At 43.4% G+C, this 123,845-nt stretch overlaps 1 protein-coding gene across 2 annotated transcripts; it reads left to right on the top strand.

Annotated features, from left to right (window-relative positions):
* The first annotated feature begins 5,664 nt into the window (after positions 1–5,664).
* On the top strand, positions 5,665–118,869 carry LRP3 (LDL receptor related protein 3). Of its 2 annotated transcripts, none has more exons than XM_085639511.1 (7): positions 5,665–6,425; positions 37,530–37,577; positions 50,185–50,323; positions 63,226–63,434; positions 89,876–90,962; positions 114,622–114,754; positions 116,758–118,869. In XM_085639511.1, the coding sequence occupies exons 1-7, from the start codon at positions 6,374–6,376 to the stop codon at positions 117,574–117,576; spliced, it is 2,487 nt and encodes an 828-aa protein (XP_085495637.1). In that variant the 5' UTR covers positions 5,665–6,373; the 3' UTR covers positions 117,577–118,869. The 2 variants fall into 2 exon arrangements, with proteins under 2 accessions (XP_085495637.1, XP_085495638.1); XM_085639512.1 differs by having other exon boundaries at positions 116,773–118,869.
* Positions 118,870–123,845: the final 4,976 nt, after the last annotated feature.

Raw genomic sequence — 123,845 nt, forward strand, 5'->3', positions numbered from 1 at the left:
ATGAATCCTCCAGCCGGGAATCCGTGCTGCAACATTTAAGGAAATCAAACAAAGTACTACGGCCAGGCATCGTGCACACTAACCGAGTTTACAAACTTCGAGGGCTATCGAATTATGATGTCCTCGCACAAAAAATGCAAGACCCTCGGTTTTTGGCAATTGCAATCGTCAAATAAAACCCAACAACTAAGAACCAACGACTAAGAACCACAAATGCAATGGAACCATGCAAACAACAAGGTAACTCTGGGAGCGACCCACAAATACTTAACTGAAAGAGCAATGGCGTCACCAGGAAGGCCCGTCTATCGTCTCGCCGTACAAAGGACTACGCCAGGCGCCAAAACAGGTCGACAGTCAGGGCATCAGTCCGTCGCAGCCGTCTGGAAGCGGGAATCTTCGCGGGAAAAGACTTCGGGCCACTTATTTCGACAACTGGATCGATGAAGCGGGGTGCACCTTCCCTCGGAGATTTCACACGAAGTTCCTCACGATCGTCGGGCTTTGGACCGGTACCGCTGATGTCGCCCTACGTTGGGCGCCAACTGAAGGACTGGGTTATTCTAAGACCCAGCGGTGCCAGGGGACAACACCTGAAACCTTTGTGGGTTACCTGTTCTGGCGTACAAAACACAGAGACACGGGACACTTCCAGCGACGTCAAAGATCAGCGTTTATTTACTGCAGGGATACAGAAATCGCAAGAAGTACACAACGTGTAGGTTCTCGGAGACTGCTTCGAATTGCAAAAGTGGATCGCTCCTTTAATACACGTTTTTGCCATTGCACAACATGGCAAACAAAGGTTACAACTCAGTTCCCACAATAAACTTCAAAAGAGTCGCGTTCATGTTTCAGGAGGCCGGAACATAATTACAGCAGCATTGCCGGTTCCCAACTGTAAAAACATATCATCCCCACAGTTAAACACATTCCATTCTGACTGTAAATACATTAAGAGAAGGGACAGAAACAGATGCAAAGAAAGAACAAGGATGCACGACAGATTGGAAAAGAGTGTTGGGAGTAATAACGGGAACTTGATTACGGGATCAAAGACCTCGTGCTCAATGCATGCACGACTGAAACAATAGACCAGCACGGTAAGATGAGCCTCGAGCGGGGCCATCTGCCTTTGCCGTGTCATTTCCCCTATCATAAAAGTCACCCTCAAGGAAACTCGTGTCCTTCGTGTAAGCTTGGGAGTCCCAGGGTCACAGAGCGGACAAAGTCCGTTCGCTGGCTACTTGAGGGCAAGAGACAAGATGGATGCCGCATCTAAAATGGAACCCGAGGGTTCGGACGGACAAACCCAAAAATGAGACGAACCATACATGGTTGCGTAGCGAAACTGCGTACACCCACTAAACTCGTCATTTGCGGTTCGTAGACACCAAACTCATCCATATTCGACAACACCCAAAAAGTGTCGTTCCGTCTCGCACGGAACCTCAGAAGCAACACGTATTCCAGGTTTTGTAGGGTATCACATCCCAGCGATAAAGAACTTGAAATTCGGACACCCCAAAGGGGGACTTGCCATGTTCTGTTCCACCAAATCCAACTGGGTTACAGAACAACTAGACATCAGGGTAAACTGGATTCAAGCAATCAAGCTGGATTTCAAGAAGGCAAGCCCGACTCCCACGGCAGTGCTACTTACAAATGTATATATATATATATATACACACCCCAATAAAGCAAAGAAAGGGGCTTACATGGAAACGTTACTTAAAATAACAAAACCCATACAGAAGCAAATTAAGCACTCAATTTTAATTATTTCCAGTGGCTTCAACAATGATCTATGCAAAGTCAACACCAAAAGGGGCATCTATCACAGTGGAATCAGTTTCAGAAAGTGACTGGATAAAGTTGGGTTTAGGATCCTGAACTGTAACACAAAGGAGGGCTCTCCCGCATTGATTACCTTTTTAAGCGGTAGGAAAAGTTCAACAATTGACTATACGTTAATCAGTGAAGCAGCTCTGCCTCAGGTATGTCACTTGCAAATTCTCCATCGTCCAGAGAGTGATCACTTCCCCCAATCCATCCTGATTTTGTGCAAGACCACGCAGCTGTGTCCGACAAAAAATTTCATCTCCACTCCAGTAACTTATAATTTAAAAAGCTTAAAATGATATGGCCCATGTATAGAGATGATGATGGCAGAAGTCTACCATTGTGCCGGAACAATCAAGGTTATAAAAAGTTATTCGGAAAGGCAGGAAATCGTAGGTACAGAAACAAGTGAGCGTGTAGTGGCATGGGTACTTTTAAGTGACTCACTACTAACAAAATTTCCAACTAAAATACAACCGCATAAGTGCATAAATGGAGCCAATAAAGGCAGGGGCTGTGGAAGGAGAGTATGGAGCAATAAAGAGCTACAAATTCAAAAGTCTCAAATAATACAAGAAAGAAGATACGTGGCAAAGGAGCAAAGGCAGGGCAAGAGGCCGGATAAAACCTTGCTTTAAAATCTGAAAAAGCAATATAAGAAAAACTGCAGGAGAGAAAAAAGAAGATATCAAGAAGATCTGTAGGCAAAGCACCTCAACTCCAGTACACATCAGAATAGTAAAAAATTCTGGTAGCTCGTAAATGGGTTGACATCTGGACAAGAACGACAGTATAGCGCAGGGATTGAAGCACCTACATGGGAAGCTCAGGTTCTTGCTATGTATTCAGCGTCAGAGCCAGTGGGTGTTGGGGAAATCCAGCAGGGCAAAGCCAAATGTAAGACAAGCCCATACTCCGCAACTCCTTGCAAAAATTTTAACCCTGATATGCACAAGGTTTCTATAAATTATGACCAGACGACTTTGGAGGTGGACGTAGAACAACTGATGGGAATTTTAAAGAAATTAAAAACTGAGGGCGCAGCAGGACCAAATGGAATCCCGAACGCGCTATTCAAAGGAGATGTATCTTACTTGGCCTTTTATTTTGCCCCACTGTTCAATGATCTACACCATTCTAATCGTATACTAGACCGATGGAAAGGCAACATCTTTCATCCAATTTTCATGAATGGAAATCCTCCATCACCACTCAACTATAGGCTGATAGCATTAATCGATGTTGAAGCAAAGGTCTATGCATCTTGTCTACTACAACTTTAAAAGCTTGGGCAGATGGAAAACAACTAATATCACAAATTCAGACATGATTCAGAGCAGGCATGGGGACATTAATGAATTGAAAAGCACTAACCCTCCTAGTAGAGAAGGCCAAACACACAGAAAATCACAGCTATTTGCATGTTTTTTAGACCTCAAGTCTGCTTTTGTGTGCCCCAAGGCCGACTATAGATAATACCGGAAGAATGGGGTCTAACAAGAGATCTTTTAAAAGCAATCATTGAACTACACACACAGAAACCTGGGCGCAAGTTAAGATCGGCGATGGCGGTCAAGTCACGTGCAAAATCACCACTATGAACAGACTCAAACAGGGATGCATTCTGGAGCCAAGTCTGTTTACTTTATAACTTGCAGACTTACTTGACGCTCTCCCACTGGATAATAGCCATTCGCCAACCCTTGACTCAGAAAAACTAAGCTGCCTTCAATATGGTGACAATATTGCTCTAGTGAGTTAAACACCAAAAGGGTTTGCAATGCAGCATGAAAGCTCTAAATAACTATATGGATGAGCAAAGGTTAGAGTTAAACCTGAATAAAACTAAGGTGGCTCAGCTATTTGACTCCAAATTGAAGACACACTTTTTTTAAGGGGGAAAATAGGTGGAGGTAGTCTCCTCATATAAATATTTGGGATTTACCATGGTTCATCAAATGACCTGCAAACACCCTCTAGTTGCTATCCAGGCAAAAACACAGTTGCTAATCTATGGGTTCAAAATAGTAAAGCAGAAACTGAGCTGTCCATCATTTAGCCATCTGATTAGGGCAATGTCTGCTTGGCTACTGCTAACAGTGTTCTACGGTACGGAAATTATGCAAGAACGGGAAATAGTCACTCTTAACAAGATCCAAACAATAAAACTGTGTTTAATATCCCAAAGTCAGCTTCACCAGCTCAAGTATGCCTAGAGTTTGGCTTGAAAAGTCCAGCATGTCCGTGCAAGAGTATCAATTCTTGCTGGAGATTGCATGCTTCTGAAAGGGGATCTATCAACAACTTAGGCTGGCTGGAAATTGAAGAACAACAACAACTGAAAAGGCTCTTGGGGAATCACCTAAACCAGGCCATTAAGGATCTAGGTTTGCAAGAAGCCCGGGCAGCAAGCAGGGTAAAATCTGCATTTAATCGAGCACTAAATACCTCAACCCGGATCTCATCTAGCAGAAAAAGAATGTATTTGGGTGAAGTTGACATGCCTGGATGGTGATAAACTCATATAACAACTGGCACCCCCAGGAGTATCTGTCAGCGCATTTTCACATTTTTCGCAGATATTAAAGCACCAGTTGGTATTATTTTGTCTTGGTAACATGGAGACAAAAGATCTTACCAGTCACAAAATCCGACTTGTCGACTTTGTGGAGGTAAACAAGAGTCACTAGTACACATCTTCTGCGTTTGTCCAGTACCATTGTCAGGAAGGAAAATACTCCTGAAATCAATTGTCAGAAACCTGACAATACGCTCTTGCAGGCAAGCGGTAATTTTTTTTTTTGCAGAGTTTTATATAGCGCAAACTTGACCCGAATCCAATCAGGTATCAGAGTGCTTTACATAGCACCAGTTACGTTACATTAGGACACACATTCATTCTTTGGTAGGCACTATATGGTAACCATTACTTGGTTAAGTGGCACGTCTGTACCCCTAGCTTGCGGGGGGAGAGGGGGTAAAGTATTTAATGCTGCTATTCAAAGATTTGTCTAAAAAGAAGTAAAACAGAAATAATTCCACAGTGCAAAGCTTATGGCTATGTATCTTCAGTCTCCTCGATTCACGCCTTTATGCTGCATAACGCACCAGCACTTTAAACTGCGAATTGACTATGGACCATGAGTACTACGTCCCCACCGTCAGGTGAAAATAAATTGCTGGGCCTAATGTGGGCCAGTACCTAAATTAGTTTAGGTATTTGTATCTTCCCTGACTTGAGCAAGCATAGGCGCTACCCTGGCTGAACAAACGATCTTCACTCCTCTAAATTTTGTAATGACTTTTTATGCATAATAGTAATTTAACTGCAGGATATTTTGCATAAACTTAGAATGCACTGCTTGATCTTAAAAATGTTAATCGTTTTTTGAGCTGTTTTGAGACGTTTTTAAATTTTTACATTTTGAAGTACTTGATTTGGTTTTATCGGTATGCAATGGTTTTAATTAACTATGCAAATAAACTTGATTTGATTGGAATGGTCCACAAATCTATAATATTCTGGTTAGACAACTAAAAATAAGGAAAAAACAAATACATGAAATCGTCATCTCCGCCTAATGTTCTTCACCTAAGACACTAAAGCATGTTATCTAGGTTAGGTTTGTTTTGGATTCTTTTTTCTGAATCTGGGTTCTCTCGGGTTTGTTTGGACGACCCTTTGTGCTTGTTTTGATTAACATTGACAATGTTCCTGCACAGCACCGAGGTGGCCACATGACTTAATCCAGCAGTAGCATTGCTGCTCCAACCTGTGCAGGAGTGGAGGGAACCTCTGGGAGAAGGAGGCGGGGACACCTCGCCGCTCAGGAGGTGGAGAGCAGGAAGGAACGCACTGGGAGAGGGCGCGCTGGGGGAGCCGTGATAAACAAAAGGAAAATACAGGGGCTCTGGAGAGACGGTTTTGTGGAGGAGGACCGTGGAGACAGAAAAGGGAAACCAGCAGCAGAAACAGCTGCATCGTAGAAAACAAGACGAGCCAGATAGAAAAGGGGGCAGCATGAGAGAGGGGTGAAAGAAAAAGCACCGCCCAGGGGCCGATATGATCAATTGGAGGCAGGTAACGAGGAGACTGTAACACACGGAAGAGGCGCGGCAAGGAGACGCACATCCGAGGAAGCCGCTGGCAGGTCTGCGGGAGCCGAGCACGGAGCTCCTTCGATGCTGACCCCTCCAGCAGCCGGCTTTGCCCCTCCGTCGGGCCCTGGGATGTGTGGGGGTGTCGAGCAAACCTGCCGAGCCGGCTCCATCCTTCTGCGGGCAGCTGCCGGGACCGAGGCCGCGCGGCGGTGGCGTAACCGGGCCAGGCACAGCTGCAGCCAATGATCCGGGGTGCCCGGCGCTGCTCACCTCATGAGCCCGGGGTCGGAGCCGTGCGCTGCCGGGTGCAGCGTCCGCCTCGTTCTTCGTGCGCTCCCCGACGCTGTGCACAGCCGCCGCCGGACAATAGAGCTGTTCATGTCCCGCCGCCCCTCCCCGGCGCTTCCCGGCAGACTGGCGACCCCCCAGCATGGAGAGCCTCCCCCTGTGCAGAGTCCTGCGGCTCACCCTTCTCTGCTGTGGTGAGTACCTACCTACCTGTGTGCACTGGCCTGGGTCACCTTCCAGCGGTGCACCTATATTTCTGTGTGTTTGCACTGGGTCGCTCTCAGCAAGTCTGCTTCCTTTTGGTTTGGCGAGTTCTTGGTGTGTGTTTGTAGTTTTCCCGATCCTATTTTCCGTGCTGCTGTGCCCACCTTTGTGTTTACAGTGGGCTGTTTACTGCTGCTTCCTCCCTCTGCCTCGATGAGACGTCAGGGGCATAATAACATGACTTACCCACCTGCCTCTGTTGAGGTGACTACCTACATGTGTGTAGAGCGGGTTTTAAGCAGCATCCCACTCTCGTCTGCTGCTTTGAGCAGCCATATGTGTGTTTACATAACTTGTGTGTGTACGTATATGTGTACATTACGTCATTTGTGCACCTCATCGTCCTCTGCAGTGGTGAGAACCAACTGGTGTATTATATGAGCGCTTCACAACTCCCTGCAGCTAACCCTCGGCTGCTGCGGGCCTGGTTCATCCTCCTATGCGCAGACTTACAATAGATTGCAGTTATGTGTAGTACTTAACTACTCTGACGCAGTACTGAAGTGCATTAGGTGCAGGCAGGTAGCGCTCCACTGCGTGGGGAAGGGCTTTGTTGGAAGTGTTTTGAGGTGCAGTGTGGCCAGTTGGGGAGGGTTTTGGTGCTGTGCTTGAGTAGCCAAAGTGTTGCTCTTATCCTGTCTTAGGCCATTGCACCAAGACCAATAATAGTGGGCAGAAGAGCTAGAGATGGAACCCATGTACTTTACAGTAATTTATCATACTACATGACTGTGCAGGTCTGACAGGTACCAACTCAGGAGCGACAGAGAAGCAGCACACTTCATGTGCTGGATACAAGCAGTCGTGCCAGATGCTCTTATGAAGTCCCAGGGTGACCCTCAGACATGGTCTGTATGCAGCCAGCCGTAGCAATGAGCCGAGTCCATCCAAGAATGTCAGAGTGCAACCCCCAGGAGAAACACTGCCCTGGTAATTGCTTTTTAGGACTTATTGAAGAGTGATCGGACCAAATAGAACTCTCAGGAGAGCACCAGCTCACGCAGCTAGAGTAGAAACTCTGCGGGGCTCACCCATCCGCTCAAGTGTTTAAGATGAGCAAGCCCTGGGCCATCACAGCTTTCAATCCCTGGGCCATCACAGCTTTCAAGCCCTCCCCTGGGCCATCACAGCTTTCAATCCCTGGGCCATCACAGCTTTCAAGCCCTCCCCTGGGCCATCACAGCTTTCAAGCCCTGGGCCATCACAGCTTTCAAGCCTTGGGCCATCACAGCTTTCAAGCCCCAGTTGTTAATGATGCTCTAGGAGCCCACAAGAAAAAACAGTCTGAATGAATAGTCTTTCGAGTACACCCATGAGTGACAGAGGGATAAACCTCATGCATTTGCTGGTTAAAAGCAGCCTAGGTCACAAAGGGGTGTTCAAGCCCACAAATAATCTACACAAACAAAGCAAATCGTTTGGAAAGTCACAAATCAAGGAGGCTGTGGCTTAATGCTCGGCTTGTATTGATAACATTCACCGATTTCTCATTGAGAATTAACAGAGCAAGACCAGCTTCAGAATTCGTTTGTTAGGGTCTACCTCAGGATTGAAAGAGAATCGGCACGTCCTGCTCTGTTAATAAACAGCTAAGATAAATGCCCCTTTGGGTTCTCCGAGGAGCAACTGGTGGTCATGCACCAGTTATTGGCAGCCCCATTAAATGCCCAGGAGTGACAGAAAGACAAACCGTAGTCCTCCAATGGTGTGAGGCAGCCCGGGGAAATTGCCAATTGGGCCCACCCAAGAGTGGTGACGAGATGCTCATGTTCATTCACTGGCTACAAGCAGCCATAATTGCCTACGTTGGAGGCGGATCTTGATGCTTCCAATTGAGTGAATAAACCGGATTCTGCTCTACGATGACCAAAGTGTCGGTAGGGTGAATCTGTTGCTATCCTCGTCTATGTTGCCCCATTTAACATAGATTAGGGCTTTGATCCAGATTGATAACACTACATCTGGATTTTTAAAATGTATAAAATATTGATTGCACTTAATGCACCCTACAGAGACCACGCTGCATGTGACACCTACACGGGTAGGTTGATAGTGGGTACCGTAGATGGGAATTTGGTCCTGCAGAAATTCTGAGACTGCTTGGAGTTTACTAAGTGGCTGAAAAGTTTTGACCTACATGAGAGATTGTTGCCTTCATCTATTTCCCACATTGTGTTAACTTTACCACAGGGAAACCGAAATAAAACATCAGATTCTGCCTCTATGTAGTTTAATTCACATATGGGCCACCCTACTCCCATAAACCATCCTGTATGTTACGGATAGCACTGTATTATTAGTATCACCATCTGTCTAAAGCACTTCACTTCTAGTTAGAATCCCATCCTGGCGTGAAGAAAGACCAGAGTGAGAACAAAACCCAAATGAAGAAGCATGCCACCTCTGTGGGTGAGGGTTTTGTGTCCTTAAATGAGAATTGTAGTGGCGAATTTGAATTGCTAAGCAGTAAAATAACAACCAAAATCCCTAAACGTGTGTGTCATAGCTTTATTTGTGTTAGCCTCTGTAAATATCTAAGGGATTCACTCAGGAAAAACAAAGGAACATCTCCACAGTCCTGCATTGACAACAGACATCCAAGACAAGTGCTCTATGAAGTCAATCTGAGCAGCCAGTGGCAGTGACATTAAGGGTATCGGATGCTCCCTGGACTAGTAGTGCTGATATTGTGTTAGTGCTGTGGAAGTAAATAGTAGTGTAAGTAATAGAATAGAAAGATGCATTTAGAAGAGGATAGCAGTGAGAGGAAAGTGAAGATGCAGAGATTCTGGCCCATGGCCCTTCCTAGTCGTAAAGGGCCCACACAGGAAAGGCGCCACTGGAAGACTAGGAAGGCGTCCAAACTGGATGCCCAGGAAAGAAGAAATGTCAAGTGTTGGGTGTAGTATGCATGTGTCTGTACTCTACTCTGTATCTTATAGATAATTTTGTTTCCCTCTCTTTCATTCATGTGAAGTGTATCAGTGTGAGTGTAGTGTTATGGATTGTTTGAGTACTTGTGTGTTTATAGTAGACCAATTCCAGCTCACACTCATCAGCTGTGCTCATGTGCCATGGGTACAAAAAGCAATGCACACATTTATTTGATGAGGGAACACTTGTTAGTGTTGTGGATTGTTTTTGAGCTGGAACATTTAGAACAGACACACTACATAGAACTGAATTGCTGTACATTAGTAAGTAGGCAACACAACTAATGTAGGTTATTCATGAGGAATGGGAAGAGAACATTTAGTATTTTTGAGGCTTCACTTGTAAGTGGTGACACTTAGTACCCTAAGTGGGATCTTCCCATTATTCATACCTACCCATCTATATAAATATTGTTTTACGCTGCCTCCAAACTACAATTTGTAAACTGATCCCTTGAAGTGGGACTCATGGGGGAGCTGTACACATTATGGTTCTCCCACCTCCATCAGACTTCTTCCTGTGACCCTTCGCTCCGCAACACTCGCTCTCAGACCTCTCTCAGGTGCTCCTTTTCCATAAAAGCTGTTGGGTTGAGCTTGATGGGAGCCAGGGTGTTGGCGTATGTAGTGATCGAGCTGTTGAGGTTCTTGATGACTTTCGGTAAGTTGCTGGTGTGCTCCGGCCAGTGTGCAGAGAGGGCAGAAGCTCAGTCCTCTTCTTTGATGCTTTTACAGCTACGGTGGGGGTGGGCTGGTACAGTGGTGGTAGGTCTGTGTTGGCGTAGGCTCGATGTGCTGGTACTGATGAGGGCGTGGTCAAGGTGATGTTTGCTAGCTTGTTGATTGTGATGTTTCTTATAAGGTCCAATAAGTGTCGGATGGTGTGGGCCGGTTTGGTAGCGTACTGGTGAGGCTGAGAATTTCGAGGTTTTCTCGAAGGTCCATAGAGCTTGGGTCAGTGCATTCTTCTAGGTGAAAGTTAAGATCTCAGAACAGGGTAAAAGCACTGGCATAGATGATGAGGAGTGAAATTAAGTCTGTGATGTTGCTGGAGAAATGGGTGCAGGATCCTGGTGGTCCCTTCCGTCCAGGGAGTGGTTGGCTGTGATTTGTATCTTGAACGTACGGTGTTCCATGTAGCTGCTGGGTATGTCTGTGTAGGTGTTGCAGCTGATGGTGTCTTTGAATATGATGGTGACTCTGGGCTTGTGCTGACGGTCTTGCCTTGCGAACCTGTAGCTGGCAGGAATGACTGTATCGATGTCCGGTGCAGAGGCTGGTTTTAGCTGCAGTGTCCCAGGTTGAAACTCTGAAGATCACTGGTAGTGCAATTTAAATGTAATAATGTCCTGACTGGTAATTTTGAGAAAACAAAAGCATTTAACAGAAGATGAAAAGTAGAGGATTATTTTGACTGGAGTTGTAAGAACCACAATTTTTTTCTGGCATGAATACCCCCCTGCCACACGCACACATCCTGCCCCCTTCCCCAATCAAAGTAAAAGAGAATAAAGTATCTGTAAAAGAAATTTAGAAGAATGTTGACTTCCTATCGAGAGTTTGTATCATATTCGCTTCTCGTTCTGATCTTGCACGATGAAAACCTACAAAAACAGGGCACTCACTTCTACAGTGCCTATAAATGAGCTGGCATGATGGTAGATTTCAAGTGGAGTTAGATTTGTGCCTTGTTGTATTTCTACTGCTGCAGCTGCCTATTGATAATTTCAGCCCGTCCCCGGACTGTTGACTTCTACATGCGGGTTGCTCAGAAGCCCCTCAGTTGGCCACACCTTTGCTTGCAAAGGCCAGTCTCGGTGTAGCAAATTGATGGCTAGAAAAGCCTGCAAACCTGTGGCTTGGTTCTTTGGTAGCTCTTGGGGCTTGAGGGTTGCGCTTCCAGCTGCAGAGTACAGCAGCTACGGAAACCTGTTGAGTGTGAAGCTGTATTAACCAACGTACGTTATTTAAAAAAAAAAATTTTGATGAATTCAGTGGCGGCTCCTCCGCTAAGATGGAGGACTGTCACCCCACTGTGTGGCAGCAGTGCAGGAAAGGGAAAAATAAAATGATAATAACTTGATGTTATTATCATTTTATTTGTTCCTGCTGCGGCAGCACGGGGGTGGGGCTGCTCTGCTCGCAGGGCAAGGAAGGAGTGGTTGGCACACTGAAGCATGTATGATGCTTTAGCCGGCCTTCTCGGGCCGGCCAAACTGTCATGCGCACTTAGCATGTTCCCCACCCAGGCTGCATTACAGCTGGAGAACATGCCCAGGGCCTTAGTCCTTGCCTGAGCGCTGAACTACAGCTCTTAGACTAATCACAACGCCGCATTGCAGCATTGTGATTGGTGTAGGGGAGCCTGACTGCTTCCTGTTGAGCTGACGAAGGGGAGACGACGTGGGAGAGAGCTGCGAGGAGGTAAGTGTCTTTTTCTTTTTTTTTACACCCTCTTATCCCCCCGCCACCTCAGATTCGTGCTGGCTGCCACTGGATGAATTAAATTGAGGGCAAGGTGGTATTGAGTATTTTTAAAGAAAATTATTTGTTGAAAGACAAAATTTTTTTTTTTTGCTGAATGCTTATTTCTTTTTTTTGCAAACCCTCTTTACTTTTACAACAACAACAGAACATACACAATATTAATACCCAGAAGTTGTGTGTTTTCTAAACTTTATGGTTTGCTGATGACCATTGTGCTGAAGATCTAGGACAAGCATCTTTCCCCAAATATTCTAGGAATAGAGTGATCGTATTAATTTACATGATCTCAAAATATAATTTAGGAAAGAATAGCTTAATTTCAAATTAAATGTTTTCAAACCAAATGTAAGTCAAAGTACCTAGTCATAAAGAGGATCCGTATTCAGTAAACAAAGTTTTAATCAAGACATTTCTTCCACCTCTTTACGTAAAACATTGAGTGTCAAAGGTAGCTGGTCCTTCAACCTCAGAAATAGTTAGTAGACTGTCCTTATCCCGTAAAAGGTGGTCGAGGTGGAGCTGTAACCTTCACTGCGGATATCTCAGTGGTAAAGACCTCATTGTTTTCTTTGCAAATTGAAGTGGCTCCAGGTACTTCATAAGACAAAAGCAGTTCTTGCTATGTTCATGCATACCCAGAATGTGCATGTGCTTGGTTTGGCCTGCAAAGTCTTTTCCTCTGCAAGCCAGGAGGCAGGGCTTGGCATAAGTTTGAGCGATATGAAAGATTTTGGAGGTGCCCTTGGAGACATTTCAAAGTACCATGGCTCCTTTGGTGTCAAGCATGCCTACAAGCTAAGGTGTAGTTGATTCTGTTGTATCAAGAAGTATTGTTTAGCACAAAAATGCACCTCATTAGAGCCCCGTTCGCACTATAAAGTCATTCGCAGATACTAGAGCAAAGGAGACATTGCAAATACACTTATTTAAAAAAAACAAAAAAAAACACGTTTTTAATTAATTTATTTAAGAGTTTTATATAGTGCTGGCCAGACCTGAAGGTATCAGAGCGCTTTGCAACATTTATCGAGATGCAGTTGAACACAAAGTATTTCAATAGACAACATTTACTCATGGCGAATCTTGTTTGGGGTGGGGGGTCACTGGAGCGAGTCAAATGGGAGGTGATGTAAAAGCCTTCTTATCAAAGTGATGATTTACAGTGCTGGGTAAGGTTCCTCCTTGGGCGGCAGCTATTTATTCGGATGAGTTTAGTTGAGGAAGAGGTCTTGGAGCTAGTTTTTGAAGGAGGGCTTAGTCCTGATATGGACTGGGATGGCGTTCCAGTTTTTAAGCTCATTTCCAGAGAAATAGCGTGATAGGGTTTTTTGTTTGCGAATTTTCGGAGGAATGAGAAGTAGAGTGTTAGTGCTCCTGAGGTTTCTTGTCTAGCCGGCCTTCTTGAGTTTGGAAGCCAGGTAGGCAGGTTTGCCAATTTGCAGAGCTTTGTGTGTGAGACAAGCAGTTATGAATTTGGAACGCATTTCGATTGGGAGCCATTTTAGCACTCTTAGAAAGGGAGAGATGTGGTTGTATTTCTTTACTCCAGTGACCATCCTGGCAGCTGCATTTAGAGTTGATCTGAGGGGAGCTAAGTGAGATTTTGCCGTACCTGTGAGGGTTGCATTCCCGTAGTCCAATCTGGAAAGAACCAGGGATTGTGTAGCCTGTTTAAGGTCATTGGGAGGGATGAAGGGTAGGACTTTGTTGAGTAATTTTTAGATTGAAGAATGCGCTCTCTGCGGTGTTCTTGATATGCTTGTCCATGTTTAAGTTTGGATCCAGGGATTTTACGGAGTCGGCCAAGGTGACATTGCAGTTAAGAGCATCAATGGTTTTTAGCCATTCAGTGACTTAGGGGGACTGCTCTTTGTTGGATAAGAGAAGGATTTCCGGCTTATCCTGGTTGAGTTTCAGGTGGTTGAGGGATAGCCAGTGTTGGACTTCTCTTAGAGTGACGTTTAGTCTCTGTATGTCTAGGTAGATCTACGTGTCGTCTGCATTGAGGTGGAAGGGGATGTTGGGCTTTTTTGAGTATGTCGTTGAGAGGCTCCATGTAGACGACCCTGGTTATTGGGAGTAGGTCAGACGTGAAGGTTTTAATTTTTAATAGTTGGGAACGGTTCAGAAGGAAGAGGTAAACCGTTGTAGGACCACCTTGTCTACTCCAATCCTTTCACGGAGTACATTAATGAGCAATTAGTGGTCGACTGTGTCAAACGCTTCTGAAAGGTCAAGGAGTACGAGTAGACAGCAACGGTCTGAATCGAGTGATTTGTAGACCTAATCTATGACATTCACGATTGCTGTCTCTGTGCTGCATCCTTTTCTGAAGCCGGAGTGGTTAGAGTCTAGAAGGTTGTTGTTGTCAATGTGTTGGTTAAGTTGGAGAAGAACACATTTTTCCAGGATTTTGGCTAAGAATAGGAGATTGGAGACGGGCCTGAAGTTATTGGGGTTGTTTGGGTCAGAGCCTGTTTTTTTTAGTAATGTCATAACTTGGCCGATTTTAAGACAATCTGGCATGACTCTGGTTCTCAGGGAGCTATTTATGATCTTGGTCCAGAGAGGGGCTAGGGTGAGGTTGAGATTTGTTGCCAGTTGGGCAGGAATAGGGTCTGCTATGTGTGAGGAGGGTTTGGACCTGCTGATCAATGCAATGATTTCTGCTTCGGAGATGGGGTTGAAAGACTTCCAGTTGTTGCAGGGGTGCAGAGGTGGGTTGTTTCCTTCTTTGCATGAGGGTGGGCTTTCGTTGGATGCCTGGAGGTGTACATCTAGGGAGAGCTCAATCTTAGTGATTATCTCGTTAAAGAAAATAGCAAAGTTGTCACACGGGTCTTTGGAGGCCTGTACTGAAGTAGAGGGAGGCTTGGATGTTTGCTGTCTAATGAGATTGAAGAGTTCTTTGGGACGATTTTTGGCATTGTCTAACTCACCACAGAAGAAGGTAGATTTTTCATTCTTGATGTGTTTTTTGTATTTCCTGCATTCTGTTTTGAGTTGGTTATGGTGGATTGGGGACAGGTTTTTCCGCCAAAGCCTTTCTGCAGCTCAGAGTTGTCTTCCTTCAGAGTTTAGTTCTGTGTTGAACCAAGATCTCGATGGAATGTTCCTGACTCTTTTTTTGTTTCAAGAGAGCTACTTGGTCCAGTATGGATGTCATTTTCGCATTGTAGTGTGAGGTAAGTTCAGTTGTAGAGAGGTCGCTTGAGGTGTGGGGAAGGAGTGATCGTACCCTTTCTTCCAGTTCGGCAAGGGGAATCTGTCTTAGATTTCTCGCCCAACGCAGGGTTTTCTGTGTATTAGGTGGGCAGTGGGTTGTTTTGTTGATGTGAAAGAGAATGATGTGGTGGTCTGACCAGTCAGCAGGAAGGATGTGATCGATAGTAACTGTATCTTAGTGTGCTATATTGGCGTCTAGGATTGAACCTCTGTTATGGGTTTGCTCTATGCAATGTTGGACAAGATTTTTATTGAGTAGAAGTTCATTTGTGGATTGGATTAGAGCATTATTTTCATCATTCCAATGGAGGTTGAGGTCTCCTAGTATTATGTTGTTGGAGTCCAAGAGTTAGCAGTGTGTTATCAAGTCGGAGAGGTGTTCTCCGAATGTGGGAGTGTTACCTGGCCGATGGTAGAGGAGGTGGCAGTATAGGGTTTTGTCAATGATTGGGGAGGAGGAGTCATTCAACCAGGTTTCTGTGATAAACGTGATGTCACTGTCATAGGTGAGGATGGTTTCTGCCAGTTCTGTTGCGTGTTTAGTTGCAGATCTGCAGTTAATAAGCATGCTGTTGGTCGTCCGCTTGTTTTTAAGTTTCTTCGTGGGAGGAGCCATGGGTATATTGATGTGGAAGACTGGTGGTCTCAATGTTCTAGGTGTGATGCTGTCTCTCCCAAATCCAGTGATAACCTGGATCTTGGAGGCTGGTGTTGACAGTTGTAGAAGAGTCATAGGAGTTGGCAAAATCAGTCGCCTCTCTCATGGACATTGCGGAGCTTGTTCTTTTGGGTCTCTGAGGCTGGTTTAAAAATGGGGTTGTGTTCCAACTGTGACCCTGTGCCTTGGAATGATTGAGTGCTGAATGTTGGTGTCTGAGGGTCTAGGGTGTGAGCGTTGGGTAGGCTCCAGATGTGTGGTGACGTTCAATAAGATTTTGTTTATGCCCTGAATTGCAATCTCTAGTTGACTTTCCATCAGAGCAAGTCTTTGAGTCAAATTCAGAGTGGGAGGGGTAGGGGAGTTTAGGTTCCGGATGTCCTGGGACGGACAGTCTGGGGAAGGAGAGAGCCTGTCAGTGAGCGTGTGGCTTGCAGTGTCCAAGGTCCCTATGTTGCCCCTGTGGTAAGCTGTAGACATGTGTTATGAGAACTCTAGTCGTAGTTCAGACAGCAGCTTCTTGGGTGATGATGGAATGTGAGAGTTATGAGGCATAGACTGAGGGTCGGTTTTGCTGGTTAGTTGTGGGGAATGGTTTCGTGGTGAGGGGAGGGAGAGGTGGGGGTCGGCAGGGGGTTGGGGAGTCTTAGCAGAGACGTTCCTCAGAGTTGTTCTGGATGAGAAGTGTTTATTGTGCAGTTCAGGGGGTAGTGACAATTCATTAACCTTACTTAAGCAGGCTGGGTTCATTTTTCATACTTCGGGGGAGATTTTTCCATTTTCTCGACCTATGAACTTATCCCCCTAAAACCGGGGAACTAAAAACCATTTTGGAGAGGCAGAGCAAAGTTTGGGGAAGGTTTATCCTGTGAAAATCTTTGTGCCAAACAAAGTGGCTGAGATAGATATAAGATCCTATGATTGATAATACATTATTGGATGCAATACTTGAGTTACCTGAAAGAAGTTCGAACTTATGATGACTAAAGACAAGTCCTGCAGAAATTGTTTTGTATATGTTGTAGCCTTTACAGGATTTTGGATGTATGACTAAGAAGAATGGTAATATTGGAAGAACATTTGGAGCCATCGTGACCCATGTTGAGTTCATGTCCGTGCCCGAATTCTCAGGCAAGGCTGGTCCAGGCCCTAGACTTCAGAAGGAGCTTGACTGTAGAGCAGATTCTGTAAGTATAGCACCAACATTTAGAGCATCCATTTCCACTTACGATTCTGACCCCGTCCTCTGGAAATAAGAAATCATATCTATGGAAGCATGAAGATTATCTTGACTGCCCCACAACCCATTCCTCACGGGTGTCCCATATATAACTTGCTGCACATCCCCAGATTGTTTGTTTCTGCGATCTTCTCCTCATGGCTCTTCTGTCTACGTGGTGGGGGAGATGGGGGGTATGTGGAAGGGAAAGTAGGGCATTGCATAGGGATAGTGCCTGTGGAGGACATGGGTATTCCCCCACCCTCAAAGCAGTCACACAGAAGCAACACAATCTGTTCCTCACACAGTTCGGGTTCCTTTATGCTCATGTAAAGCAACCTCAAATTCAGCCAAATATGTGGACGCAAAAAATACAGGGGTGTAATACTTTTAAGATGCAGAGCTATTTATAACCTTTCCCTTTTAAATAAACCCATAAATACTATTAATCTAGGCACCTGATTGGTCAACAAAACCCTATAAACTTGCAATCACCTCGCCCAAGACTCCCAGTAACTTTTTTCTCATGTCTTCGATTGCGGTTTCTGTGCTGCGATGGGGTCTAAAACGTAATCGCAGATCACCCAAAAGACTATTTTCCTTCAAATGGCGAGGCAGATATTTTGTGATCACCTTTTCCAAAAGAGATCCCAGCTGTAGGTCAGCACTGCAGAGCTCAAAGATGTATTTCTCAATAAAGGGGTGAGCTAAGAATGCTTGTGACAAGTAAGACTTCCTTCAAAAAAGGAGATACTAGAAATCACTGGAGTAAGAGTTGAACATAGGCTCGATTCAGACTGGAGACATGATTTTTGAAGCCAAAAATGGCTGAAATTCCATCTACTTCAAAAGAAGTCAATAAGGAAAAATCCCTGCCCCCGATTTAGTTTAAACCTTTTAAAGCAATTGTCAGCGGTAGTAAGTGCTATATAAATACAACTCAACTTTGTATTGCACTTACCACCCAAGAGGGTACCCAGGCGCTTGGGATGGTGAGTAGGTTTGTGGACCCAAGGTGCTTATACAAAGAGCCAGGTCTTCAGCTTCTTGTTGAACTCAATAAGTGAGGAGGTGGCTCTGATGTGCTGAAGGAGGTCATTCCATGTCTTGTGTGCGATATAAGAGAATGAGCGACCTTGCTCGACAACAGCAGTGAAGAAGCTCACAGCTGTTTGAAAGGAACCTGGGCGGCTTTACTTCTCCTCCACCACCCCCCCAACCTGGATGACTTCCAACACAAAATCACTTTGATTCTCTACCCAAACTGACCTCTCCTGCAAAGAACACATCACTAAGAAAACTCTGACCTCATGGTACCAATTATCTTTTCTGAAGAAAGTGAAACCATTTCTCCCTAAATCAGACTTTAGAACATCAGTCAAAGACTTAGTCCTCATGATCCTGAACCAAGATAATGCCCTCCTCTGTGGCTTCCCTGACTCCATAGTGGTCCCCTGAAAGGCTTCCTACATGCTGCAGCACATCTCATCAAAGGCCTAAGTTCAATAACATCACCTCATTCCAGAACTAAATATACCTCCTCCTCGCACCTGCATCCGTTGCAAGAGAAGCTTTATCGCTTACAAGACCGTCAGAAGTGGCACCCCTACATATATGGCTTAGTAATTAAAAACATCAGTAATCAGCAACACACTCAAACCAGGACTTTGTTAGGCTGCAAATAAGAGGGCAGACCCTCTCCATATGTGTTCATAGGATTAGGAACTACTCCAACCCCACTGCAATTTAGAATAGAGTTGACAACTTGCCTCTTCATTGAACTCTACATCTGTACAATAGGAATCACCACCCACACGTTCCTCCTAATTGTGAATGATCCTGACTTGTTTGTCAGGGTCCCCCCCCCCCCCCCCCCCCCTCCATCTGCAGAGCTCGGTTTCCTTATGGCTATATTTGCCTCAACCAATACTCATACACACTGCTATTATGCATGCTTACATGTTTATATAGCACCACATCTGACCTTCCTCTGCTCTCGTAAGTGTGTATAGGTATACAATAGTTTATGGTACCCAAGCTGACTTGTCTCATTGCCAGGGGTACCACCACCTCCTGTGTTTTAGCCTTCTGAACTTCTGTTATTGTTTACATATGTGCAGTAGACTGTACCTGGTGCATCCTCTTCTCCTTGGATTCCTTGTTTAAGAACCAACTGCCCCTGATAGCCTACCTTGCTCATCTACTTATCCATCTATTGCTATTCAATAGGCAACCCTACTCAGGTGTGCCTTCGTTCAGGGCCGGCTCTAGGGTGGTGCGATCGGTGCCACCGCACCGGGCGTTGACTTGGGGTGGGGGCGTCATTTCTTTCGAAAATGTATATTATTTTTTTTAAAGCAAATGCTGCCGCGTTCATGGCCTACAGAAATTTTCAGACATCAATTAAAATGTCAAGATAACTCTGGTGATTAATCGCCTTTCTAGAAAGAGACCGGAGGTTTGTCTTGTGGAAGTTTTGAGTCATTCTAAGGTAGCGCAAAGGGTTAAAATACCTGCTGCTAAGAACGTGTACCATGCAGATAACAAAGCGCATATAATGTAAATAGGTCAGTGGGTTACTGCTTCTGTAAGAGAGCTCCTTTTGTAACTTGTCCTTTATAAGTCAAAATCCTAACGTAGAATATTGAGCTATTAACTGGCATCAAAAAGCTGCATGCACACTGCAAGGTATATATTGGAGCTATATATTTTTTTGCCCAGTCTTTCATCATCCTAATCCTGTGAAAAGCGTTCATTTGGGTAGAAAACAATTATTGTTATTAAAGAGAACCCCTAAAAATGATGTTACGTTTTAAATTCTGAATTTGTGCTTTTCCAGAATTCTTACTCAAACTATATTGCCTACCAGTATCGATGACATGTCACTCCTACACTACACCTTGTAGTCCTGTCTGTTGTAACATTACCTATACACTGATTTACACACATATGATTGTCTCTGTGCAATGTGTGGTGTAAAGTGCCCTGACACCTTACACTGATATGAGTGGTGCTAGAAAATTAAATGAATCTGAGACTGTGTTTATGGAGACTTGAGAGGCACTGTTAAAGGGTGTTAGTGAGGAAATCCGTGGCAGAGGCGGTCATGGGTGGGGGGGGGGGGGGTACCAACAGACATTGCTGCACAGGGCACCACCAGTGTTAAAGCCAGCCCTGCATTCATTGAGTAGCTGTCATTCACGAATACTAGAGTTTTTTTTACTGCAATTCACTCTTCACTTAAGGAGTGAATTCCTGGTGTGTGTACATCAAACTAACCTACTACTGTTCAGCATATACATCTTCAGTGAATATATGCGTGTGCTTCAAACTGTAATTCTAATGCATGGCACTCTTTTTGGGGTGAGTGCTTGTATACACGGAAAGCTATCATAGTGAAATAGAACCTACACATCTGATGAAGGTTTGCACAAGCGAAAAACTTTGGGACTGCAGTCCCTCATGGTCAGTAGAGTGAATACCTCAGCAGTTGTGTGGTGTTTTATAGCCTAATGCACTTCAGTTCATCTTAAAATATGCGGACATGTGTATACTTTCTTATGTATGCTATAGTAATATATTTCCGCTAAGCTTAGGCTCATAGGGCGAATACATGTATAAGGCTAAGCAAGAAGGCATTCTCCTACAGGTAACCGTGTCCAGTCCTCCTGAGCGATCCTGTGCATGTTTGTGCAAAGGGCCTAATTGCATGGGTGAGTGCTTGCGCCATTTTTAAAAACGGGCTGCCTCCTGCGCCCTTGGATGGTTTTGTCTGCACAATGGGCCATTCTATTGAAGTTTGCTTCCTGGGAAGAGGTCGAGCACCTCTGCGTGTACAAGAGCTCTCCATCCGTTGCTACAGGGGTATCTTTGTGCATGCAGTAGGCGATTTTCTCTCAGATGTGTTTTATCAGAGTTTCTCACAATAGGCCATTTTACCTCAGATGCCCCGGCCGCGCATCTGTATGTGGGTACAGCATGCCTCCTCGCTACAGTTCGCCTCATGTGCTGTGAGTGTATACATCAGTTTTTCTACTTAAGCTCATCTTTCATGCTTTTATGGCTGGCTTGACAGAATATATATCTGCACAAAAATTGTTACCAGTTTTCTTCACATATATATGGAGTGGACTTTGGGCGTGCCCAGGGTAATAGCACTCATCTCATGCTGTTGGATATCTAGTGTATCATTCCACCTTCCAGACAGGGCTTCCTTTGGAATGTATAAGGGACTATTTTATATCTGAAAAGTGTTCTTAATGATCACGCTGATATTCACCTCAATTTGTTTAGCTCCTACGTACATTATATAGAGAAAGCTATCCCTTTTGTTGCTTTTCCTCCGCATTTGCAAAGTCAGCATGCCAGGCTGTGATGTGATAAAGAGCATATGTGCATGTATGCCTCTGTCTTCACATGGGGTTACGCATGAAAGCCAGACCTATTGGCTTTGCCAGGTGCATTTGCAGAGGAAAGCTGCCCCTGCCCTCCCCCTCTGCTTCTGCACTTGACTCCATGACATGTGGCTTGGCGCACTGTGTATCCTTTTCGAGGGGTACTTGGACTGTTTGTTCCCTGTGTGGAAATATTTACCATTTGGAGGAGAAAGGCAGACTTGGGGGTGCCTGCTCTGGAGCCGAAGCAGTTGTGGTTATTTTAGCTGGGTCATTGTTTAGATTGATGCACACCTTCCGAGTTTCCTTTATTCGCTGCTGTGTGCGCCTTTTTAGGCTTTAGGGAAAGCCGCGCTCATTAGCCAACTATTTTGTCATTCGAGCTAATTTTTCAGCGCGAGGGATTTCCTGCAGGCCTTGTTTTCTGAACTCCACAAATAGCCTGAAGTTCGTTTGAAGGTATGCTGCAGAATACATGATTAGTGCTCGTGTTTGCAACCAGGTGATGTATTGGCTAAGACTTCACACGCAAGCCATTACAGCCAGAAAATGCCAGCCACGTTCAGCGCGAGCCCGCCACCCCCCCCCCCCCCCCTTCATTTCCGACTGATGTCTCCTGTGCTCGAGCTGCTGCAAGGCTTTGACTCGATGACATCATCCCAAAGTCTAGCGAGAAATCCACTCCGTCGAGAGCCGGAGCCGTGGCAACCGCACAGGGAGCTTTGTAAACAAAGATTGCAAAATCAATACATTTTAATGATAATTTTAAAAGAGATGCGTCATCTGTACGATACCAGTCGGCCCAAAAATGCTTCCCAGAAGCGTATTCAGTTGATGTTCGTTCTTACGGTTTTTGGCAAAGCAAAATAAAACGCATTTCAGAACGTTTTAACAATGTTTTTTTCAGTATCTGAATTATTATTTTTTTTTCATTTCAAAAGTGTTTTATTTGTTTTTATGCAAAAACATTAGCATTTCTGTTACAAGGTTAGCCAATCGCAGTTCGTACAACAGTGCCCTGAGGCACTATGACACATTTACTTAGCTAAGGGCACATGACGTTATTTACTGAAAACAAGAGAAAGGGTGACAGAAAAAGACAGGAAAGAAAGGAGTGAAAGAAGAACAAGGAGACAGGCTCTGATAGTTATAAATCCTTTGATCGCTTGTCAAACTGACATACGACTAGCTTACTTGTGAAGAAATTGTGAAACATGTTGGCTCGCATACAGACCGGTGGGGCCATAATAGTTGCGCTCAGTTACATTCACTTGTCCGTACATAAGGGGGACCAGGGTATGTTTCGCCGGCATGTCTTTTTTTCATGGGGGTTCGTAAAAGTCTAGGTACGTGTTGAGTGATTTCCACATCCCTCTGGAGGCTGGTCTCCAGGGTGAGTTCTGTAGTGCAATGTTGTCCGCACCTCTGAGATGCGTAATCCAGTTGAACCAGCCTTTGTATGAGATCTTACTTGTGTCCTTCCAATTGGCTAGGACCATTTTCACTGCTGCGGTCAGCAGCAGATCTAGTAGGTCCTTATCATGATCTGATCTTAGTTCTACGGACATAAATGCGGTGGCGAGGGAGGAAAATTCATTTGTTAGCATACAACCCAGCAACTTATTTATAAAACCAAAGATTTTCTCCCAGAATGTTTTAAGTGTTGGGCATTGGTAGATGGGATGTGCTAGGTCCCCCTTTTCCTTGTTACAGTTCCAGCATAATGCATCCTCCCTGAGACCTAGTGAAAATAAGCGTGCAGGGGTCCAAAAAGCCTTATTTAGTAGCTAAAATTTTGTTTGTGAGAGCACTGGGGAGATTTTATTGCGTGAGGAAGAGGCCCATAGTGTGACCTGTTCTTGTTCGTTAAGTGTGGTTTTAGTTTGTTTTTCCCAATAGTTAATTGTCCTGTCATTAAGTTTAGAGGATTTTGGGCATAGGAGTTTGTAGAGGTGTGAGACCTGGTGTCCTAATTTATTAATCTTTGCCACATAAGGGGAGATTGACGGTTAAGCGGTGGATAGTTTGGTTTTGGTCAAGGCCGTTCTGATTTTCAAAAAGTTATAGAATTCAATGTCGGTTAGGTTGTGCCTAGACTTGAGGTCTGCGAAAGTAACGGGGTATGCACCGTTTTCTAATTGGTAAGGGTGGTAGATAACTTTCTCATTCCATGTGTCGAAGGCTAGGCATTTCCCCTTATACAGAATCTTACTATTGGCCCAGAGTGACTCCATCTTAGAACCCTTGATGCTATTCTCCAGTTTCTTGTCTATTTTTGGTAGTGCAATTTTTGTGTTTTTAAAAATGGACTTGGAGGCGTGGTTGTGCCTATTTGCTGTTAGTAGAGCCAGGGGGCTTAGGTTGTTCAGGATGACCCTCTCTACCTGTAACCAAGCCAGTGTGTAGCCGGTAGGGGGTGATATCCAGTAAGACCCTTGTTTTGCCAGAAAAGCTAGTTGGAATATTCTGAAGTCTGCTAGGTTTACTCCTCCTTGGTTTTTCCCTAGTCTTAGTTTGTTGAGGCTTATCCGTGCTTTCTTCCCTCGCCATTGGAATTTAGAGATTATTCAGTATCTGAATTTTAATAGTTCATTCCAATACATTATTCAAACAAAAATATTTGTTTGCCATTTTTTGAGATCGTTTTGCCTGAATGGAGTATCATGTTTGCTGGTTACATGACTGAGTATTCAATATGAAGTAAACAAAAAAGTGTTAGATGGAATGCTTGAATTTAATCTCAGCCACTGATAATTATGTAGGGTTGCATCCAGGGCCATTGTCTTTTTGCCAACCATGCCACTTAATGTTAGATCCAGCCATATGCAAATCAGACTTAAACCTGCTCCTATAGGAACAGCTCAGCCCGAATTGCCAATCCAGGTCCTCTTGGAACCGAAATGCAAGCAACCCAAGAGCGGTTTAGCCCTAGTTCGTGGCTCTTCAGTCCGGTGCAGCTTGGTTCCAGTGACTAAGTGAGCACAGGAGTTAGACCGCAGACAGGCTTGTGAGAGTAGGCACAATTTCCACCTACAATCGAGGACAGAATACCATGGCATGAAAATATCGAGAAGATAATATAGAAACTGAAATATCAAAGTAAGTATAGATTTTCTATACCTAACTCCACATACATGTACTTTGTGGACATGTATAATATACATGTCTGTGCATATATATATGTGTGTGTGATCAAAACACAAGGTTGTCCCCAACTGGCAAAGCCACAACTCGGCGTAAATAAATTACATGTTCTTGAATTCCGTTTCCTGTCTCCTTGCCGCCAGTGAACAAGAGCTGATACAAGCTCAAAACGCGTATGGCAACAAGTGTGCACATCGCTGGGCTGCTACTTACCTGGGTATATGGATTACCATGCCGAGTTGTGGCTTTGCCAGTTGGGGACAACCTTGTGTTGTATATATAAAATGTGTGTGGGTGTGTTACGTGGATATGGAGTTAGGAATAGTATCCCCCCACCCCCAAAAATGTGGCTTCTATTAAAATATGATCAGGAAGGTGTATATTTTGACTGTTATTTAGAAATAGGGTTGGCCATGAAATTAATTTGCCATCTGTAGTTTGGAATGAGTCACCTGTCCTGTAATTTGTGCTGGAGAAGGCATTCATGCATCAAGGTGCTTCGTAAAGCGAATCCACAAAACATTGAGCGGTTTGTCGTGTGTGATGCGTAGGTCAGTCACAGGGCTGATGCTAGTTTGATGGAACTTGCTAACCTGCTAGTGGCCAGAGTCTGCCATTGTTGGCTCAAACTAGAGGGGTTCGATCGTGGCCCTCATGTATACTTGGCTTTGTCAAAATATCATGGAGTGCTATCTTGGTTTGCTCAGGACAGTGTAACAATCTGGCAAGAGCAGGGCAGTGCAATGGTTTTTACGTTCTCCTTAAAAAAGGCTCTAGCATTAATATTAACTGACGGACCAGCATCATGCCCACAGTTTGGCTTGCCAAAATATTGTGCAGGACTTTGTCCGTGCAGCCCTCTGGACTTGAAGTGGTCCTAGGAGTGATAATTGATCAGTACAGCTTTACAGTCAGCATGACATGAAAGGGCCCATATGAACTTAGATGGTGTGGTACATGTTGAACAGGTGTGCAATTGAGTATTTAATGAGTTGTGCAAGGGCTGGACTATTCGTTGTACAAGCATTTAGTAGTTCCACATTTAGGGGCTAGATAATTACATAAGTTCCTATTGTGCAACGTGTTGGTGGGGAGAACGTTTTGCCAAGTAGTTTATTATGGTGATGAACGCCACTGAAGAGCATGTAGACTGTCGAGGATGCATTATGCTTCATCAGGGACTAAATAGAGCATACCAAGATTGGCTTGATGTTTGATTTCAGGTGGGCTTCCATCACTACACTGGGTTTAGAGATTCAGTTACAGCTTTCAGGAGAGTCCCAGCCGTTTGACCTATTGTGGGCCTGATGTTGGTAGCATACATTCCTGCAGCAGTGTAGCAAATGTTGCTTCTTGTGTAGATTTTGCTTTTGCCCTAGGGGCAGATCAGGAATTGTAGTGCTTTCTTTGTTGGAGTCTAGGTAGTAAGCAAGAAATGGGAATTTTGCATTGGTGACTCGATTGTGGGAGATCCGCTAACCATTAATGCTGTTAGACATCATAGATTAGGGGTTGGATGGGACCGCAATATGTAGCGGGAACTCTGTTTTTGGGCTTGTTGTGATAGTTTGAAGTTTTTCACCCCATTTCGGAATTTGGCTTTGTACATGTGTATAATGTCTTGATTAGCTAATGCTTTTAAGGCATAGCTGAGTGTTTTTAGCGCAACATTGCACCGTGCTACCCAAGTTGTTCATCTGGATTCCGGAGGATATATATGAAGCACATTGAGTAAAGGATTGGTTTCTTGGCAACTCAGGAATGGATTGGTGTCATGGTAGATTATGTTTGCTTCATTTTGTCTCGACTGGAGCGGCATGGGAGGAAAGCTGAGGGCCAGTTAAGTACTCTGCCATGAATGTCCATATCGGTCTTCAGGATCTTGATAGATGCCTGTACCCAGTTGTTGGAAATTCTTTTTATAGGTTGAGCCGGGTTAGGGGACGTGTGTTGCCATGGTTGATTTCACAAATCTTGCTATAAGGAAACCAAACGCACATTTCTTGTGGTGTGGAGTAAATCCAATGCATACAGACCCCATTTTTAGGTCTCGCTGAGTCAGCGCACATGCGCTGCTCGGAGAGACTTTAGTAGGTGAGTTTTCAAAGTGCTGCTGGCTGGCGACAAGCTTGCGTTCAGGCGAGCGTGCACGTGCGAACCGCCAGCCTTCTGCACCATCTGTCTTTCCACTTGCTTGCTCCATGCCTTCGCCCCTCCGCCCGCCTTCGCGCTTACAAGCGTCCAGTTGGTAAGCTTACGATCGTGCACCATCGCGCTCAGACTTGGTCCTTTCCACTCCAGCTCCCCACCTCTGGTTGCTGGGAGCTTGGCTGCCGCCATGGCGGTGGTACCGCTCGCGCTAGAAGTTCCCCGACGATGGCATCCTCTGCGCCTAAACCTCTCCCCGCGGCTCGGCGTTGCCTCGGGTCCCCGCCGTCATCTCCCGGCTGAGTGAAGCCCCTGTACCCGGGACAGCGCTGCGGCAGAGAGCGCTGGGTCCTCTGCCTCTCTTCTGTTAGTCACATGTTTGTGGATGAATCGTGGCTGCTCCCTCGTGTGCGAGGCTGCTGACAATCCATGTGAAGTTCCAACCCTTTTAGAACCAAGTAGAATTACTTCATGTGGTATAATTTAACCACCTTTCCAAAAACACACAGAATTGAATAAAATAATTAAAAAAGTAAACCTTGAGATGCCTGAGAAAATACCAGTTTTATAATTGGGCCATAATGGGCTGAGCTTCACAGGACCTGGAGTACCTTTAAAGCTGATCGGATTCAGTAAATACGCGTTTTAACTTTAATTCTCGTGCCTAAATTTGCTCACGTTTTTCTGATTGTGTTAATGCCCACAGCGCCGTGGGCGCTCCCTCGTCTTACGAACGCTGCCCTGTTCTGACCCGGCAACGTTCCCCTCCCCTTGTGGTACTGCTTCCCTCTCTCGTTGTCTCCTGCTTTCTCTCCGTTCCCACTGGAACCGCTGCGTTCAGGCTCTGCGCAATGAATACACTGCAATTAATACCGATCATCCGCAAAATCAAGGGCGCCCACATGCCAGGGTCGAAAAGTATTGAGTTCCCACACTTTACTGGTCTCCTCCTTTGCCAGTCTCTTATCTGATCACGGTAGAGAGGTATATTACCCAGGAAATCGCCTCAGTTCACCGGGCTGTAGGATTCCACGTGCCATAAAATATACATTGCCCGGCTTGAGATCGCACGTGGTCTGGTGGCTTTCCATTGGCCTCTGAGTAAAACCCTAACCTAAAAGTGCCGCCATTACTTGCCAGGCACCGCAGCATGTGTATCCCTTATTATTTCTGAATGTTCTGCACCTCCTGGCGTTAGGCTTTTCTCTTTAGCCTCCTACCCTTAACCCCAGGTTGTTAAACTTTTCCCTTAGCTCGCCCCCAACTACCTCTGCCTAATACTTTAAACCATATATGCTATTGATAATAAGGTTTAGGTGGCATCATAATTCACTAGACAGGAGTCATGGCCCCTTCCTTACTCCACATATGGTAATAAATAGCATATTACACTCTAATGTAAAAAAAAACCTTCAAGACGTGGATAAGTCTGAGTTTTAAAGTGATGCCATCACCAGTGTAAACAGTTCACCTAGTCTGTACTGAAGTCTAGTTTACAGATATAAATGACTCAATGGCATCTTGATGGCATGGCGCGGTTGAAGTGCTTTCAAAAAGGATGGGGGGGCACGGTCGGCGGTATGGCTAAAAAGAGCAACAAAAAAATCTGAATTAATTGTTGTTGGACTTTCACCTTCATATAACTGCATATAAAATAACATACCTAAAATAAAAGTAGGCTAAGGTAACACTTCGGAAATACACTCCTAAGTTATGAAAGCTTAATTGGTTAATGTGATTACTGCAGTTGTCTGTGTCTAGCGAGACCACGTCACAGTACCTGATTGGTGCAGTGGGGGTAGTTACATGTGTGTATAGTGCTAAGAAGTCCCGAACTGTGGCAACATGTGAAGATCTATTTAATGTTTATGGTAAAGCAAATGCTTTCAAAACATATATTTTAGTAAAATGCAAGCAGACTGTGGAAACCTTCAGCTGGTAACACCATTACATCACCTCTCAAAAATAATCAATTTTTGTTCCCAAAATGCTTCTAAAGACCCTATCAATAAAGCCTATACTAGCTCCCCAGCAGCCTTTACATTTGTCCCACATTTACATTTCTCTGTGGTAGCAGGCACCCTGGTGAGAAGGCTGGCTTCTTTAGCTCTCACTCAGCTTCACCACAAAGGACAACACCCCCTCTCCTCTACCCTCCTTTCAGGAGGAGTCCCCTTAAGATTGGCGTTAACTAGTCGGGGATGGTTGTTTTTATTAACACAAGGTATGGGAACTGTAAATTATAAAATAAAAATGCATGCATCTTTCCTCAATAATCCCACCCACTTTGCATTCTGGGCTGATTACCTAATTGCTTTAAACAGACTCCTTGGCACAGAGATCCCATCTGCCAGTCCTGCTTTTCCAGCAAAAACACAAAGTATTCTGGGACTTGTAAACTCATAATAATCTGCGAAAGTCTACGCCTCTGCGTCAGTTCCCCGCTATAGCATTGATCTGCAGTTTATTGATAAATATATACGCAGGCTGTTTCAGTTAACCGCTGTATCTTCTTTAATTTGTGAGAACAGTTGTGGCAGTTTAACAGGACCAACGAAGAAGCAAGCTTCACCAGAAACAGGGCTGCTGCTATGCATTTGTTGCACAGGTCTTTAAATTGAAGCCAGATGGAGATTCCCTTAAAGAATCAGCTACCATGCTCAGAGTTCTGGCTCCAGCCCATAGGGGAGGCATATTGCGCCACTGGGTACTCATTCATCATAGTTACATCACCATACCCTGAACAGAAGATTATTTACCTGCGTTTTAGGTTGAGCCTAGCATCAGCGTGCATGCGCTGCTCGCTCTGCGAGACTGCTGTAGTAGAGTATGGGAGAGAAGCTGTGCCCACTATCCTCCCATATTTGTCATTGGCTTGTGTCATTGTCTTTCGTAAATCTTGCCTTCTGATTCATTAATAGGCTTGTTAGTCCCTCCTTAGTACGGCCTAGTCTTCATTTGTACCCTCCCATGGCGACTGGCCCCCTTTACTTTTGTTGTTACAGGGGACCTGTTATTTAGTCTGTAAGCACTATTTACTTTATTGAGTTTCTCTTACTGCAGGCCGGACATGCGCTGCTTCAGCTGAAACCGCTTGTGTTTTTTTTAAGTAAGTCGGCGCCCGCTTTCAATCACTTTAACCTGGCATTATCTCCTGTCTGTTTCAACTCCCCAAGTAAAATGGATTTAGAAATGATTAGCGAATTAAGTTATGTGCATTCCGGGTAGCACATAATCCTGTGCTAATGGGCTGAAGCTGACAGCAGCACATCTGTGTTACATGTCATCTGTACTAAAGCCACCTCACCGGTTGTTTTCAAAAGCCTGTTTTATTATTAACACCACCAATACCACCACCGCCAATACCACCACCACTGCCAATACCACCACCAACATCAATACCACCGCCAATACCACCACCACCATCAATACCACCACCGCCGCCAATACCACCATCGCCAATACCACCATCGCCAATACCACCACCACCAGTACCACCACCAATACCACAACCACCACCACAAATACCACCACCACCAGTACCACCACCACCAATGCAACCACCACCAATACCCCACCACCAGTACAAATACCCCACCACAAATACCCCTCCACCACCAATACCACCACCAATACCACCGCCACCACCAATACCACCGCCACCACTAATACCACCCCCACCAATACCACCACCACCACCAATATCACCACCACCAATACCACCACCTCAGCGCCTCTCGCTCACTAGTAATAGCAGGGGCACTGTACGAGGCCGGAGCTGCAGATAAGACCATCCCTCCCATTGGCTCAGCTCCAGATAACATAATCGGGGCTGACGAGTGGCCTCGTCACACCGGTTTGAAAGTGGCTTACCGGGCTGGATGAGACAACGAGAAAAAAAGTACAATCGAAACACCAGCGAGTAACAGGCGAGAATGAACCTGGCACCGCATGGTCTCGCCGCAGAAACACGGTATTAAACATGCTAACCGAGTCCCACGGCTCACTCAACAAGCATTGAAAATGCAATAGGTCTCGCCTTTGATTAATTTAAAGCCATTTGGTTTGCTAATGGTATTGTAAAGCAAATGGCTTTAACTTAATGAAAGGCGAGACCTATTGCATTTTTAATGCTTGTTCTCCCTGGAAAGAAGTCTTTCTTTTGCACTTTATCCACTACCGGAGTGGTAAGAAGAATATTTTTTCTATGTTGTCAGTCTTCGCCATCCAACATGCACAAATGCCATCTCCCCAAATACCTAAAAGCGGAGATTGCCTTATCCGAAGGTGTTCATTATATGGCTGGTTGTGTGCTTTGTTGATTGTGTGTGGCTAAATGTGTGCTGATTATGGTTGGGTGTTTACAGAGCATGAATGATGGCATGTAGGATATGACTTTGGGTGCAGAGTACATGCAAGTATGATTGAAGATGTGCTTCGCATGACTGGGATGCTGCTCGTGCATGGCTGAGGCTATGCTGAGCATTGATGAACATAGCTAACTATGTGAAAAATCCAACCGATAGACGTAGGACAAGATTAAAATTGCAGATTGGCTGACCAGCAAGACACATATGTGGCTTAACATATGCAGAGATTGAATGACAGTGTACTGCATGCCGAAGTGTAAGGGTGGGATGGGTGGAATTAAAAAACATGTGGCAGGCGTAGGATCATCTTTTGTTTTTCACATCAAAATAGCATGTACCCCTTACTGTTGATTCAGGCTCATAAAAATAGAAAGGAGAGGAAATGTTACTTTCTAATAGGCCTGGGCAAAATTAAAATTTCGCCGGAGTAATTTCAATAATTATGCATTACTACTGTGATACGAAATTACCGAAATATGTGATCATGCTACCTTGAGTAATTGGGAATTTGAGGCAAAATCCTATCCCAGCAGCACAGAAACAACGATCTAAGAGAAAGCGAGCGGCTGCTGGTTACTAATATTCGTGTCCTGTAGTATTTAGTGCTCTTTTCTTTGCACAGAAAACATTCTTGGGCCCAATTTGGACACCAGGGTGCATTTTTCACTATGAAAATAGTGCTAAATGCTTGATTATGCTTCTCACCTAATTACGCATAGTTGCGAGTAATTTTGCTGTAATTACGCTAGAGAGAATTATGCCTGTTACGCCCACCCCTACTTTCTAACTCTAGCAGGGCACTGTTTTAAAACAAAAAAAAAAAATGTTTTTAAAACTTTGATGAGAGATGAGTGTTTGTTTATCCTTTTTGTCTTTGAACAGGGAGAGTTCTTCTGAAATCCATATGTTAGAGTGGCTTTCCCATGTTGAGGCTGCTAAGATGGTGACCTAGGAGCTACTGAGGTGTTCGTTTCAGTTCCATATTTTGCTTCTTTTCTTAAGTTTCTGATCTCTTATTTTTGTGTGGAGTTTTTTTCATGCTTATTTAGTGTTTCTTATGACATTGGGATTCTTCGGTGAATTGGAGTGAGAGCAGGAATCGCTTATCAAGGCGATTGGTCGATATCTCGCTGGCAACAAAGTGAGCGCTCATCAATGCAAATTAGAAATTCTACCTTAAATCTTTGAAGCTACTTTACAGATTTTTATCACAAATCTGATAGCCATTCTTACAATTGGTCCATTTTTTTAATCTTTTGAACCATTGATTCTTCATATATATCTAAACCTACTGCTACCGACTAAGATATTGTGGATCTCCTACATATTAAGTGGGACTCGCAGTTTATCTTCCTATTCTTCATTTCATCAATTATAAAGTTTGAACCTGACTTGCTGTCAATTCAAGCCCTGAAGAAGTTCCCTTAAAATTGTCTTTAAAGGAACGAAACGCGTTGGCTGTTTTTGTGTATTTATCAGCTATGAAATAAAAGTCAAACAAAGAAAAAGAGAAATATTTTGGACTCTCTATTCTAGGTCTAGTGCACCTCTATTTGTTGTTAATACATTGGGATTCTTATTTACTTCCTTGGTGTTCCTTAGATCATTAGTAGCATGCCCTTCTGTAAGCTTATAAGTCCTATGTATTTGTTTCACGATTTGTATGTTTTACTTTTATTTATCATTCTAAGTTATTTTTTCTCGGTTCACTTCATTCAATAATTAATTCCAAGGGAATTCAGGCTGACATTTATGATTCTTTGTAATAGGACTTGCTTGTGAATAGCTGGGCGGATATACCAGAATTCTTCATTTGCAGGGGTTTCTTTGCTTTAGCAGTATTCTTCACCTGTACTTATTGCTGTGCATTGAGTAGCACTCCTGAGTCTGTTTCTTGTCACTTTTGCGCATCTGACTCCTAGTGCATCTGACTCCTAGTTTTATCACTTCCTTTTGTAGGTGGCTTTTGTGAGGACACACTGATTCTGTTGTTACTGGGTTTATATTGGAGTTGAAGCTTTATTCAGATTGGCTCAGCTTCTAACTATTTGCTAGGGTCATCACTCTGCCGGTGATGTAGATGCCGATGGCATGTCCCTTTGCTTCTGCCAGACTAATTTGTCCTCTGTAAATTTTGCAATTGATTTCCCGACACTGCTATTCAAAAAAATTGCCATTTAACAGTGATCGCGAGTAATTACTATTTAGTGAAGGTTTGCAGTTTCTGATCTCTTTAGCTTGTGTTTGTCCCACAGGAGATGATTGCTTAGAAAAGTGAAGGGGTATTTGTTTTACGGGCTTTCTCAGAGTGCATGCCTCCATCCCCCCCCCCCGCTACTATATAATTCTGGATCTTTTTTCCGACATTTAAGTTGTTGGTATTGTTTTTTAATTTTAAGTGTTTACCTCAATTTGTCCTATCTCTTACTCTATCTTTCATGAGGGCTTCCCTCAAACCCTCCTTCTCCTTACCATTTGACCCTCCTTCTTCTTTACCCTCTTCTCGCTGTCTTTTCCTCTTGACTCCCTTCTCTCTCACTTCCCAAATCTGTCTTTCTTCACCTTTGTCTGTATTCCACCCTCTTACTTTCTTGCCAACTTCTTTCATCTTCTCTTATCAATGTCTGTTCTTATCTCCTATCCTCTACCCACCCTTCTATCCAGGTAGGACTGATAATGCCTTTGTTCAAATGTTTCTTGCTTTCTGTTCTTAGATATCTTATGCTTTCCCTTTTCTGTCTTCATCCATCCTTACTCTTGTTATTATACCTTCACTTTTTTTTAACCATCTCACCTTTTCTCGTTCTCTGCGCTTCCCATCTATATTACTGCATTGTTTATTTTTACCTCTCCCTCCTAGTCACCGTCTGACTTTGGCCTGTGTCCCTCTCATTTCGCAACTTTAACATTTTTTTTTTCCTATTATGAATTTATTTTGTCCTATAATAAAGCTTGATTTGTTTCTCTATTTCTTCAATACTGTGATCACATTATAGAACATGTTTGTAGAATTCCTGTTGCAGCTGTACGTTAATTTTATTGCATGCTCCTTTTCCTTTTTATGTTTGCTTATTTTTCTTCCTTCGCGTTCACAACCTGCATATTAAAACACTCCCCCCCCCCCCCCCCCCCCATTCTAATGTCTGCCATTGATAATGGGTGTATTATTCACCATTTGATCTGGTTTGCTGCTGTTTTTATTATTGACTTATGTGGCTTCAAATCGGTGGCTACTGTAAGAACAATCATACGCAAAACCAATAGGTTTCGCCTATGAGAACTATTGGCTTTGGCAATGTGTTTTAGCCATTATGTACACCAGTGTGGCTGCTATTTAACTTGACTAAAAGTTAGTGGAGGGGTGTGTGGTAGATTGGAGTGGTGTAGATTGAGGTAGAGTGGAATGGAGTAGATTGCGTTAGGATGGGGTAGATTGGAGTGGAGTAGTTTGGGGTGGAGTGTGGTAGAGTAGAATGTAGTGGGATGAAGTGAGTTAGATTGGACTGGATTGGGGTATATTTGGTTGGCATGTGATAGATTGGAGTGAAGTTGAGTGGGGTAGATTGAAGTGAGGTAGACTGGAGTTGGGGGTTGGGTATCTTAGCATGGTAGATTGGAGAGGGGTAGATTTGGGTGGAGTTGGGCAGATTGCGGTGGTGTGGGGTAGATTGGAGTGGGGTATATCAGGGTAGATTGGGGTATAGTGGAGTGGGATATATGTTGGGGGTAGATTGGAGTGGGGTAGATTAGGGAAGAGTGGAGTGGGGTGGATTGGGGTTGATTGGAGTTGAGTGGTGTTGGAGAGACTGGAGTGGACTCAACAGGAGGGACGAACTCAAGCTGGACAGCCTTAAGAAAATAATAGAAAGTCAGAAAAAGTGTGTTATAAACACGAAGCCAATGGTAAGCAACAGGCGTAATGCATTCATAGGTCAGCTTTCCGATTGTGCAAACCAGACAGCTGCATTGTCTGGTAGGCTTTGTCTGAAAAACCAGGGCAATACAGCAAACAGTCAGCTCGGTACTTACTTTGCCTACCTTGCCAAATGGTTGAGAGCTTGCTCTATTAGTTAAAATCCTTTCTTTTCCCAATGAAAGTAGGCGGCTGCCTAATCCTCTTTCTCTTCCACTAAGTTTGCTGTTCTCCACTCATAATCCACTCATAAGTCATGTATTTAACACAAAATGGCTGATTGTCTTTTAATGAATGGCTCACTTGGGGTTAGGCCTCAGTTACTGCAATAGTCAATCTGCTACTGTTTACAACATGTTGGCCCCTCAGATGCCCACTCACGGCTGGAAGGTGACTGGAGGGCTCAAAACCGCATCCCTTCTCCCTGGCCCTACCTCCCTCCATTGCAGGCTGGTGCTGATGCGCTCAACACCCTGCCCCCACTCCAGACCCCCAACCTGTCCAAGCCCACCCCCCTCATCTCCTAGAGTGAAAATATTTTCAAGGTTACTAGGTCTGCTCTATAGGAGTGTTTCCTTGTTCCAGTTGCATTGATTTACATGCTCTTTTCAGTCTCTGTGTTTTCCAGCTTCAGATAGACATTGAAACCAGAGTGATGGACAGAATAATGTCCTTCGTCATCCCTGATGGGATGAAGACGAACTGGCATTGTGAACTCCCCCAAAATTTCTCAATGGGAGTCAAAATACTTAGAAACCGCTTTCATAGTAGAAACAGTGGCCCATTTGTTTCATCCCCTTGACAGCAGCATCCAGTAAGGATCAACATTGCCCTTAAGAGCTTGAAGGCTCTGTAACCCGCTGTAATATGTTATCTTAAATCAGAGAACACACTGAACCAGGTATCGTGATATAATTGTATCCTAGCTACTATACTTGTAAGAGTAGCTGCCCTGAAATTGAGCCACAAAGAAAACCCCAGAAACGTCTATGCCAAAAACGGGTGGACTCTTTGTAGTTACAGGATGTGTTGTATTTGAGGAAAGCTAAAAAGATGGATAGTCGATACCAAAATTGCTGCCACTTTTAACTCGTATTCAGAATGCTTATTATGCATTTAGTGCTATAGAGAACTTTGTTAATCTCCCAACAAGAAGGCAGCTGCAATTCCTTTCAGAGAAGCTGCACTTATTAGTATATTGGTATTGTGGCCTCAGCTGGGTTTTTACTGTCCTTAAACTGCAGTAGAAGAAATGTTGTATGGGAATGCATGTTTGAATTTGGATAGTCTTGGTTAGGAGTGGGGGTCCTGATAAAAAAGGAATGCACCATGTGTATGCCCCAATTTATGCACTCATTGTGGGTTTGAGAGTTATATGCAAATTGCAGTTACAACACAAATCCCAATTCCTCTTGACTGTTTCTCTCGGTACAAGGTGGTGGAATATTTTGCAGTGATTTTTCTCCTCCATTCCAACTTTTAAATAGGGATGATGGGGAAAGTATGCAGTTTTAACATGCAGTAAAACAGCAACTGCATGGCATTCCCCTATGCATCCTGAAAAACTCCGAAGGGGAAGGTAAAACCACAGAGAGAGAGAATCTATTTCTGGTAAGAGTTTCAGCCGGTTTTACCTTGGGCGGTTTTATGGGCCGCACAAAATGCCGCACTCTGTATGAACAACTATGTATTTCGATTTTGAACAGGAAATAAAGACATCTATGTTAATTTTGGAGGAAACTTTCTATGTGCCACTTAACGTTATGATTGGTTGCAGGACAGCTACAGTACTAAGTGACATTGTCATCCTTTACCCGATGGGAGATGTAGTTTTTCTATCTTGCTTTTTGCTTTTTTTATGCTTTTGTGTTTTTTGCAGTAGACCATTTGTAACCTGCAAATTCACTAATCTTTTTCTCTATATAAGGTTGATTTACTCATAGAAAAGTCCTAATTTACACGTACAATTTTCAATTCAGGAAACATTGGAGGGGTTTTGGCTCAAATGTGGGCCAACCATCTTTCCCCAGTGGGCCCAAACAGGAGAAATGGCCGTTGGATTGACTATCCTAATTATGGCAGGCATTCTGACGTACATTGACAGACTGCCCTGTGGTCTAAGAGAAGTGGGTCAAAACTTGCAGCATAAACCTGTTCCTTTGTTCGGATCCTCAGGCAGGTGAGCCTCTAGTTCAGCAGACTGGTTGTTTGCTGCTGTCCGTCAAGTCTTAAATGAGGTGCATTGTCCCTTCATTGAGGAAGAGAAAAATGAAGCCGAAAGAAATGCACACTCTAAATGTATAACCCAATGTAGTTTCAATTCTTAAATTAAACACTTGTCTGGTTACAGAAAGTGGCATAAATCACCTAAGTGGTCAGTCATTTATGCAGTGTGTAAGCTATTTATGCATTGATGATTGAATTGGTGCCAATACAAATGTTTATAAATTAATCGAAAGTCGTAATTCGTGACATAAGATTACATTTCTTAAACCAAGTAAGTGCTCCACTGATGACCTTTTTCCCCCTTTTTATTTGTACAGCACATTGGATAACAAATGGAAATATCGAAAGTGCAGCTGTATCAGGAGGTGAGAACCCCTCCATGGGGATGATTTGTTTTGTACATTTTTTTCATTTATACACCCTATATTCTCTCATCAGTTATAAGATTATTTTTTCTATATTTTCCAGTAAATTTAAACCACACATTTTATAATTGGTATAATCCAAATATTACAAAAACTATGAAATGTAAAATATCTACATTATGGACGCAATTCACAAGTGTAATTGAGTATATGAAGCAGGGCTCCTGCAGTTCTGCTTCATGTATTCTACATTTGTGTGCATTGGTCCTACACATAGAAAATTGAATGTTCAGGAAATGTTCATAAACACTTACTACAAGTGCAAATGACTGTTCCGTCCTTACACTTTTTTTTAATAGGGAGTTTGACGTTTCAGTGCTGCTATAGTTCTGGCACTTGTACTCGTAAATGCCTTTGTGAATTGCTCCCAATTTATGAAGAATACAAAGTTAGCATGGCTCTTGGTTCATGAGAAAATGAAAAAAAAACTAGAAACTAAGTAGCAATGTTTTCAAAGCAAAATGCGGTTACAACTGAAAATCTGTGGGGTTTTTTATTTAAAAAGGTATACAGTGATTACTCTCCGCATCTATATTACCTGGGCAGCGGTGAAGGATCTATGCATTTATATGTCATTGATTCATGAAGTTTTTAATTCAGGTGAGGTGATGTGTTCCATCATAGTGATCAAGTCCCCCACCCCACTACCAACACACATTTCACAATGGAAAGGAAGATCTCTATAACCACCATAGCTTGAGTGAAGAAGAAGCAAATCCCTACCAAGTGAATACTCGCACTTGAAAATACTGGTGATACAGCCTGCTAAGCTAATGCAGCATTAGTCTGAAATGTAGATCAAGATAAATGCAAGTTGCCACTGGGCAAAAATTATGTGAGCTGAGTGCGAGACCCTAGTGTGCATCTCTATAAATTAAATGTATGCATTCATATATCTTGGGTGGAAAGGTTTGGAGGAGCATGCATGGCATAATTTTTTAGATCGAGCCTGACCCAGCACTTGCGCTGGTCTGGCGGAGACCTTATGTAAGGAGGGCTTCAAAAAATGCTACCACCGGCTGGCTATAGCATGCAGTGCATGTGCGCGGGCGCGTGCTTGCACTGCAGGCCGTGGCCGGCGGTAGCAATTTTCCCCCAGCTTTTTTCTTTGTAAAGAAATAGATGCTTGTTTCTATTTCTTTACTTTTGCTATAATCGGACACCGGCGCTTTACTTTCAATGTTAAAAATAAAGCGCCGGTGCCACGATTTATAGCAAAAGTAAAGAAATAGAAACAAGCATCTATTTCTTTACAAAGAACAAGCATTGGCATAGCCAATAGGTCTCGCTTTTGGGACTTGATAAGTATTTATTTATGCAGCACAATTTCTATGGTGCAACAACTGTTGCATGGCTAAACACTTACAAGGTCCCAAAGGCGAAACCTATTGGCTATGCCAATGCTTGTTATCATAGCATACCAGCTTAATGAAGAGAGGCCTCAATATTATTTACAATGATGCACAGTACCATTTTCATAGGAAGGCCCATAGATACTCTATACAAACCTTAGCTGTCTTCCATCTTGCACTGTAATCAGCCAGGTGGAGAAGAATGATCAAATCTAAAGTGTGGCAGTAGGAAGAGAGCATGCAGTGGAAGTTCATGGAGATGTTCCTTGGGTAGCTGTGACTGACTGTTTACTCCAAATTCACGCATGATGTAAGTTGCACCTACTCATGCAAGAAAGATTTGTATCTCAGTATTAGTATTTAGAAAGGGAGCGACAGTTGTGTTGCTGAAAAGTATTCGGTCCGCCTTGCCACTGCAGCTGATTTGCTTTGTATGGCAATCTGCCAGAGACCTACTCTTCTTCCATGCGTTCTTCTAAATCCTTCTATTTCCTTGACAGATAGGGTCAGCAGTGTGTCAGGCTTTCTACTTGGTTGAAACCTGACCTATTTTGAGAGACCACTCCCTGTTTTTCATATGTGGACATCTTTACCCACACCAGTATTTCGGATTTTGCCACATTTAGCTGGAATGCCCAACAAAAGCCACAAACTTATCAACAAGAAAGATTTGGAATATTCACAACAGCAAGGGCATTTTGTTAATAAACGAAATGGAAATTCAGGTGCTTCTGACCATGGACAAGTTTGAGCCTGTGGTCTCTAGTGTTACCACTCGATTTAGACAAAGGATGAACACAGAAGATCTACCAGGACACAGTTCTGATGCAACCCCTTAGGAACTGGGCAGGTCACGGTCCGAAACCACACTGTCCTACAGCTGGCTTCTCTTGAGTTCCACACATATCCGATTATAATTAGTTTCACTATAAAGTAAAAGCAGTTGGAGAGTCCAAGATTTTATCCGGATAACAGTGGCGAAAGGCATCTTAAGGCATATGACTGACCAGTGGTACTCTTATTTTCAAAAGCTGTTCCTGGAACAGACTATATTTTCACGATCCAGCTCTAAATCCCACATCTAAGTTGGATTTTTCATACAACAATTGGCCGGCCTGTTTCGGAATGTATAACTGAAGGCCTCTTTCCTGAAATTCAGCACAGTAGTTTATTCATTCTGGACAAATGTGGCAGACACAGGACCTGAACTTCTGATAAGCCTTTTTTTTAGAGTTATTCGTGAAGGCTTTCATTACTTTTTGTGGCTCTTTTCTACTTTTTAGGAGGGAGGTGCCAGTAAACTGGGGATTTTTGATTGACCTTTCTTTTCTCTGTTTGGCCGGGCCCTACTGGGGAACCAAAATCAGCATTGGCAAAAATGCTCAAACCAGCCCTGCTCCCCTCCCCTCCTGGCTTTCTCTCTTTCCATCCATTCATTCTCCCCTCCCCTTCTCTTCCTCTCTCTCTTGAAGCCACCCTTCGCCTGCCGCAGTTAACCTTAGGGAGTTGGGAAAAGTAACAGTCTTCTCTCGCTTTCAAAACCGGCCTCCGCCCCCCCCACCCCCCCCCCCCCCCCCCGAGGAAATGGCTGGTGTAGTTAAAGGCTTGTCTGGTCCTGCTGCCAGCAATAAAAGATCCTTGGAAATATCAAAGCCTCTCCTCCTTTCCTTATGTCATTGAGTGCCTGAAAACCCTGTCAACCTTTCGTCGCCGAGTAATGCTAATGTGAGGTTTATTTTGAGTTGGCTTTAAAATGGGACATGCGCGCTAAACTCACTTATTTATAGTAGGTAACTAGATGACACACAGAGAAAAACAACCAAACCATCATGACAATAGACTGTAGAAATAATTATTCGTTATGAGGGCCACACCTACTTATTCAACTTCTTCTGGCTGAAAGTGCCTGACTTCATGCTTAGCCTCCCAGTGCATTTTCCCCGCTTATAAAATAAATGCTGCATTTATCACCGTTGACCTGAGTGGACAGAAACTCATGCTTAAGTCAAAACACTGGGTCTAATTGTAACAGTCCATGTAATACCAGTCCTCTTATAAATGGGGCTGTGGCTAACTGCGATGGAGTTTATAACTAGGTTGGCAATGTGATATGGTGCCCTTTGGATGGGGGCAGTGACATTAGGGACTGGAAATTGATCACAGAGATTTACTTCTCATCAGTAAGCTGACAGCTTTTCAGCGTGATGCCATTGCTGGGGTGTCCCTGCTCTTGATGGATGTAAGCCACTTATTTGTCTGCCTCCTGTTTTCTTCTTTTTGGGGTGGAGCGGTGTGGTGGTGGGGGGGGGGGGGAGCAGTTTTATATAGCACAAACTTGATCCGAAGGTATTGGAGCGCTTTACATGAGCACTGTTTACGTTCCAGTCGGACATGTTCATTATTGTTAGGCACGGGGAGATTAAGTGATTTGCCCAGTATCACAGGATGTTGAGCATCCCTGCTGAGACTCGAACCTGGTTCCCTAGCTTCAAAGTCGACTACTCTACCCTTTAGGGCTCATCCCCTCTCCTCTCTTCTTTCCTTCAGTTCTCCTTTGAGTTGTGTATCATTGTAGTTGTAGATTTGATGTTTTGTTGCTGTAGAGAAGTGATTGAGTGGATCACACGTTTTGGATCCCACCCATTACTTTAGTTGACCCAGAACACTGGCCCTGCAGAATGCATTCCTTTTTCCTCTTTACTGTGCGTTCGCCCCGAAATGCCCCCTGATGATTTTAGTTTGTGTGGTAAATTATCTGGCACCCATCGCGTAAGAGAGAGCTCATGCGTTTTGTTATGGCAACCACAGGATGGTAGCAAGGGATGCAAGCTGCTCCTTCACTTATCTCTCCTGGGATGCTTCCCGCTGCTGGATCCATGACACACCTATCCTTACACCCTTTCATATGCAACATTTGCAGAGCTGCCCATGAATCCATGTCTCTCGCTTTGTGGCATCAAATCCTAATTATTTTCCCATATTTACCATAGTGTGAATTACATCATTGTTTAGTGCTATGGGAGCTTGCATGTAAGCGGTAAATTGCATTCCTTTTTCACAGCCTGAATGTAGCTTTAAGTGGCTGCTCCTGCTATATAGCCTGTTTGCAATATTCAGATAATATTTACCAGGGGCCACTGTGTACCTAGAACCTGATATAATTTGAAAGCAGGTACAGTTTTTGGTATAAAGGCCACAGCATGGCAATCTTTTAATGTGGCTGCCAAAAATGATCAGGAACCCTGGTGAGATGGCACATAAGGACCCTCAATTTGCCAATAAAGTTCCTCTTCTGCTTTAGATTGTCAAACAGCATGTATTTCAGCCTTTGCCGGTTGATCCTGCAGCTTCATGACTGGGAGCATTTTCTTTCGATTGAATATTTCTGCATGAAATGCCCTACAATTCAAGGATAGTTCTGTTGTCTAAAGTATCTAAGGTTGCTGCCATCCAGCATGTCGGCCCTCCATAAGTATACCAGATACAAAATATAAGTACCTCAGGAGGCTTTTAAATGCAGGACAAGGGAGCCTATTATTTTGCTTTCAGTTTTTATAACTATCCATCAACTGGTTTCAATGGAAGCCTGGAGAAGAGGAGACTTCTCATGGCAGCACATTGCATTCAGTCAGGTCTGTAGATTAAGGCTCTTACTGCACTATTCAGGCCCTTTGCATGGCTGCTGCATTGATGAGCGACATTTGCACAAAGTGAAGTGGGGGGGGGGGGGTTTGTTCCAGCAGCCCACACTGCTTTGCTGACACATGGCTTCTGTTCTATTTTATGCATTGTGAAACATTCCCTCGAGTTTACTGCCCGTGAAGAATGCGTTAATGGTTAATTTGTGTTCTACCAGAATGGTGGGTGCAGTTGTTACACATGTAACCATTTAACTTCCATGGAGTTTAAGTCCAGGGCCTCATACATCTTTTTAAAATGTTCGCTGTGATGTGGATCAAACAGGCCACACTTTTCCTTTGTTAAGTATCCTTTCCCATCAAAGCCTGATATTGCTGCAGCCTAAATTTAGAATCCTTGTTAAAGGCTGACAAATACTTTAAAAACTCGACCATTTATACTTTTTTTATTTGCAACAAAGCAATAGATTCTAGAAGTCGTCCCTAGCTCATGCCGTCTGTACTGATTTGTTCCTGATGCCAACATCTGCAGGCAAATCGGACCGAAGCTACAGTGACAGATGTGTAAGGACAACAGAAAGTGGAACTCTGGGTAGCCCCATTCTCCAAGGTCAGCATTCCACATGAAACACAACCGACTAATGTTACTCTTTTTGCCTTCTATCGTTTTCCCTGCTCACATTCTTAAATTGTGGCAAGGCCTTTAAGTATTTGATCAGTGAGTTTAAAAAAAATACTTTTATGAATTGTATTGTTCAATTCGAATAAAGTTCTTTGACTGACTGACTGATTAGTGAGAGATCACCCTCGCCGAACAAGAGCAAGGTATAAGCATCTATCATTGCAGCCAAGTATACATGTCTGCAAGGAGGTTTTGTTAATAACAGACTCGCACATTGTATCACAACAAACCATCCTTGCAGAATAACAGAAATGGCAAAACCCTTGCAAAGGAAGGAAAATAACCAACGGACTAAGACCGTACATTGCAAAACCTTACGGTATGGGCTAAACTCTGAAATCAATAAGTGAAAATTGGGCCTGTGATGATTTTCATTTTTTTTTTTTTTTTTTTTTACAGAAGTTGAAATTCTCTAGTTTTCAAACGTAGAAGCACATTCCGTGAGTGGAGTTCTGGAACACATATGTAGTCTTCCCAGTGTCCCACACACAATGGTTTGTAATGGGGAGGGTGGCCGGTACAGATTGTAAAGCAATATGAGTGTTGATTTGCAATGCCATGCACAGACTTGCAGAACAAAATCGCCCCCCTCGCCCCCTCAGGTCTTCCTCTGCCGTGTTAACTATTGCGCGCGCACACAAACACACACCCCAACCATTTGGAGGATAAAGATCTATAGTATTGCAAAAAGCCTCTAAATTATTAGAAGCATGAAAGTAGACTTTGAGGGGGAAAATGTGTGTGTGTGTGTGTGTGTGTGTGTGTGTATATGTACATACATATGATCGATTAAGTCATAATATCTTCTTCTGCTGTCATGAATCTGTGTAAACACACAGGCATGTCTTTCCCTCTAGAATTGTTAAAACATCTGTATTTAGATCTATGCTACGTCCAAAGATTGACTAGAGAAAGTGACATGTTTTCTAATGATAGTCTTCTCTTTTTTTCATTTTGTTAATGCTTCCTCGTTGGTCGAATTCCATATCACTTTTTTAACTCAGTTTTTTGCACCTGGTTTATATTGATGGTGCAATGTCCATTATGAATTTGTTGTGGCACCAACATATAGGGCCGCTTGCATTATTTACGTGATGAGGGTATCCCTTTGGAGTAAGCAGTAATCCTAGAGTAATTACCTTGAAGGAGTTAGGCATCCATCCTCAAATAGATGCAGAAAAAATATTTGAAATGAGAAACTAATGATATTTGGGCCTTGGAGTTTTTGGTATTCTTATTCAGTTTATTAGGTCAATTAATTGGTGGATATTGATGTAATGAATTAACTATTGATAGTTATGGAATAGAAAGGTGTTAACTGAGAGCGGGATCAGATAAGATTGCCTCTTTTGCATCTACTGTCAATAACACTGGTCAAACATTTAGCCAAATTCTGTTCTGTGATGTTGTCAAAGACAGACAGGAGCATAATGAGTCTAGTATGTTAAAAAAAACAATGGGGTCCAAATCTAAAAAACATTGCTGTGGCTACTCCATTCTTACAGGCCTCTGAGTCTTAATCTGGTGTATGAGAGGTGTTGATGAAATGTCATAGAGAAGTATTGATGGCAGGTACCAAGTCCTGTTCTGTGGCCACATGGTGGTGATTATCCAGCGATCCGCATTTAAGGCTAAAAAGATCCCTGCTGACCTTTACAGAGGTCATCGCTGAAAGGGGAGTAGTTTCTAAGGAGGCTACAACAACCATCTACAAAGGATTCTTCTAAGACAAGGGTGCCAAAGGGTGTTTAACCTCCTGCTAGATGTTGAAGGCCTTCAAAAAGAAAGGCAGAGAGATCATGTGGGAGTTGTGAGGATATAATGTTAGACAAATAAAGTGTTTGAGCCGCAAACATGATTGCAGTTTAGAAACCGTAGAGAAAAGCTCACAAGACCGATTTTTAGAAGAGGTAAGATGAAAGAGAACTGAAGCTTTTTTGTATCGTAAAGACAAAATATGTAGTGTTTAGGTTGGATTATACATTCAACATGTCTCCTCAGAAATAAATACCAAATGTGCCTTTCATATTCCAGCAATCTAGTTGCAATACGCTTTCTCTTCAAATCCATTGTGAACCACTGGTCAGCATATCTTCCATTTGAGAAAGGGTTGCTACTTGTCGGAGCATGGTGTCCAACCCCAGCATTACAAGGCATAATCACCAAATGTAGTTCCGCAGCATCGCTTGGTGTAGTACTCTCACACCTGGTAAATGCCAATACAGAGGGGAGCATTTTTTACCAGGTGTAATATTAATGTATCTTTCTGTGCTGTACTCCTCAGAATGGGGGAATTACGCAGTAATACCGCATGGTTTCTCACTTTCTGAAATGTGAAAACCTAGATTGATATATTTTTTCCCCATACAAATTGCATCAGTACCTGTTATTAGCCCTTAAGTGTTCAAAGTACGTCGTAATAAAATAGCAGAAAGAAAAGATTGTGTTTGTGCCGATTCTGCTGCTAGTCTTGTGAACAAGAATAACTGTCATGTGGAATTCATGTTGGAATTCAAGGTTAAAACATTGAAATTCAACAGAAATGTATTATCCTAACATTTATGGGGACTGATTTTGAACCAGAAGTCTGAACTATGTTCATTGCACACTTTGTTGTCAGTGACACTGGTTTCTAGTAAATCACCTATGGCTGCAGAGGGCATGTGCTCGCCAATAATCGTCTCAACACTCTGAATTTGGCGGTCATTCAATTGAGAACTATTTCTAAAATGGTCACATTTTAAAGTTTTCAAACTTTTTCTGGTAGGAGGTAGAAAGGATCTTAATAGGGATCAAAACATACAGCTGTTCTACTAATATGACCTATATGATATATTTAAGTTTTTCTCATTTTCTTTTCTTTTTTAAAACCTTTTACTGTTGGGGAAATCCTAAGATTTTATGATACTCCTTTTGCTCACATTACATCATTACCGAGCAATCTGAGTGGGTGGCCGCAATCCAGAGGAAAATGTTGCAACTAGCATTATAGAAATCAGAGACTAGATCCCCACGGTACTCTGTGGGACCCAACATGGCCCACCTGTGAGGTACTGTGGTACTCCAGCAGGAACTGCTGCACAAGCTTCACCCCCAGAGTACTGTGTTACTGTGCACGCGTCCTCGAGGAAGCTTGCAAGGTATAGCAGGATTAAGGGATGAAGCTTGAGCTGCGGGTACCGCAGGAATATCACAATACCTGCAAACAATGAATAAAAACAAAATGTGGATTGGGTCTTCGTGAGGGTATGGGCCGTCTGCATGTGTTTAGCTGGCGTGGAGGGTGGGAGGGGGTTGACAGCCTGTAGTGGGGCATGGCCATACATCTATCAGTGTTAATAAACACCTACCACTAAATTTGTTAAATTTAGTTCCATTACTTTGCTGACTCTGAAACCCTTGTACATGTTGACCATTTAATTCTCTAATAGCCATGTGGGAAATCTTCTAACTTGAATAGAAGGCGTACACTGCTTTTAAAAAAAACAGTTGACCTCACCATTTGCTTGTTTATTTCTCTTATTTCTTTTGTTTATTTCCCTCTTGAGTGAATCTTGTCAATGGTATCACTCCTTCATTGAAAGTAATCTTGCCTAGGGTATCACTCGCTCATTAAAATTGTTATGCGACCATCTTTTTCTCTATTTGAAAATTATTTATACGACTACATCTTGTAAATGAATTTTTTGAAACACTTTTTTCTTTTTCCCTTTATTTCTGTGATGTTGCTATGAGTGAATGTGCTACCTCATGAGTTTACTGTCTGTACTTCTCACCTTTGTTTGGCCATCTCCACATCATTCTCTCAGCCACATCTGCATTGTCCTTCCTTTGACCTGGCAATCACAGGGATAACTCCTCTATCAGTGCTGCACTCTGTTGAGAATCCTCATGATTCACTCTAAATACCAGTTGTCTCGGGGTTCTCCTATCATCAGCAGCTCTGACCCGTGAGGAATGGAAATTGATTTACTGAAATATATCTGTAGTTCCACCAGACTTGTGCTTCTCTAAGGATAGCCTAAGACAAACCCAGATAGATAAAAAACTATATGTTACTTCAGGGGCTGTCGGTGTGAAGGTTCCTACAGAAGGTACCTGATCTATAATTTTGCTCCCAATCCATCTACCTTACCCCTGATGTTCTCTGTCTTCGGATCCTCTTTTGTCTAATTCTTACTCCCAACTGTCTGATACTCTTCATCTAAGGCGTCTATTGATGACATCCCAGGAGCTCAGTCTGCCTGCTCCAGAATCTTCTGCACAGTAGCACTAACACAGATCAATGCTGTACAAACCTACAGGAAAACCCTGAGAAGCGTAATACCCATTTGACATATAATCCAGTACTTCATAAAGGCTGTAGAGGAGAAGGGCCTTATTTAGAGCATGTCGGACAAGATACTTAAAACATGGTGAATGTCCTGTCCACCATATTCCAAGTACATTATATCATATGGCACTTGTAATACAGCAGACCACAAATCTGTCGCATTGTGAAGGATTAGCCCACCTTTCAGCCTCGAAATAGGGACCTAAATAGCACGCATACATTCTGTGAACCAGCATGCTTTGGAAGTTGCTTTCCCAGGAGTACTAGAGTCGTTACCCACACATGGGTTGCAGATAAACCCTTCTTCTGCCTCTTATTAGTTGAAATTGATGATTTTTGCACTTAGCCCTTTTTCAGTAAGAAGTGATTTCTGTTCTAGGGACCAGAGTAGTGTTTTCTCATAGTATGAATGATTGTGTATGTCCGTAGGAAGCTACATAAACCTGTTCACATTAATGAAGCAAAGAAGACTTAAAATGCTATTCCTTAGCCATGTTTGTCAGACATTGAGAGCGAGACTTATTGTGTTCTGTCCTCTGTAAAGGTTATGGCTTCTGCATATTTGGGAAATACCGGAGGTTTGTGATGGTAAGTTCACATTACCAAGTAAATGTCTCATATTTTGATTTCAGCTGATGACAAGATACTTTATAAGGTATTTGGCAGCATGAGCTGTTCATCGTGAAAGACTGGAGGTGTATCTCTTCCGACACAGGACCCATTGCATTGTAAATTTGTATCCCTGTGATCAGGCCTTAAAGGACTTTTGCACATATCTACATTTTTTTGCCTCTCAGTGGTAGAGATATCTCCATTGAAACCTGGGAGCAGACTGGATTTCTTGCATGTTTTTCTTGACAGAGCTTGGGGGGCATAAATATTAATTCCAAAGGGGAAATTTCTTTAAAAAAAAAATATTTTGTTCCAGTGATCTATATCTGCAAGACCTTAATTCAGCTTTTGGTTCCCATGCCCTCTTGTCTTTTTGTGTCTCTCTGATCAAGGTTAAAGATTAACCACATTCAGTAACTCAAGCATTTTCTATTAGTCCTGCAAAAAGAGAGACTGTGCATGACTCATGTCTTTCTGCTGACACTGTCACATGTTCCTTCAGTACAAAGTAACAATCACTAATGGCCATCAATGATTGCAATTGGCTCTATGTTGCATTTCTTCCATTGCTATCCCCGCCCGCCCCACCCCACCCCCATGTGCGTGTCCTTTGGCCATAGTGTCACTAGCATACAGCCCAGTTCCATCTCTAGTAGCACAATTTAGTGGATTCCTTCCCTTTTATATTTGGCAAATACACGTGACGTTTGAGTCCAAGGATCATCTCGCAGGACTCAAGGCACATTCTGCTGCTCTCATGAGGCAAATATGTAATGTGGGCACCTGTAAAGCTGTCGATTGGTCTTCAGTTTAGACCTTCACCATGACCAACTGTGTGAATTCTGACACCAGAGCTGATGGCACGTTTTAGGACCGTACCCCAAAATCTTAGCAGTGTACTATTTTTCATTGGCAGAACCTTCTTTACATCTGCACCATTCAGGCCCTATGTTTGGCAATACTTTATTATACAATGTAAATGCCCCAAATAAGCAGAGATGATGGAGTAAAAGGGATCAAAACACTGCACTTCAGTGTTAGGCTAAATTCATGAGCCCAGCTGGATACTACCATAAGAAGAGGTCCATCTTTTCTGGCCTTTGATGACTGGTTGGTTGACTGCTCATAGGGGGTAGAATTTATTAGGCAGCCATTTATAAAGGAGGCACAATTGACCATGGTGATATAGTATCAGATACTATCCCACTGACCGCCTTAGTTCAGAGTCCCTCTTACCTACTAACTAAAGCAATTTCTAATATGACCATAAACTATAGAGTTGGCAGGGCGTACACCTGCAACATTACATTTGTTTTCTTTTTTTTAATTTAGTAACAAAAAATAAATATATGCGATAACTATATTAAAGCCTGTCAGATATTTTGATTATTTGTTCTATTTTACCCAGTGGTTAATTTGTAAAAAAAAAAAAAAAGTAAGTGCTGGAGCTCTCGTCAGGAGGCAGCTTCCACCAGCCCATTTCTCTTGTTAGCGCCACCTAAAACAGAACCATGAAAGTGGGGAGAGGATGTGGTGCAATGGCCAGAGCTGCTGACTTCGGAGCTGGGGAACCAGGTTCTAATCTTGGCATCGACTCAACATCCTGTGATCCTGGAAAATTCACTTAATCTCCCCATGCCTACCAAAAACGAATGTGTCCCTACCTGGTGCCCATGAAAAGCACCGGTGTTGATGTTAACGTGCCGGTGCTGAGCACCGGAAACCACCGGCTCAAATTAAGCACTGATTTTAGCCCTTTCTTTCCAGTGAAGACACCTGCTGATTTTGCCTTGAAAAAAACAACACATATAGGACTACACCGTTTGAGATGCTTCTAAAAGCAATTCACAGATCTAACGTCAACTGGAGATTTCAATTCTGTATCATTTATGTTAACAAAGAGTATGTCTTGTATGTATTTGACTAATAGCTGCTTGCAGTGGAAAACTGGAACAGCGCACCGAAAGACGTGGCGTCATCTACAGTCCCTCCTGGCCCCTGAACTACCCACCCGCTATGAATTGCAGCTGGTATATTCAAGGAGACCGTGGCGACATCATAACAATCAGGTATGATCAGTGGCCTTTTCATTATAGCATCTAACACATAAAACCTGTCTCTAATTTTCTACCATATTACAGTGAAGTTGTAGCATCTCTAGTCACTTGTAATAAGAAAATGAGGTAGCCGCTGAACTGTAATAACTTGTATCAAGTGAATTGTGATGTCATAGGATGAAAGGCAGGTCGCTGAGCATCATTACCACTGCAATTGAAATACTTTTGGTTCTTCTGATTTGTTTTTCTGAAACGAACTAAGATTAGCACAAAGGAGAGATTCATGACATGTTTACTTTTTGTCCACTTTAGTTTATTACTGGAAAGGAAGTATCTCTGCATATTACTACTCATTCAGAGCTTCACCTTTAAAAAAAAAAAAAAAAAAAAGAAAGAAAAAATCTGATTTACATTAAACTGATTGTAATATGTTTTTGCAACAAATGACTGTCTCTTTTTTTGGTGTGTTTAATTTCACACTACAAATTCAGCTTTTATTCTTCATGTCTGCAACCATACTATCTCTATCTTTCATAGGAAGGAGTAGGACACCAGGAATTTAAGTTGTTTGCGGGATGGGTAATGGTGTGAAAATGTATTAGAAAGAATAAAAGAACTTCTTCTCTACCTTTTAAAAAGAAGATGAAATTCACCTCAGAGATCCGTGACCTTGTCATGGAAATCCTTGGTGATTTGGAATATCCTCATAATGTATGTCAGGGAGCACTTTATTCACTCTATGGTATAGGAAAGTGATCGGAGATATATTTGATACTACAAACCACACATGGCAGGTATTACTCAAACTGTTCGAGTTTGCACAGGCCCAAAAAACAATAGTGATTTAGTAATTCAAGGAAATACGAGAACTTTAGCACTTTGTTTCAGGTGCAATAGCACCCAGCACCATCTAATATACACTAGCCTGTTAGCACCTTAGGAAAGGACTCAAATCAAGGCACATTTTGGAATTTTTAATATCTATCTATCTATCTATCTATCTATCTATCTACCTATCTATCTATCTATCGCCTGCTCACTGAAGATGTTAGCCGAAAGGGCATTTGCATAACTCGTGGATCAGAATTCTGGGTGCCCTTGTTTCAGCAGTGAGAGAGATTTTTGGGCAGCACCAGCATGGTGACATGGTGCTGTGTAAAGCTTATGGCCATTTGAAGTACTGAGTTATAGCACTCTTACATTTCTCTGAATAAATTGGCACCTGTTAAAAGCCCGTAAGATCGTTCAGTGAGCCACGTGTCTGATGCAAACATCTTTGGGCAACCTTCTGCGGTATGGTTTTAAAACAGACCTTCAGGTTTCTTATGTCACTACAAATGTACGTTTTGAGCTGGGTTCTGATTAGTAATGCAGTTAGAAATGTGGGTCTCTAGTTGGCAGAGGTAGGTACCTTTGACCAAATAGGGACCCTTGCTTCTAGCCAGGGTAAGGGGGATACACACGTTAGATAGCCCTGCTCACCCCCTTGGTAGCTTGGCACGAGAATTCAGGCTTATCCCACAGGCAATGTGTTAAGTATTTGTACCAACACTCACAGTAACACAGTGAAAACACCACAAATGGACACCACACCAGTTTAGAAAAATAGAATATCTTTATCTGAACTAAACAAGACCAAAACGACAAAAATCCAACATACAGAAACTCAGTAGAATGTCTTTAAAAAGGGTTGTTGCAAAAATAAACTTGTAGATTGTAAATGCAACACTTTAGTCTCAAAGTACCTGGGATGCGTAATGCAAAACAAACAAAAGGGGTGCAGAGAAGGCGATGCGTCTTTTCTTCCTGCACTCCGGTTCCGATGCGACAAGAGGGCGCCTCGATGCTTTGCGACGATCCGGTGCGATGCGACAACATGGCGTCTTGGTTGCAATGCGACAACGTGGAGGCGATGCTTACACGCCGGAGGCCGTGCGGCAAACTCTGTGGTTTTCTGGGCCTTGACAGGCCTTGCGACACGCTTATACGGTGAAGCGATGACACCCTCTGTGACGGCAACATGCTTCTCCGGTGTTGCGACGGCGATCAGCGCGGCGCGCTTCCTCAGCGATGCGACGACCCTGCAACACACTTCTCCGGTGATGTGACAGCGGCTGCTGTGGCGGCGTCACGCTTCTCTCTTGTTGCGGCGCGCTTCCAGCTCCCAACAGCAAAAAGGCCTCCACACAGTTACAGGCCCTCCTGGCAGACCGGAAATCCCAGCAAGGAAGTTCAGGGAAGCTGGGGGTGAAGTCCTTTTGTGCCAGCTCTTCTGAGGCCCTTGGAGACTTTTCTTCAGATGGACACAGCACACAGCAAAGTCCTTCTTCAAGAAGGGGACACAGCACACAGTACAGTTCCTTAGTCCTTAGTCCTCTCCTCAGTAGAAACAGCACACTGCAGGCCAACCCCAGAAACACAGCAAGGGCAGTACTTCTCCTCTGTCTCTTCAGCTGATCTTCTTTGGCAGGGATTCCTCTTGATTTCGAAGTAGTCTAACTTTCAGGGGTTTCAGCTCTAGTATTTATACCCCAAACGTCTTTGTTCTCTATGTGTGAGGGGTCCTGGACCCAGTTCAAACCCGTTCTGGGTGTTCTCTGCCAGTGCACATCTTCTTCCTTTGTGAGTGTGGGCCAAGGCCGTCAGACACACCGCAGGAGGTGGAGCCAGCATTGTGGAAGGCAGGCACAGCCCTATTCAGGCCCAGGTGCTACTCCTCCCACCACTCCAAATGCAGATAGGTCAATTCAGCCTAGTGCTGACTCACCCAGACTCCTGGAGCCACCCCAGCCCGTGTCACTCCCAAACCAGACAGTCAATCATACAAGCAGGCAGAGGCACACAGAAAGGTTGAACAAGAAAATAGCCACTTTCTAAAAGTGCTATTTTCAAACACGGAATTTAAAAACCATCCTTCCTAAAAGATGTGTTATTAAATTCTAAGTTCAGGGATACCAGACTCCAATTTTTTATCATGCTGCTATGGTAAGATATGCAGGTAAACATTTTACACAGCATTCCCCATTCTATCCTATGGGCAAGATAGCCTCTTGATAGTGAAAAACGAAATTGGCAGTATTTCACTATCAGGACATGTTATCCACACTAGTACATGTCCTACCTTTCACATACACTGCACCCTGCCCAGGGGGCTACCTTGGACCTACCATAGGGGTGTCCAATGTGTAAGAAAAGTGAAGGGTCAGACCTGGCAAGTGGGTACACTGGCTAGGTCAACATGGCAGTTAAACTGCACACAGGCACTGTACTGGCAGGCCTGAGACATCATTTTAGGGCTACTCATGTGGGTGGCACAATCAGTGCTGCAAGCCCACTAGTAGCATTTGAATTACCAGCCCTGGCTCACTCAGTGCCCTTTACTAGGGAGCTACTGGTAGAAAACAAATACACCAATCATGGACAACCGATCATAATAACAATTTACACAGGGAGCCCTTGCACTTTGGCACTGATCAGCAGTGGCAAAGTGCCCAAAGCATCTAAACCAGCAATAACGAATTCCAGCACAGTGTCAAAAATACAGGAGGTAGAGGCAAAAAGTCACGGGAAACAACGCCAAGGATGCCAGGTCTAACATGCGTCTATTCCCACACTATTCAGTAACACCTCATTCTTAAGCGCTGTTTTGCACCATGTTTGACGCCTCTTTCCAAACCTCACGCCGGTCAGTCAACAGCTTTGGTATAGGTATTGCACAACCATCACCTTGCTCATTGTTGCACCCTGAAAAGGGCGCCCAGGAACCTGAGCCATATCTGAGCGCTACGCAACCCTATCAGGGTTATTAAGCTTACTTTAAATGATACAATATAATACAGGGATAAGCACTGAGGTGCAGCTAGAAATGTGGTGCACACCCAATACATGGGTAATATTAAAACATATGCATTAGTGAAAACACAAATTCTAGACAGTTTATATAAATGCGATTTTTCTGTAGTGATTGCCATATTTAACATGCACATAATTTGCCATGTTTTGCAAACAGCATAGCAAGCGTTTATCCAGCCCAGACCAACTTGTGCATGCTTCTTGGCCCGGCAGATGCAATTTCTTAAATTTGAATTGTCAAATGCAAATCACAACATGTAAGAAAGATACACAAACTAATCTCCTGTGGCGATAAATCTCCTGTGGCGATAAATGGAGCGAGGTGTGCTCCATTGATTCCTCCTAAAATGAATTATGGAGCACATCTCTAGAATGAGCAAAACTTCCCTGCTGGAGGTATGAGAATTAAAACCACGCATAACATTTAATTATCTGAAAAAATCTTTAGATTAAAAAAATGTGAATAATTGGTTATTTGTCACATTAATGTGTTTGGTTCCATCTGCCTCCCCTAATTCATCTGCACCAACATTCATAATATCAGCAAGCGCAGATTGAGACTGACTTTCCACAGATGGTTTGACAGCAGGACTTGTCCTCCGTTTTACTAAATACTAGTTTTTTTCTAGGAAAGAAATGTGTAAGTAAAACACAAGCATTTACTTTTGTTTATTTGTTTAACTGATCCAAAGAACCCAGTTAGGATTTTCCTGTTTCTCCGCATTATAGGTGGCTTCACCTAGAACAGTAAGTAGGCACGTGCATTTTTTAATAACAAACCGTGTTTAATAATGAAAATCTCATTCATTTCATTATTTTTTTTGCATGCAAGAGTTATTCAAAAGAATATTTCATATTTGCTGCAGAAAATATAAATTTTCTATAAAGATTTAAATTGCTTTAGACTGGTACTATGAAACAGAGACTGGGACCGAAGCATATTTGTACATATACATGCATACCTTTGTGTAGAGCATTCCTAATAACCTGCGGTCCTAATAGATGTTTTCAGTCTTTGTGTAAGCTTTCCCGAAGCAGGCATGGTTCTGGCTACACATACCTGGGTATGGTGGTGGGCTTAGTTTCATAGATGTTTGTCTTCAGGGGTAGTAGGGTCCAAAGTCAGGTCCACTTGCAGGCCATGGAGACTCATGTTAAAAATGAGCCGTACTGTGGTAGTGAAGTGGAGCATTGTGGGATAGCACAGAAGGCTTTTCAGCCTGACAGGATTGGTAACTTGGAAGTGCTGCAGTTCCAAACCTGTGGTGCAGAAGCAGCTAAATGTATTCAGGACCTTTAGGGGTTGGCTGGAGTGGTGTACCTGGGGGGAAATATCACTGCCGTCAATTCAGAGTGGCCGGTGTTCCCTCACCTTGCACTACCGGATGCTGGGACATTGGACTCGGGTTTATGTGGTGTGAAAATACACCCGGTAAAAACACCAGTGCTGTTGGTTGGCAGTGAGCAGAGGCTCAGGCCTCGTCAATCCTCACCTTTAACCTGAGCAGTGAGTGAAAGCAAGCAATGCTTCCCTAACCGCAAAGGAACATGCCCTGTTTCCCCAATCTTCCCAAACCATGTCCGCCACAAAACACCCTGCTGTGGACCCCCACTTCCATTCATACATGCTCAGAGCCGGTAGAAGATGGGAGCATTAAACTCCTTGTAATCTGGCAACATCTCTGTAAAATGCCCAGTAATTCTGGGCTTTATAGGACATCCTATATTCTAGGAAGTTTAACTGAAATCATTAACTCAGGCCGCAGTATCTATCTGTGGAGTTAATTGTGAAATGGTAGTGAAGCCCTAGCAAGGAATGGTTTAATATGTGCCATTTGTTGGAGAGTTTGCTGTAGTTTCCAGCAGTGTCGTAGTGGTCAGTTGTTAAGATCAAAGTCAACTCTACTGATAATCTGGGTAAAAATGAGCAGGCTAATAAAAGAGCTGCTGAAAAATGGTTGAAAGATGTTACGGGCAGGATGGGGTTGTAACCTAAAGGGAGGATGCCCATGGGCGCAGATACAGTTCTATTCTGATGGCCTTCGGAAGGAATGACACGTGTTAGGATTTTGACAGCATGCCATTGAAACCGTGTGTTGTGCAGTGGTGTGGGTGTTTGATGATCTGTCAAATTTGGATAGCTTATTGTGGGTTTGTAAAGAACATGTTAACTCTGATAAATATCTTTATGGATCATTAAAGTCTAAAAATATGCCCTAATCTGTCCACAATTTTTGTCATGGCTCAACCATGATCTTTATGGCACACCAAAATGCTTTTTTTCTAGCACAATTTATAAGTAACTTTATCTGACTCCTTGTTTCCTTATTAAAAAACCCACCTAGGATACCTATTGCTATAGGAAGATAGAGGGCAGCGTCTGCACTTGCCCCGTCCCCTCCTCTGATTGGCCATTTGTAACACCTGTATAATCTGGGCTGCCCCTGCCGATCTGAAAGGTTTGATGCAAGAGTGCAGGCATACTGATGATACCAGACACAAGTCCCAGTTTTGTATTAACTTCTGAATCAGAAGCAGCATCGGTTTGCCCTCTACCTGATGTGGACATATTGGACAGAGCAAGGGAAAACCTGCAATGACAGAAGCATGTAAAGCCGGTAAAGATAGGATGGCATCCTCAAGTTTGCTGTCCATTTATTAGGCACCCGAAAAACGTTACATAGTAGATTATCCATCTGTAGATCAAACCCTTTTGGGTGACTTGATATGTTCACTTGACTCTTTGAGAAGAGCGAACAAAGAACACTCGCTTTGTTCAACAAAAGCAAAAAGTAAGTGGAACAAAGAAGGGCCTCCGGAGCTCATACCCATTACAATCAATACCCTTTGCTGCTCCTAGTTATGCATATGATCTTGCTGGAGATAATCACTATAAAGCCTTAGTAACCCACTCTGTCAACAGGAAGATAGGTCTTTGGATGGGTGAGATGCTGGCAAGGACATAATCCGCTTGCCCTTCTCTTCCAGTGGTGCATAGGTGATTGTAATGGTCAAAACGGCTCTATCAAGTTCGATCATCAGCACACCTGAGTCCTATCCAATGTCTTCATTTGCTCAGACTTCTGAAGAGAGCCCCAGCCCTAAGTATCCAAGTCAGTGCACATTATTAAAGCACAAAAAGAAGAAAGTCCTATTCTCAAGCAAGAACTCCGTACTTAACACAACTCAAGTAAACCATCACTGTTTTCATCTACTATGGAAAGGAATTTCAAAGCTCTGGGCAGCCAGACTATTCTCATGCAGTCAACCTCACAAAGGAAAGAAAGTATTTCAAAGTGTTCAGCAATCACCACTGGCACAGGTAGGTTGCAAGAGCTTACATACCCTTCTCAGGTGACAACCATTTCTGTCCCCTAACATTCTGTGATTTGTGCCCAGCTGAGTTCATTGTCAGTCACTTCTGACTAGCTGAGTGCCAAAGCTTCTACCTAATAAAAACACAAGCCTTCTGAGAACAAACCGCTTAATTCTAATATCAAATGATAGAAGGATGGTGAAGTTGGTAAGGGACAAAGGGACACAAGAGACACCATCACTAAACATGTCCTCAGTACATGAAGATATGGTTCCTAGGATGCCTTGACTAACAAAAGACTGTCCTGGTTAAGAGACAGGCGAGGTCTAGTTGTAATCTGGACAGCTGGCTTGAAAAATGAAGACTGCACATATCGAATAAGGAGAGGAGAGAGAGATGTTATTCTGATTATCTATGGAGACAGCTATATCCCTGAATGTCTCTTGCATTTCAGAACCCAGTGCAAATTGTCTTCACCCCTGAAGTTAATCTTGGATGCATTTGGTTCCAATATGGCATAAGGCCAATTGTTGCAATCTAATTCCCTTGAAGAGACTGAGAGTTATGGCTTTGAAGACCCCTGTGTTGCTCTCTTTTGAATTGAAATGTTTTTTTCTTTGGAATTGAAACTTTACTTTTCTCTTTCATTTCCCTGTCTTTCTCGCATTCATCCCAGGACACACATTTATTTAGTTTTTCCTTATTTTTAAGAGTGCCATTTATTATTTTATGTTTTCATATTTGTATGCGGTTTGTCAGAAGCTCCAAAGGTTTCTTGAACTGAAACATGTTTAATCAAAATGAAACCAAAACCTCATCATAATCAGGGAATTCTTAAAGAATTTGAGTTGCCAGTCCTTCTTCAGTACTTGTAAAGTAGTTTCTAATAGAATCTCAGGTGCTGCATTTAATAAACTAGTAGTTACTGAGCAGATTTTATGTGGCTTTGGGCACGTTAGACATGATGCCGAAATGTGGTCTTGATTGTTGACTTCAGTATGTTCAGTTTTAATCAGAGAAATGTACCTCTTTCTTGTTATCTATGCACTGTGTTAACAAACCCATGAAGGTCAAAATTGTGTGATCAACTTACCCCAATATATTTAATGAAAGTGACAAAGCACAAAGATTCTCCAGATACAATTTCTTTAGATAAAGGCATCACATTCCACCTACTTTGTCATCAAGATATTTGCTTAAATATTAATGTTTTCAACTGTTTGAGCACCAACAAGCACACACCAAATTTTTTGTCAACTTAATTTGTACCAACCACTACAAATTTAGATTTATGTCTACTGGTCGCACGTTAATAAATTAATGCAATTTAGCATCCAGGATCCCACTACACCTTGACACCAGATTAGTCCTAAAATATGGTGTTATTAACATACATCAAAGCAGGGGTGTGCTTCAGCTTTGGAGGAAACAAATGTTCTGCTAAATAAAGATTGGATTAGTGGTGCAAGAACAGTACTGGAATAAAGCCAGAAGTCACCACGTTACACTATAGTTTACCTTACTTGTCAAGATGAACTTTGACCCAGGTTTTGGATTTGAATGATTTGACTGTTGTTAGAGCTATCTTATTGGACCAGCTTCTGCCGTAATAAGAAGTGATATAATATTATGAGTCCAACACTGGTAATAAATTAAAATACGCTTCAGGACTTGCAGTGTTTTCCTTGCATAATCTTGGAGGGTAAAAGGTACATTACCAATGCACTAAGAGTGGTGCCAGACTTGGCACTTAACCAGTTTTGAAATTTGGGAATCAGTTTGTTGAGAGTTTGTGTCGGGATAGGAATGTCTCGGGCATGGTAAATGGACAGGAACCCCTACCATGTGCTACTCACCTGCAAGTGAACCTGCTATCCTTACTTATTTTTCCCAACACCCACAAAATCCTCCATGCATGCTGAGGCTTAGCCAGAAATTGGTCCTGAGAGCCAGAGCCTGACTCTGAGGTTAAGTGGGAAGTGTCAGAAACGTACCCTTGAGTGACTCAAGACTATCATCGGTGTCTGGGAAATGTACTATGAGTGGTGGTGGCAGCATACTGTTTCTGAATGTGCAATGCCTATCGGCTCATGTAAAGTTTTGCTCATGTGTCGTGTTCACAAGCTATACTTATGTTGAGTGTGTGTCCTGTGGACATGCCTGATAGTAGGACTCCATGTTGGTTGTGAGTGTATATATGCTATAGCCAGTGGGATCAAATTTGGATTAGATTTGGTTTTGACATGGCATACGATGATGTTGATACAGCCTTCCCAGACTGTGGAAGTGCTTTGTGAGCATTTCAGAGCTAGAGCGTGTGGCCACAGACACTGAAGTGTGGAGCCAAGAAGGTAGGTCTGCCCTTAGAAATTCTACGTGACCTATTTAGCAGAGAATTTCTGATTAGTCCGTCCTGAGCTCTGCTGTTTGTGTGATGGTAGAGGAAGGGGCGTGAGTCAGCAGATTCAGTTTTTAAAAAGCGAGAAGTTTCTATGCAGGCCCTGGACCTTTTGTCTTTCCTTGACTGGTCCATTCAGGAAGGCTAATGACAGCCAGATGCAGTCCTTGACACTCATGGTGTTTGTTACATGCACTCCTGCTTGGAGCCAGCATCATCACTGTCTGGTCTGAGAGCCTTCTCCTTTAACAAATAATTGCTTGCACAGCAGAAAAAAGATGAAGTTATGAAAAGAATCACTCCAAACTGGTTCTTGAACTATAGACAATGAATCCAGATCCCTTGTCTGAAAGCTATATATAAAATTGGGACACAGTGTTTCCTACTTTGGCTCCAATGTCAAGCTACTTCACCTACCGAAGATGGGGCCACTACACTTTTACTCAAGCTGGTGTGATCCACTGCTGGGATTGCTGATAGCCAGCCTTCCAGAGGCAAGTGAAAATCACTGGAAAGTTGCACACCTTGCTTGATAAGTTATGGGTTCTCCGGGGACCTGAGAGCCTGTCTGTCTGCTAAAGGGGGGGGGGGGAGATGAGCTCTGTGACCTGCAGAAGCTGTCTGCTAGAGGAGCAAAAGCCCAGCCACTAAGTCTGATAAAAGAGTAGCCCGGAAGAAGCAGAGAGTAGATCTGAAGCCGGCCTGCATAAACCAAAGGGTCTCCTGACCTCCTTGCACATCTAAAGACCAAGTTTGTTAATGACGATTCACCCAGTCTCCCACTACTGTGACTGCTACAGTGGAGGACCTCCGCTGTGCCCAAGGACCTCACCCTTGTGCCTGAATAAAAAAGAAAGGATTCTGCACTGCAGGTGCTTGAGCCAAGTGCCCAGAGGACCTTTGCGGAGCTGCTGCAGCCTTCATCAGCTGACACAGGAGGATTTGGGGTCACAGATCGTGAATTTTTTCTAAGCAGATATATTTGTGTGACTTTGAGAGATAACTTCAGCCCGCATACTAAAGCTGCCTAGTGAAATCTTAGGAACTGACCTACGGTTCTCAGATGTCAGGATAGCTGCTCCACAGTTTCCATAGTTTGCACATGAGCTTAATTTAAGACTTTATGTTTCTGTGTGTGGTGAACATTGATGTGTGTATCCCAGTAGTGCGTCTTTGTTTCTATGTATCATATTACCTTTTGATGAGATGAAGGGTTTTTGTTCTTTAAAAAAAAATCTCCACCTCTCGCAATTCCTCCCTTCCATGCCTTGGACTGCTCGGCCTCGCTACCCAAAAAGTCAAGTGCATTTGGGGTGGTGTTGGCTCATTTTGCAACTCTACAGTTGGAAGGACCCTAGAACACCAGTGATTAATAGACCTATCCGCCATGGCTGAGACCCAGTAATCCTGGCTTGCCTTCTGTCCTTGGAAACCGGTTCTGAGAGTTGCCAAAACCTAGCAGTTCTATGCAAATTAATTTGAGGGAAGGCGTTGTTGGATCTAGCATGGCCAAGAATCTATCAGCACTAGGGCTCTCTTTGTCCCATTTATGTACACTGGAACAAGCCTTTACCCAATTCATGGACTTTACAAATTTGCTTTCATAAAATTGTAAAATGCCATAGCCACAAAACGGACTTAATTACATGTATGTACGGGTTACTAATTCCTAGTGGATTAGAAGGCTTTACATTGTGCAAAACAACCAGCAAAATGCTGGTTAAACCTGATGGATTTGCAGCTGGGGAGCACTTCCATAACTATAGTGGAAATGTTCCACCAACATTTTAATATTAATTGTACACCTTGCTTTAGGGTGCTAAGTTAAAGTCGTACCCTGTCTTCTATGTTTCCAGAAGAGATTAAACTTCTTTCCCTGCTCGACTTTCAACCCCAGTTCTCATTGAATAATGGTACTAAATTTCAATTTATTTTTGGCAAAAAAGTGGGAAGTCTCTTCTGTTTTCTTTTTAAGAGTTGTTTTCACTGAAGCAGTTCGATGGGAACGTTTTTTTAGCTAGTCCTTCTTGTATAACGCTTTACCTGCCGGCTTGCATATGATAGCAGTGGCAGCTGGATTGTAATCAGGGGGGTGAGGCGGGGTGGGGAGGAGGGAGTGGAGGCCCAAAAAAAAAATTATAACGTTTTTGAAAATCACTTACCTCCGCAGCGTGACGTCCTCCTCCCTTGAGTTTCTTCCAGGAACCTCCTGATGCAGGAAACTGCTCTAACCAATCCGGGTGCTGCTTTCACATCATGAAAGCAGCACCAGGATTGGATAGAGCAGGCTCTCCCAGTGCTCCTGAGAGCACTGGAGGCCTGTGCTTTCTCTAACCCCCTGTCTAAGACCGCTAGTTTAGAGAATTTTAAAATGCGCATGTCTGGTTGGCCGCTGACAAATAAAACTGTAATAAAAAATGTTATTACCGTTTCATTTTTCAACTCTGGCTTTTGGGGAGACGTTCCTCTGCTCAAATGGAGGAGCCACCCCTATATGATAGTCATCACAGAAGAGGAGTTACCACCATGCTTACTTTTGGTCCTTCTTGTTACAAAGTGACTTGATCTGTAAAGAGCTACAATAGATGTGCTCTCATGTTGTCCTCTTACAAAGTTATGCCGTAGTTTCCCATCGCTGGAGTTCTTAGGTTATCAGGAACAACATTAACCAGCTGTCATTATATTTCAAAGAATTAATATTGCCTTCTGCACCAAATACAAGGGGGCCTGTATAGTGTCGAGAGGATTCATTTCAGTAGTTGAACCCAAATAAAGACCTATCATCTGTGGAGCCATACTGAAGAATCTGAATAGAGAATACTTGATGTTAAAGTACATGCTGCCATACTTTCTCTTTTATTAGGGATGAGGAGAGAGTTAAGAGGACTATGAGTAATAGAGTGCAAAGCTTTAGTCCTGTGTCCTGCACCAGAAAAGTAGTAGAACTACATCATTCTTTTCTGATGAAGTCTTTTCCCTTCTGTGTCTGTTTATCTTAAGGCCTTTAAAGAACCAATCAGTCACCCAGATCACACCATTACCCTCTATCTCTGAGCCTTTAAATATTGAATATTCTTACATCTACAAGACCCCTTTCATTAGAAAATTGCTTTTTGCTCCAGGATCCCTTATCCCTAATTCAGAAGAACACCCAGAATAGCAAATTATACACAAAAAAAAAACATTTTCCTCGTCCCAAAGGTCCACGTTTCTGATTGTAAAAGCAATTTCCTGAAGATCTTTCCTCATTTTACGCTCTGCGAAATGTGTCTGCTTTTTGTATTTGCTTCAAAAGTGTCCTTTTAAGAATATTTAATTTTTCTGCTTGTTTGTGTTTTTCATTGACAGTTTTAAGAATTTTGATGTGGAAGACTCTCACAGGTGTGATGTGGACTGGCTTATGATTGGCCCATCCTCCAGGAGAGAAGAGTACAAAGTGTGTGGGCCATCCATCCCGCCTGCCTTCATCTCCTCAAGGGATCACACCTGGATTTTCTTTCATTCAGATGCATTAAGTTCAGGCCAATCTCAGGGATTTCGCTTATCATATATACGAGGTACTTGATAACATCTTCATGTTGCCTTCATTTTGTTGTGATAAATTTTACCGTATTTGATGTTGAGTTCTTGCCTGAATTGCCATGCGTGCTAGGACTCCTATAGATAGGCTAAACGTTGTTTATAACTCAGCCGCATTTTTAAAAACCTGGGGCCTGACTTAGTTTGGCAGATGGCCTAGTTGATCGCAAAGGTGACGGATATTCTGTCCACCGTATTACAAGGGCAATACAGCATGTTTGTGACTGTTTATCCCATTCGCCAACCTCTGAATCAGGCCCATAGGATGTCTTCCATTACATCATACAGCACATCAAGAGGTGTCGACCTATAAGTGGATTGTCTTGCCATGAGGCTTCTGCAGACCATTACGCTGCATTTCTGCAAGCTATGCCAGAGCGAAATTTAAATTGACGGCATCATTTTGAGTTATGCTTGTTAAGAGGAATTCCTAAAATTATACTGCAATGCCATGTTGCGTAATTACACCGTGTTCAAGCAAAATGATAGCGTGTGGAAAATGCGAACAACCCAAATGTGAGCAGCTGTTTTCCGCTCCACTTGTGTTTTTTGACACTATCGTGTTAACACAGAATGCACCCTAACTTCCAAAATGGACGCAAGAATGAATTTTGCTTGACATATGGCGCTAAATGTCAGATTGGCACTTTTTGCACCATTTTCACAGATTTCACATAACAAAGCAAGGGAACACAATGTTACCTCACAAACCTGCCTATAGTTAACAAAATATCTCGTATAACACCTGCCCCTTTGTTCAGCCCGCTCCCTCTCTATTCCAAACAAAATCCACCAAACTAGAATCCTGGCACAGTCAGTGCTATAAAAAATATAGGAAGCAGCAGATGGAAGGCACAGTCAGCAACTACGGAAGGAACATACATATGTGGGGGCTGCACAGTCATCATAATTGAGGGGGGGGGAAACATTCTCATTATTATTAATTATCTTTAAAAATGTGCATCCTGGGGTATCTCTGTATTTTCCATATCTTTTCTTCCTTTTGCTCCTCACCCCTTTCGTAATCTATTACTCACCTTTTGTAAGTAATTTTTCCCCCCAATCGCTACTCTGCTTACTATTGCGTGATTTTCTTATTTTTTCATGATTATTAGTGTTAGTTTAAAAAAAAAATGCAATCTTCTTTCTCACTTTCTCACAATCTTCCAATAGAAGAGAAAATGCAAATAAAATTGTTTTCTGTCTCCGCTTTCATACACTCATCTACTGTACATTTCTTCTAAAAGAAGGAAAAGCGCGAATGATTCAACAGAAGCAGTCTGGCAACGTTGAAAAACAGAAGCCAAAAGTGCAAGTCATGCTCTTTCATTTCTTCTCTGTTTCCATAGCTCAATCTCTTGTTTTCTTTTTCGTTGCTCCTTTCCCCAAACCTTCTGTGTTCCTCTCTTATCGTTTTACAGTCCTATTCATTTATCGCTTCCCTTCGATGTTGCCTCTGCCTTGCTCCCGGATTTGCCTTCGCTTGTGATCCACTCTTGGATAGTGGTCTTCTCCCATTTCTTTTGCTGCTGTTCTACCTGTGACCATTTTTGCTGTTAGTTGAACAAGATTTTTTTTCCTGCTTTTTGTATGCTTTTTGCACATGATGCTCTATCCAAGGACATCTGCTGGACATAAACTTAAGTAACCGTTGACGTTTCAACCCTGACGTATGTGTGAATGAAAGTGCGTCAAAGCAGATCTTCCGCAGGACTAAAAACAGCAGAGGACAGCCAAGGCCAGGGGATGGTATATGTTCACACTCGTCAAGAATGCATTAATGGTGGATGGCTTGTGTCCAAAAAACATACACCAGGTCTCCTAACATGAAATCCTGCGATGGTTGTCTCATTAAAGGTACAAATCGCAAGGGCGGTTGTACAAAGCTTACCACACCATTAATCAAAGCAAAGTCCACCTTCCAGGTTGGAATCTTGTCTGAAGTATCAGCGACAAGACACATATGATTAGCCACTCTCTGGTAGGGTCTTCCGTGTGAAAACAGAGTCAAGGCAGATGTACTTGGCCACTCTGGTAGGATTCTCCTTGTGAAAAGCACAATGAATGTGCAGCCTTCTCAGCGCGCAGCACGGCCCAAGAAAAATATGAACTATAAAGGGGTTGTTGAAAATATGTGAAAAAACGTTATTGAACCGATCTTTATCAATTTCCACTTTCATGTATATATTTGTATGTCTTGTACACTTTACGTATAAAATCACATTGTCACACATATCACTGTGCTCACCTCAATCACCTCTATTTATATGTTATTCATGTGTTGATGGTAATAAAAAGTGACAGCCATATATGAATTAGTAAATATTATGTTTTGAAACTGTGGTAAATAAAATTCATTACCGGGACTTAATTTGATACGGAAACATAATAAAATAGCTCAGTAAAATGAGAGGCAGAATCCGTGGTATCAGAGGTTCGGAATGGGCTTTATTCCAATGATCGATTATAATCGGTTGCTCCAAGTTCCATCACCACGGAGGTTCAGGAAGTGAAGTACATACTTTATTGACAAGAAATGACTTTTATAGTACATACATTACAATGAAGCGAATGCAGTAGGCGTAACAATTGATAAGGAAAATGACGATTCATATGCGTAACCGAAAATGGGTGTAATAAGGAGTAAAAAGGAACATAATTGGTTATGATGTCATATATAGGTGGATCTATAAGATAATACTTGGCATAGATGCGCGCGCAGCAGCATGACGTGTGATTGACGTGCAACTAGGGGGTGAAGGGGACTTGACGTTTAGCTCTACATGTGGAGACGAAAAGTCTGGGGGGTCAAGTCAACCTAATCCCAAATCATATCTAACATCCTATGTTTAAAGAACTATGTTATCCACAAAAGAAGGACTCTCGGACAGAATCTATTCTATACTGACCGTGCGTGCGTGTACAAGCGTCTAAGTGTCTACACTAAATGCGAGGGGGTAGGAATATTCCATGGTAACAGGACTATGAATTACTTGCATAAAGACAGAGAAGCCGAGCCATTGCTCGGTAGCTGGAAGGAATGTTTACTTAAACTACTAGACAGGAATGCATCGGCTGAGGGGCGAAGCAGATAACTCGAAGGTGAAATACAGTTCTTGGCAGAGAATAGGCCGATGTCAGGCTTCGTGAGCCGCGCAGAGAATGAGACAAAGTTCATGGTCACAGATGCAGGCTCAGACTGGAGTTTTCAGAGGCAGAAGGCAAGAAGAGTTTGATGACAGAATCAGGGCCTACTTGCCTGGACTGTAAAATGGCATAAGTGAACCATATAAAGCCGGTGGCCTTTCATACTTAGGAATGGAATATCCGGCCTATTCATGGCGGATCTGACAGAGGACATGTTGACGGTGGACGCACATGTGTTTGCGTCTTCATAACTGGAACTGGAGGGAACATACATGTACTTGTAACATGCACATGGAACCGTCGGGGTCCAAGATAGGGGACATAACTGACCAGAAAAATCCATATTTCCACATTCCCTCCTTGTCCCCTACTTGCCCGTTAAGAGATATCAATCTTCATCAATCCATTGATCTGTTCATATAACATCATTTGTTCTTCTTTCTTCTTACGTGACGAATGAATTCTTGGTGGTGGAATACACGATGTGGCACACAGACCACAGATCGCTGGTCCACATTGTAGACATAGACAGCAACTGAATAGTATGAGAAGGCCAATACCTAGGAAGGATAGAACTCTCCATCCCCAGGCTGATATCACACTCCAAAACCAACCGGACCAAGTCCAAGTGCCTGGGTTCTGGTGTATCTGGCTTACAATCTTATGAAGGCGAGTTATAGCTTTATATACAGATGGCGAATTTTCTGGTATGAATACGCAGCAGCTTGATCCGATGACCCTACAAGCTCCGCCCCTATCAGCCAGGATGACGTCAAGGACAAGACGATTTTGAAGCACAACAATCCGCATAGCAGACTGCTCTTCTGTTAAATTGCCTAAGGCGGAAATAGTTTCATTCACTACCGCTTCAAGGGTTCTAGTTAATCTACGTATCAGCTTACTATTAGTAACAGTACCTATATAGGGAAAGATGCCTTTATTGAAATCTGTGTATTTTTCCCATGCTGTTTCAGTGTAATCGACAATTGGGAGATCTCTCCGCTCTCTGTTGTGTACTAAATGAATATTTCTATAATAATCAGGAGGAGCTAGGAAAACAGGTGGCAAAAGGAATGCAATGTAGCAGGTACCATCCCAATCTAGAGGTAGACGCATATATGCAGTCTGACCACATCTAAAGTAGGAGTGGCGATAAGCTCTAAATGAAGATTTGCCTTGATCACTGAATTCTACTGTAGTAGTGCATTTACTATGGCCCATATGTATGGAACCAACTTTTCTTACACACAATTCACCTTTCGCTGGGAATACTGACATGGTTGGTAAAACTAGTTCAACTTCGGATTCGACATTTAGAACCATGAGATTAGGAGTAAAGTTACCTAATCCATATACTTCATTTTCTAGATCAGTTCCTGTTCCTTTGGGGCGACCCTCCTTGTCAGGGTAACAGACTTTGAATAAAACTAGGTTCAGATTTCCCCATACCCACTGGTCTTGGTAAACGGCTGTATCTGAGTCTATGGAATTCATTAAGCTGAACCATGCTCCACAGGAGCCATTATGTGTAAACGGATGTGGAAAGAAAGGCAGGACTCCTTCATAATTCTGATAGGGAGGGAGTCGGCCACACACCCAACAATTAGTTGCATTACTAGTCTGATGGGAATGATGTAACATACTAATGAAAGTGTTATTGCGCAGCGCAAGTCTATAAGACAATTCATGCGGGGGTAAGTCACTAAAAGAATGTTCAGCAGTAACATTGTAAACGTTTCTGGCAATAGGGTAATATATGTGCAACAATATACTTGCAGTAATTATTAAAAGACTTAAGAAAAACAAGATTAATAATGTCACTATGCAATGGCTACGCAGTGATTTACAATACGCCTGTCGTTTCATCATTTTTCGCGACTGTCCATGATTCAGGTCTAGGGGATACATGTCGGAGACAGATTCAACCGCTTCACCTAGGAGAGGACTTAAACAATCAAATCGTCCGACGGTCTAGGCCTTAATTTTAGTTTATATAGTTCTTTACTGTCGGCCTCAGCCAGAGGTAGTTTTGAGTCAATTGGTGAGGACACACGAGGTGGGCTGTTTACATCTGAAGGAAGTCCATGAAATTTCTTGATATGACTTGAATGAATCCATCCTTTCCTGCCCTCGATCTTTACGGCTGTCCTTGTGGTCAGCAAGACCAACTTGGGTGTCTTCCACCTGGGCTCCAGCTGAGTCTTTCGGTCGAAATTCCTCACAAGGACGAGGTCCCCCGGAATTACGTCATGGGGTTTCACCTCAGTGTTGTCGGGAAAGGCTGCAGCTACCTGTGAACGACAAGATTGTAGTGCAGACATCAAGGAAGCCAAGTAATCTGTCAGCATATTACAGTCAATATCAGTTATTTTGCGTGGTATAGGCGTCCCCCACATATTTGGTGGTCTGCCGAAGATCACCTCATACGGGGATAGCCCTGTTCGAGAGTGTGCTACCATTCTCATGTAGAAGAGTGCAACTGGTAACGCTACTACCCAGCCGACACCTTTCTCTCTGCATATTTTGGACAATCTTATTTTCAGTATCTGATTATGTCTTTCTACGAGACCTGCTGCTTCGGGGTGTCGGACACAGTGAAATTTCCACTGATAACCTAACAAAAGTGAAACATGTTTCATTAATTCGGATGAGAACGGCTGGCCGTTATCTGAGTGAACAACACGTGGTAAACCGTATCGTGGGAAGAATTCTCGAACCAACTGTTTGGCAGTAGTCGGGGCAGTGTAATCTGAAACCGGGTATGCCTCCGTCCAACGGGAAAGAGCACAAACAACTACGAGAACATATTTGAATCCTCGACATCGTTCCATCTGGATATAATCCATCTGGAGGACTTCAAAAGGGTGATCAGGAGGATGAAATCCACCTTGTTCTACGGGAACACTTTTTCCTGGGTTGAACTGGCAACAGATCATACAGGTACGGACCTTTTGTTTGGCTGCTGCTCGTAAATGTTTATTGAACCAAATGTGTTGAATGCTGTCTAGCATAGCTTTTTCTCCTAGATGTGCTGGACTATGTATAGTGTTAACTATAACTTGGACCATTGAATCAGGAAGGAACCACACAGACTTTTCCTTCATCATCCATCCTTGGTCCGTTTGGATCCCTCCTAATTCGGTCCATTTCTTTATTTCATCTGGCGTAGCATGTGTCTGTATGTCAATTACGTCAAGGGTAGGATCTTTAACTGTCATACAATGTGTCGGCATCGGGACTATTGTCTTTGTCATGTCGGATGTTTGGGTTTGAGCAGTCTGTTTAGCTGTTCTGTCGGCTAGATCATTGCCTTGAGAAATGATATCAGTAACCTTCGTATGAGCCTTACATTTCATAATTGATATTGCAGTAGGTAGATGTATTGCATCTAATAAGGCATGAATGAGGGGTCCGTGCTGAATGTGGGCACCGTGGGAAGTTAAATAACCTCTCTCTCGCCATAGCACGCCGAAGTCATGTACAACTCCGAATGCATAACGTGAATCAGTGTATATGTTGGCTTTTTTATTTGTGGCTTGAATACAGGCTTGTGTCAGAGCGATGAGCTCTGCGGCTTGAGCTGACAAAGTATTTATACGATTAGTTTCAATGACTTCAGTATCTGTTGTGACTGCGTAAGCAGCCACCAACTCTCCTGTATTTGTTCTCATACATGAACCATCTACATACAATGTCAGGTCTGGGTCTGACAATGGGACATCGGTTAAGTCTTGTCTAGGTTTCGTCGTTATTGTAATAACTTCAATACAGTCATGGGCTAGTGGATCTGTTCCGGTTACTGGCAAAAGTGTGGCAGGATTCAATGTGTTACAGCGTCTGATTTCTATGTGTGGCTGAAACAATGTAAGTTCGTACCCTGTAAGTCGCGCTATAGTCAAGTGTTGTGTTTGCGTTCTATTTACAAGAACCTCTACTGCATGTGGTACTTGAACTGTCAATGGATGTCCTAACACTATGGCATCGCTTTGTCTGATTGCTAAAGCTGTCGCTGCCACTGATTTCAGGCACGCAGGCAAAGCCTGAGCTACGGGATCTAATGTACTAGAAAAGTAAGCACATGGTTTGTGTGCTCCTGCTTGTTCCTGTGTGAGTACTGACAAGGCAGTACCTTCGCGTTCTGTAACAAAAAGTGTAAACTGTTTTCTGTAACATGGCGTTGCTAAAACAGGTGCTTGACATAAAGCTTTCTTTAGGCTTTCAAAAGCTTGTGTATGTTCCTGAGTCCAAGGGAGGACAGTCGATGTGGCTGCCTCCTGTGTTGTCAACTGAATGAGCGATTTTGCTAGAAATGCATATTGAGGGATCCACTGTCTACAGTATGAAGTGAGGCCTATGAAAGCCCGTACTTCCTTTTGTGTCTTAGGTATTGGCATGTTAGCTATTAACTGAATGCGGTCGGGTGTAAGCTGCCTTCCCTCCTTGGACAGCGAGTGTCCAAGATAAATAACTCGCTGGACACAGAATTGCAGCTTAGAAGGGGACACCTTGTGTCCCTTTTCAGCTAGAAATTGTAAAACTGTCAGTGATGCTTTCTCACATTCGGGTTCGCTTCTAGCGGTGATCAACAGATAATCGACATATTGAAGCAAGGCAGTGTTAACTGGCATGTGGATGCTGTCGAGTTCTCGTTTCAGTGCTTGGCTATAGATGCTGGGGCTTTCTGTAAATCCTTGAGGTGCGCGTGAGAATTTAAAGCTACGCCCATTTAAACTAAATCCGAACAAATATTGGCTTTCCGGATCTATTGGGACGCTGAAAAAGGCATTCTTGAGATCGATTACAGTAAAGAATGTCGCTTCGGAATCAATCGCTGTCAGTAATGATGAGATATCTGGGACCACAGGAAATTGTGGCACAATGCATTTGTTTAATTCGCGCAGATCAATAACCAATCGATATACTGGCGGGGCCTTTGGATCTGTTCGTTTAAGAATCGGAATTATTGGTGAATTACATATGTTGGAGTCGGTTTCTACAACTACTCCTTGGGCAATGAGCTCGTCAATGATTTGCAGCAAAGCCACTACAGCATCTGGTGGTAACTTGTATTGTCGCATTCGTGGTAGTACCACTCCTGCCTTTAATGTGACTCGATATGGTGTAATATTCATGCAACCAACATCAGTAGGGCCTTGTGCCCATAGATGTGTAGGTAAAGTCTGCAGTCGGGGATCCACGTCTCTAGATACATAGTGACCTTTAAAATCACGTAAAAACAACCTTACTCCTTCCGGAGAACAACATATTATGGCTCCTAGAGCTTTCAGTGTTTTTATTCCTAACAGATTTTCTGGACATGATTTAGTAAGCAATAAATCTGTAGTTCGGGTCAAAGGTCCTATCGTAAGTGGGAGAGGCTGTGACACTTCATTAACAATAGGTTTTCCTGAAAAACCAAGGGAAATATTCTGAGAGCCTGAGAGGGGTGCCCCTGGAACTTCACTACGTTTTATGGTCGTTCGACTTGCCCCTGTATCGAGTAAAAATTTTCTGTCTTGGCCTAATAATTCACTATGTACATAAGGTCCTTCTTGATCTACAGGGACCTCGATAAGGGGTAAGTCAACTTCCCTCTCTAGGCTTGTTCATGCGTATCGTTGATAATCAGGATAGTCGTACTGTGCGGTCTGGTACAGTTGTCGTGTCGTGGTTTGTGTGGCAGCAACAGGCAGCGCTGGTGCAGCTGGCACAAACTGTATAGACTGTTGTGGAGCTGGCATGGACTGTGCATGCTGCGGAGCTCCTTGTTCATTCTGATCCTGTCTAGGTGGCCGTGGTCTTTCTTTTGTATTACCTATGGCGATATTATGTTTCAAAACTGGACAATCGTGTACGTAATGACCTGGCTTTTTACAATAATTGCATGTCCCTTTTACAGGTCCTGCTGAATCACCGGAATGTGTCATACCCTTTTTATGTCCTTCAGCTGGAACTGTCTGAGAAACTAACATTTTCATTTTCGTGTCTTTCATGCGTCTGTGTTCATGTTCTTGTTCCTCTCTAATTCTATTGTGATGGTACTGTAACATTTGTAACATTTGTGATGGAGTGTTACCTTGCCAGGTACTCTCGAATTTTAATACTCTATTCTTTACTTGGGGCAGGGCATTTTCTACTAATTTTGTTACGAACAGATGTGGGTATGATTCGCTACTCGCTTTTATGCCACTATTTATACCAAAACATTTTTCAAATCGGGCATAGTAATCACTAGTGTCTTCATCTTGCTTCTGTTTACAGGCTGAAATTGTACCCCAATCTTCCTTTTTCGTAGTTAATAAACGTGGCAGTACCTGTACTAATAAACCTGGTAGTGCTTTAGTTTTATCCCCAAGTCCTGCTCCTGCAGTTCGGGCCTTTTCTTCTGTTTCTAATACTGACCATTCTATCTTTTGGTCTCCTACCTCCCACTCTTTTTCCCTGAGTTTCTCATAAATGCCAGCAGGCATCAATACCTTTAATATTGTCATAATGTCGGGATAGGTATACTCTCCCATGAGTAACCTGTCTTTAATTTCTCGGTGAAAACCCGCTGGATCTTTGTCATGACTGGGTACCACTTTCTTCATTTCTAACAATTCTATTTTTGATATGGGCGTATATACAAATACGCGCTTAAACTCGTTGTCCTCGCCCTTTATTGGGTGCACTTCTCGTAAGGGATTCTGTCTATCCATGTAATACGTGGTTCTTTCCTTGATGGGCAGTGAAACATGTTCTGAACATACAAAAAGAATGTATTGCTTTCTTGATTCTAGTATTTCTTTAATTAATTTAGTACCTGAACCTTTCCATCTATTCATAAGCAATTCAGTCAATATGTCAGGTAAGGGACCAGGGTCCGAATGCTGACTCTGATATAGTATAATGAGTTGCTGAATCATATAAATCCCAGCTAACCGCTGTTCATCTGGGGTGAGATTCAAAAATGCGCGTGCTACTGTATCATCACTATATTTTCCGGGACTGTCCACCCAATGGACAGCTGCCCTAGCTAAATCTTGTTCACCCATAGAATCGAGGAAATGATAACCCCTTCGTTCTCGGAGTAGTTTGTCGGCGGCTTGGAACGAATGCTCGTTAGACCTGATGTTAATTATAGGTATTTGGAAATTCCTGTTATTATCTGGACATATCGGACGTATCGGGTCAATAGGACATCTATTACTATTACAAGATCTTCCTTTACCTACATAGGCTATGGTGTCTGACTGTCCTGCGGGCAGTCCTGACCCTTCCTCCTCGTTTTGTTCGAACTCGTCTACCGCTAATCTTTCTTCGTGTAGGCGTTCTATTTCTTTACGGATCTTTCGGCACATGGCTATTATACAATTTTGTTTATCATGTCTACCTTCTGATATATTCTGGCTCCATCTGGTAAGAATTTGCATTGCTTCCGGGTCTACCCCCGGTCGGTCTTGATTTCTGATCACACAATTTATGAGGAAACGTAACAGTTCCCCCTGTATCTCCACTTTCTGATATTCCATAGCTCTGTTAATACATTCAGAATCTCGCCCTGTTTGAACAAAATGATATATATTATCTAGATGCGCAGTCATTCCTGGTAACTTCCCTAGATACACCGCGGCTCGTCTGATACGTAATGATGCCAGGGTCATTTCGTCCTCTTTGCCGGGCACAGGGTCATATCTACAATCTACAAGAAGTTCCTTAAGCGTACGGGCATTTATGAGTTTGGGGGTACGTGAATGTGCTGACTCTTGAAAGGTAAGTTTATTTATTCTGGGTGGCGTAGAAAAAATGTTGCTAGCACCTCCCGTAGCCCCATCTAGGGTGTCGGGTGTGAAAGGATTCGTTGAACGTGACACAGCAACTATAGGTGTAGACACAGCTATAGAAGCAGCTGTAGAAACAGATGTAGAAACAGATGTGCTTGCCGGAACTTGTGACACGATCTGTTGCTGTAGGGATACGGGTACTAGATCTTGGCGTTGAACCTCCCTGGTATGCGGTCTATGTGGGGCGGAATTAGCATATTCGGGAGCTGCGTCGTCTAAATATGAGGAGAGAAAGACATCTTCTGCGGTTCTAGGATGCCCCTTAGGATGTACCTTTATTGGGAATAATGGGGGCGGCAAGTCTTTCGGTATTTCTGGAGTAGCTTTAGGTAATCCTTCGGCTAGAAGGGGATACATACCATTCATAAGGGCATTTCTTTGTCTGTCTACTTGTTCTGATTTCACTCTGATACCTTCCTCGATTAATAGATTTTCTCGAACTTTATTGGAATTCTCTTTACTCTTCTCCTCCTGTCTACGTGCTTTTTCTGTACGTCTATGAGATTCTTTACGCCATAACTCAACGGCATCTTTCTGTGACTGTCTGACTTTCCTTTTCCATAACTCTTCTTCTACTTTCATGATGCACTCTGCATCCCAGGTTCCCGCTGCGGGCCACCTCTGACTTTCTGGTAATTCCTTGGTGTAGTCTACCCATAAATCAAGAAATAATATAGCGTCTAAGCCATGTTTGTGATACATGAAGTACCCTGGAGTGTCCCTAGGAGGAATAGGTACAGCTTCTTCGAGTACCCCTTTTCTTGTAGTGATCTGTCTTCATTTCGAAAAGAGCGGCATATTGAGAACTGATCTGATACTTGATTTTGAACACACTTAGTACAAAAGCACAATAATGAACAACCATTCATACCACAATATGCAGGACGTTTAACACATGAAACATTAAACATTTTTTTTTTAACCTTTAAAATAACCAACAATGATGATCGTCTGCATAACTAATCACCAAGCATAATTCTTTGACAATAACTAGATACTTCGGAATACTTGATATACTGCTAAACAGTACATATACACTGCTAAAACAGTGCAGACCGGATTTGTGTACCCAAACCCGTCTTGACCGGCACAACCTATGTGCACGTCAGAAATGCCTCCCCAGTAATGGTACTCACCGGGTAGCTTCGGAAACGGAAGGCCTCGGAGACTGAACTTGGACCGGACTGGACTCGACTCGACTCGTTGGAAACTGGACTTGACTTCGAACTGGTGGGCCTCTGTATACCTCGGATCTTGCTCTCTCAGCTAGGCTCTGGTCGGGATACTTCGCACTTCTCACCGCCTCGTCTGGGTGTTGATCGCAGCCTCAGTCGCCCCCGCTTGACCGGAGGGAGATACAGGAAATCCTGCTGGTACGCGTTATTGTCCGTCCAGCTGTGGCAGGAGACCGGGCCTGCAACTCACCGCCGGCGCGTGAGATGAGAAAGTGTCCCTGTTCGGGCGCCATTCATGTGGTAAATAAAATTCATTACCGGGACTTAATTTGATACGGAAACATAATAAAATAGCTCAGTAAAATGAGAGGCAGAATCCGTGGTATCAGAGGTTCGGAATGGGCTTTATTCCAATGATCGATTATAATCGGTTGCTCCAAGTTCCATCACCACGGAGGTTCAGGAAGTGAAGTACATACTTTATTGACAAGAAATGACTTTTATAGTACATACATTACAATGAAGCGAATGCAGTAGGCGTAACAATTGATAAGGAAAATGACGATTCATATGCGTAACCGAAAATGGGTGTAATAAGGAGTAAAAAGGAACATAATTGGTTATGATGTCATATATAGGTGGATCTATAAGATAATACTTGGCATAGATGCGCGCGCAGCAGCATGACGTGTGATTGACGTGCAACTAGGGGGTGAAGGGGACTTGACGTTTAGCTCTACATGTGGAGACGAAAAGTCTGGGGGGTCAAGTCAACCTAATCCCAAATCATATCTAACATCCTATGTTTAAAGAACTATGTTATCCACAAAAGAAGGACTCTCGGACAGAATCTATTCTATACTGACCGTGCGTGCGTGTACAAGCGTCTAAGTGTCTACACTAAATGCGAGGGGGTAGGAATATTCCATGGTAACAGGACTATGAATTACTTGCATAAAGACAGAGAAGCCGAGCCATTGCTCGGTAGCTGGAAGGAATGTTTACTTAAACTACTAGACAGGAATGCATCGGCTGAGGGGCGAAGCAGATAACTCGAAGGTGAAATACAGTTCTTGGCAGAGAATAGGCCGATGTCAGGCTTCGTGAGCCGCGCAGAGAATGAGACAAAGTTCATGGTCACAGATGCAGGCTCAGACTGGAGTTTTCAGAGGCAGAAGGCAAGAAGAGTTTGATGACAGAATCAGGGCCTACTTGCCTGGACTGTAAAATGGCATAAGTGAACCATATAAAGCCGGTGGCCTTTCATACTTAGGAATGGAATATCCGGCCTATTCATGGCGGATCTGACAGAGGACATGTTGACGGTGGACGCACATGTGTTTGCGTCTTCATAACTGGAACTGGAGGGAACATACATGTACTTGTAACATGCACATGGAACCGTCGGGGTCCAAGATAGGGGACATAACTGACCAGAAAAATCCATATTTCCACAAAACGATGATTAGCTCGGTTTGTGTGTTCCACTCGGAGTCTATAAAAGAATGTATTAGACTTTACCCCTACAGACGAATTTTTTCAGTTGTTTGTATGTATTAAGTAATTGTTCTCCCCGACAGAACCACTTGTTGAACTTTTTATTAATGCCCAGGTTTTGTAGTCCACAGGGTTACCCCATTGACTCCAATGGTTCATTATTTTCAAAACACCTTTTTTCCCCTGAAATTTCCAGTTTATTGTTTTATTCATTAAAGTCCAGTCAAGAACATTTAGTGCGCCGATTTATATAAAATAGAACATATATAAAGCGGGGTATAAGAAAAATAATAATTTAAAGTAAAAAATTGAATATTAAAATAATTTCAAGAAATACATTATACATTTGCTGTGGAGGGAAGAACAATTTAACGTAGCACCAGGATTGTCTAATGTGCAGTAGTCTCTATGAACCAGACTAAGAGAAGGCCTCCGAGACTGACTTTTACATCTGAATTAAATAACTAAAACTTAGTGAATTTTTGCACCAGTGCACATCCTAATTGAGTGTGCCCACATTTTTCTGTACCATTATTCCATTTAAAAAGTGCTCTCTCCTACACATGCATTAACACTCTGAATTAGAACATGCGCTGGTGTCAACCTCCCCGTGACATTGTGTGCAGCCCTTTCTGTTACATGCTTAATTTGTGAATTAATAAGTGGAAGGGCCCTGACCAGGAGGCCACTGCAGCTTGAATCACCCATCCTCCCTGTCATTACTGCCAAAACAACTACTAATCATCTCTCTCGCCTGCAAGTGCGACAGTTCAGATAATTTCAGGTCTTCAAAGCTAAAAGAATGGCTGGGGAGGCTAGTATTAGTTACTTTGTTAATGTAAATTGTATTCATACCCAACTGTTTTGCTCATCTCTAAATTAGATAAGCAGCGCCACCATGTGGCAGACTGTCAAACCCCGTCCAGGCAGCGAGCACTCCCTCCCCGCTCCCCCCTGGTTGTTGCCATCGCTGCGCGCTTTTCCCTTAATTACCACTTGACCACTTCTTGGTGCCTGAAAAGGTCGCAGTTTTATTTTTACAACAAACATTTTGTAACATGAAATCTTCATATTTCAATTTCAACATTCATGGTCTTACTATAGTCCTTCAACGACCATGTTTCATTTTTATCTATTGTTCATTATTTTCTCTATTCCCATACTGGACCCAGCCACCCCAATTGCCTGGGAGAGGAGGGAGGGGCCCCAATCCCTGTTTTTCGATTCGCGGGTCTAGGCTTCAGCTTGCTACCGATTTGGAGGGTGTCCCTTCATGGGCATGCCCGGGCTGCAAGTGCCGTCCCGCTCGTCCTGTATCCTTTCGGGGCCCTTCCTTCTCCCAGGGGTCTCTGCCGTTTGGCATCCCAAGGACCTTACTTGAGCATCTACTCTATTTTCTTGCGGCTGGGTCCTTGTCATCTTCTCCGTCTGTACCCCTGCCGTGAGGCATCCCCGGGGTCCTGCAGGAGTGTCATCTCTGTTCTTTCTCTGGCGGCACGCCGCCCAATGGCTCCCCCAGTGCCCCTGGCGTGAGGCATCCAAGGACACTGTGTGAGCCTTTCATCTATCTCCTAGTACTTTCGTTCTCTACTAGGTTCCTCGTGTCAGCTCCGCTACCCTTCCCCCCTACGGCTGCGACGCCCGTATCCATAGGTGTGGGTGGGTGGGCTTTTCTTCTTCTTCTTACGCGAGGGGGAGCCTTGAAATTGAATTCCCTGGGCCGTTGGCCCCTTTTAGCCTCCCCCTTGCCTACCTCTCACGCCCCCTGATTGGGGGGGGAGCTTCCTTTGTTTGTGGGCCTATCATGCCCTCCCTGGCCTAGCCGGGTTTTCCTAATTGCGGGGGCGTGGCGTGGAGGGGTCCCGCCGCAGGCCGGCGTTTTACCCTAAGCCTCTATCGGGTCCGGCTTTGCCTTCCCCGGCCTGGGTCCTAACCCCGTCCAGGCAGCGAGCACTCCCTCCCCGCTCCCCCCTGGTTGTTGCCATCGCTGCGCGCTTTTCCCTTAATTACCACTTGACCACTTCTTGGTGCCTGAAAAGGTCGCAGTTTTATTTTTACAACAAACATTTTGTAACATGAAATCTTCATATTTCAATTTCAACATTCATGGTCTTACTATAGTCCTTCAACGACCATGTTTCATTTTTATCTATTGTTCATTATTTTCTCTATTCCCATACTGGACCCAGCCGCCCCAATTGCCTGGGAGAGGAGGGAGGGGCCCCAATCCCTGTTTTTCGATTCGCGGGTCTAGGCTTCAACTTGCTACCGATTTGGAGGGTGTCCCTTCCTGGGCATGCCCGGGCTGCAAGTGCCGTCCCGCTCGTCCTGTATCCTTTCGGGGCCCTTCCTTCTCCCAGGGGTCTCTGCCGTTTGGCATCCCAAGGACCTTACTTGAGCATCTACTCTATTTTCTTGCGGCTGGGTCCTTGTCATCTTCTCCGTCTGTACCCCTGCCGTGAGGCATCCCCGGGGTCCTGCAGGAGTGTCATCTCTGTTCTTTCTCTGGCGGCACGCCGCCCAATGGCTCCCCCAGTGCCCCTGGCGTGAGGCATCCAAGGACACTGTGTGAGCCTTTCATCTATCTCCTAGTACTTTCGTTCTCTACTAGGTTCCTCGTGTCAGCTCCGCTACCCTTCCCCCCCTACGGCTGCGACGCCCGTATCCATAGGTGTGGGTGGGTGGGCTTTTCTTCTTCTTCTTACGCGAGGGGGAGCCTTGAAATTGAATTCCCTGGGCCGTTGGCCCCTTTTAGCCTCCCCCTTGCCTACCTCTCTCGCCCCCTGATTGGGGGGGGAGCTTCCTTTGTTTGTGGGCCTATCATGCCCTCCCTGGCCTAGCCGGGTTTTCCTAATTGCGGGGGCGTGGCGTGGAGGGGTCCCGCCGCCGGCCGGCGTTTTACCCTAGGCCTCTATCGGGTCCGGCTTTGCCTTCCCCGGCCTGGGTCCTAACCCCGTCCAGGCAGCGAGCACTCCCTCCCCGCTCCCCCCTGGTTGTTGCCATCGCTGCGCGCTTTTCCCTTAATTACCACTTGACCACTTCTTGGTGCCTGAAAAGGTCGCAGTTTTATTTTTACAACAAACATTTTGTAACATGAAATCTTCATATTTCAATTTCAACATTCATGGTCTTACTATAGTCCTTCAACGACCATGTTTCATTTTTATCTATTGTTCATTATTTTCTCTATTCCCATACTGGACCCAGCCGCCCCAATTGCCTGGGAGAGGAGGGAGGGGCCCCAATCCCTGTGTTTCGATTCGCGGGTCTAGGCTTCAACTTGCTACCGATTTGGAGGGTGTCCCTTCCTGGGCATGCCTGGGCTGCAAGTGCCGTCCCGCTCGTCCTGTATCCTTTCGGGGCCCTCCCTTCTCCCAGGGGTCTCTGCCGTTTGGCATCCCAAGGACCTTACTTGAGCATCTACTCTATTTTCTTGCGGCTGGGTCCTTGTCATCTTCTCCGTCTGTACCCCTGCCGTGAGACATCCCCGGGGTCCTGCAGGAGTGTCATCTCTGTTCTTTCTCTGGCGGCACGCCGCCCAATGGCTCCCCCAGTGCCCCTGGCGTGAGGCATCCAAGGACACTGTGTGAGCCTTTCATCTATCTCCTAGTACTTTCGTTCTCTACTAGGTTCCTCGTGTCAGCTCCGCCACGCTCTCTACGGTTTTTCGATCGGAGGGAGCTCCCCCCTTAGCTCGGCCTAACCTCGCTACCTACTCGCCCTTCCTAGCTCGAATATGCCCACGATGTACCGCATGAACTTGTCTCTTCCTGTCCCCGTGTGGTATGCCCTGACTACTACCAGTTTATGCACCCGTGCTGCTTGACATCCACCCCTGGGCCTTGTAAGCTTTGTCCCTGGTGGTGTTCAGCTCTCTTCAGGATTTTTTTTTTTTTTTTTAAACCCTCTAGCTTCGCCTCCTCTAGCTATGCTTGCTGCGTGGCGCAGGTATGCTGGGCTAAATTTTCGTAATTGACATTGAGGAAATTGGGGGGGGGGGGCCGAAACGCGGATACCCCAGGTTCTTAACTTGACCATCGCCCTGACCACGGGTAGGTTTTGCACTGCCCTGTCCGGGTTTGCTCTTTTCGAAAATTATAATATTTAATATGACAACAACAATTGGGATGTCCTACACACCTCAGGGACACATAATTATCATTTCGTGTATGCCCCAATATTAATGGTGCCACCGCTATGCTTTTTTTTTTTTTTTTTTTTTTTGCTCAGTTTTGTCTTACCAACTCGTCTTTTAACTTCAGGGACCTGCAACTCGCAGATCTTCGTTTCGTATAGAAAGTGCAGTTGCACATCCACTGGACACTATACATCTGGTTTGTTCTAGCTAGGGAAAGTCTCTCCAGAGCTAAATCTCCCTGTGAACTCCATGTAATTGCGTTTATCGCTGCTAGTTGGGCAACCTAATATGGTGGTACAGGTTGAGTCTTTTCTGAATGGTACTTTGTAAGGTACTGGGACTTGTGAGGTAATTGGGTCATTTGTCATGGCTGTGCTAACCCAGCATGGGATTTGTTGTCACGCTTCCCATCTCAGATGCTTAAGGCTGGGCTTGATAAGCCGGCCGCCCTTTGAACCCTGCTATTTATCTACTGGAGGTGGACGGATTGGTTTGGCATTGCGCCTCTGGTGGAGCACAGCAGCGTGGGCACCTTGCGGCATAGTGCCGACATAAACACAAGCCAGACACAGTTTTTAGTTTACGATCGCACTCCTGGCGCTGCCTTGCTCTCTGGGTAATTGCCCTCCCAGTGTGCTAACCCGGGGCTTTTTTTTTTTTTAATTTTTTTATTTTTTATTTTTTTTAACTCTTCCCTTGCGCCCCCTGCACCCTTAGTGCGCCTGTGTACTGCTGAGGGGGCGTAGGAGACCCCCCCCCCCCCTCATGGTTCGACCTATATTTGGCCTAAAAGTCAATTCCCTGCCCTCGAAATCGCCATGTGCGCGTTTATCGCCTTAAGCGCGGATCTTTCTAACTGGGGGGAGACTGCCGCTGTCTCCGTGACTCACGCGCGCCAGTGCACGGGGAGATTCGACGGCCCTACCCTGATTCCTCCGCACCAAATACGACAGGGGGTGTACTCCCTGTTCTTTCGAACTCCCAAAAAGAACAGCACACTCCGACCAATCTACGCCCTCTCGGGTCTTTTAACAGATACATTTTTTCAGACCTTCTACAGACCTTCTAAAGATGACTACTCTACAAGTCGCCTATTCCAGTGCTGCGCCTTGGGAATAACATGGTGGCTCTCTAGCTCAAGGACACCTACTTCCACCTTACTTTCTGTACAGCATATTACCAGTACCTCGAGTTTGCGGTAATTGAACATCACTACTAGTTCGAATCACTACTAGCTCGAATTGCTACCCTTCGGGGAACAGAATAACCCCATGGATATTCACAAAATATTTTGCGGTGGTTTTACCACATTTGCATTGCAACAACAACTCCTGTCTTTCAGCAAACATTAGGTAGCTTTTCTCCTGCACTCATGTATGCTGCTCGTCTCTATTGAAGCAGCCTGTTCTTGGTTGTTGTGTGAATCATTCCATCTGACATGGTGGGAATTATTTTATTTCGATATCAGCAGACAGCCTGTCGGGGAAATATCCTTCCTACGAAAAATTGTACTACATGGGAGGCGGCGTTGTCTTCGCTTCATGCTCCGAACCGTGACTGGCCTCGAATGAGATAATGCAACACTTTCACCCAGTGATTCTAGTGTCGCCATGCAAACATTCTGACAATTGCAATCCTCAGAACCGGGCGACGTCCTCGGTCTTGCACCTTGATTGTAAACCCCTCATTATGCCGCTAAATTTACATTTCAGAGGGACCGTGTTCGCGCCGTGTTTGAAGGTCTATTAAGCCTTTACAGCACCTGCTGCAGTGTTTCTTCCCGCCGGCAATTCCCCGGCCTCGCATAACTGTCCAGAAAATCGTGCGATTAATTATCTCCCTGGAGGGAGATCGGTGTTTGTACGGTTGAGGTTCTGACTTAGTGAAGTTAGTGCAGAGGTTAATATGCCTGCTGCAAAGAACGTGTACCAAGTGGAGTACAGACTGCATATGATGTAAACCGCTCCGCAGATTACTACTTCCGAAAGAGGCATCCTTATGTTACTTGCAATTTATAACTTAAAATCCCACTACAGTGAGCTATCATCCCCTCCCCGAACTGCATATACACCGCTAAATATACATTATTAGAACATTCATCAATGTTGCAAAAGGGGTTAATTTGGCTATACATCAAGTCTTATTTTCAGAGAAAAACTCCCAACTAAGCTGTTTGTTTTCGACTCCGCGTGCGTGCTTCGCCACACCAAGCACTCGTACCCTATACTGCCTAGCAGTCTGAATGACCTGTGACTTCTACACTTTCCGTCCTTTGGCTTATTATCATTTCCTATACACGGATTTACACCTACGCTTGGTTGACTCTGCGTCATGCGTGTGTGATGCCAGGTGCCCGGACCCCCACACTGATGTGGAGGCCCTATATAACTAATTCAATGCCTCTGCGAGCGTGTGGTTATGGTGGCTTGGTCGCTGTTAAGGGTGCTAGTACGCGAGTGCGTGGTGGAGTTGGGGCGGGGGCGGCCCCCCACATTGTTGCACAGGGCGCCCCAGCACTAAAAACCGGCCCTGTTTTCTTCCCAACTGCTACCACATCTCCATTCCTCGTAGGACGTGTGCGATGGGAAGAGCGGTGCGACCGGTGCTACCGCACCGGGTGATGGCTTCCCTAAGGCGCCGTGTTTGAAAGTTTCCGAAGCTCTTTTAAGCATCTGCCGCGGCGTTTCGTCCCGCCGGCAATTACCAGGCCGCACATAATTGTCAAGAAGACTCATTGATTAATTATCCTCATGGAGAGAGCTCACTGCTTTCTAAAGTTGAGGTTTCGACTCAGGTGAAGTTAGTGCAGGGGTTTACTACGCCTGCTGCAAAGACGTGTCCCGAGTATATTACAGACTGCATATGCTTGGGTTTTATAATTTAAAGCGCAATTGTCACAAACTCGTGTGACTTAGGCGAAGTTAGTGCAGAGGGTTACTATGCCTGCTGCCAAGAACGTGTACCCAGTAGATTACCACCTGCATATGACGTAAAACGAACCGCAGACTACTGCGTTCAACAGAGACATCTTTTGCTCCTTGGAATTTATAACTTAACGTTCCACTATAGAATAGTGAGCTCTTAACTTTCATCCCGGAACTGCATGTAACCCGCAAAATATACATTATTAGAACCTTCCTTACTGTTCCAAAAAAGGGGTTACTTTGGCTAGAACCAGTATGGATGATATGCCCTTTCGAGGTCGACCCCCCAAACGTCAGGTCACATTCTTTCTGTGATCAATGCCGGGGCGGGGTCTTAGCGATCGTGAGTAGGCTGGCCGCAACCCTGGCTTACCAAAATGATTCGGCCGTGCCCTAGCTTAGCGCAGCCCCGCTTCTTACCTTTTTCTCTTAATTTTGCTTCCGGGCTCGCCATGGGGGCACCGCCGCCCGCACCAGTCTTCCGCCTTTCGGGGGCACCGCCGCCCGCACCGACCCTCGCGTGGTTCGTGTCCTGCCGTGATTTTTTGCCAGTTGCTCGCTCGAAGTCGCCAGTCGTTGCTCCTGTTGATCCGGGCACCGCCGTATTGGCTCCAAGTGCCCGTGAGTCCTGAATCTGTGGTGGACCCTGCCCGTCCCTCGACGACAGATGGGGCGGGGGTGATTGCCGCATTCTTTCCCTTCCGACAAAAGGGCGCGAAATGCCATGTAGCGTCCTTGCGTCCTCTTCTCCGGTCGGGTTGGCTTCCCCGGCCTTACTTTCTGCCTTCCGTGCGATGGCGCGGCCTTCCTTTCCGTCTTCCCTGCGAAGGCGCGAAACCCCCGATGCCGTTGTTCCCATCCTTCTTCCACACCTTACGCAGGAGGTCGTGGGGACCTGCTGCAGTGCATACAAAGGTTCGAATTCACAGCGGAGCTGTGGAGCTGTGCGTCTGACTCCGCGATTCCCTGCGAGGCTCTCTGAACACCTCACTTTGTTTCAGCCGCTGCCGGTGAAGGGCAGCCCGATGTCCCTGCCTCCTCCGCTCGGATCGTGCCGGCCCGTGTGGAGGCTCTTGATCCCACTGCTCCCATTCTTTTGCGGCTATAAACTTCCCGCCTCTCTGCAGTCCCCCTCGCGTGGGAGCGCGGCCCCGTCGGCCGGAAAGTCGCCTGGAGCCTGCCGGGGTCCTTTGTCCTGCTGGTGTTTGGCGCGAAAGCCCGATGATCTCCGCAGGTACTCCAGCCGATTTTCTTCTTCTTCTTACGCGAGGGGGAGCCTTGAAATTGAATTCCCTGGGCCGTTGGCCCCTTTTAGCCTCCCCCTTGCCTACCTCTCTCGCCCCCTGATTGGGGGGGGGAGCTTCCTTTGTTTGTGGGCCTATCATGCCCTCCCTGGCCTAGCCGGGTTTTCCTAATTGCGGGGGCGTGGCGTGGAGGGGTCCCGCCGCCGACCGGCGTTTTACCCTAGGCCTCTATCGGGTCCGGCTTTGCCTTCCCCGGCCTGGGTCCTTAAGTGCGGTGTTGACAATTAAGTGCTGGTGCCGAGCACAGGAAACCAATCAAGTGCTGGAAACCACGGGCTCAATTTGTTACTTGCAGTGCACTGGCGCATAAAGTGAAGAAGGTATGCCCTCATTTGCATGGGGATGTGGTCATAGGCGAATCGGGGCACGTGTTTGTCCAGGTCTTTGGGGCATTATATTGTGATCAGCCTCGACTGTGATTTCTTGGATCACAAAGATGTCCCCGATATCGTGTGGAGGCTACTCGTCCGCTTTACCAGAGCTCTAGGTGAAACTAGAAATTGGAACACGCCTTCCAGCTCGCGCGAGATATTTTTCTGGCCTAGATTATGGGTGGAGAGCACATTGTCACGGATGTTTAGCTTGGAATCTACCTTGCGAGTTTTACGTTTGACACACATTATATGCAGGCATTGGAAAGCAGGGCTCAGGTTATGAATGGGAATGCCAACAGCCATGGCCATTTAAATCTGTGTTGCATTTTCTACGCAAAAGTATTGATTTGAAAGTCCGATTCATTTATTAAGGACGCGATTGCCCCTGCAGAACGCTTTTCAGTCCCATGGTTAAGGTGGCCAAAGAAAAAAGAGCAACCAGGCATAGTTTGTGCTGGAAATGGCAGGATTAGCCACGATGAAGGACATTGTAGAAACTGTAACCGGCTTCCCTGAGCTCACATCGAGCTGTGTGCAGTGTGAAATAAAGCATATGATGATTTAAGATCAGATTGAAATAAGCCGACCGGAAGAGCATTATTTCATCAATGTAGGAGAGCCCCGGCTGTCGAACGGCATTCTACAGATGAGAAGATACGCATGGCTTTATATTTTTGAGGACAGTGGCGTTTTAAGAGGACACAGTTAGTACTTGCTTTAAAGTGCGGGTCAGACAGTAGAGTTGAGAATGAAGAATAAATGCAGTAGGGTTTTCACTGTGGACAGCGGTGGGGTCAATGCAATCCAGCGCACACTTGCAACAAAGTATGGAATTAAACTAAACGTTTTGTTGACCTTCAGCCTTAGTCGTCAACAGGGCTTCTATTTCTCTAAGTGTCTGAAATGGCCACTAATTTTGCAACTGCACCCCTCAATGACACCACAATTTAAAACGCGGTGCATATTTCAGCCCCATGATGACCTAGTCTTCCTCTAGTTCCCTTAGTGGCTTAAAGTAGAAGGTGAACAGGTTTGGTGCACTGAGCGCTCTTCATGTCATGGGTAGGAGGAACAGGATATGAACGAGGTAAGTTTCACAAATTAAGTTCGCAGTGGGATAGACCCACTGTTCTTATTCTCTGTCCTGATGCACTTGGACAAGATAAATAGATAGATTGATCGATCGATAGGTAATGCTCTTTGCTAAAAGCTACAGAGATCCAATACAGTCAGAACACCAGCATTTCCCCTGTCCAGCACAGGTAGAGCATCACTCAAAACGTGTAACGTGGCTTTTGAGGCGCTAGATTGCTCTTCCCCATTCTAGATTAGGTGAAGCTGATAGACAAAACGCCTACCTGTACCTGTTAGCCATTCAAGTCGTTTGGCTTGTGCATGCTTTACCCTTCCAAATTCCCCAACACCTGCTTAGGGTATCTAATTGACCCTGCTCCCACCCAGTGTGGGTCAACATTGAGGAAAACACCGTCATAAAGGGGTATTCGGGTACTCGATGTGGAAAGTGAAACGCCGTGTAGGGAAGCCCAAATCCAACCAGCGTGTAATGCAGAATAGCAAGCAGCAAAGCAAAAGTTTCAAATACAATTGTCATTTCAACTGACAGGGCCTTAGGCTAGAAAAAGGGTCAGTTGGAGCAGCGCGCTAAAACATGCACATTTGGATCCCGTATATATACATTTTCATGTAATATAAATCAATGTGAGAAGATAATTTCACAACAAGTAATTGGTTTCAGAAGACACTTATCTAATATGCAGGTGACCTTAACTTTTCCTCCAAGCTAGCAACTTGAAAGTCCTTGGAAGGCAGATGGTATTCTAATCCACAACTACTGACTCTATTCTCGTGACAAACCCCCCTTTCTTTGGCAGGGGTCTATAACGAGGTGGTGATTGCTGAAATGTGCAATATACTATACAAGACAGAGGGCCTGATTTAGATCTTTGCGGGACTCCCGTCGTCTCTCCGCGGCAGAGTATCTAAGAGCTCCACCAACTTGATGGTATGCCGCCCGCTATATTTAGATGTATGCTGGCTGAACAGCTGTCTGCATCGACAAACTGTTGTCATGTAAGTGGCGCACTGTCATCGAGGTGGCGGACTCCTCTGCTGACTAACTATACTCAGTCGCCGTGAGGTCGGCGGGTTTGTGCCAAGCCTTTTTAAATGTCCCTGTTGTGCTGGTGTCATCCTAGCGGGGTTTGCTGATGGAGTGAGTCCCTGGTGGACTGGAGATTCGTAAGTAGTACTGATTTATGTATCAGTACACATATATGTTGTGTTTGCTTCTAAAATCTATGTAGGTAATGTTATGCCCCTTTTCATACATATTGCATAGCACACAAACAACACACACACTGTGTTGAAAGCACACCCACAGGCACCACAAGCACAACACACACGTTAGAACGGGTGCCGCCAGGACGCGCAATCGTTTTTCTATCAAAAATACTTGATGAACACACACATGTTCTTCTCCCTCGTCACCATCGCTGTGAACTTGTATTCAACCGCATTTCGGTTGACTTTGACCTTTTATCACTTCAATATACTACCATTTGGATTATTGTTCATCCCCTACTCGCGGCACCATTTTCTTGTGATTTGCTTAAATAAGCATACCCGTTCATACCGATTTTTAAGACTGATGACACGTGCTGTTTGCTGGGTTGGAAGTATCACCGGCATTCCGATTACCCCACACCTACGAGACTTCTTACAGACTTAGTTTGCTGTCTTACAATTTCTTCTGTCCACTTGAGTACCCAGCCGGGTTAGAATTATCACCGGGCACCGGTTTTGGGACTTCACTACGTTCACGCGGCGGGTTGCGTATCTCTAAGGAATAAAAGAACATCCATTACCATTGAAGAAATCTGTACATCTTGCTCTTTCTACTGTAGTATTTACTGGTTTTATTTTGTATGTGTGCACAGGATAACATTGCACAAGCACAACACCCCCAACCAGCACAATAACATAATTTTCCTTTTAAGTGTCAACACAAGTGTATTCATTTTACCTTGATATGTTGTTAAATGTAGACTAATGCATTATACATAAAAAGAAAATGCATGTAAGAGCAATGTAAAAATAAATGAGACTAAAGCAATTGTCAACACACTATTCATAGTAAAACAAGTGTAAAAGAAGCTTACCTTAGATCCCGGCGACAATGGAGTTGGTCAGTGTCATGGTCATGTAGTAGCAGCAAAGGGAGGCCCTGGACAATGGGGTTGAAGATGGACACAGAAAAAAAGTTACGTTTGTACCTCATTTCCTTTGAGTCCACCAATAAAAAAGTAGGAGGTATCCCTGCCACAGGTTCCTCAATGGAAAGGCACATCGTGGTTGGCCCGGCAGTAATCTTGGCTGGACTCCCGCCGACAGCTGCTTCTGCCTATGACGCTGTCGACGTGGGTGAAAATTCCTTTGCAGAGTCAGCAGCACACAGGCGGTCTTTCGCCATGGACCGCTTATATCTAAATAGAGTGGGTGGACCGCCATGTAGGTGGGTGGTGAAACCGTTGAAAAAGTGAAGGCGGGACCAGACTGTCCAGATCTAAACCAGGCCCGAATGGATTCTTGGTCTACCATAGCCTAGCAAAGTTGTCCGTGAACACAATACAGAATAAAACTAGAATCAGAGTGAAATGATTGCTTTCCAGCTGTATATTTGTAATGTAGTGTAATGTGTTTTAACACAATTCTTTTTATGAATATTCTGCATGTAACCATTTCTCATCACACATATACTGGGTATAATATAGCATAATAAATGATGTTCGTACAACAGTAATTTCGTTGAAGTGGAACTCTGAAAGCTGTGGTCAACAAATATTTACTTGCTTCTGCATTCATGCTAAAGTACTAAAATGGAACTCAAACTTTTTCGATGTTCACACACAACATGGCCCAGGGATCAATATGTGCATGCTACTGTTTACACGTACTCATAACATAATGGTCCAATGCCGGCATATGTCAGGATACTCACTCTGTGTTTTGCTCTTTAGGCAAAGCGGGCTTGACAGTTTGCCAAACGGATGAATTCTTGTGTAAAAACGGCAAGTGTATACCGAGTACCTGGAAATGCAATTCAGCAGACGAATGTGGGGACAATTCAGATGAAAAGAATTGCACAGTTCCCCCAACAGAGCCTCCGTCTACCCTCTGCCCCCTTGGAACATTTCAGTGTAGCATCGCCCATTCCACGCAATGTTTGTCCAATGAATTAAGATGCAACTCAGCAAAGGACTGTGTCAATGGCTCAGATGAAGAAAACTGCCCTGATCTTTCTTGTGGCAAGAAACTTGGTAATTTCTATGGGTCCTTCGCTTCGCCAGACTTGTTCCGCTCTGACCATAGTCGGGCAGATCTTCATTGCACTTGGTATGTCGATACTCAGGATAACCGCCATGTCATTCTGCAGCTTGATTTGCAGCTTGGTTACAGCGACTACGTAAGAGTGTATGATGGTATCGGAGAGAGGGCTGACAGGCTGGTGCAGATGCTGTCTTACCACAACAACAGACATTCCGTGAACATTGAGTCCACAAAGGGTCAACTCACCGTTTCATATCATGCCCGAGCGAAGAGTTCTGGCCATGGGTTCAACGCAACCTATCAGGTAAAAGGCTATTGCCTCCCTTGGGAGCATCCGTGTGGCGACAATGACGAGTGCTTTTCCAATAAGCAGCACTGCGATGGTTGGTGGCACTGCCCAAACGGGAAAGACGAAGAAAACTGCCCTGCTTGCCAAAAGAACGAGTATCCATGTGAGGGCAGCAGTGGTCTATGCTACTCTGTTCTTGACCGATGTAACAACCAAAAAAACTGCCCTGACGGTTCAGATGAAAAGAACTGCTTCTCCTGCCAGCCAGGGAACTTTCACTGTGGCACCAATCTGTGCATCTTCGAGACCTGGCGTTGTGACGGGCAGGAGGACTGCCAGGACGGAAGCGACGAACACGACTGCCTGGTGATAGTGCCCAGAAAAGTCATCACTGCTGCACTTATTGGGACTCTGGTGTGCGGCTTGCTGTTGGTGATCGCTCTAGGATGTGCTTTCAAACTCTACTCTCTTCGGACCCGAGAATACAGGTAAGAATTTCAAGGATAGTAAATTTGAATGCTATGTTTTCTATGTGCAAATTGTCTAGGTCTTGGTATATTTGTCACACCAGGTATTTAGATGCTATTGGAAATACATTTTACTATTTAACTGCTAGCTCTGACTTCATCAGTGTACCTCCAGGGCTATTTTGGTCGAAGCCCTGCAGTGGGCTTGTGTGTAATCAAGCTGCCTATAACCGAGTTCTGCCCCAAAACGCAGCCTACTTTGCACTGGTTAGAAGCAACATATCTGTAATCTCTGTTTACTAGATGCCGACAACAGAAGGGTGTGGCTGCATATTTCAGTGAACCTCATTTCGTCAACTACTTTGCACTGAGAATTGGTTGCATATTAAATAAACTTAATTTGCTAAGTGTGTTGCATTGGGTGCTTGTTTAAATCAAGTTTGTTTTACCCACAACTTATGCGAAATACTGCGTAAATTGTTTTAAATCGACTCAATTTTGTCCTCAACATGAGCAGAACAATACGAGGGCTGAATCCTGAACTGTGGTCTTTTAATCTATGAAAGACAATGAATGAATACAGGCATTTCCAGAGCGCACGGCTAGTCCGAGGGGTGTCCCGGCGCTAATTGGAAAGCAAGAAGGCACCAAAAGTCATAATTGGAGGGTAAAAAGCCAGGTCTTGTTTTCTGAAAGGCTGCTCGCCTCCGATTTGGGGTAATTAAGAAGGCAAGCTGGTCCAGGCTAGGGGGGCCAGGAGGTAGAAAGATCTACCTCCGGTTCTTGCTCGCCTTACCCTGGGAACTTTGGTCAGGTAGCCATGGGAAGAGCTGAGACGTCTGAGGGTAGTTTACCATTGGATCCGGGAAGATAAGTATTCAGGTCTAGAGTGGTTAAGAGCTCTGTGCATGAAGACCAGACTCTTAAACAGCATCCTCTTTGGGGCACAATCCCGTGTAATTTCTTCCAATAAGAAGAGATTGATGTTAGTCTGGGTAATTTAAGGACCAAGTGGGCCACTGCATTTTGAACAATTTGTAATTTCTTTAGTAGGTATTTTGGGAGACTAGACTAGAGGGCATTAGCGGAATGCTATGCTTGCTAGTGTCAAAAGCCGCCAACAATTAAATGAGTAATCCTTCACTAAACCACATAATCTATCTTGTTAAAGTAAACTATAAATTTATGTTTATTGTGCAGAAGTGTTCTCAGATGCTGTTTAAATTTGCTCATTCTGTTGGGAAATGAAGGACTGTTGCATTTTATTATATGGCATTTATATAGCGCATGCAATTCACAATGAGGTGCTGAAATATTTTTCCAGATGAGTAGTCATGGGTATCACGTATTGTATTGTGTTGCATTGCAACATTAATATAGCGCTAACCAGGTCTGTGTGGCACGCTGTAGCGCTTGCCTATATGGGTAGCGTGCTACACTGTACAGTGTGTGTGTGGTTGGAAGGGTGCTGCCTTTGTTTTGATCCTATGTGGGGAGTGTTTTTATATCGCTGTGAGAACCATCAAGGGGTGCTTTTTGTGTAATGGAAAGCAGCTGTTAGCAGCGTGATAGGTGAAGTGTGAGAGGTAAGCTTGCAATTTATGGTTTTCTGTAAGATGACAGCTTTGAGCAGCTCTCAAGGGTCTTTTTTTGGTATTTATTTTCATAGTCAACTTCTCCAGTGTTAGTTATTAGTCATTGGTCACGATTCACAAATTTAATTTTGCATAACGTAAAATAGCACTAATTATTACAAAATGTAATCTCACACCTGCGATTGTAAATCTCCATCGACCTTGTAAAAAAATTAGCAGATCAAAGGACTGACTTGTGCACTACGTCTGTTGGGCTTATGCAAGACAATGCCATTCTAGTCAATGTCAAAAGACACCAATAATAATAAATAATAAAATAAAATCAGTCTAAGATTGTCCACGATAGATATAAGAGTAAACTTGGTTATGCCCGCTGTGTGAACTCCGATTTAACTTGGCTCTCGAAATTGAATGTCTTTAGAAACATCTGAAAGTTGCGGGAGCGATCGATTCTACCAGTGGGGAAAATGATAGAAGGTTATAAATAATAATTGATGAACCTGAGTTCCTAACAATTTGTGATGTAATGGATAAGAATAAATTAATTGATGAACTTTGGGATACTTGCTCAATACAATTGACCATTTTAGCACAGTTCCTGATACTGAACCATGCATCACTATTTCTTCCTTCAAAAATTAAGGATGCTGCAGTCTTCGGCTCACATATTACACTCAAGCTTTATGCTACACTGGCTACTGGTAAATGCTGAGGTAAGGTTTAAATCCCTGCTGATATCGGAAATGATCACAATCTGTCTAGCATTGTGTTTTTTTCTCTCTACACCCTCCTACCCTTTATGTTCCTGCTGTGCAATTCTATCAGCACCAGCCACCATTAACAATTTAGAAAGAAACTCCTCTACCTCTGGGTATAATGTGAAAACTGCTTTCCTCATTACTATAAACATGAAAAATACCTTTACTTTGATGACTTCTGTTTATCCTAGTGGCCGGAACAATCAAATGAGCTGGAAAGGGCTGCTCTGCAGCAAAACATTTTCCATTAGCATAAAATAAGACCTCTAAATACAATGTAAGCAAGAAGTGCATTTCCATGAACTGCTTAAAGAATAATTGATCAAAGCATTGGCAGTTGGTTCTTCTCTCTTTTTTTTTTTAATAGGAAATGCTGAAACCGTGTCTTGAAATTATATCTACGTCTGCGCTCTAAAAACTGGTTTATTCTATCATTCGCCACTATTATTAGCAGTTTTTTACTTCTTTCAGTAGCAAAAATAAAAGTTTTTTATTTAAGTTTCTTTTGTTTTGGAGCCTTCCACTTTTAGCCAATATTTTCTCCTTTTTGCCATGAGCACCAGCTGCAACTATTTGGTCATCCTAAAGGTAGAAGGGATGGTATGGCTGTTGAAGATCAACGTTTACATGGCCCTGCTTGCCCCCATCGTCAGAACCTATGGACTCAACCTAGTGTCATACGTAGACGACACCCAACTCATCCTCTCCCTATCCAATGAACCCAACACTGTCAAACACAACTTTCGAGAAGGCATGGAAGCCGTCGCAAAATGGATGAAAAACAGCTGCCTACAACTAAACACCGACAAGACAGAAGTACTTATCATGGGCCCAAACCCTGACACCTGGAACGACACCTGGTGGTCCCCCACCCTCGGAAACCCGCTCACCCCCACGGACCACGCACGCACGCAACATGGGAATCATCCTGGACTCCGAGCTCAAAATGAACCGCCAGATCAACTCCGTCTCGTCGTCCTGCTTCCACACCCTTCGCCTCCTACGTAAGACCTTCAAATGGATCCCCCTCGAACACAGAAAGACCGCCACTCACGCGTGATCACCAGCAGATTTGACTACGGAATAAACAAAAACCTCACCCGCAAGCTACAGAACATCCAGAACACCGCTGCAAGACTGGTCCTCAACCTGCCAAGACACAGCCACATCTCCCAGCACCTGCGCACACTCCACTGGCTTCCCATCGAGGCAAGAGTCTCCTTCAAGATGCTCACCTACGCACACAAGGCCCTCCACGACACGGGACCAGCATACTTGAACAGCCGACTCAAATTCCACACACCCCAAAGGACCCTATGATCAATCCAGCTCTCCTACGCCGTGGTCCCACGCACCAGAAAAACAGATTGGGAGGCTGCTCCTTCTCCTTCTTCGTGGCCAAAGCCTGGAACGCCCTTCCGCTCCACCTCAGACAGACAACATTGTTTCCCATCTTCGTAAGAAACCTCAAAACTTGGCTCTTTGTCGGTCCCCCACCTTGATGGACTGGAACCTGCACCCCCATGCCTTGAGACCCTTGCGGGTGAGTAGTCACGCTTAACAAACGCCTGATTGATTGATTGAAGTGACCTAGCCAATTTTGAATGTGGTACATGCCTCACGAGTAGTCTATGGAGACTAATTTAGGGGGTATGACGCCATATTCGGTACCTCCCGTTGCCATGCAAGTTGGGTTTTGCATTGGAAACATTCTTTAGATTGGTAAAGGAGTATTTGGACATTCCCGCCTTCATGGTAAGACAAAGGTAGGGCTAGTACAGCAGGTTGGATTAACCAGTGTCTTCACCTCTTCAAGTTAAATGTATGTGCACATAATTTATAGAATCTATTTCTGTGGAGATATATGCCTGTAGTTGAAAGGTACACAAAAGGAACATCGGTATGCACTGCAGAGCTTTCTTTGTTAGGATAGAACATTATGGCTAAGGATGAGACCATGGATGCTCCCACCTAGCAATAGAGGTGATCACTGAAAATGTGGTGAACACCCACAGAGTCATACTACCCTTTGTATGTATTCACAAACGTTCTCTTTGGACTTTTCTACAGTTTAAATTTATTCTGCAAAAATGTTCAAAGTGTTGACTAACAGAGTGGAAACGCTTCCCAAATAACACCTTGTGTTTGGCTCAGGGATGTAGGAGAAGGGATTTTATCACTAGAAATATATTTTGCTGGGTAAAAAGACTGTCAATCTTCAAAAATCTGAAGTTGACTCAAAACATAGGTAGAAGTCAGTGAAGAGTAGATTTGTAATTTTTAAAAATGTTTATTAGTCAGCCAGTTCATACCTTGCAAAAGATATATAGATTGTGAACGTACGTTTTGTAACTTTTTTGATGCACTCTTGGAAACTTAAGTGAATGTCTAGTGAAAATCCTAGAATTATTACTGATTAAATAAAGGAAACTTTGATTCCTGGAATGGTGAGAAATTGCAACAATTTTTAAACTTGTTTGGGGCATGTTCCTGCTCGAAAGAATTGAGGAATTATATCGTAGACTTGTCCTGTTTTAAGGAGAAAATGATCCATCCAACTTTCTAGTTTGTCAAGGAAAAGCTGCAGCTTGCTTACATCTCTTCCAGTGAAGCTGCCCTCGGGGACAGTTGGGTGTGCTTTAGATGGGGTACGCTGCCATGACTGAAAGGTGCATTATGTGTGTTTTATCCTCCCTACATATATTTACCATCTTCCCTCACCATCTCCCAAGAGTTAGAGTGAAGTCAAAGTGTGATGGTTGCTTCAAATTTGAGCAGCCATGCACTAAAAGGTCTCTTAACTTTCAGCATATACTGAAAATAGTGAGTGCTCATCAGGCACGAGGAACATGCAATCTTGGGATTTATTGATAATAATTTGAATTAAAAAGGTGTTAATCTCAATTTCTAACATAATTTTAGTCAGCAATGACTAAGTCCCTTCTTTATGTCATTACCATCATCTTAGTTGTCCCAGACATATTCTCAAACATTTCCACTACTTTTACATTCTGCTCATGTTGCAGCTCTCTGCTCAAATATTCCAAAGGACAAGGGAAACCCAAATATACCAAGGGACCTAGCATAATTAGGAGCTATAAGGAAGAATGGTACATAAAATGAGAATAGGATCCTAACGATACTCTGGGGGCACAACAATAATGCACATGGATTCTTTAATCAATAGGTCAATATGTTTTATTGTATATAAAAAAAAATCATTAAAAAACTGGGTGAGTATAGGAGTATATACCCCAAAAACCCTAGTGCGTTGAATGTGGAGAATGGGGTCTATTGCCAGAATGTGTGCAAATTAGACTAGAACCGATCGATATACGATTGGTCGAGGCTAATTTTGGTGAACTTTTACCTCATGGGACGCTTATACCTCAGAAGGGAATGTGGATGGCAACTGGGTTCAGGGATTGGTAGCAGGGGCGGCTCCTCTGCTAAGGCGGAGGAGCTTCGCCCCACTGCTTTCAGAGCAGTGCAGAGGAAAAATAAATTGATGATAATAACGGGATGGTATTATCATTTTATTTTTCTTGTTCCTAGGTGCGGGGAGGGCGCGGCTGGCTAGAGCAAGGCCCAGGGGGTGGAGTGGTGAGCATGTTTTTAGTGTACATGACTGTTTGGCCGGCCGTGTTAGCCCTGCCAAACAGTCCTGCACACTTTGCATCTTCCTCACCAGGCTGCATTACACATCCTGGTGTAAAACCTGCCCAGGATCCCTTTCCCCATCTGAGCGTCGAGCCACTGAGCTCAGACCAATCACAACGCTACATTGCAGCATTGTGATTGGCTCCCCTAAGCCAATCACAACTCTGCATTGCAGCATTGTGATTGGCGGGTAGCCTAGGTGCTTCCTCCTGCGATGGAGGAGAGGCGGTGGAGAGGCATCGGCTGGTGACGCGAGGAAGGGTAAGTTTTTTTCTTTTTTTAATTATTTTTCTATTTTCTACCCACCTCCCTCCGGCCCCCCGCCATCGTTTCCTACCGGCCACCACTGATTTGTAGATAGTGGCTGTAGCTAGATACTAAAAATAATCAAACTCGCTAATCATGCACCATACCTGTTACTGGTATTCTTGTTGCTAGACCTCTCAGCCTTAGGTTGGTCGTCCCACAAATGTTTTGCCTACTTGACTCTATTTTGTCGAATTTGTTTTTGTTGGCCTTAGGACTCTGTGCACTTTACCACTGCTAACAAGTGCGAAAGTGCTTGTGCTCACTTCCCTAAACATGGTTTGATTGGCATATACATAATTGGCATATTTGATTTACTTATAATTCCCTTGTAAAGTGGTATACCATATGCCCAGGGCCTGTAAATTAATTGATATTAGTGGGCCTGCAGCACTTGTTGTGCCACCCATCTAAGTTGCTCTGTAAAACCTGTCCCAGGCCTGCCAATGCAGCCGGAAGGCAGTGTCACACTGCCATGTCAACTTGGCATTTAAAACCCCTTGCAAAACCTTAAACTCCCCTTTTATTACATAGGTCACACCTAAGGTAGGCCCTAGGTAGCCAATAGTGCAGGGTGCTGTGTAAGTAAAAGGTAAGACATGTACTTTTAAGTTTACATGTCTTGGTAGTGAAAAACTACTAAATTCGGTTTCCACTTCTGTGAGGCCTACCCCTCTCATAGGATAACATTGGGGATTCCTTATTTCATTTAACAAGCTGTAATTCCTAATTGGGAGAAGTAGATCTGTCATGGTTAGTGCCTATGGAATTTTAATGATAAATCTTCTTTAATGGCAACGTCAAATTTATTATTACAATTTTGAAAATGCCACTTTTAGAAAATTGGCATTCTCCTGCTCTTAGCCCTGTGTGCCTGTATCCTGTCTCTAACACACATCTGGGAGGGTGACGGCTGGACTTTGTGTATGCTCTCTAGACAGCCACACACAATGGGAGTTTATGTGTGACTTGATGGGCCATCCTGGGAGAATGGGAAGGAGGAGTTAGGCAGAGCCTCAAACTCACACTTGAATAGGCTGTGTCCTGTCCCCACCCAAAGAGGAGCATGCCCACCTATAGTGAGTCTGGAGCCAGGGCAGAAAGGGAGGACCTGTGTGCCCTTTAAAGACCCTTCTTTGGAGTGTACCCCACCTCAAAGGCACCACTGGGTATAAGAACTGGACCTCAGACCCTACCACTTCAGTGCAGTTCTGGACCTGTGGATACTCTGCCAGGAAGAAGGACTGCTGTGCTGCTGAATGACTGCCACTCTGCTGGACTGCTGGTCTGGAAGAACTGCTTTCTTGCTGTGCTTGTCTGCTGCCCTCCTGGTCTGGGTGAGATGGACTGGACCTGCATCACCTGACACCCAGAACAACTCCAAGGGCTTGTTGGCTGGACTCCTGATCTGATGTTGTAGGGACATAAAAGCCTTCTAACTATCCGACTTCTTCAACTGGACTCTGCCATCTGTGAGTCCATCATACCAAGTGGTGCCACCCCAGTCCTGGACCCTTGGAAGTGGGCCGGCGGTGCTTGCTTCAACCAAACCAATGCATCCTCTCTCGAAACGGCGCATTGGTGCCATTGCATGCATCGGAACCAGCGTATCGACCCTGATGTGTGGCCAGAAGTGGCGCATCGCCTCTGTTGCATGGCTCAATCCGACGCATCGCCTTCTGAGCTACCACTGCGTGATGCTCTCCCCGGCTCGAGGTCTTTGCAGCTAGGTTGACAGCAGGTTTGACGACAACGCCGAGAACTCTGCATCGCAGCCCCTGTGCTTAACAGAGCCGAAGCATCGCCGCTGCTGCACGGATCAGGACCAGCACATCACCGCACCTGAGATCAACACTGATGCATCACTTCAGCTGCATACTCCTCATAGACCGAATCTTTGACGTTGACAAAACTCAGACTAAGGTACTTTTGTTCAGTGGGCCAAGCCTGGTCCCTGTAGCTGGTCCGCACACCACCGTGGTCAGCTTGAACATTTGACTTTGTCCAGGTCAAGCGTGATCAGATAATCGTTGTGGGTATTTTCACTGAATTCTTTAAAAATCTAGATCTCCAGTTTTACTCATTGGATATTTGTCATTTGGTGTCAAATAACGTATTAAAATATAGTCTATTTTTATAATTTGGTTTAGGAGTTTTCTTTTGTTCTGTTTTCGCTTTATTACTATCTGTGTACTGCATAAATACTTTACACATAGCTTCTAAATTAAGCCTGACTGCACGTGTGCCAAGCTACCCACAGTTGAGCACAGGTTAAATTATTGTCGTTTTGTGGCTCACCCTGGAAGGGATTGTTAAAATGGAAAAAGTTGATGCTAATGTGGAAAACAATATATTCATCTATGAGAACAAAATCTCATTTTTATTAACTAATTCGGCCATTGTGAACTCCACATCAAGCCCAACTCGCAAATACATAGGCAGGCTCTGAGACCTAGGCCCGAGGTCACTGATTGATAGGTCACAGTTGGGGTGGCATGTAGCCGGCAGGAACGCACAAACAGGAAATCCTAGACTAATCCCACAGATAGACGCAGCAACACCAGAATGGTCCAGGGAGATTTGCCCCAATAAAGCACACATGGCCGGAGGGGTAATGCGCGCTCCCAAAAACAACATAAAGTTAAATGTCACATAAGTTACGAACATAAAGCTCCCATGACGGACATCTGGACACATTACCCACTGGCCACATTGTGTCCATGCAAGGTTGAGGCCCATCTGTACTTTCTATTTGGCAGCAAATACATTCCTTACCATACATGGAGCTCCAGAAATACTTATGAAGTGTATAAAAAGAGGCCACAGACAGATTGTAAATTGAGACAGTCTTGAGACCCTGCACCTGTAACTTGTTTTTCAAGGTATTTCATGTTCAAGGAACAGAATTATGGCTGTTGCTTGACCAGGTCTTAGCTGTTGCTTGACCAGGGCTTACACACTAGTCAACCAACAACCCAATTTCTTACACTTGGGGGACACAGAAACCTACCCAGGTACAGAAACTACATTGGGCATAAGAACATCTCTGAATTCCTTAAGGGTTGGGGACTGATAGTCCCCAGTTTAGAGACCAAATGTTCCCATATCAGTCGCTAGAGATTTGGGTACAAGAAGTCCCTTTTGTTCCTACTAACATAGAAACTACCTCTACAGGGAAAGAAAAGTAAGGAGAAACAAAGGAAAGAGAAGAAAAAAACATATTCTAGCTCTTGAAACTGGAACAAACCACATATACTGAAATCTAGAGAACAAAGATAGCTTACAATAAGAACAATATCTGGGCCATATTTTAGCTTATGCTCTTCAGCATAGGCTCTTCTCTTACATTGGTTATATTGGTCAGGAATCTATACAGAAATTGCTAGGTACTGTGAGCAGTGCCGGATTGTCAGTTGGCAATTCCTGGTTATACTCCAAGAGCTCCCTTATAATATGTGCCAGTAATAACCCTACCCATTCAAAGGATTTGGATGGACTTAGTGGTCCCCTGCAATTTTGTGGTAGAGGGCACAGATAAATAATGGTCCGAGTGGACTATGCTACCTAGTACCCAAAGACATTGCCTCCATGATGGAACTTCAGCTGCTCATATTTCTAATATCCTAATACATTATTTTTCATGGGCGTGACTATCGGAGAAGATTTTGACAGATCATGGCACCAATTTCATGTCACAACCTTTGGCACCAATATGTGACAGACTACGTATCAATTATATCAAGACATACGTGCATCATCCCCTACCAAATAGGTTGCTGGAATGTTTCAATAAAACATTAAATCATATTTGGTGAAAAGCTGTCAGTCCAGATGTGAAGGATAGGGACAAAATATTACCACCAGTTCTATTCATTCAGAGAAGTTTTCCCCAATCCTCTACAGGTTTCTCCTAATTTGAATTACTTTTTGACCAGCCTCCAAGAACAATAGTCAACATGGCCCAAGAAGAGTAGGGTAGAGTCATGAGAACAAACCATGCCCCTAGTGAAATATGTGGCAGCTTTGAATGATTGACAACTGGCAGATGAATGTCTGCAAGACCCACATAAGGAACAGTACAGTTGATGAGTCCACCGCAGACCTCTGTAAATAGGGGACAATCTATTAGTATCATTGCCAGTATTTGAGAATAAAATGCTGGCCAAGTGACTCTGTGGAGCGATAATCAAAAATAGGGTCATTAGAGTATCAAATAGTCGGGACTACCATATCTGCTACATAATTCTCTTGAAAAAATGGAAGAAACCAGAGAAAGTGGGGATGGTTGGAATTGTATAACAAACTCTCCAAGTAAAGGATGGTATGCTTCTGGTATGGGAGCAACAGTCGTAGGAGAAATTGATCAAGACCATTGGTACCATACCAGAAGAGGAAAACAGGGGGTTGGTCAAGCTACTTAAGAACACAGGAACAATATTTTAATCTCTTCCAGGACATACGACTGTCGTAGAACATGCTATTGTTACCCTGCCAGCAATTAAAATGCGGGTGAAGCCCTATGATATCCTGACAGCATGGAGAGGGTCTGTGAAAGAGGAAGTTGAGACCATGTTATCTTAGGATAAAAAATTGCCACCCCCAATTATATTGGTGCCAAAATCAAATCGAAACATCAGTTTTTCATTGACTTAATGAGAAATCTACTGTTTGATGCGTATCCTATGCCCAGAATGGATGGTCTCTTTGTGGGATTGGGGTCTGCCTAATACATTTGCATGTTAAAACTCCTAAAAAGACACTGCCATGTTCCTTTGATGAGCTCATAGAGACACAAAACTGCTTTCTCAACACCATGTTGCCTCTTTCAGTTTAAAGTGTTTTCCTTAGGGCTGATTGAAGTTCCAGCCACATTCCAATGGCTCATGGATCGGATTCTAAGACCTCACCCAAATGTGTCGGCTGTTTCTTCTGGATGATGATATTTTCATTCCAGATTGTGGGTCCAATTAGAAGAATTTGTGGTTGGTATGAGAAGCATTACAACAAGCAGGATTATCAGCTAAATTGGCTAAGTTTACCATAGTGGTGACTCAACTACAGTACCTGGATTATTGTATTGGAAATTGAAAGATTCGCCCTCAGCAAAAGAAAAATGAAGCTCTTAGCATTATCCTGAGACCTACAAATAAGAAAGATGCTCGTTCCTTCTTGTGTTTTGTGGGATGCCGTTGACAGTTTTACTCACTTTTCAACTTTATCCAAATAACTTACAGCATTGTTAAAAAAAAACCACTTCCTTCAAATCATTTATCCAGTATTGGGGTATCTTTCATAGATTCACATGCCTGAATCATTCCCCGTCGCCAAGATGGGAGCCCGACGGTAAAATACTAAACTAGTGCCATAGGTAATAAATAGGCTAAAAGAGACCAAAGGCTATAACTTAGTAGACTATCTACCTCCTTATAGGAAAAAGGACCAAAAGTCAGCTCCAACCAATCAGCTACCAGCACCCTCTAGAACATGCCCAACAGAAGCCGTTCTCCTCAGATTTTCACCGCACGTCGTGTGAAAGGGAGTCTCTCTGAGTGCTACTCAGTTTTTCTCTACAGCTCTTCAAGCAAATATGTCTGACAAGAAAGGCCTTTTCAGCTCCTGCAGGACCTGGGTGAAGAAGATGGTCCATGTAGATGATCTACATAAAGATTGTCTTTATTGCCTCTACCCTAAGCATGAGGCTAAAAACTGTAATCTGCTGTACCTTTCCCAGCAAGACTCTCAGGGATAGAGAGGCAAGATTACTTTTATGGCTCAAGTCTTCTAAGAAACAACCTCCTCCTTCGGCTGAGTAAGAGGACCGAGCTCGCACATCTAGCAAAAGGGCTAGATCTCAAGAAAGCTCTTCAGGTGAGAGAAGGAAACACCTTAAAACTTCCCAGGTTAAGCCTGTCCATAAAAGGATTTCTAAACAATCCTCTGAGCAAACGTTGTCCCCGCCATCTACACCGCTTACAGAGCATCCAAGATCATCCTCTACTGACTCTAAGTAAAAAACACTTTAAAAAATCTGTGTCGACGACGACTGTTCCTACATCGTCGACAATGTGTTACGTCGTCGACTCCGTCGTCAACGGCAACAGTTACGACAACAGCTATTTCCTCTCTATCTTGTCTACAAGGATCACAATTACGACGAGGCCGTCGTCTAAGCCCGTCAATGACCCATCGTCGACGAAGATTCCATCTCTGAAGCCACCGTCGCCGATGACCTTGTCGACGACAGCACCGTCGGCGACAGCATTGTCGACGGCAGCCCCATCGACGACCGAGCCATCGACGGCACCTTTGAAGACGAGTCCATCGACGATGAGCCCGCAAACAACGTCCTCGATGAGTGCACCTGTTACCTTGCCACCGTCGATGACGGGGCCCTCAACGAGGAAAATTCCTGTAATTCTTGTTTCTGCACCGTCGACGAGAGTTTCCCAGCTCAAAACGTTTCAAAGGCCTTTTCAACAACAGCCTTTTCAGGACTACAGTAAAGTATCTCCTCTATTGCATCACACCTTTTAAAGGGTTTCGTGGAGGAGGAGGATTATGATAATGATGAGGATCCTTGCGGCTCAGATCACAGTCCATCTGAGCTCAACTTTAAATGCCAAGACGATGAGGATGACTATGATTATCAGAAGGGACATTATTATCACGAGCAATTTATGGGTCCACATCCATCACAGACAGGAAACACGCCATAGAGAGATGGCTTATCTTTCTCCAGCACTTATTCAGAATCTGCAGGCAATGTTGGCGGATTACCGTCAAAGATTTCCTCCTCAGCAAATTCTGACAGAGAACCCACTTCCTCAAGTAGTGGTTCCTGTACCTAGTACACCGGTTCATGCACCGGGTCCACCTGACACTGGTCACCAAGACACTTCCCCCTCGGATGAAGTTGAGAAAGGTGAATTGACTGATGAGGCAAATGCTCCAGATCCATTGGATGATTACATAATCTTGACACCATCTCCGCCTCCACACTTACCCACTGATTCTTCACCTGAGGACTGTTTTTTACATGATTTTAAAGAGGACACTAGAAGGTCATACGCTCTATTCCTATTATCGATTGCATCTGGCAGGAGGGCGTAAAAATCATGAAGACTCCAGCATCCTACCGGCTGTGCTACCTCGTGTGGAGAAAAATTATCGTGTTCCAGAGGACAGTCCATCTTGCCTTGTAGGACACCCGAGACCGGATTCGGTCATATCTCAGGCCCTGCTGAGGCGTTCAAAGAACCCCGCAAAGCCCATTACCACTCCGCCAGACAAGGAGGGACGTAGTATGGACATTATGGGGAAGAAATTCTCTTCTATGGCAGAGGCAACTATTAGAGCTGCTAATGCTTTAGCAAACATAGGCCGCTATGACCGTCAGATGTTGTCAGAGATGGCGGGATTGATAGATCTCATCCTGGAGGAACTAAGACAGGAGGCCCGGAAGATCTGATTAGAGGGTGAATGAGCTGCCTCCGAAACAATTGATTGTGCTTTAGACATCGCTAACACAAGCTTTCCACAATTAGCTGGAGCAGCAGTTCTTCGACGCCAGGGGTGGCTTAAAGCTACTACCTTCATACGCAAGGTTCAGACTAAGATCCTGGACATGGCGTACGATGGGGACTCACTGTTCGGAAAAGATATCGATGAGGCTCTTATAGCAATAAAAAATGACACAGACACTGCAAAGTCTCTGGGTGCTCTGCAATATAGACGTGTGCCTTTCAGGGGAGCCAGAGGGCGAGGATTCACAACATACCGACCGGCGGCTATCAGTCAAATCAACAATATTGACAATACCAGCTTCAATATCACCAGTCTTACAACCAATCGTCGTACCGTCAGTCATCGACAGCTGGTTTCTCTCGCCAGGGTGGCCGTAAGAGAGCAAAGCAACAAGGCCGTGACTCTGCCAGAAAGCAATGAGCTTATCAGGGTGCCAGTCAAAATTCCCTTCCTACCCGTGGGTGTGTACATTTCTGCTTATGCACAGCGGTGGCACAAGATCACTTCAGACCGCTGGGTGCTGGACCTAGTCACCAAGGGTCACACACTGGAATTTATCCAGAAACCACCTACTACTCCGTGAAGGGGTCCCCCTCCTCTTCACTTATTGCGCAAAGAAGTCTTGATCATGCGCCTCAAGGAAGCGATAGAAGAGGTACCATCCACTCGGTAAGGAACAGGTATTTATTCTCGTTTCTTCGTAATCAAAAAGAAGTCAGGAGAATGGCGACCGATTCCGGATCTCCGCAAACATTCCGGATGGTAACGCTTTGCAATATTCTAGGGAGCTTAAACGAAGGGGATTTCATGCCTTCTCTGGACATGGAAGACGCATACTTTCATATCCCTACCCATCCGAAGCACCGAAAATATCTACGATTCACAGTGGCTGGCACCCACTATCAATTCAAGGTGCTCCCGTTTGGCTTAAAATCAGCGATACGGATTTTCACCAAGAGCTTGGTGCTAGTAGCAGCGACCTTGCGATCTCGAGGAATCCAAGTCTGCCCATACCTCGATGATTGGCTGCTCAAATCTCCGTCGGAGCAGGAAGCCAATCTTGCCACAACAGCTTGTCTCCATCTGCTCTCTACGCTGGGACTCACTTTGAACAAGAGCAAATCGAACTTGCTTCCAGCTCAGGTCTTTTGTTCCTAGGAGCGTCCCTGGACACCGTCCAGTGCAAAGCATTCTTGTCTCAAGACCGTTAAGTGCGCCTTCAAAAATTAGCGACGACAATTTCAAGAAGAAAGTCAGTTTCTGTGCGAATATTCAAATCGCTCCTAGGGATGTGATCTTCAGCAATCAACTTGGTTCCTTTGCCACGACTCAAGATTAGACCTCTTCAAGAGGAACTACAGAAACAATAGCAACAAGCATTGGGGTATTTCGGGGATTTTAGCCGAATAAGTGCACGAATGGTGGACACGCTCAATTGGTGGTCCCAAACAGCAAATCTTGCCCAAGGTCTCACCTTTCTGCAAACATCCCGGACTTCGTCTTAACAACAGATGCCTGCCTCCGTGGAAGGATGGGGAGGACATCTGCAGGATTTGCAAATCCAGGGAAAGTGGTCTCAGATATAGAAACGACGCCACATCAACCGTTTGGAACGCCAAGCCGTATTTTTATCTCTTCAGGCTTTCCTCCCAAGGATAGCAGGTTCCTCAGTGCTGGTCTGTACCGACAATACGACCAGCATATACTACATAAACAAACAAGGAGGAACAATATCTGTGACGCTTTCCCAAGAAGCGCAGGAATTGAGGGAATCTACAACGTTCCACGGAATATCCTTGAAGGCCAAGCATGTCAAGGGGTGGCACAATACCCTGGCGGAAACACTGAGCAGGAGCTTCTTCTGTTGTCACAAGACAGACCCTTTCTCCTTCATCCAACAACAATGATGTTATCAAGGAGCAAGGGCCAGGTGCTCCATCCGGATCCACAGTCCCTGCACTTGCACGCATGGCTCCTGAATTCCAAGAGTTTAAAGACCTCAATATCTCACAGGATTGTAGGGACATTCTGTCTAAATCCCGTGCTGCAAGCACTGTCAAAACATATCGTCTAAAATGGAAAAGATTCTGTTGTTGGATGAAACCAATGAGGTCCATCCAGTTCAAGCCTCTGCTGAACAGATTCTACCTTACTTGCTCTCACTGGCCAGGTCTGGTCTCACTTTTTCGTCAATCAAGGTTCACCTAGCTTCTCTTTCCAGATATAGGAAATCTCCTCAGATTCCTTCTTTATGTTCATCTTCTCTTATGAAACAATTCATGAGGGCTTTTTCGTACTTTTCCTCCTGTGCGTGCACCTCCTCCAGAGTGGGAGCTCAATGTGGTTCTAGCACAACTGATAAGACGGCCATTTGAACCGGTCCATAAAGCAGAACTTGGATTCCTCACATAGAAGGTAGCCCTCTTGCTGGCTCTTACTTCCGCAAAGAGAGTCAGTGATATTCGGGCTTTTACGATCAAAGAACCCTTTTTACTCTTGACACAGTATTACATGATCCTGCGGACAAATTGTAAGTTCATTCCAAAGGTACCAACACCATTTCACTTGAATGAACCAGTGATGCTGCAAGCTTTCTTTCCACATCCATCCAGCCCAGCTGAAAGGGCTTTACATTCATTGGATATAAAAAGGTGTTTGAAATTTTATCTTCAAAAGACAAAAGATATCAGAAAGACGGATCATCTTTTAGTGGCCTACAGTCAAGGAAAACGGAACCGCAGTAAGAAAAGCCACAATAGCCAGATGGGTCGCATCTGCAGTTCAATTCTGCCACGAAAAAGCCAATAAACCCCTCACAGTGAAGGTTAAGGCACACTCCACCAGAACTGTTGCTGCATCTACAGCTTTGTTTGCTGGGGTTACACTGGACAAAATATGCTGTGCTGCGACATGGAAGAATGTCCACATGTTCTCAAGACACTACTACCTCCAATCTGCACAAAGGGAGGATGCAGTGGTTGGACAAGCTGTGTTGCGCCATCTTTTTCACTAAGGTCAGATTCTTTACATTTCTTACAGGCTTGTCTATTATTAGCTTTCTTTACTGTTATATTGCTTATAGTGTTCATGGTCTTATGTTTCTCAATTTGTACGTTACTATCCTTTGAATTATATTTATATATTCTCATGCTTATATCTGCTATCTCTTTTAATATGATTATTGCTTTTATGCTTTGTCATTACTATATTTCAAGGTTATGGATTTCCATTGGGAGTTTACGAATACATGTCTCCCACCATCCGCTAACGAAAGTACAATTAGGGTACTGCTTGCTATTCTGATTCAGGTATGTGAATCTATGAAAGATACCCCAATACTGGATAATAAAACAAGTTACTTACCTGTAACTACAGTTAATCCAGGATTGGTATCTTTCATAGATTCACATGCACCTACCCTCCTCCCCGTGGAGTCAGTTCTCAGTGATTTTGGGGATATTTACTTCCCACTTGTGCTTGGAAAATCTGAGAAACTGCTTCTGTTGGGAGTGTTCTAGAGGGTGCTGGTAGGTTGGAGCTGACTTTTGGTCCTTTTTCCTATAAGGATGTAGATAGGCTATTAAGGTATACACTTCGGCCTCTTTTAGCCTATTTATTACCTATGGCACTACTTTTGTATTTTACCGTGGGGCTCCCTTCTCAGCGACGATGAACGATTCAGGTATGTGAATCTATTAAATATACCAATACTGGATAACTGATTTGAGGGAAGAGTTTTTTTTTTAACAATGCTGTAAGTTATTTAGATAAAGTTGAAAAGGTAAGTAACTTGTTTTCTTATCTTGGGGTCCAAAACAAAAGAATGCATTTAGAGCACAGGTGAAGACTCTTCTAGCTGCAGACCCCTTGTTAAGACACCCAGATTTTAAATAACCTTTATTTTGTGGACCAAACCTTCTGGAACTGGGCTCGAGGCAGTTTTGGTAAAGAAATATGAGGATGGTGAACACTGAGAACCCAATAGTATGTATTAGTAGGACGTTATTGCCTCATAATATCTTGTAAGCAACCATTGAGCAGAAATGACTGGCAATTTGATGGGGCATTGATATACTGAAATATTATCTCGTGGGTCAACATTTTGAATCGTAATTGACCATACTCCATTGAGCTGGTTAGCCCAAAATAAGGAAGTAGCCATCAAGTGTAATGATGATACCCCTTCCAGTATAACCATTTTCCTTCAGTCAACCAGGAAAGCTATAGAGAATAACAAATTATTTGTCAAAGATGCATGAAACTGCCCTGACTGTAAGTCGTGGCTTAAGGGGGAATGAATGTAAGGTGGTTAAATCTGTGTATGAGCATTAATAAACCTGTTTGTTATATCACACAGCCTGTCTCCAGATCCGTCATTGACCATTCGACAGCAACTAAAACAGACATTTCAGTAATGTATTGGACATTAAGCTCTCTCTTTATTGGAACAGTTTCATTTTCAATGCCCCAGCTGGCTACAAGCTAAACCGAATTCTGTCCCCTCTTTGTGGGGCTTCATGCCCCATCCCCCTGACTGTCTTCTGCATATTTTGCATTTTTAAGAACAATACTTTTGTTTCAGCATTTTCATTCTTTTTATCTTGTGAGTAACACAATGATGCGTGACCATCACTAGTTCAGCCAGCTTCTTAGTCTGCCATACAATGCAGAATGTTGTTAATTAACACCCAACATTCAGTAATAATCCCTGTACCAAAGCAGCACCTACAGCTTTCTGAGCAATCTCCATCTGACCAGCTGTGCCTGAATATCTTTCAAACACCCCTTTAATGTCTGGCTAAATGATCAGATGGTGTCTCACCCTTATTTGGTTTACAATTCGAGATCTTACTCCAGTTGATTTTCACTGGGCACACATCTGCAATCACACCTAACAATACATCCAATGATGAGCTTAATTCCACATAATTTCCTGAGCTACTCTTTGCTATGGTGCTTTCTCCACTAATCTTTATCTCACTTCACTATGCACCACCAGTCGCGGTAACTGATTCACATCTGCCCATTTAAATCTATACACCCCAAACACAATTTGTAGCTCCTCTCGGAATTGAGTGTGATTCTCTCAAATATTAAGAAATTGTTTGAGTACTATTTATGTCGGGGGGGCGGTCCTTGGAACACAAACTATAATTCCATCCGTGGCTATTGGGTAATCCCTCAAGGGAAGGATAGAAGATGAAGAGTACTCATCGTTGCCATCACTTGGTTAGAGAGACACATGATGCTATCTAGACTGTTGTTCTGGACTGTGTCTCAAGCTTTCCAAGGTAATAGCAACACTTTGTTATCGTCAGTCTCTGTCCCAGGATGGAGATTGTGCTCGCTGTACACTGATGAACAGTAGTGAAATAAGCTTCTTGTGCCCTTGCTTGTATCCCTCTGCCGCTTACCTTACTGTCAGTTGGTTTGCAATACTCGCTTGTGCATTACCTCCTTATACTTCAGTCGCTAGCAATCCCCAGGCACTGCTCTGTTTCCGGGGGCATCAGCTGCTTCACCCCATCCTCTTAGCTGGCATAGGGAACATATCAAACTGATCCAAATTCTTTGTGTTGTCATTTTCTTTCCCCTTTTCAAGTTTTATATACTACATCATCTCCTACACAGACGACATCTGTGTGCACCCTTTTTGACAATACTTTAGCCACAGGATGGTGGAAGCCATGCAAAGGAAGCAAATAAAACAAATTGTAAGCGCAGTGAGACTTTGCTTAATGTTTGGTTCGTTTCACGCTCGCACCTTTAGCCAGCTCCTCAGGTTTAGTGGTATGCTTTTCTCCACCGCAGTTCTCTTGGAGAAACTTCTCCTTTACCTTCGTTTGTGGTGCCCAGTCCAGCTCTCTTGGTCTTATTCCTTTTTGTGGTGATTCTCAAAGCTACCCCAATCTATTACCAGTTGTTAGACTTATTGAAAGCAGCCTCCCATTACCTTTTGTGTGTTTTATGTACCACCCTACATGCTATAGGTATGCCCTGATCAGGGTGACGTGCTCACCGTGCCACTGGAACCAAGCTGTACCCAGCTGTTGAGCCCATAACTAGGGCAAAACCGGTCCTATGTTCCTTGTGTCCTGGTTCACGGAGGACCTGGCTTGGCAGTTTGGGCTGGACTGTTCCCACGAGGGGCAAGGCAAGACTGATTTGCATATGGTGGCTCCAAACTGAGGTGATCGAGTTAGCAGAAGAATGATGGGTTAGAGTGCTGCCCCTAGCTATTGCCAGTGGATAGACTTCTTGCAAGCAGCCTCCCATCACCTTTTGTGTGTTTTATGATTGCCAATGCCACATGCATCATCTGCTAAAAATATAACTGAATACGTCCGGAAGTCCACAAATCTATACTGTGTTTAATGTAAGAAAACAAAGCAGCACAACAAATAATTAATGGACAATTGCCATTTGAAGTGATGAGCTCATGTTGAACAAGCATTGGTAAAACCAATAGGTCTTGCCTATGTAGGAGCTATTGGATTTGCCAATGTGTTTTAGCCACATTGTACACCAGCGTGACAGCTGTTCTGCATGGTTAAAGGTTATTGTCATAGAGGACAGTGGCATGGAATGTCATAGAGTGGAATGGCAAAGAGTAGAGTGTTGTAGAGTGGAGTGGAAAAGAGTGTTGTGTATTGGAGTGGTATAGAGTGGAGTAGAATAGCATGGTGTACAGTGTTTCAGAGTAAAGTGGTCTAGAGTGCAGTGGGGTAGAGTGCAGCAGCATAGAACTCAGCGATGTACTATGCAGCATTGTAGAATGCAGTGGCGTAGATTCGAATGTTGCCTAGTAGAGTGCAGTGTAGAGTGCAGTGGTACAGAGTAGAATGGCATAGAATATAGTGACGTAGAATGGTGCAGAGTAGAGTATGGTGTCCTAGAGTAGAGTGCTGCAGAGTGAAGTGGTGGAGAGTGCAATGTTGCAGAGTAGAGTGTCGTAGAGTGCAGTGGTTTAGAGTGACATAGAGAGCAGTGGCGTAGACTACAGTAGTACCGAGTAGAGTGCAGTGACGTAGGGTGCATTGCTGTAGAGTAGAGTGCATAGAGTGGAGTGGCATAGAGTAGATTGTTTCACAGTAGAGTGAAATGGAGTGGTGCAGGGTAGAGTAAGGTAGCGTAGAGTGGAGTTTTGTAGTGTAGAGCGATGTAGAGCAATGGTGTAAAGTGCAGTGGTGTAAAGTGAAGAGTGCATTGATGTAGAGTGTATTGACAGAGTGCAGTGATGTAGAGTAAAGTGTTGCAGGATAGCTTACAGTGGAGTTCTGTAGAGTGAGTGGTCTAGACTGGACTGGTGTAGAGTGCAGTGGTAAAGAGGGCCATGGTGTAGAGTAGAGTTTCATAGCCTAGGGAGGCATAGAGTGGAATATGCATGGTATGGGAGCACACTTTCATTACAGACAACACACGTTCAATTGAAACCACCATTACATTTGCACAGACATACAGTTTCACTGATAAAAGTATTCAGTGCCAAAATGATAATGTGTGGAAATGTCATCACCTTGTGTATTGATTTGTTTTGATTGTTTAAAAATATTTGTTTCCACCACAATTCAGAATTACCCCAAAATGTGCTTCATTTGAGCTTTTCAAAATCTGAAATATCTGCACAGTCATTTTCAGACATTTAAATTGTGTTGTGTGCTAGAAAAAAAAAATAACATTGTATAACCTTTCTCAAGCATTTCCCCCAGTAGCCAACATGATTGTTATATACATCCTTTTACTTTGAAGTCAGAGAAAGAGAAGTAAACACCAACCTCTGTGAAAGAGAGAGACTAGCATTTGACCTCTGTCTTTGAATGCAAGGCAAATGTGCGAAGATAACAAGATTTCAAAGTCTGCTTACAGAAATCTAGCACTGGTGGGCAAATACAGTAAATAGGATTTAGGCATGGGAAGGGACGAACCTGGGCTGGACAGCCTAAAACAAATAAAGGCAGAGAATAGAAAGCAAGGAAATGTGATCTACAAACCACAAAGTTAATGGTAAATAACAGGTGGAAAGCCAATTATACCTTTTTATTCATCACATTTCAATACCTAATCTAACATGACCTTTCTCAAACATTGATTAATAGCCTCATGGTGAGTGGTCTGACATTTGATCGCTATTCAGCAGCATATACACTTGGTGGTTTGAATGTTCTTAATAATTAATTTCCTCTTAAGTGAGGTGCCTCAATTTGTTATGTTTATACCAAACCTTATTTCTTTTTAGCCTTATTTTGCTTACTAACTTGTTCCAGGTAGATTTAGTTTACAATTTATAATGTGGACTTTCATGTCCTACAAAGTCATCTGGGATTAATTTACATTTAACTTATAGCAGAATTGCTAGATGATATATGTATCTTAAAATCTTAGTTTGATAATTTAGTTGTACCTCTCCAAAACATAAACAATAGGTACAAGATTTATCCACCTAACAATATAATTGGAGATGTGTTCAACTGAATGTCCTTAGGAGCCATTTTAAAAGGATTTGTTGGTCCTGACAAAGCTCTATACCTGATAACATTGCCTCTTTTTATTCACATCACGCTGAGTTTGTGAATGGATCTCAAAGATACCCCACCCGAAGCACCATTGTGAGACACAGAGGCACACACCGTTGTCTTCAAAGAGGCAAGACATCTATCCACACCTGGCTGTTAATAATCCAAACTGATTACATACTTTTCATAAATACTACAACCTTTCCAGAGTGAAGTCAAGATAAAGAGAGACAGAAACCTGATCACTTGCATCAGAATGGAAATCCTCCTTAATAATACATTGTCAATTTCTTTTTTTTGGAAAAACTTTATTGTGCAAAACAACATCGTTACAAATATTTAATGTTATCAAGTTAATCACATTTTTCACATTTAGCTATTGATTTTATAACCAGTGGTATAGTTTGAAAGCAAAGTCACATAAATGTCTTCCTTCCTTGTTCACACTCATTGCTTCCTTCCTGCCTTCCTTCCCTTAATCATTTTTTTCACTCACTTCCTCTTCTTGCTTGCCTTTTCTTCCCTTGGCCCTTGATGTAATTATCTCTAAGTACATGTTTCATTTCCTTCCTTATTCTCTTCATCCTACCTTGCTCCCTCCCTCCTTCCACCCTTCTTTCCTTCATTCCTTTCCTCACATGCTTTATTACTTACTTCCATTCCTTTTGTTCCTTTAATTTCTACCTTGTAATTCACTTTCTTCCATCTTTACTGCCCTTATTTTTCTCCTTTTATTCCTCCTTTGTATTCTCTATTGCTTGCTTCCATCTCTTCTTTATTTACTTCTTTCCTTTTCCTCAAGTGTTTTTCACCTTACTTTCTGCCTCACTACCTTCATACATATCTTCCTTCCACCTCTCACATTCACTGTCAGTGCAAGTTACAGCTTCTGCCTAGTGTCGATAATAAAAGAGAAGATAAAAGATAGAAAAATAAAGTTGATGAGTAATCAGTTTAATGGTTGGCATATGGTTTATTGGATATACAAACAAATATAAAAGTGTTAATTTTGTACAACTTGTATAAACTGGTTACTATACCTCAGTATTTGTGATCTTTTAGTCTAGAATTATATGGATTCCATATTCATGAAAAAAGCGTATGGGCTTTTTATGTTTTCTAACTGTAAATCACAGTTGTCAGTTGTGAAATCAAGCCAACTTTTTATTTTTTCTCATTTTATCTGACTGACAACATTTGCATGTTTGCGTATTTTTATTATATATTTAGTCTCTATCATTCATTTGCTTCCGTACTGCAATTTCTCTTCTCTGGTGCTTGACATCTCTGGCTTGGTTTCTTCCCTTTTCTTATGTTGATAAAGAGCATTTGAAACGCAAATGACGCGTCTTGAAGCAGAGTTTGTGAGGCGTGAAGCTCCTCCTTCATACGGACAGCTTATTGCCCAGGGACTGATCCCTCCTGTTGAAGATTTCCCAGTTTACAATGCGTCACAGGTAAAATGCAGTGGTATCTCATGACATCACCATTATTTATCCACTTGTCTTGTTTTTTGACTGTAGCTACTATATTTTTGTTAACACAGAAGTTCTATCACAAAAGTAACTTTACTACACTTTTGAGTAACTTTACTACTTGTGGTTATTTATGAGTTTAAAGTTACTCAAAAGTGTAGACTCACATGTCCCCACTGCCTGAAATTGGGGGAGAAGTCAGTAAAAACATCAAATACCACTGTAATGTTACTATTAGTAGTGACTTTACAACCGTATTTTAAATTCCACATACTTGGAGTCTTCCTCAATTGGTGCAGAAATCTTTCTATTGTTAAGTGTAGGAAAGTTAATAAAAGTTAAAAAGAATTGTGTTTAACGTTAATGTTAAATAATCTCATATATGTAATGTACATGTAGACTATGTTCTTAAAAATGCCATAGCACTATTAATTACAGTTTCAACTAATTGTTTAATAACTGTAATTACATTACATTAAAATTAAATTATTTTTTACGTTAAAAAAAAAAATAGACCCACATAAAGTAAAATGTTTATATTTATTTATGGAATTAAAGCTTTTACGTTATGTGTAACTCCGCCTGCTTTGCTCATGTATTAAGAGTCTACAAGGACGATTTGACTAGAACATCCCATTGATCATTCTTATTCCAGGGTCTTCAACAAAGACTTTACCTACCTATATCCAACTGTGTAACCAATAGTCTGCAATATACTTGCCGATATCTGCCTACAACAAGTCATGGAGTCCCTTAAACACTTTATTAGTGATTTAACTTGTCTTGGATGTTCTCTTATATGTCTCTGCACCCTTTTAGATGTCATTTTGGCCAGCAGTAATCAAGGCTCATTTGAGCCGGCCAGTGACTAAACACTAGCACTTAAGTCTGTGCCGCCTTTTAATTAGATGCTTTTTTGCCAGCTGCAACCAATGCATCTATTATGAGCACTTGCACCTTACAGCCAACTAATGACTAAGTACTAGAACTTTATCAATGCCTATCGAGCTTCTTGAGCGGTCTTGTCAACAGTGTAGATTGTTTTTAGTTTTATTAGGAATAATTTTAAGTTGTAACTTATAGGGGTATGTTATTAAATGTTAAATTGTGTATATTTTGTATTGTAGGGCATGTCTTTGAAAGGCTAACAAAATAAAATATTCATTCATTCATGCATTCAATATAACATTAATGTAATTGATTGTGTAAACACTTTTGATATTAAATTCATTTTTTAAATTGAAAAATGGTCATTAAATTGTTTTGAAATAAATTAATATGTATTTATAAATTATATTTACATTTTTAACATTAAGCTACATTTATAGATATTTTAATTAATTAAAATCAGTTCATTTTAACATTCTTTCCAACTCCGTTATTTTCTATGAGAGGTTTGTGCAGTTCAGGGTTTGGACGTGTGTGGTACATTTACCACTGTTTTTGGTGGTGGGAACAATAGGTATGCAGTTTATGAATAGGAATGTGCTTACACTTTTGTGTATGGGGGCATGTCCTTCTCTAAACCCCTCCTTAATCCCCCATCTAACTCCATATCACTCCTCCCTAAAACCCTACCATTTATTGCTATATATATTCCCCATTTTCCCAGCCAATTCCCCATCCCTCCCACCTTTACTACTAAAACACCCTATGTGTGTGGACAGCTTTGTACATAAGTTAGTATAGGCAGAGGCATAATAGTACTATTGTAGTACTACTAAATCTACTACAAATGCAGTTTGTGAATAGGCTCCACAAGCTTCATTTTACTCCTCAATAGTTGGGATAATGAAAGGGTGGGATTGTTAAATTTCAGCTTGATTACCAAAAGGTTTAATGTCCAGCTTAGGTTATGACTACTTGTATGTTCTGATTTGGAACCATCGCATAGCTGCTGGGTCTCCCTTAAGAACATCCCTCCTCGAGGGAAGGGGGTTCTGAGAAGTGGTTGTATGCATCTAATCTAATATTCTTGTTAATAGGCCTCTGTATTGCAGAACATCCGCACAGCGATGAGACGGCAGATGAGACGCCACACTTCCCGGAGGAATTCTTCTAGGCGGCGGCTGGGAAGACTATGGAACAGATTGTTTCACAGGCCAAGAGTGAGGGGGCAGATTCCCCTCTTAACACAGTCACATACTTCCCAGTCGAATTTCAGTGGGGAACTTCCCCATCGAACTGAGGTAGACGCCCCCAGTTCTTTAAGTACTCCAGAAGGGCAGGTTTTAGACTCTAATCCGGTTGGTTCAATAGGACGACTGCCAGAAACAGCTGTAGGTATTTTGCCGAATGAGCTCGATGCCATAGAAACTACACCTTCAAATGTCTTACAAAGCTCTTCTGCAGATTCTGCTGCAGGTTGCATTGTGGAAGAAAGGAATAGTAACTTGGGATCTGAAGAGAGTACCTGCAGCAGGTTTGTAGCACCAAGCAATATGGAGCTAGAGAAACATTTTAGGGATCCATTGTCTGATGGTGTCGCGGCAACTCTCAGCAGTGAACTTGAGTCAAGAGGAAACACATCAGGGACCAGCAACTCAAACATTTGTCGTTCACATAGGAAACAACCACATAGATTGCCTTTAAGTAAACAGAAGTCTGAATATTCAGACACTTCTTTGAATGTTCATATTCAGGTGACTGTGCAACACCAGGCTGGCCCTTGTTCATGCCAGGAGGAGCCCTTAGGTGTCCATGCTGCTTGTTTCCAATCTACAGAAGTGCCAATGACAGATGAACCCTCTTCTCCCCTTTCAGAAATCAACACCAGTGACGACGAGTCTTTACTTGTTTGTTAAACAATTGTGGTGATAAATCAGCCTTTTAGATTTGTATTTTTTGTAATTTCCACTCTGTACTTTAATTTTCAGCCTATATTTTTATATAGTTACCTTGATTAAATGCCCAAGCATGTATTTTGACTGTTGAAGGTGAGATGAGAGTAGCAGTTGCTTAAGGAAGGACTGCATATCAAACTAAAGTAATTTGAGTAAATAATTGTAAAACAAATTGCAACACTTTAATGCTCCATGTATGTCGAACTCCATCTTCAAGGGCCAAATTCATGTCAGGATTTCATGATGTCCACTCACAATAAATTTGCATACACGGAAATGTAAATAGGAATAGTTTACATGTTTGTTGGTTATTCGCCCTTCCAGAGCAATGATTAGGCACCCATTGTGTAACCATGATTAGAACACACAAAAAGTCTTAACAGGTCAGCCGTTGAAAGGTATACATTTCTAAGAGTGGATGTTAAAAAAATATATAGATATCGGATGAACAATCATTTGTTTGCGGTACTTTGAGTTCAACATTTGTCTTAAATTTTATGGCTGAATACTTTCAAGAGGAACATTTTACTCCAAGTGCAAAGGGTAAAATTAAATGCTAGCATTAAAATGTATGTAGAAATATGAAACATTATTTTCCCTTATCATAAGAAAAGTCTCTTCATGTAGGCTGCCCTAAGCATTTCCACGTTTGCTTGGCCGACTCCCAACTTACTTTCTCTATGAATTACTGAAATGCACAAAAGGAAGTGACTGTAACTATTTAACCACCCTGAGGTGGAATACAGAATTTATAGAGCGAGTGCTACATTTCTACCTTTAGCACATTTGCCATTATTTTTTTTTAAAGTTCAATTCCACTAATGCAGTTTAACTTGTTTCCAGTCACATGAACACGTCTTCTGGTAGCCATCTTGAAGTTGCTTGTTTTTCAAATATTGCTGTGATATAACTGTGATGGCTACAAATCAGAACCAAGATAAAGAGGTGTTTCAATTAATTGTTGTTTTTTTCATATAATTTTCAAGGGTTAAGTTCTGTGCATTCCACTGGAGAAAGTCGTATTTTAAGGTGCAAACTTTCAAAGCTGTTGTAATCTCGGTTGAAACTTTTATTCTCTCTGGTATGATGCGTTTTTAAAACATATTTATAAGATAGCAAATTTATCTCAAATGGAAAGTTGGGCTGCTTCATGATGAAAATGACAATGCTCTACAGTTTTGGCACACACTATGGAAGATTGAATTATTTAAGAGATCATCACTTGTTTCTAAAAATAAACCATGTTGAATCTAATATTCTTTTGTGCCTTCACACTTTTACAAGTACTTTAGAGAAAATGTATTTTGTAATGTTTGTGAAAATTGTTGGCTCTTGCAGTTTTAGTTTTTTTGAGTTCCCTGACACCCAATAAAGGGTTGTAATGGATACTTCTAACCACAGATTCCTCACCTTTGACTACTCCAGGGGCCAGACTAGATGCAGAGATTTTCCTAGCAGTGCTCATGCGTGCTGCTTGGTGGCATTGTGTGGCTCCACACTAGGTCCATATCAGAGCAAAGCTGCATATAATTGTTACTCCTGCATGTTGACATCAATGTCTTGCTTTCTGTGCATTCCAACGTGGATTTTTAGCTCTATACCAGATCACAGGACCTGTCCTGTCACTGTTTCACTTCCCTCATGAAATTTTCTAGTAAATTCAAGTCCAAACGCAACCATAATAAAAACAAAGTGAAACTTGACCCCATCATGGCACTCCTACTGCACGGAGAAGACGCAAGTGTGTCAAGATGCAAGTTGCACTCCATCGAGGCCACTGAGCCAATTCCTCAGCTGTTCCCAAGGCTCCCTGAGTTTCCCAGTATGCTGCAGACCACGCAGCAGTTTAAGTCCTTTGTAGAGTCCATGCTGCAAATATTTATGCCTTTCCAGCTTCCTCTGGCCCATCTTTAAGACCCACAGAACTAAAGGGCCTCGAGTTAGGTTGTTGGTGGCAAATCCCTCCCTGGCATTGTGTGTCCTCTTGAAACCCGTTACTGGGTCTGTCCAACTCTCGTACAGCCCCACAATCCATGCTGGTTCCTGTCACCCATAAGCTGGAGAATGATCCACCATCAGCCCAACTCGAACGATGTCTAGCCACTAAAGTCCAACCACTCTTTTTGCAGTCCTACTCTAACCTTAATCATCTACTGCATCACACCTTTCAGCAAAGGCTCCTCTATCTTTTTATTATGACTGTGATCCTGTGCCAAGGCAGGGTGCACTCCAAGATGTTCATGATGGTGAGGGAAATGGCTTGCTACCTCCTCAATACACTGTTGATGCCTTCTACCTCTACTTGCAAAACATCAGTGGATTTGACACCTCGCCTGAGACAGCTCGGCTCACCACATGGGCCATTAATGAGGAGAGTGCCTCAGTTGCAATGGTGATTTTGAGGGCAATGTAGGTGCTAGAGTTACACCTGCAATCCATTGACTAAAACAAATCTTTTGATAGAAATCCTACAGCCTGGGTTGGCAAAATCTGAGCCCATAGTTCCATTCCTTGATGCTTTTACAAATACTCTGATGGTTTCCTGGTCGAAACCATCTACTTGCCCACCTGTGAACAGGTGGCCAGATGTCATAGACTGGCGCCTGGATGTATACTAGGGTAAAACTCCTATTTAAAACAAGTTATTTTTACAGGAGCTAAAATCCTTATAATAAGCAATTATTTGTTGACACTTTTTTATTGTTTATTTTATGATCGATAAAGCATATAAAGAACAGCAATAGCTTAGAACACAAATGCTATTGCAAATTAGTTTCAAAACTTAAATACATGATATAGTATATACAAATATGGCCACCCAACCATCAGACATACCAACATAACAGATTCATACCACTCAAACACATTCCATTCTCTCTCAAACACAACACCAATAAAATCAAGCAAGAGGCTTGTCGACGATCATTGTCCTAATTTCACAAGTAATGTAATAAATGTGATTAATTCTCATAAACATCTTAACAACAATGCAAGGAATATAAAATCATAATGATGTTAGTACATGTTTCTTTGTAATTCCATTGGTAATACAGATAAAGCGTCGACCCGCATTTAGGTGAAACACCAGGGATAAGGCGGCACCTTCCTCAGGGTGAGATTGGAAAACCGCCAGAATAAAAGCAAGGCTGGATGGGAGGCATTGGAATAAAAGACTTAGGAAAAAATGCGCCAAATTAGTACAATATATTCGTTTGTATTTAAGAAATATGGCCAACCACCTCAATTCACCATGTGTATGTCATTAGGAAGTTAAATTAACCACGCGGTACTAAGCAGTAATACAGTGAAGAAAATGCAAATGAAGAAATTACAAAAGGATAGATCCATTGATCCCCTCAGTATAGAAAGAGAGAGCTAGACAGAAAAGTTCCATGCGATAGATTGTCTCACCCATGCTTCGTGCTATAGAGTAACAAGATGACTAGACAATATAAAAATTCATACCTAGTCTGTGAACACAGATGTAGGCATCCGTAAGAACGGACAACACATACACTAATGCACTTGATATCTACAGATACACTGGATGCGGTGCGCGACCGTGTCCTCAGTGAAGATCACAAAATGCTGTACAAGGGAGTAAGGAATAAAGGATAAATACACAGAAGTATTCCATCTAACTTTTGCCCCCAAAAGTAAAATGAATAATCTGGAGACTTACCTATGGTGTAACCTTTAAGATGATCTGAAAACGTGTGTAATGTCTTGTAGCTTTCAATTAGCGGGACCTGTTCTCCATTAAAGTAGCTTCACTGTTAATATGTAGTAATACAGGTAGGAGTTCCAAAATTCAATGTATAACTGTAATAATTTTAGAACACACAAAAGAGCATAATACATGGGAGGAAATAGAAACCCCTATGAAGAAGCATAAAGTCTACACTGGTTGATAGAAAAATGGTGACACCAACAGGGAAGCAAGAAAAGGGTCCGTATACTACGGTTTGCAGAGAAAAGAAAAACAAAGGCCGTGGTATCATGGGGACATAGCCTCTAATACGAATTAGCCAATTGCCCAAAGTGGTCCTCAAATAAAAATTGCCGCAACATCTATATTAATAAGATGTAGGGAATCCAGCATCCAAAGGATTAGAAAAAGGGTACTAAGATGTAGCACCAAGGATAAAAGAAAAAGTAATAGAGGAGTCCTAAAACGTTAATGCTCTGTATGCACAATGTCAAATGGAAAAGAGAGTGACTGGCGTAGATGAACACAGTGGCAATGAAGTATGGGCGCGGGATCATGCCACTAGCTTGCCTACCTCTAGTCACAGCAGACGGACCAACAAACAGTTAACATTTGGTTTGTAAATGACGTCTAGCACGTCCATCACCATCTCCGGGGTTCAGAGAAGACAGAAGAAATGGTAGATATTGCGATATTCTAAACCTCACAGGTTCACGGCCACCAACCAAAGTGACGAGGTACAGGTAACGCCTCCAGATATAGTGAAGTGCAATTGGGCAGGAAAATACGGGTGTCATTTTTTTAATGGAACGGAAAAGCGTGTATAAATAGGAACAAATAAAAGATGATTATACAAATGGGCAGTAAATGGAAATAGGCCCAAAGAATATCCTGTGCAAGTGAAAATAGGGGACAGACAAATAAATCAGATGGTCATGACTAGCTGATAAAAAAAAAACTTGTTTCTTCAAACTAACAGTATATCTTTGATCGCTTCTTGTCCTAAGATGGATTTTTGACAAAAATCAGTTCCTTTGCTGGCAATAGCTCTCACTAGGGAATTTTTTAGAATACGGTTGCGTTTAAACACAATCATGGGTTTAGTTATCTTAGTTACAGATGGATCTATGTTAAGGATATACCATTGCAAGTTGATAATCTGTCTGATTTTATGATCAACATTGGGATGTTGTACTACGCACGCTAATTTTTCATCTGTATCTTTGTATCTATGTTGAAACATTGTCTCCCTATTGAAATTTTTAGCTCTTTTGAACGACTCCCTTTCTAGACATCTCAGGTAACCTCTGGTTATAAGTTTCTCCTTTAGTGTCTCTGCATGCGGCAAAAGGTTGTGCATAGTGGTGCAATTACAACATAGCCTGAGCGAACTGGCTAAATGGAATACCCTGCTCTTGGCACTGCACGTAAAAGCCATTGTAGTTTAGTAGTGTGTTCTGGGCCATGGGTTTTGTGAATAAAGATACCCCAAGCTGCTCATTGTGGTTTTGAATCCATATATGTTTAAATCAAAGAGGAGGGAGAAAAAAGGGGTTATGACCCACTCAGCTTCTTTATCTCAAACGTTTAAATATCAAATGGAGAGTGGATCACAGGTCCTGAAAGAACCAGGGTTAGCAACAACAGTACTAGGTACTGTTAAGAAACCCTCAATCACGTGTTTATTTACAGGTGGAATTTAGCGGTATGTTCGATTATCCGCTACTTGCTTGACAGCGTGACAGCATCATCATCGGGTTAATGAGTGCTTCCTCCACCCGGAGGTAATTCCTCTGGTTTTTTCAGTTGTGATCAGAGAACCGTGTTGGGTGTATAGTGAAGTGCTGTATAGTGAGTGAAAATAAATTTTTTTTTTTTTTTTTAAAAACTCGTAAAACCAGTTTGTAATTTTAATGGAACTGGGTTCGAGTTGAGTTTAAAACGCTTATCGTGCACAAAACAGACTATTTAGGGTCTGGTGCACTTATAAAAATGTGTCCAGAAAATAGGTCGACATGTTTCAGCCTTATCTCATGCCCAAAAGGGTCATATAGGCTTTCATCAGGACCCTAGTGTATGTGTAGGAGGCTCTATTATTAAGAAAGTCTCCGTCGTGGAAAGGTTGAATAATGTTCTTCACCAGCCAATCTGTGTTCGATTTGAACCTATTTCAGAATGGAAGTAGGGGGTGATGGGAGAAAAAAGGAAATAAAAAGACAAACCGAATTCAGTCAGAGTGTATGCTGTAGGGATGTTCAAAACTCGAGACATCAACTGTCGTAGCAACTAAAAAATGGCAATGTTATGTAATGTAGCCAATTTGGCAACTGATTTTCGTTCAAATGCAGTAACGGCAAAATAAGCCCTCCTTTCTATTTGAGAGCAATTCATAAGAAAAGACATAAAAACACAAACACAACAACCAATTTGTTATGAAATTACGAACAGGTAATGTGTCCCTGGTGGGCCATTGGGTTCTAGGTACTGAAAAGTCAGTCACGTGGGGTGACAATGTAGTTAG

This window comes from Triturus cristatus, chromosome 12 (genome assembly GCF_964204655.1).
Source record: "Triturus cristatus chromosome 12, aTriCri1.1, whole genome shotgun sequence".
NCBI classification, from domain to species: domain Eukaryota; kingdom Metazoa; phylum Chordata; class Amphibia; order Caudata; family Salamandridae; genus Triturus; species Triturus cristatus.

Excerpts from the sequence above, each read along its gene's own strand:
- LRP3 (XM_085639511.1), top strand. The coding sequence starts at position 6,374 with ATGGAGAGCCTCCCCCTGTGCAGAGTCCTGCGGCTCACCCTTCTCTGC. Across the intron at positions 50,324-63,225 it reads GGCGACATCATAACAATCAG|TTTTAAGAATTTTGATGTGG; the intron begins GTATGATCAGTG and ends TTTCATTGACAG. Across the intron at positions 90,963-114,621 it reads CTTCGGACCCGAGAATACAG|AGCATTTGAAACGCAAATGA; the intron begins GTAAGAATTTCA and ends ATGTTGATAAAG.